The 107,556-nt window shown below is 30.5% G+C and overlaps 10 protein-coding genes and 1 pseudogene across 13 annotated transcripts; 5 read left to right on the top strand and 6 right to left on the bottom strand.

The window, feature by feature from the left end:
* Positions 1 to 4,229: 4,229 nt before the first annotated feature.
* On the bottom strand, positions 4,230 to 7,797 carry LOC113872504 (VAN3-binding protein-like). 3 transcript variants are annotated; one of them, XM_027510104.1, is made up of 7 exons: positions 7,394 to 7,797; positions 6,983 to 7,108; positions 6,041 to 6,467; positions 5,695 to 5,922; positions 5,444 to 5,493; positions 5,150 to 5,207; positions 4,230 to 4,977 (listed from the first exon to the last, which is right to left on the bottom strand). In XM_027510104.1, exons 1-7 carry the CDS (start codon positions 7,703 to 7,705, stop codon positions 4,763 to 4,765), a joined length of 1,416 nt encoding a protein of 471 aa, XP_027365905.1. In that variant the 5' UTR covers positions 7,706 to 7,797; the 3' UTR covers positions 4,230 to 4,762. The 3 variants fall into 3 exon arrangements, 2 of the variants coding, with proteins under 2 accessions (XP_027365905.1, XP_027365906.1); XM_027510105.1 differs by having other exon boundaries at positions 4,246 to 4,977; positions 6,983 to 7,105; positions 7,394 to 7,771; XR_003505879.1 differs by having other exon boundaries at positions 4,918 to 4,977; positions 5,150 to 5,221; positions 7,394 to 7,771.
* A 14,077-nt stretch (positions 7,798 to 21,874) lies between these two features.
* LOC113873423 lies at positions 21,875 to 24,952 on the bottom strand. The gene is made up of 6 exons (XM_027511529.1): positions 24,497 to 24,952; positions 24,094 to 24,249; positions 23,041 to 23,121; positions 22,826 to 22,951; positions 22,608 to 22,688; positions 21,875 to 22,185 (listed from the first exon to the last, which is right to left on the bottom strand). Exons 1-6 carry the CDS (start codon positions 24,585 to 24,587, stop codon positions 22,109 to 22,111), a joined length of 612 nt encoding a protein of 203 aa, XP_027367330.1. The 5' UTR covers positions 24,588 to 24,952; the 3' UTR covers positions 21,875 to 22,108.
* Positions 24,953 to 26,792: 1,840 nt separating this feature from the next.
* On the bottom strand, positions 26,793 to 28,214 carry LOC113873090 (E3 ubiquitin-protein ligase RNF38-like). The gene is made up of 2 exons (XM_027511064.1): positions 27,911 to 28,214; positions 26,793 to 27,349 (listed from the first exon to the last, which is right to left on the bottom strand). Exons 1-2 carry the CDS (start codon positions 28,123 to 28,125, stop codon positions 27,064 to 27,066), a joined length of 501 nt encoding a protein of 166 aa, XP_027366865.1. The 5' UTR covers positions 28,126 to 28,214; the 3' UTR covers positions 26,793 to 27,063.
* A 9,052-nt stretch (positions 28,215 to 37,266) lies between these two features.
* LOC113873674 lies at positions 37,267 to 39,306 on the top strand. The gene is made up of 4 exons (XM_027511917.1): positions 37,267 to 37,725; positions 37,804 to 38,034; positions 38,476 to 39,165; positions 39,286 to 39,306. The coding sequence occupies exons 1-4, from the start codon at positions 37,267 to 37,269 to the stop codon at positions 39,304 to 39,306; spliced, it is 1,401 nt and encodes a 466-aa protein (XP_027367718.1).
* A 6,615-nt stretch (positions 39,307 to 45,921) lies between these two features.
* Positions 45,922 to 47,347, top strand: LOC113873675 (leucine-rich repeat extensin-like protein 6). The gene has a single exon (XM_027511918.1). The coding sequence runs from the start codon at positions 45,934 to 45,936 to the stop codon at positions 47,173 to 47,175; it is 1,242 nt and encodes a 413-aa protein (XP_027367719.1). The 5' UTR covers positions 45,922 to 45,933; the 3' UTR covers positions 47,176 to 47,347.
* Positions 47,348 to 51,782: 4,435 nt separating this feature from the next.
* LOC113873676 (40S ribosomal protein S3a-like) lies at positions 51,783 to 53,529 on the top strand. 2 transcript variants are annotated; one of them, XM_027511919.1, is made up of 6 exons: positions 51,783 to 52,022; positions 52,108 to 52,213; positions 52,373 to 52,510; positions 52,602 to 52,787; positions 52,947 to 53,147; positions 53,264 to 53,529. In XM_027511919.1, the coding sequence occupies exons 1-6, from the start codon at positions 51,964 to 51,966 to the stop codon at positions 53,357 to 53,359; spliced, it is 786 nt and encodes a 261-aa protein (XP_027367720.1). In that variant the 5' UTR covers positions 51,783 to 51,963; the 3' UTR covers positions 53,360 to 53,529. The 2 variants fall into 2 exon arrangements, with proteins under 2 accessions (XP_027367720.1, XP_027367721.1); XM_027511920.1 differs by having other exon boundaries at positions 51,794 to 52,022; positions 52,373 to 52,456; positions 53,264 to 53,526.
* Positions 52,607 to 56,135, bottom strand: LOC113873677 (uncharacterized N-acetyltransferase p20-like). Its single transcript, XM_027511921.1, has one exon. The coding sequence runs from the start codon at positions 54,812 to 54,814 to the stop codon at positions 54,215 to 54,217; it is 600 nt and encodes a 199-aa protein (XP_027367722.1). The 5' UTR covers positions 54,815 to 56,135; the 3' UTR covers positions 52,607 to 54,214.
* Positions 55,803 to 62,951, bottom strand: LOC113873673 (protein NETWORKED 1A-like). The gene is made up of 5 exons (XM_027511916.1): positions 62,677 to 62,951; positions 62,078 to 62,157; positions 61,698 to 61,946; positions 57,301 to 61,475; positions 55,803 to 57,193 (listed from the first exon to the last, which is right to left on the bottom strand). The coding sequence occupies exons 3-5, from the start codon at positions 61,798 to 61,800 to the stop codon at positions 56,021 to 56,023; spliced, it is 5,451 nt and encodes a 1,816-aa protein (XP_027367717.1). The 5' UTR covers positions 61,801 to 61,946; positions 62,078 to 62,157; positions 62,677 to 62,951; the 3' UTR covers positions 55,803 to 56,020.
* Positions 62,952 to 69,751: 6,800 nt separating this feature from the next.
* On the bottom strand, positions 69,752 to 73,441 carry LOC113871832 (protein tesmin/TSO1-like CXC 2). The gene is made up of 9 exons (XM_027508929.1): positions 73,391 to 73,441; positions 72,848 to 73,008; positions 71,858 to 72,730; positions 71,686 to 71,760; positions 70,766 to 70,946; positions 70,590 to 70,685; positions 70,447 to 70,510; positions 70,140 to 70,287; positions 69,752 to 70,055 (listed from the first exon to the last, which is right to left on the bottom strand). The coding sequence occupies exons 1-9, from the start codon at positions 73,439 to 73,441 to the stop codon at positions 69,752 to 69,754; spliced, it is 1,953 nt and encodes a 650-aa protein (XP_027364730.1).
* A 6,825-nt stretch (positions 73,442 to 80,266) lies between these two features.
* Positions 80,267 to 82,785, top strand: LOC113871834 (annotated as a pseudogene).
* A 10,617-nt stretch (positions 82,786 to 93,402) lies between these two features.
* LOC113872926 (homocysteine S-methyltransferase 3-like) lies at positions 93,403 to 97,181 on the top strand. Its single transcript, XM_027510816.1, has 7 exons — positions 93,403 to 93,579; positions 94,747 to 94,803; positions 94,944 to 95,170; positions 95,519 to 95,648; positions 95,822 to 96,025; positions 96,459 to 96,530; positions 96,916 to 97,181. Exons 1-7 carry the CDS (start codon positions 93,403 to 93,405, stop codon positions 97,066 to 97,068), a joined length of 1,020 nt encoding a protein of 339 aa, XP_027366617.1. The 3' UTR covers positions 97,069 to 97,181.
* Positions 97,182 to 107,556: the final 10,375 nt, after the last annotated feature.

Here is a 107,556-nt window from a genome sequence, read left to right on the forward strand (position 1 = left end):
TATATTTTTTCTCAGTTCAGACTTCTTTTATAGGTCATATTTATTTTATTTTATAATACTATATTTTCAAAAAAATTTCTATGCAAAATAAAAAGGTTGAGAAATTTAATATAAATATTTACGTTACTCAAATAAAAGAATGCATATTTAAATATATAAAAATCTATCTAATTAAATTTATTTTATAAGATTAACATAAAAATATATTTATCAATAAAGTAAACCATAAAAATAATTTTTTTTCATATTTTTAATAGAAAAATTTATTTACTATTTTATATCGTTTAACTAGACTAATACAATTTAATTATTATATAGTTGATATGCGATTAATTTTTTTAAAAAAATTATTTCTATATGAAACATACAAAATGTTTAGAAATTTAGTGATTAAAATTATGTGATATTATATTGACTTGGGTTAAATAAAATTTTTTATTTCAGTTCTTGCTTTTATATAGGTAATAACAAATGGAAAATGTACGTGAAATAACTCCTTCAAAGGAATCTGAAAGTAGCTCTTCTCCAATTATTTTCATTACTCCCACACAACCTGAAAATGTTCCTAAAAGTACACTTAATGATTCTGGACCGAGTGACAGTTCTGATATTAGAGATCAATCTCAATCCCAGTCTGATACACTTCCTATTTCGGTGGATGGAGATGATTGTGATGCAACTCATGATGAAAAAAAAGGTGGATGGAGATGATAGATGTCGATTGTATGGAATCACTTTAAGAAAAAAATTATTAATGGGGAAGAAAAAGCTATATGCAATTATTGTAACAAGCAACTGACAGGTAGAAGATCAGATGGAACAAATCATTTGCATAAACACTTTCAAACTTGTAAGAGGAGGTCATATAAGGATATAAGACAATCAATCTTATTGAGAGAACAAAAGAAAGTAGACGGATCATCCACTTATTTGAGTAATTATCACTTTGATCCAGAACAATCTAGAAGAGATCTTGCTTTTATGATAATAATTCATGAGTATCCGCTTTCTATAGTAGACCATTTGGGGTTTAGAGCATATTCTGAAGGCCTCCAACCTTTATTCAAGGTTCCTAGTCGGAACACAATAAAAGGTGACATTATCAAAATATATCTGAATGAAAAGTTGAAGACTATGGGACTCTTAGAGAAGATTGGAAGTAAAATTGCTTTAACAACAGACATGTGGACAACTAGCAATCAAAAGAAAGGGTTTATGGCTATCATAGCTCATTACATTACTGATGATTGGGATATGCAAAGTCGCATATTGAGGTATAATTTTTGTGATCATTATATGATATATTCATTTAGTAATTATTTGCATTATTTCAATTTTTTATATATGTATATAATTTATTTTTACATTAATAGGTTTGTATATGTGGAATGTCCACATACAGCAGAAGCTCTGTCTAAAGTATTAGTTGAATGCATGCTAGATTGGAATATTGATAGAAAGTTATCTACCATCACTTTGGATAATTGTAGTACAAATGATTCTCTTGTTGGTTTGTTACTAAACAAACTTGATTGTTCTTCTCTTATGCTTGATGGTCAATTGTTTCATATGAGGTGTTGTGCACATATTCTCAATTTAATTGCTCAAAATGGTTTAAATATTCTTGGAGATGGTATAGATAAGGTTAGAAGTAGTGTTGCTTTTTGGACAGCTACACCTAAAAGAGAACAAACCTTTAAGGAAGTAGCACGTCAAATCAAAGTTTCCATTACAAGGAAACTTCTACTTGATTGTAAAACAAGATGGAATTCTACTTATCACATGCTTGTTGTTGCATTGGCTTATAAAGATGTTTCTATTTGTTTGAAAACAAGAGAGCATATGTATACATGTATCCCTACAACAAATGACTGGGAAATTGCTAAAGAAATTTGTAGTAGGTTGGAAGTCTTTAATCGTGTAACTGAGATGTTTTCTGGGACACAATATCCTACAACAAATATTTTCTTCCCATTGGTTTGTGAAATAAAGTTATCTTTGCAATAATGGCAAATTTGTTCAATTGAGGCTATTAGAAATATGGCTACAAAAATGGTAACCAAATTTGAGAAATATTGGTCTGTTATACATGAAATCATGGGAATTGCCATTTTTTTGGATCCAAGATATAAATTAAAGTTGTTAGAGTACTTCTTTCCCAAGCTCTATGGAAGTTCATCTTCTTTTCAAATTAACAATGTGAAAAAATTATGCTACTTGTTGTTTGAAGATTATTAAGCTAAAGCCATGGGAATAGTAGAAAGTTCAACTGAAAAGTCTAATGAGACGGAAATGAATTTGGATATACTTAATGTTAACAATTTTTTAAGTGATTATGATTCATTTGTTAAAGATACAAATGATATGCAATCAAAGTCTGAGTTGGATATCTACTTGGAAGAGAAGATATTGCCTAGAAGTGCTAGTTTTGATATCCTTGGGTGGTGGAAATCAAATGGGATCAAATATCCAATATTGCAAAAAATTGCCAAGGATATTTTGGCCATCCCAATTTCAACCGTTGCTTCAGAGTCTGCTTTTAGCACATGAGGTAGATTGTTGAGTCCTCATCGTTCTCGACTCCATGAAGATACTTTAGAAGCACTCATGTGCGCACAAAGTTGGCTGAAACATGAAAATGAAGGTATTGAATACTCTATTAATATATTTATTTAATTAAATATTTTTGTTAATTTTAATTTGATAGCTTAATTATTGATTTTCTTATTATGTACTTGTATGTTTTAGTTTCTATTGGTATTACTGGACCAAAGCAATATGTAAACTTGAAAGATAAACATTTACAGTCATTTGGAGAGTCTGATTCTGATGAAGAGGTAAAATAGCCTAACTATACTATTTTGACTTTATAATAAATAATTAACTAATGCTATTTTTTTAGGTCTTGCAGAGTGACAATACAGGAATATAAAAGTTTAGGAGTTGGTTGTTTTACAAGATCTTGAAGATTATGTGTGTAATTTTGTTTGATTTTTAAGTACTTTAGTTTAGAAAATTGATGTCTTAAGATACACTTAACACTTATGATCTTTGAATATTTATTTTGTATTTATACTTAAACTTTGTTCGATAAAATTATATAAGCATATTTTTTTTATAACTGCTTTTTTTTCTTAGACATGCGCGGGTAATAGGGGCGGGTATGGGTATGCGGGTACCCAGAGGGTACGGATACGAGGACTAAAAGTACTACCCATGCGGGTATGGGGCTGATTACGGGTATTTTTTTAAAATGCGGGTATGGGGATGGGTACTATAGTACCCTACCTATTGCCATCCCTACATCGGACGAAAAATGTGAACAATACATTTCTCACACAATTTTTTAAAACATTTTTTTTATTTGTGAGATTTTATTTTAAATTATAAAATCTTACTCTTTAATTTGATCAGTTTCATTTGTGAATTTAAAGGTGAAGTGGGTGGGTTTGTGCAGTTCATGAAGGGTTAACATGGTAATTTCTAACATCAATCAAAACTTAAAATACAATATTACATGATTATTAAGTTTTTTTTTTTAAATTTTTCAATTAAAATTGAAAATCTACCTATGATGCTAAATTTAAGATTTTGTCATTCCCTCACAGACTTGAGGGAAGAAAATGTTAAAGGTGGTCATTGCTGATAGCAAAGAATGAGATTGCTATGGTTTTGATTAATTAAAATTTCTTTCTTTAACCTCTCCGAGAACATATGTTTACGTTCTTTTTTACTATGGTTTAGATTATATAGTCAAAATTTTCTTCTCTCTCCTTTATTTTAAAGTTAAAACGTTTTTTCCTTTAATTAGTTGATATTTTGCAAACAATTTTTCAAGTGCTGGTGTTAAAATATCACGTTAAACATCCACATATTTCCAACCGAATCAAGTAGAATCAATATCAACAACTCTCCCTCTTAAATTGTAAGATGGCTACATTCCACAAAACTCCAAAGTACGTCTGAAATAAAAGAGTCCTCTGCACTTAATGTACATGCCTGTAGCATTCTTTTCCAACACACCATTATAACGTTACCCTAGCCCTCTCGTCAATTTATTTTTCAATGTTAAAAATTATAATCATTATTCGAAAATGTCTCATTTTTCAACGGCATCATACAAACTCCATATGTGCGATGCAAAATACACAAAATTTAGGTCCAAGACAATGATGACTCTTGTATTTGTGAAAGAATATGGTTGAGAAAAGATTCGGGAGACCCAATTCGGGAGCTTAAGCCCATATTTTTTTGTTGTAATAATCACAGAACATCAAGACTTTTGACTACCTTTTTTATATAGTCCAAACCCAAATGTACAAAACTAATCACAGATAGACCAAGGGTATGTTGACAAAAAAAGAGATCAAGGGTATGTTTTGTCTTCAAACATACATTCCCTCCAATATGATTCTTTTCCTTCTCTTTTTGACTACTACTCCCGCTAGTCCAAGATACTCATTTTCTTTCCAGAACAGTGAAAGAACAATAGGACTATTGGTTCACATTGGGTTCACTTTGTTTCAAATGCTTCGCTTTCCCATTCAAAAAATACATCTAAATCCCCATATACATGTGTTCCCCAAGATTAAAGTGACCCCATTAGGCACTACTTTGCCTTTAGTTTAACCTTTTTACAATGATGAAAACCCCACCCTCCCACCATGTACAAAACATCTATTATAATGCCTAATAGCACCGTTGATCCTATATTTTTCCCCCATTGCCAAAATTTCTTCACCCTCACAAAAAAACAGAAAGCTCATACTCTGTTTTTGTTGTTCTTTTCTACAGCAATGGAGAGCAGCCTTGAAACACCCTGAGTCCACACATCGTATTCCCTCTCATTTTTACACTCAAATTCTACTACACCACGCATCACCGTTTTCAACCCAAAGTAGCGGCGATTCTCACCACCTTCCAGCAAGTGGCGGCCAGGCCAGGCAGGCATATCCTTTACCACTTCAATCACCACATCTGAAAATTTTAAAAGAAAGGGATATAAAATCAAAGAATAAAGAATAACCCTTTTGATCTTTTACAACTTTAGTAGCCATGACTTTCACAAATCCCCAAATGGAACGAGACCCACCTCCAAATCTGTTGTCAAATAATTAGTTAGAGCAAGACAAAAGTAATGAAAACTCACTCTTTTTCTTTTTCGTGATGGTCCCAGCAACGTGCCTGCTCTTCATTTTCAGTATAACCTTCACAAAAAGAACTTCCAAAGAGTTAAAGGTTGAGGCTTTCTAAAGAACAAAAGAAACCCCATCCCCTTCACTTCATCATACTAAAGGCCCCCCCGTCGTAACTTTTTCACAACCATGTTTACACTCATCATTAACGCTAGTTGTAATCGATGCTCAAATAATTAATTACGTGATTAGTAATCCTTAGAAACAAAAGTACCATATTCTGGAATACAAGAAAAATTAAAACTCACCTGATTCATCCTGTTTATATACACACATACAATTTTCCAATGAAGATCACCTGCACACAAAATTCTCACATCAAATCAAACAACTTTCCAAGGACCAACCCATACACCTAAATATTACAAGCCAAGCCAAATAAAACAAAAAGAAATTCTGTTTCTCCAACACAAAGATAAATCAACACCAAACTGTGTACGCATATTTTGAGAGAACATTCAGAAAAACAAACATCTTAAATTTCAGCAATATAATTTACCTTTTCGTGTGCGCTTAAGGAGTTCACAACCTCTGGCTAATAATTCCCTACTGCAAATGCCCAAGAAATTATCTTCTTGGGCAAGCTCACCGCTGAAGCTACTGTTAGAATTTCCGTTACTGCCATTAGCACCACCGGCAACCAAATTTTTCTCCACGGGAATCACTGCAGCAATATTCCACACTTCCTTCAAGGCCCTCGCTTTCAATGTGGCAGCCCCACGCAAAGCTGAAATTCAATTTCACATCCCAAGCACCAAGAAATAACCGTGAAAAACCACTCAATTTCAGACAAGAATTTTCCTTCAATTTCAATTCACAAAACATGATCACACATTCCCACGTACCAGTTGCAGCTGCAGCGGTTAAAGTCATGATATCACCAGGAGATCTCACATTCACGGCGGAGCTAACCACCGAGGCAAGGTGCTCACGCTCTGCCCCAAGAGCCTCCGCTGCCTCAACGCACTGAGCCGCAACCAACGTTGCCGCCGATGCCACTGCCATGTCAGTCTTCGCCATCTGCTCGTCCTTTCCGGCCCCTGACGAGGCTGCCGTAGCGGCAGCAATTGCTGCCACGGCAGCAGCAACACCGGCAACCGACACAGCAGCATGAAGCTGAGCATTGTGGGCCCTTGTCTCTTCTTTCTTCTTCTCTTTCCTGTCCTTAAGCCACCTCCCCACCGTCTTTCCGCCGCCAGGTACGGCGGCTGGAGCGGCAGCCGCCCTGAAATGAGAATTGAAGGAGGCGGCGGTGTGGTTGGAACGGGAATACTGCAGAGAGGATTGCGTAGAAGCCATTGGATTAAGGCGGAAGAGAAGATGCAAAAGACATTCTTAATTAATGTTTCAAAACTGGTTTGTTGCGCGTACCACCTATTTCTGATTTGTACCAAATTTTTAATTTTGCAATTTTATGTTACCTTAGCAGTATCAAATGCTGTAACTAACTATCTGTACAACTAAAACATTAGTGACATTGACAACGGGGAGGATAAACCCACCAGCGAACATAGGTGCATTAATGCGTAATGCAGCAGTGGTAAACGGGTCGAAGTTTGACGGTGTGGCATGCCAAATTAGGTGCTATACAAAGTGAGCGTTCTAACCAATTTGACAGGGGTGGGGGTACCAAAAAACCCTAAATATAGAGGATCATTATTATTAACCTAAGTTTAGAGACTTAAATTCACACGCTTTCCGTTAAATTATAAAACTATTTTAAATATGATAAAATAAAGAGACGATGTTGCGTTGGTTACAGAGAAAGGTGAAAGACATGGTTGTACCTTGATATCGTCAATTTCAGAGGGAGAAACAGGGGGACTATCGGTTAAGGAGCCACAACTCTGAGTTCCATTAAGAGGGCCACTGCTATGTGAGAGTCTCCCTGAGGTCCGTGGAGATACCTCCTGCTGAGTATTACAACCAAAATAAATCCTTCAGTGTTGTCGTTTCATGCCAAGAAAACCAAAACAGAGTAGTGGTAGTAAGTGGTGACTAGTAAGTGAATAATATACAGAACAAAGTAAAGGAGAATGAAGAAGAAGACAAAGGTAGCTAAAAACCAAATCAAGTTGCGTGACTGCCAAAAACAACGCGCAGTTCATTTTTTCAGGTGTTCCCTTTTTGCAGAAACTGGGATTCAACACTGACACGTTAAACAACACATTAATACTCTGCTCCCAACCACTACTTACGGATTGTGACATGATTCGTTCCATGACCATCTGAGAGGTCTCCGAGGAAGCAAACGAAAAGGGGTTCCCGGAGACGGCGGCGGAACCGGCTTCCTCGCCTTCGCCAGCGACGTCCTCCGGTATGGCAACGGCGCCGCCATTCGAGAGTGTTGTCTTTGATAGCGCCGGAGACAGAGCCTTGGAGACTTCGAGGGCGGAGACGCTCCAGGAACGGGAGAGGAACTCCATGGGTTCGCGCGGAGTCTCCGGTGGACGGAACATGCCGGCGTGAAGTGGGTCGGGTCGCCACGGTTCAGTTTGGAATTTGTCCATTCGTGTTTTAATTTACGAGCCGAGAAATAAAGAGAGAAAGTGAAAGAGTATGGAGGAGTAGAGAGAGAGAGAGGCCGAGACAGAATTGAAGTGCGGTGAGAGTGTGGGAAGCGATGTTTATAAAGAGAGAGGAAAAGAAGAGAGACAAAGCAGCGATCGTATTTTGTGTCAGTCTCGAGTCGTAATAAAAAGGTCAAGTTTTGCATCAAAAGAGAAACCAACAAAATGAATTATACCAGAAACAGAATAAGGATGCGGATTACATTACATTATTTAATTAATGACAATCCAGTTAAATAGATTTTTGTCTAATACCCATTTTACGTTCATTTAATCTTAAACACGGTATAATATATTATGTTTCTCTTTAATGCTCATATATTATTAGAGTTGTAAGCTTTGTTTCTCCATTAGGAGTAAGCCTTTTTATCTCCTATTTTGGATACTTTATGACTCACTTGGAACATTAATATAAATTATCTCCTTCATTCTATTATATTTGTGTTTGAGATTGTAACAGAAAATAAAAATATATTTTAGCTTCAATTTAACTTATTAACAATTTTTATGGCTTTTTCATTTTTTATATTAAATTAATTTCTTTATGAACCGTCAAAAAATGAAATTGAAAGTTCTATTTAATCATTTATTACACAGTATTATAAAATGACAATCAAAATGAAACAAAAAATAACCGCTAAAATGTTTAAAAAAATGAAGGGAGTAAAATAGTTTCACTTGTGAAAATCTTATTGGTTAACTGCATGTTTTTTACAATTTAAAATTATTTATTGTTCTAAAAGTATTAATTGAATGTGCAAGGTGTGTTTTGGATGTCAATTAATTTAAAATGTACCATGTTTGCATTTTCCTTGAAAAGTTTTAAAATACGATTTGTTTACAAGTTTGTTTTGAAAGTTTATGTGCATAAATTGACACACACTGTAGTTTAAGTAAACTTAAAAATACTCATATTGTGCACCTTATTAGACGAAACTCGAGTAAAAAGAAAAATAAAAGTTGAATTTGAAGAATTTCACCCACTAGAGTGTGGCTTTTCACGGTAAAAGGCAGAATTTTCATTTAAAAAAATTGCGATCCTTTTTTTACATGAAGAATAAAAAAGGAGCGTTGAGAGTGCTCAACGTATGTAGTTCTTCTGGAAATTGCATGGCAGAAAAAGAATGAAGATGGAGGAGGGAGAAAGAGGAGTGATGACAGATACGTACGTAACGTGTGTTCATGGAATAAATGGTACGGCAGTTTTGAATTGAATTTGGCAGAGAGGCTACACTGAATAAAGCTCCACTCACACTCACACTAACACTTGTTCCACTCCTTCTCTTTCTTCTTCCATTCTCAAGAAAAAATTGGAAACCCGTCTATTTACGTTTTATAAGCGTATTTCAAAACTTTTTAAAATATTCCATGCGAGGAATGTTACTAATATTCTTTTAACACGCTTTCAAAAAATAGGACAATACAGATAATATGTTTAAAAAATATTTAAAGAGTGTATTATTCACATGTCTTTATTCTTTATATGTTAGTTGAGTTTGATAACATTAAAATATGCGTGATTTGATTAATTTTGTTATTTTTCGAAATAACATAGAAACAAAACTTTAAATTTAGTTTTAATCGAACATGCACACTAATACTTGGATTCATTTCCATCGATGATAATGTGTGACGTTATCTTCAATTAAATATTTTAATTATATTTTGATCATATGATTTATTGAACATAAATAGGTTAAGAGATGGAATCAAAGGCAGAAACCAACGACTTTAATATATTCCGATATTATTTTCGTTTTCCATCTCAAGATGATGTGGTGTGTTACTTAATTCTTCTTGGAAGCGGGAATTTATGTAATTAATGTTATTACTTTGAATAAACAATGTTATATATATTTGTGTTTTAGTTTGTGGTCTTAGTATCTCCTAAATATTTTGTATGACTTGTATCCAATAAGTTGCATGTATTTACGTGACTATTAAAATATTTAGATAAAAAATAGACAGATTTGTTTAGCAAAGGTGATTAAAATTTCAATCGACCCAACTAGATTCAAAATAAATAAATGGTTTAATCTTTTTAATGTGTCATCTTTTATTTATCATGAAAATTAGTTTTTTATTAGTATGTTATCAAAAAGGCTTGATTAGAATAATATCAATACATCTCACTGATGAAGAGATATTCTGTGGTTGTGGTTGTAATAATAAACTGTTGATTTGTTTAAAGTCTTCGTTTGCATCTACTAATCTAATATGCATGGACAATGACACTTTTCTGTAAGCACGAGACTACGTTGGGTTCTAGCTATTGTGAACTAAATCAGATTATGACAAAACCAAACCGAAAATATTAATATTGATGAACAATAATTACAAGGAATTGTTATTATCAAGATTGCTGGAAAGAATGGTATGTGACTATTTGATATTCATTTCAGCAAGCTACTTGGGGTTGAGCTCATACGCGGGAGATGGCTACAAGTCATACACCCCGTAGACAGCGCATCTTGGTAGATTCATAAGATTCTTCTTATTGCTGCTATTCATTCTTTTCAACTTTATGCTGTAATTATTATTATTATTATTATTCTCGGGATGTACTATATGATTCCACCCACTGAAAAAAGTGAGTGTGTGTGTGTGTAAGAAAAAATGTTAAACTAATAAAAGTATTTTTTACCTTCAAAATGATTTTTTGTTATGCGTAGAAAGATGAGATACAAAATCTGCCATCCCGTGGTTACTAGGAACATAATCACAAACAAACAAGTAGAAATTAATAATTCGAATTTAATGTTTTTTTATAGGTTTATAAAAATTATTAGGGATACATATTCGAAATAATCTGAGATAAATAATGATGATACTTGGACCCAACGCAGAGCCGAAACGAGGCGAGTGATGAGTGATCTGTATCCATCTGGAGAATTAAATGAAATGGGCCCTAACGTTTTGGAGGAAACCTTCGAAAGAGATTAAAGCAATGAATCAAATTTGAAGATCAATGATTGGGAGTCACGCTTCTACTATTCCACACACATTGCCAACTTAACTTGAGGATTTGTTTTGCCATAAAAAATATATTTTGCGATAAAATTTGAACATATGATATAAAGCGGTTATGATTCTATGCAAGTTTGTTTTTTTATGATATTTTTTTTAATGAACATAGGATAATGTTTTTTAATTAAAACTCACAGAACGATCTCCCTTATTATGTTAAAAAACAAGATGGGATCTGTGTGTGCCTATATATAAACACTCTATTATGTATAAACACTCACATAGGATATTATGTGCTTCATAACTGTTTTTATTTTCTATACAAAGTCTTGACTAAGGGGTAACCAGATTTCAATTTTTGTGTTTGACTATTTAGTTTTTGTATTTGTTTTGTCGTGTTCTCTGTAATAAACAAATTTTAAAAAATATTGTCAATTGAATCCTAAATAAAAGAACCGTTGAGGGAAGATAAACTGTAACATGAAAAATAGACATGTTATTGGTGATTAAAATTTGGTACTTACAGATTTATTAATAGTCGGTATTTACCTTTTCGCTTTGTATAAAACCTGTGAAGATGGTTTGGTTTAAATATCTTTTAATAATCTTTTTTTAAACGTACATATTTTCCAATTATTTTAAATAATAATAAATTAAGAACAAGCCTGCTTGTCAGATAGAGGCTGAAAAACCACAATCATACTAGTTGTTTAATAAAATTCCATTATTAAGATAGGTCCTAGAAGAAGTCCTAGAGTTTCACAACATTAGAGAAAAAAAAAGTTGAGATGACAAGAGTGCCAAGTAGGCGAGTACATTGAGAAAATCAAATAAACCTACTTTGTTTTTTACTGTAAGAAGAGGGGGAAATTTTCACACTCTGCTAGTTGTAAGGACACGCGGCACCAAAAACTATCCTGGTTGAGAGCATTACAATTAACATATCCGCTAAATTTATAGGTAAATTGTATGTGTTGGCTTTTCCATTTCCTACATTTTTTAATTTTCATTCTGAATTTAACATGACCGTTTGTATTATAAAAAGGGTTAAAAAATATACACGCGTAAAAAAATGGAACTACCAAGTTATTAAACACAATAATATATATCATTCATAGCTTCGCACTAATGTATTTTAAATAGAAAATCTCTTGTATTGTCAACTTTTTCAACAACGTCTTAATTCCAAAATTATATATATCACGCACCTATCTTCACAACTACCTATATATGCACAAATTTCGTCTTATAATATATCTAGTTTGCTATATACTCACTATGAAACTTAAGGTTATTTAGTTTGCCTATTTGCACATGGCTACCGGGAACATAATGGCCAGATCGCCCATTTGCACATGCTGCTATGCTGCATAGAGCCAACATGCATGCATGGCTGCAAGGCCATTAGGACGATGACCTTTGAACCACTTCCCTCTCTCTTTCTCACGAAATTCGTCTTTTTTTCCCCTAAGAAACAAACATTTATTTACTTAGCGTTAACTAATGCATATATGAGAAAACATTATACGTATAAAATATCACTGTGTATAAAAAATATACAAAAAAAAAAGTACAACAATGATGACATATGCAACATAATTAACCGCTTATCTAATAATTTATTCATATTATATAAAATAAACACAACATGACTTAACATATAAAAATAAAAAAAATTAATCAGTTATGTTAATTTGAATTTGTAGGATTGAATTTATTTATTTAAAAGTAAATTTGTTGAAAAATATATGATTTATTACATTATTTTCGAATACGTGTATGGTGGAAAGGTTAAAAATTGGAATATGTGGTGGTTGCGAAAAACGGAAAAAAGGATGAAGAGGTATTTGGCGTAGTCACCGACAGTGAGTTGGGTAGCGGCAGCACAGGCGTGGAGTACCTACACTCTGACATGCCCGAATGGTAATTAATGTACTTCAACCATCAGTTATTGCACACGTACACCAATCCCATTCTTTCCCTTCTTTCTTTCTTTCTTTTTATTTTTCGCTCCACCGCTGCTCCCTTGTACATTAATTGAATTAGTGATGTTGTAAATAATCTTTAAATAGCAATTTTACATTTTGTAAATATTTCGTATTACTGTTAAGATACACCGAAGTTCATAGTCATCCTCGGGAGCATTCATCAAAGTGCACCACCCATCAAAGTTCATAGTGGTTTGTGTTTTTTTTTCCTTGAATTTATTTTAAAGTAAGATAGCTTACTTGAAAATAAGAAAAGTCATTGAAAAAAATTATAAAACCACTTACATTCATCCCAACAAAAATTTCAGATGAAGTAGTTCTTGTTATCTAAAAATATTAGTTATTATTATTAATTTTAGGATGCTCTTGATATACACCAAAATAATAAATAAATAAAATAAAAATTTTCACCTAATTATACTCTTAGTTCTTAATCCACTCTCTCTGACGAGTAATTTTTTAATTTTCAATAAATTTATATTTAAATTTAGTTCCTGAATTTTTTTTATTATTATAAACAACCCATTCAAATTTTTAATCACTACAATTTAATCCTTTTTGCAGAGATCAGTACCTTGTAAATAATAATAAATATATTTTGATAAAAAATTACTTTTATATGTTTAAAATTAACTTATATACTATTGTGTTACTAAAATCGATCGTTAAGAAGGTAACGGTGCAGAGTGTGTTTTTAATCGTTTACGGATTGTAACAAAAATGGGTGAACAGTACAATGACGGAACCACGAGTTTGTGAAAAGCGGGCATGGAAGAGAATTGCAACGGCAGCAGTTGGCGGAGGCAGGGTGGTCAGTGAATCAGGTTTTGTTGCTCTTCTCAGAGGCAGACAATTACAACAGTATCACTGCACCTACCCCATATCAAATCTTCAGTATTTGTTTTCTACCAGTGACTCCTTTTTCATCTTATTTTAACATAATATAAATTAAATCACTAATACATTTCACTGTTAATTTTTTAAAAGTTACTAGCGTATTTTACAATATTTTTGTTTATAATTTTACAACGTTATCCGTGTATATTTCATATATATAATTCTTATCTTTAAACTAATTGATTTAGTATTTTATTAATATATTTATAAAGAAAAGAATCAGAAAGACGGGTTATAGTTTTACGAGGTTATTAATTTTCATAAAACAATATGAGTCATTAAAAAAATTATTTTACCAATCCACTAAATTAATAAAAAATCACACCTAAAAAAATTCAAATTTATATGAATAAAAAGTATATTTTATTTCCGAGTCTCATTAAATTCAATTACGGTAAATAATTAGAGTGAAAGTTTTATTTTTTTTTATATTAATACTACTCGATTTAAATAAGATTATTTTTAATAAATGATTTATATTACATGGATATTTGTAATGTATTTAAAATATCAAAATAATATTATTTATATCAACAAAAATACATATTTGAATTTTTAAATTTAAAATTCTCCTTATTTATTTATTTAATGCAATTATTCAATAAAAATTTACAGATATTAAGTTGTTTTTTATGTTTATTAAATATTGAATTCAAATAATTAATAAAAAACAACAAATTACTTACTCATATAAATTATAGGTAAATTGTTTTAATTTAAGAATTCAATATAAAAATACAAAATATATGTATCGTAGAAAAAATACGTGACTATATAAAAATGCACGTTAAAATGATATTTGTTTTAGTCATAAAGACTCGTAATTTTTATAAAGCTAATTTTAACACTCTGCATTATTCGTATAAATTATTATAATGTTTTTTTATTAAATTACTATACCATGACTCTTTTTTATGTATTATCAAGTCAAGTAAAATAGCTTGTTATATTTTTAAATTAACTTTAAATACGAAAGTTAATAAAATTTTATTAAAAGAGAACGATGACGATAAGTTTATTGATTAGTAACTAAGAAATACGGTTAATTAATCAGAGCTCTGTATTTATTTATTTATGTTGTTCAGTGACTAATTTAAACACTGGCAGTAGGAGTGTCTGTGTCTTGTCTGAAGGTGTCCTTTGGAATTTTTATTTGATTCAGAGTCACGTGATTAGCTCTATGTAGTGGTTCTGAATATTGAGCGTGGTGGCGTGCCTGCCTACGTCATCATCTTCCTCTAAAAGCTTTCAGCGCTGCAGTTACCTTTTTTTCTTTCTCCCCTCTTCGTTTCTTTCAGTGATGCTAAAATTATAATTTATTTAAAAATTTATAACTTATTTTTCGTTAACAAGTTAAAAAATCTGTTTGTTAAATAAATTAAATAAACTTTACATTTTTTTTATAAATTTTAAAAAAGTTTATGAAAATGATTTCAACTAACATTGAAAATATGTTAAGTTAAAAGTTTGTTTAAAATAATTAACATACAATTTATTAAAAAACATAACTTTTATAATATTTTTATATAGTTTATTAAAATATATTCTTTTTAATTTATTTAATCAAAATTTATAATATAAATTATTAGTTTAAAAATATTAAATAAAAATTTAACTAAATTATGTATTCAAACACGCTCTAATCTAAGATTGCACACTTTCTCAAGCTGTTCACGCGAGGGATATTATGATCCCTTTATAACTCCGACATCTTTGGTATTTAAGTAGGTCATTAGTTTATTAAAAGTCAGTTATTAATTTTTTATTCATTCTTTAAATAAATTATATTTATAAAATATTTTATCATTCAGTATATTTTTATTATGACTAATATTAATGTTTTAAATAATACTGCTTATTTTGGCATAATTGCAAAGAGACATGTCATTTATATTTGAGATATATTTTTAAAATATAGATATATAAATTCTATATAATTTCATATGCAGCCTTAAATTTTAATAATTTGAATGACGGATGTATATATATTTAAAATTATTGTTAAAAGTTAAATGTGAAAATGAAACAAAAGGCAAGGAATGTTCCTATAATCGAGTATGTGGGGTTGTATACAGCTAGTATGAATGGTTAAATAACTGGAGAATGTCTGTAGTTCGTCTCTTTTAATCAATGCCAACATTTTCGGGACTTACACGGTTACACCGCATGCATAAAAACAACATCTGCTAGCTTTAATTTATCCACATTTTCATGGTTATTGGTTTAATATCCGTAAGATCAGACATTCCTTTTATCTCTAATTTTATGCAACCATGTACATTCTGGAGATTTTTTTGTTTGGTTACATATAATTCACCTTGTATGATGCTGATTCCCGTGAAAATTTGAAGGAATCAATGCAGAAGCTATCAAAAATTACCTCATATTGAGTTTATTTATGAAAAAAAAATCATATATATTGTATTAAAATTATAAAAATAAAATAAATATTTTTAATAAAATATTATTATAATTAGTTATTTAAGTTAACTTTTTTTCTAAAAAAATATAATCATAAAGAAAATTTGGAAAATTGTCTAAAACGAAAATGCCTTTACTATCTTTTGTTATCTTTCACATTTGTGTTAGCTCACTGAAAATAATGATTTTAAAGTATTTTATTTTTATATGATATTCTCAGTCATTAGGTAAAAATATTGTTTTTATACTTTTTTAGAATAATAAAAAACACGTTTTATTTAATATTTTTTAAGATAATATATAAAAAAGATATAATAACTTTCTCATGACAATTCTAGTCATATAGTTGCAGAGACAAAGAATATCAAGCATTTATGCATTGTATGTGTTATTGGTACGCGTCATAATATGTAGTTGCACTGGGTTATGAAATTTTGTGGCTGAAAGAGTGGTAGACCATAATGTTAGGCCTCAAGAAATGAAGAGGACTCGTAGGAGGTTGAGCATTAGTTTCTATAGATGTTATACCAAAATTGCCCAGAATGTTTTGAAAGGAATTTGGTAATAAAATGCTTACGGATTCATAAAGTGAAGTGGTAAAAGATCGCAAGTTGTATTTTTTTTCTCCCCTGTTTTTTATGTTTTAAATTTTAACTCATTCATTTTCCTTTTGTACAGCTTTGTTTTATTTTCCATTCGATATAGATTGACTGGGATGTTAAAATCAAATTTAATGCACTGTTTTAGAGTGCAATAAAATGATTCGCCAAAAGACTGTTCTCTTGAAAGTACATCATCTTGCTGAAAGATATGTTGTGAATTTGACAGATTGAGATATTTTCGGTTCACGTTCATTGTTATCCTTTATCGAAACTATTGCAGTAGTCATCACAGCACGAATAAGAATTCCACGCACCAAATGTGAAAAGAGACGGGCAACAACTGAATATAAATTCATGTAACCCAAATGCTATTAATGCCAATGGACCCAAAAAGTTTCTTTCTTCTTTCTGTTTTGTGTATCTTACGGTACCAATTATTGATGAATAAGCAGATATTATAGGCAGGACATTGGTAATTAATGATTAGAGTTTTGTTCCGCTTAGCCTCCACCCAGGAATTCTGTTTGCATACACTGACACACAAAAGTACAGGATTTGAGTCCCTTTGAACATGAACACAAAAGTACCATGATTGAGGGCAGAGCTGGAATAGGAATACAGGCCATCCACAGGAATTTGCACCAAAATGGAGTGCCCTTAAATGTTTACATTATCGACACCCACCTCCTACGCTCAGAGACACACAACAATCACCGAGTCAGAGGAGCTACATGTCTATTTAATTTACTGAATAAAAATTAATTATTGTATTATTAAATAAAAATACATATTTTAAAAAATATAACTAAAATTATTTTTAACACATACTTTAATTATATTTAACGCTGTAATGTTCGGTTTATCAAACCGACCGTTAATTCGTTAAATGGTGAGTGAATAGGTTGGTTCCATGAGCAATGGTTTATTTTGGTATTAAAAAAAAAAAGAAACATATAATAATGACAATCACACTACTGGTTCTTCCTAGTTCCCAATTCTAAAATTCTGGGTTCAAGCCCTATAGTGACCTTTGTCTATACGCATTGTTCATAAGTCAAAACCCTATCAGATATCCCTGATTAAAAATCTCCTTGATCACACACACAGTTAAGCTTTTACATCGAACTTGTACGAGGCCCTTATCTTTTTTTTTTCCCTATGGAAATAAGTTGTTCTTGGTGGGTCAGTGGTGCAATTAATTTACATCCTGCAATCGTGCGAAAGATGGTGGAGCGAAGGGACATAATGAGATGGGACAGAACTGCATCAACTGAGCAAGAATTTAGTAGAGGATTGATGATAGCCACCACATAATTATTATCAGCGAAAAAGAAGATCAACAATGGAATACTACGTGTCTGTTTATATTACAATAAAATCGATTTGGTTAGAAGTAAGTGTTTTTTTTTTTGTTCTATTTAATATACTCCATTTTTTTTTCAAAAATAAAATGATAATCGATAATTACTGTATTCAAAATCGATTTTGACTAACTGAATGCCAATTCAAACGGGTCATAACTTTACTCCTTTGGACACTTTCACGAATTTAACAATTAATCACAATGTGTGATTAATGCACTTGGGTTAATTTGTACATAGGTTGGAAAATGCTTTATCCATAAATTCCAAAAACAAGACTAGTGCCTTAAACCAAGTTCCGAATTGATCCTTTTCTATGTTGCTCCCAATACAATTTACGCCATTTTATTTTGGGTACTCATAAATTTACAATATGATTACCACTTGTACTTCTGTAAATAGTACAATAGAGGAAAATGTTTCAAAATAATGCTATCCATATTCAAATTTCCTTTTGAGCTTACCCCGTTTTTTATGGGTTAAAACTACAGTTTAGATCATGCACTTCTTTTTGCATGCTTTAGAGAGTTTGAGATTAAAAAGGCACGATGAGATGGAACAGAACTGCATAGATAAGCAAAAACAGGGAACGTAGGATTGGGAGGGGGTAAGAATAGTAGCGTAATGTTATAGGAGACTTATTTCGTGGAAGACAGGTAGGCCTGTTGTTAAAGGTGGTGAAACAACAACACCAGAGGTTCGCATTTTTGTTCTTGTTTCAAACAAGATTTCAGTGCAATGTTTGATTAAGACCACTAACACCACCAATGTGTACACACAGAGGGGGACTTCATTTAGCTTGAAGATGACACATCAATCACAAAGTTTTTGACCCTAAAGTGCTCTTCTATTCGTTTCCAAAATCTGCATCAAACCTGATCCAACTTTCGCATAAACTGTTATACAATGTGGCTGCAAATTTATTTATTAACAAAAAAGGAGTAAAGGGGGGAGAAAAGGCATAAAATTAAAGGGGTTAAGGGAACGACATAAAACTTTCTATCTTAATTCTAGATGTGTTAATATAAATTCAGAACCACTCTAGTATTTATTTTGAGAAAATGTTTCATGCATGTCACTTTTTAAGAGATTAGATTGAATAAAAAAATATTTATAAAAAAAAAGAAAGTTTTTAAAGGAGTAAAATTTTATTGTTACTAACCCTGCTAAAATATTTATCTACTGTAATTGTTTAATTTATCATCAGTATAATCCGTTTTAAAAGTTTATTATTTTATTATAGATGTGAAAATGTATTTCAATGAATCATTCATGTCTCTCCCAAATTAATGTGGGATATATTGGTGATAGTTGACAGAGAGTTGATGACACCCTTACACCCACGGGTGCAATCGATAGCTAACGAAAGATTCGATATAAGCAATACAAAAGTTAAGTCTTGATGTGAAGTGAGATATAATTATTGCGGTACATGCTAGGCTAACCTAGGATTAGTCTTTAATCAAATTATATAAAGGATTTTACTATTTCATCTCTTTAATGTAGTGGGCCTATGCCCTATCACCATTTGTATATATTTTCTTTCGGCTTTCTAAACAAAGAAGGCACTATCTTATTGCCAGTTTTGGATATCCTATCATACCTCAAAATAGAAAACTTTGGAAGGAAACGACGACACAAGCGTCAAAACAGAATAAAAAATAAATTATATTAAAATTAACCTTACTCAGTTTAAAATTAAACGAATAGTTGTTTTTGTTATTAAGATAAAACTTGATACTAACAAAGAAAATTGCAAAGTAAAATAGCACAGTCTCGACCATTCATATTTTATCACCTATCTAATATTTTATAAAAATATATACATATCATATTTTGAGTAATTGAGACTACGTTGAAACGGAACAATGCAATAAATTTTCCTTATCAAAGATGAAGAGAAGGCCAACAATAATGAAAGCAGGAAAACGGAGATGGTATAGCAATATAGTAAAGGTTGAGGCGAAGAAGAGAGCACAGTGTAATCTGCACCACAAGTTATGTTTTGGAATATTATAAAAAAACACAATAAAGGGTCTAATTGATGTTGCTTTTTGGCTACAATAATAATTTTAGGACGTATTTGCCGCCGAGCGAGGAAGCGCCGTACATTGGGTAGTGGCGGTGGAGGGTGTTGGATTTTATTATTTTAAATTTTTTATTTATGAGACGGGACAGAGACAGAGGTGGCGCTGTTGTTTTAGCTTTTGTAGCTTCTACCTTCTGTGGTGTCTGGTGATGGGATTGAAGTTTTTCTCTCAGAAACTTCTCTTCCAGATTCGTGATGGATTGATTGGGGGCTGAGTGATTGAAATCAATGTGTTGGGAAAATGACTGTAACACAATTTTCACACTCGAATGTCTTCTTCACCAATGGATTTGACCGCATCAACGTCTGTTCCAGACAAGGTTCGATAGCCCTTTGTAACATAATAATTCTACAACATTATTTTTTGTAAAATTTATAACCTTGATAGGTTTTTTTATTAAATTTTATAATGAAATTTATAACATAAATCTTAATATAATAAAAATTTATCACATAAATACTTAATTAAATTATTCAGACAAACATATCATAATCATTATATTTTCAGTTCAAAGTGAAAAAGATCTAATTAAAATAATTAGATTGATTCTGCATATAACAACATAAAACGTGATTAAATAGTATTTTGGGAACGTATTTATCCTAAAAAAAGTAGAAGAAAAGACTGAAAGAGAGATGAAAAAGTGAAGGGAAGAGGAGGAGACTATTAGAATTGAAGGGGCGGGAGATGGGAGATGGGACAGGGACAGGCAAGAGGTGTTTTGAGGTGAGGATTCTGTGATCTGAATTTGAAGATCACATCGTAAATGATAATCGAGATACAGGACACCAAACTCCATTAATCTCTCTAATAATTCCAAGGAACCAGCCTGCCATCACCTATTCCAAGTTTAATTCTGGATGGGACACTTTTTGTATTTTACTTCTTCCAATCAACCCTTTCTTCTACTCTATGGCCCAAGGTTCTACTATGGGCCCTGTCTTTGTAGCTGTAGCCCGTAGGGGTGGGTGAGTGGTTCACATCTTCAATCTTATTCTTTCGTTACTATGATAGATGGGCCCTTAAAATTTCAAAACTCACAACCTAGCCCATCTAGTTATATAAAAATGTAATTTACCCATCAATCAAGTCTTGTTGCATGTCCAAGTTCAACTCTCAATCCGATCATTTTAAAAGCTTTAAAAACTGACTTCCATGGAACATTCGTTAAATGTAATGTGTCTTTCTATGTGCATTTACAGTAATTAAATTTAAGTTTCTCATCATACATAATCCTGATTCAATTTGAGGTTATCAAACTCACTGATGGCTCTTATGCTTGATACACTTAAAACTTGAGAAACCATGAATTTATATAATGTTGAAAAATTAGAAAGGATCATGTTCCAAGTTTTGCTTTAAGTAATTGGGGTCATGTGACATATACTAAACAGTTCTACAGTAAGCACTCAGGTAGCCCTGTCTACGTTATTGACCAAATGTTTTGCTGGGGCATCTGCCTAACTTTTCCTGCACTGCTGCTTTGTTTCTTTTGGTTCTCCATATGCATCTAGAGGGAAAACCGGTTTTTGTTGGACCAATTTCTTCAATGCCTATTGGATTTATACTTGGAAGAATCATTCTGTACTTTTAATGAAAAAAAATACATGTTCAAATAAAAATGTACGACTGAAGTTAATTTTAACACACCGGCAATTATGTTCAACGAATAAAATTAATTTCATCAAATCAATTATGAAGCAAAAGTCCCAATTTTCCCACCTTGGAGCCATTTACACAACAGTAAACAAGTGTATTCAAAGAGCAGTACTAGATCAGATACCAAGACAAAGTATAGTTTATTTTGGCTATGATCATAGACAGAAACAAGACTACAGAGGTATGTTTTCTTTTATATTTTGTACAAAGATAATGAAATACTAAGACAAATACACGAGAGTTGCAGGTGTCAAAACTCGTAATCTCATTTCTTTGCAATATAATGGTGCTTAATTGTAACGATATTGAACTCTCTGCTGCCCTATATTACTAAGAACATCCAGTTTTCACGAATTTCCTACTGCAACGGTATATTGGCTATGAATATAATCAGCACGAGCAGCCAAGGAGAGCTTCCTCTTAAAATCAAGCTATCTGAGAATCCAAAATGAAAAAATAAAAATTATAGCCCGTCATAAAACGCATAGAAAATGTACAGTAAGCAGCTTAACATAGTGCTTTATGATCAGAGATAACTTAGAAATAAACAGTTTTAAGACAAATGAGCCAGTTGTTTCTATATAATTGGACCATATTTCTGTCTAAAGAGTCACAAACAAGACTTTGATTTCCAACATTCAAATACTGGTGCACTTATTCTTTCAATCATTGTTTAGTTTCTCTTGAGATTAGAGAAACATTTAGAAAGAAAAATATAAGAGCAAGGTACGAATGAAGGCCAACTTATACAACTTCCATTGTTTTTATCACTACACAACTTAAAAAGGGATGAGAAAAAATAGCAAAACCCAAATACAAACCTAATCATACAGTTATGACTTTACACTCATCCTTACCATTTTCATTCATTGTTGGTGAAGCGGTGGATGAGTTTGTCATTGATATTCCAAGGTTAGAGCAACCCAAACCAAGAGCACCTTGAAGACATTTAAAATCTCAAGTTATTTTGCATTAATTGGGACACAAGGAGAACATAGTAAACAAAAACAATAATAAAATATATGACTCCCCTAAACAAAGTGATTTTACAACTACTGAGGTTTTATCTTCTTACATTCTCTGAAGCAAGGTAAGGAAGTGGCATTGAGAAGATTGAAATAGCCAGCATCACACTTGCAACTATAAGAGAATAAGGATGTCTTGTTGCATGAGCCACCTCCACAATCAATCCAGTGGCAAGCTGCATGAACATAGGATAAAAACGGGATGACAAATCAGGATAAAGAAGAACTGAAATATGAGCTGCCAATAGTTATATATTTCAATTACCATCAAAGATTGACTCATTGGCTTTTCTTTCCTTTTGTTGAACAGGAGCAGGGGCCTGGGAGCAGGAGTAGTTCAGAGTACCTACGAATGGGATTATGAAAATCTTTCAGCATCTGTTAAAATGAAAAATATTTTTAATAGTCATCAAGAAAACTCAAGAACTGTTCTAAACAATCACAATACAAATGTTAATCTGGGAGGAAGTTTTTTTAACTAATTTGACAAAGTTGCAATATCCACACCATGCTTTCTGTACACATTTGTAAGTTCTAATTGACACTTGCGACGGTTAAGAGATTACACTTCAGCGCAAAATGCTACAAACTACAAGCATCAGTTGCAGGTTTGTTGAGTAATTTGTAAGATCACAAACTTGAAATCATTACTTCAATTTCTTAGTGTCTGTTTAATTGGTGTGCGGCTATTCTGCATTTTGACTTAATTTTGCCAGTTGATTCCCTCTTAATGCAAATTAATACAATCACCTAATAATAGTAATACTCCAACTTTATAATGGAACCACGCTGTCAGCAACTTCAGATTTGTTATCTTTAAAGTTAAGCAATACAGGATTGTTAGTTCATATCATACCATGACTTAGTTCTTTGCTTCAATACTACTTTAACATCTTAGGAACAAACATTGACAGGATTCATGAACGTGAAGAAAATCTCTACGCTTTAAGCAAGAAATGGATTATCGTTTGTAAAGTTTCCCCCAAGTTATCTTGCTATCTTCTTTTGTTGCAAGTCAATTGCTTCAAAACTTGAGTTATTTAGACACTTTCACACAGTAACATAGTAAATTATTTCACCAAATACCATAGACTTTTTCAACCACGTGCAGCCAAAAATAGCCACCAAAAACAAAACGTATTCCATAACAATATATGCTTCCTAACATTGCATTTCATGTTGTGTTAGTAATAGTATACTACTGAAAGCAAGCATCCTATAAAAAATGCAGTGGTAAGATTAAATAAAGCAGAGAACAATCCATAACAAAGTAATAGCGAATAACACAACTTCTATTTGGACGAGAGAGAGTTCTTACAATTGGGAACTATGCAAGGAAGAAAGTTGAAGCCAGGATCATGAGCAGAAAGAGCTTGCTTCCAACCTGGATCGCAATCGCATTCAAATAAGAGAGTTCTATTCTTAGAAGGCTTGCAAGTTCCCTTTCCACATTCCACTTCTTTACAGACATCCTCTGAACTCAACTCACATTGTAAACAGCACAGGAAGTCAAAAGCAAATTGAGAAATCCAAAACAACAAATAATAATAATAATAAAGGAACTTGGGAAGACCCATAAGAAGAAAAGTCAAGAAACATCAAACCATAAATAAAAAGCGACAAATATAGTATCCCGATAAAGAAATCCAACCCAATAAAAGCATAGCAGATAACAAACGATGATAAAAGGAAGCTAAAAGAGAAGGGTCACAATCACAAACCATATAATGGAGAGAGCAGAGGAGATAGGAAATCACTTCTAGCTGTAAGAGTTTGGAGAAGCAGAAATGCAATGACACTTGCGAAGGCCATCTAACTCTAACGGGGTGTGTGTTTGTGAGAGAGAGAGGGTCACAATGACACGGATAAAAATGGATTCTAACTTAAAAAGGATAATCTAGGAAGGAGATCGTGGCTATCTAACATTTGGGCACATGAATCTAATACACAGTTTTGAAACAGGAAACTATTTGAACATAGGAACTTGTGCTAAAGTCAATGGTCTTTGAGGCCATTTTCTCCACTAAATTCTTCTAATTTAATGTTTTGATGCTACCAATTATGCTATTCCACGCAGTGACATGGCCAATTTGATTGACGAAGATGTTACGTATCATGTTTCCGGTTCAGCCTAGAATGAACAATAAACGTTGATTGCGGTCCAATCTAAGAACAGAAGTACGTCCCCCCAACAATAGTGCTTTACTGCTTTTAATTTGGTCTAATATATCTCTGATTTGAATTGGATTTTTTATACGTGTTGCAGTCATATTCTTTTTTATAATTATCAGATTCGTAAAATAATTTCACGATGATTAAAAATAAAAGTTTTACTATTCCGTAGGTTCCTTTACTTTTTATAAAGTTGAAAATGATTTTTTATACTTTAAGAGTTTGTAATTAAGTTCTTGAATTTTCAATTTATTTTTGGCTAAATCTTTGATTATGTTTTTGTTAAGATTTCATAGCGGAATAAATTTAGTTAAAAATATAATAAAAATAATGTAAAAATAGGTATTTAATTATAAAATATATAAACTTAATTTTAACCTTTAAAAGAGTTAAAAAAATTTATGAAATAATTTGTTCCAATAGAAATAACGTCATAAATTATTTCTTGAATAATTGAATTTACATTTATTTAAATACTACTAATTATAATTTTTATATTAAATTTATATTCACAACTTTTTTAACACATTCTTAATTACAGTCTGAATCAAGTCATGTTATTAAACGTAGAATCGAAGTCCTAGAAATAAAATTGACGAGGGCTGTACTTTGTTGTGATGTCGTGTTGGTGCCTACCACATGGAAGCCCTTTGTCCTTTGCTCATGAAGTGGCCGCACTCCAACACGCAAATATTTTCTCGCCTATTTGTTTCCTTTCTCATTCACTAATTAATTTTCTTCTGAATAATAAATAAATACAAATTTTCAAATTCTTGATCGTTTTAAAGATTGGTTCCTAGTGGAAGAACTAACGTCTAATTACACACCCCCCGAAATGTCTTAACAAGACATTTACAAAAATCATAATGATTTAAGTGTATTTCGATTATAATTTTATTCAAATTATGATTTGAGACTTACACTTATGTTGAGAAATATAATTTAATCTTCAATTTGTCAACCATATTATTTGTTAAAAAAAAAAGTAATTTATATTCTCGGATCCAAACCAAGGTTCAAAATACAAAATCATGACCGTGACACTTAAAAGTTTATGTTTTGTTAACTTTAGTAGTAAGATAAATAATTAATAATACTAATTTTTAATTAAAAATAGAAATATTTATTATACTTTTACAACTTTATTACAACAAACGTGTTTCATAAAAATTTTATACTTACAAATGTTTATACTCAACCTTAAAACCCTAAAAATTTTATCAGTATTTATTATTTGTCTTAATCACTTTTAATACTATAAAAGCTTTTCAATGTTAGTACCTTTGATCTTAAATACAAAATCATTCTAGTTACTTCACAAAAATTTAAACTAGTTAACTTCATTAATAATTCAATTTTTTTTATATAAATCTATCCTTAAAATTATTGAGATCCACAATAACCTCTCTTTATACTTAATTAATTACTTTGTCTTATATTTCTATACATATAAAAAAAATTAATGCAAGCAATAATTTGCAAGAGTCCTATAAAAAAGGATCACAACAGATTCTATAAAAAAAATCTGTTATTTAAGACTTGAGGTAGTAATATTTTAATTTATTATTTTTCCATTTTTTACTTTTGACACGTGTCTTGAGAATACATGCAATAAATTTCACAGTTTTACTATTAATAGTATTGAAATTATCATATTGGTCTAAAATTAAGTACAGGGTTAATTTAATTTATATTTTTTAAAAACGGTTTCTTTGATATCAGATTTCTCAGAGACTTTTTTTAGTAAAAAATGTGTAATTTTTTAAAAATATACATGCAAGTAATAATAACGCATGGAAAAACAAATTCAACAGACGAAACCATATATTCATATCCTACTCTTGTACAAGTGAAATTAATTAAATAAAATAAAGGGAAAAGAGGTTTTCCATTACTTGTGAAGAGAAACTAGCTAAATGTGATAATCTTATGAAGCCTCAAGAAACGTGCTCAAATGAAAGATTGCAATGCATTGCTTTCACATTTCTCAGCTCCCTTCAACAAGACAGCATTATGATTACAATATGTTACAAATGCGCAAAACATAAAGTAAAATGAAAATTTTGAGACCCCATTTGCAAACAGCCAAAAGCATGGAACGGGTATATTATATATATCATGAAGGCTCAACTGGGGTTCGACAATAAGGACAATGGGGATGTGTTGCAAGCCAGGGAAGAAGACATGCTGAATGGTATTTATGAGAGCAAGAAAGGTTCATAACTTGCTGCTGTTGCTGGCAATCTTCTAGGCAAACAGCACACACTTTTCTCTCTTTCTTAAACTTGTTTGGACGCAATAACCATGAACTTTCTAATAACTTCCTACCCAATCCTACATCCTTCTGCCGCTGCTTGTTGCTTTGGCTTTCTTTTCCTTCTTTTTTTGATTTCTCACTTGACCTGTATTACATACAAAATCATATTTATTAATTTACAATGAATTAGAAACTAAATTTGATAAGAATAATTTTTTTTTTGTTGTAAAATTGCATTTGGGCAATATTATGGTTAAAATGCCCATAGCTAAATAGCAATATCGTATCTATAGACCAAAAGTGAGTTATCATTATATTTAGCCACCTTAGATGCCAACCAGTAGATTAGAGTTTCCAATCTAACAAATAAAAGTCATGTGAATCTCAGAATCAACATACCCTTCATTTAGAGAGGGGAAAAAAATCCTCAATTTGGCATCACAAGGAACTCGTGCGAAATGAAACCAAGTCTTAAACAAATGCATAAACTCCAGCTAGGCAACAAAATTATTCACACTTGATCCTTAAAAAAAGGACACATGCGTTTTCAAATTTTCATGGCTGGACATGATTAATTTACCCATTCTCTACTTCGGGACTTCTTTATTCTTGAATGAATGAATCTTCATCATCAATTTAATTGAAGGGATTGATGTATATATATGTATATATGCATAAGTGGGGAAATATGTATAGTATAATATACCTGGAAGAGGAAAAGAAGTGTCCAAGCTTCTTCTGCAAACGTTGCCTGGCCTTGAGGGCAGTATCATCTAAGACACTAATTGAAAGCCATGGTGGCTCCAATGATGATTCGTCCCTCGGGTGGGAGTGACGGTAGGTGGCATGGTGTTCATATCTATGGGGTTGCTCTGTTCTCTTCCTTGGAAGCAACCCAACACCAGGTAACCTACCAGCCATAAAGTCTTAACCTGCTTATTCTTATCTGAATTTAAGGGTGAGATTTTGCAACCCAAATAATGGATCCAAAGTTTGGATGGTTACTTGGGTGAGTAGGAATGTTAGTGTTACCTCTTGGTAAATATCAAAAGTTGGAGGGCCCAATTCTGATGAGTGTAGCGGTTGCTAATGATTTGAATTGTATGTATGTATAATTATATCGCCCTTTGGTGAGGATGGCATGGCACTGTGATGTTGCAATTTGGCAAATACTCTGTCAGGGAATTTTACTGCTTCGATGTGTCGCTTGCATTCCATTGGAAGCACCATTTTTAGTGTCCATTAATCAAACACGTGGCTCTTCAAAATCGTCACCTTAAATGGACACACAATTGTTGTCTCTCTAATTCAGATAAATTCATAAAAGAAGTATTTTTCTTATTTGTTAGGGTAGGCTTGCCACTGTTCTGAATCAAAATTCAAGTTTCAAAACAGAGGATAAAAAGTAAACACGTGTTTTTTTTTTTCTAAAACAATTATTATCTTCCCTTGAATGTAGTTTTGCTTGAATATTTATAGAAAAATGTGACTGTTTTTTTAACATGTTTTCTTCTTACATAAAACTGAACGACGGGACTGCAAATGTAAAAACAATTATTTGTTTGTCCAGCTGAATAAGTAAAAATATAAAATACTTGGAGATGGAGAAAATTTGCACTCGAAACTTAGACATGGTGTGCATTTTTTTTTCAAAATCATCGAGGGCTTTGATTAATATTTAAATATAACATGTGAATATTAATATTGAAAAAGTGTTTTTGAAAATATTTTCACAGAGTAGCATTTAGCAATTAAATTCATTTTATATCGAGTAAAATTTGTTGAGATTAAATACTTTTTAAATTAAAAAATAATAATTTAAAATGTTTTTTATATTTTTAATTTTTAAGAATATATTTATTTTAGTTAATAAAATAAAAAATTTATTGTTAATAATTATAATGATTACTTTTTCTAATTTATAAATTTTAAGAAATTTTAAAATAGTCATATAATATATTTTTAACAATTCTTTAGAAATTTATTTTGATTTAATTAGGTCCATTGTACAAATTTTTTTTAAGTATTTATAACATAGATAAGGTATGCTTTGAAGCACAAAATCATCATGAGAATGAGAAATTTAGATAATGAAATGCAAAATATAAAACTTGTATATTCACTAAGCTCGGTCAACACGTGCAATTGTGACACAAAAAAGGAACCAAAACTACAAGACACAATAATGCGAGCTTCTCGAAATGGTAAAAAACGTAAACAAAATGAAATTAACACTAACAGGTAATTGACAAGACTGAAAGAGGAAAAATTATTGTATAAATTCAATTAGTGTACCTAAGTCAAAAATTTATTAATCAATACCTAATTATTATAATGATGCTGATTAAAAGATATTGTAAGGATACTGTTACCTAATTTCTTTTGACAAGAAGATTGGCAACTTTGTGAACCACTGCCTTAATACGGGTTCACACGGAATAAATGAAAACACTGCCTTAACACGTTGAGAGCCTCTGCCCCTGAATTTTGGGGTCCGTTTTTAATCTTTCTAACCTACTCAAGTTCCTATTAACGCGGAAAATTGTGGACTTATATTAATATTAATATTTTGTTCGAAATATAACTTTTAAATTTCATTTTACTGTTTCTGTTATGGAAGTTATATAGAGAATTTTCTTGAAAAAGGTATATGAATTTTAAAAAAAAACTAAAATCGTGAAGTTTTGTCATCTATGCGTTAAAAAATTTAAAATTTTGAATAGTTATGCATCAAATAAAATGTCTGCTCCAAAAATTTATAACAAAATAGGACAGAAGGCCCATTCTGGTATTTTCATTTAAGCCCATTTTTGGAGACCCAGTTTTAATCCTTTGATTTCTTGAGGAAAAACAAAAAGGTGTAAAATCCTTATCAATATTTCTGAAAGAAGAAAAACTTCCAATCGTGAGAATCCTAATTGTTGCTTTGTGTATGGTTTTGGGCCTGGGTTTCTTGGGGCCTTGATGCCTTCTCTCCGTTTTTCTGTTGAAAAAAAAATTAATGTTGTTGAAGCAACATGGTGTTGACAAAAAGTAAAAATAAAATATACTATGGTTTCCTCTCCATTAAGGATGACAATTGGACTTATATTTAGTGAGTAATTGCAAAATATATCAACAGTGAAAAGAAAAATTACTCGCGCTAAATGAGTTCCAAATCATGCAATTTGGTTCGTAAAATACTATAGGAATGCATGCGGGTATGAATATTTTTATTACCCATTAAAATAAAAATAATATCATATTTATATCTCCATAACTATTTATTCTTATTTAAGAATTTATAGGTGATTGATATTTGCCAACCTCTTTGAAAGTGGAGAAATAGCATGAAATGTTTGTTGATTGAACTCTTTTATGGAGTTGTCTTTACCATAAATTTCATGGCAATGACATAGCAACTTACATGCACATATTGGCCACCATGGTAACCCTGCTGCTGCTATTTGAGGATGACTGAACTGTTAGATTGCGACAAGCATTGAGGTATGAAGATAATGAAAGCCATGGAGTTCTATTTCACTAAGTCATCAATGTTGGAACACTCTGATCTTAGATACAAATAAGTGTGTTTAATTTTTCATTGAAATATAACCATAATGTACTTTTTGAAAGCAAAGTAGCTTTATTTTTGTTTATTTTGGTGAATTTGGAGGAAAAGAATTAAGATTTAAAGTAGAAAAAGTCATTTTTTCTTAAAAAAGGTGAAAGGAAAGAATTTGTACACGTGAAGCCTGTACAGAATTAATCCCCCCAAAACAGGAGAAATTTGAGAGGAAAGTTATTTTTTTGTTTTATTCATTTATTTATTTTTAAATAACTATAATATATATATATATATATATATATATATATATATATATATATATATATTGAAGCAATCTGTGATAGGAATTTTATAACAATAGAGGTAGCAATCTTTATTTCACCTCTTCTATAAATATATTCTTAATGTTAGAGTTTATACAATTGCTATTCTGTGAAAGGAAAATATTCGATAGGAATGTTTACATATGGTAAGATATAGGAATTAAAAAATGATAAATATGATAAAAAAAAATAAAGATAAAAAAAATTATATAAGTATTAATATTGTTTAAGTATTTATATATTAAAGGTTTTATGAAAAAGTGATTTTACGGGTAAATATAATTACTAGCAGAAGCACCAGTGTTTTTATTTGGTTTAATTGATGCCAATAGTCAGGAAAAGATAAGATATATAGTCGCACAGATAAAGTTAACTTAACTAGTTAGTTATTGATTTTTGAACGACTCTGCGGATAATTTTTGTTGTCTTTTTTTTCATATATATATATATATATATATATATATATATATATATATATACAAAATAACGATACGGAGTATTACATATAATATTCATTTTCACTTGTTCAAATTATAACACTATTTATAGCTTTTGTTAATTCGAACTTTTGTTCTTGCTTTGAATCAGTTTGCTTATTATGCTTTCACCCTCTCGTGGGGACAGTGTCCTATATTAGCTAATAAAGCAATCTTGACTTCTGATCATATGGAACTGCATCATAGTATATTACAACACATGTACCACAAAATTCAAATGAACAGGAAGAAGGGTAAGTGCCCAGATGAAGGATCAAAACCTTCGACAATATTATCACATCCAAGTTTTGAAGACTTGCTTGCTTCAGTGCCAAGTGAATTATCAAAAGCACATATAATGATATAAATGTTTGGATTGCATGTAGCAGGCCCCAGATTGACTCTAAAATCTATATGATCCTCTTAACACCAAAATATTTCATTCTTACTTCATATGCAGGCACAAACATGTTCACAGGTTTTGAATATCACTCGTATCTTGGTATGAGAATGTATCATAAGCATTGCTTAAGATAGAACTCCATTTAATGAGGTGAGAGCTAAGGTGTGCCATGCCTGCTCCAAATTGAAAAATATGGACTCACAAGTGGAGTGAATCCACCATAATCTTATGAGCATCCACAACAAAAAAAGGAATTCAAAATATCGACATCTCACCGTTCTGAATGAGAAAAAAAAATTGTATTATACTTGAACAAGTTATTAGCTCCTAAAAATATCACAATTTTTTGTTTTAATTCCTATAAAAATTTTATTCAATTTTAGTTTATAACAAAAAGTATATAATTTTAAGCTTTATTTGAAAGTTTGAAGGGAGAAGAAAGGGAAGGATTTGAATGGAGAAGAAGAGGAAGGGAAAGAAAAGAAAGTTAAACTTCTGATTTATTTGAATATTTAATATTGAGAAAGAGAGTAATAGAGAGTTTAATTATATAAATAATTAAAAATTAATATTTTTAATTTTTTAAAAAAAATTATCACTTTAAAAACTAACAATTTAAAAAAAAGTTAAAAAAAATATATTTATAAAATAATATAAAAGAGTGGAAGAGAGAAAACTTCCAAAATAAGAGAACTCAAAAAATAAGTTTTTGAAAGATTTAAAAAAAATCCTAAAACTTTTCCTTTTTAATTAAGCAACTCCCAAACAAAATTAATTTTCTTCTAATCTTTTCTCTTCTCTCTCCTCCTAAACCTAACTCTCAAACATAATCTTAATTAGACTTTTCTTTTCCATTTGAAGACATTCCATTTAACATAGCTCAAGTAGAATGCAACACACTCTTTTAAATGCGCGCATCGAGGCCATTTTTTATCATGAGATTTATATGTTTTACGAGTAAAGTCATCAAATGATGAGTTCATTGAATATTATTTGTTCACCTTTTCTACACTATTTGAATAAAAATTGAGGATTTTCACCAAGCTTGAACAATCAAGGCTAAAAGAGCACAATTTCAGTGTGAATTACACCTTTTGGAGAACCTAAATGCCACTTGCTTAAAATTTTCACATATCCATGTTAGACATTAAATCATTTCCATAAAACGGACATGTCCAACACGTTCTTTACATTTGAATTGTTTGGTTCCGCATCATCGATTCATCATAATTTGTGGGAGAATCAAACGCAAATGGACAAGAAGTTCATAACAAAGGTACTTGGAGCCTACCTTGCTTGGAAGATTGTGCATGAATTTGGAATCATTCAATTTGCCACCCCTTTGCTAAACATATCCTCACTTATCTTCTCACATAAATGATTTTGAGACTTCTTTTTGCATGTGATTACCATTTCTTACTTACACCTTTTTTTCAGTTGCTACCATTATTTGCCATCAGCAGTCCAAGTAACTTTGGTTTTAGGCTCATATTATATAACTAGGCAGCTAGGTCTAAGGTCTAGTTCACATGGCTGCTATATATATATATATATATATATATATATATATATATATATATATATATATGTATGTATGTATATATATTCCTCACATGACTAAATTTTCTACGTAATAGACAGGAACATTTATCTATTACTATGACCTAACATGAAACGATACTCCTTTCATGTTGATAAATGTTACTTCATTGAATTTGAAATGATCGAGGCATGGTCCCTTCCTTCCTTGATTCAGTTTTGTCGATGAATCTTTAATTACCCTTGACAAGTATGTTACGATAAGATTTTACGTAGACTTGATTGCAATTTTTTATACAATTGTTGTTGTTGCATGTGAAAAAGAAAAATGTGACTAAAATCTTTAATATCTTCACACTTCGAAAACAAAATCACTTGAACCCAAACTATTAGTCAAATATTACATTAATTGAATTTGAGATTGTCCAATATATTCCTTTGTGCAAAATCATATAAAACTTTCAATCAATCATTTATTGAGACCGATCATGAAGCGTGCTTTTTATTTGATCAATTTATATCGAATTTCAGATTAATTTTTGCATGACATTGGAGATTTTAAATGAATACCAATTCCCCCACTTTATTTTAAACAAAATGAAGTTCTCATGCTAAATTTACACATACACACACACAAGGTTAAATTGACAACATAATTGACTGAAACATTAATCTTCTATATTGATACGGCCTAAGAAAATGACAACGATACTCGTTCATGTTTGTACGTAAATGTTACCATCGCCGAATATGAAGCCGTGGAACATGGCCTTCATCTCTTAATCCAATTTTGCCGAAGTATGTCACGACAGTGGTTTACATAGATTTCTCATTTTCATAATCTAGATCGATGTTGTGCGTGCAAAAAGGTATAATGTGACTGAAATCTTCGATTTCTTCACATTGGGAAAATGCAATCTCTATCCAAACTATTTCTTAATTTCTCAGTAAGAACTAAAATCACATATTTTTGTATTTTTTTAAGAACTAAAATTAAATAAATTTTTTTATAAAATTTAAAACAAATTATAATATTTTGCTTAGAGCCAAGAGTCACAATCATGGTTTCTTTGGGGATACTTCAATTTTTATCCAAGACTTCGTCACATGGTCAATTTATGTAACAGTTCTAAACTACGAACTAGTTTGTTTTTCTTCTTTTCTTTATATCTTCCCCTTCCTTGAAAAAAGCATTTTATCAATGAAGCACATTGCTTGGTAGTTTCTCGTAGGGAGAGCATAACAAGTGAAGCATGTGCTGACAGTAGTACGAAGGCCACAAATATAAGAAAAAGGTTAAAAGGAATCAAAGGACCTTTCTCCAATTAAACATCTTTCACATGCTTTGATATAATCCTTTGAAACCCATGTGAACAGCACTAGAACCATTAAGAGATTCTCTTCAATGCTTAAAATCTTGTATTATTGTACTCTAAACCGTGTACAAAACTAGCCCCTAATATGTGTTTTCTTCCATTTTGTTTGGAATAAAGTATTTCGTGATGAATAAAAGAATGTCTTTGAAGGGATGTGGAATGTGTTCCACATGTTGAGCAATCAAGGGAGAAGATAACTCAAAACTCAAAACTATGGACTCTCATACAGGCGCCACTTAGAGAGGATCTTCTCAATAGAGATCAGATTAATGAAATTCCGGAGATTGATGTTCTAAACAAGTCTTTACAATTTACATGTTTCATGTCAACTTCGGAAAGTTATGCATGTCTTACTCTTTATCAGATAATATAATTAAGAACTTTCCAAGAAAATGCATCATTTATATCTTATGATCAAGTTCCTCACTTTATGGTTGTGGGTTGGATTCGTTGAATCATTATTGATTAATGTTCTAACCATAAGAGGACAACCTTCATGAAAAACTTATCAAATATCAAATTATTGTGTTTTGTTTTTGTCTCCTCCGTCTTCTAATAAATTATTAATATGATATTCGATTAAATTGAAGACCCTAGGACCACATTTGCATTACTGGCGTTGTTTCAGTTAGAACCATTCGAAAATTACAAATACTCATGTACAGAATAAGCTATATCTATCAGAAAAGGATTTGGATAGGAAATTCACTGTTCTGAATTCATCTATATCTTTCAATTGTTTTTATATAATTACCTGGCTTATCCATTCTCCTTCACAACTTACAAGAATTAAGGGTAGATAAAGCCATAGGCGAATGATTTTGGTGACAAAATCAAGTAAAACGATAATTAAGAAATCAAATAGAGAATTAGAGAAAGAAATTAGGCAAATCCCAAGGAGGTGTGTTTCCCCGAACAGAACAACGAGTCAAATGGGGAGCATATAAACATGCCACGTGATTGCCAACTAGTTGTTTGTTTACGAAAAGATATCCTTGAAAACAATACAAATCACCACTCTATCTTGATGGGTAAGATGGGGTCCAGCCCTATTAATTGGATATTCATGTACATGTACGTATAAGCAACAAGAACTGGTTTAACTGACTTGGTCCCGTTTCCTAATTTACCTTTAGTTGGAATACATTATACATAAATGCATGCAACGTATTCAGCGTTGATTATAACTTTATTCATTTATTTACTGCACACACGTCATTACCCAAGTAACAATAATGATTCGGATAATGCTTCCCCTTTCGTTGTAAAATAGGTCTTGGATTTTTCACTTTTTACCATCAATTTCTAAATCTGACAAATCCACTCGTCACAAGCTGTTAAGTGTATATTTCGTCACTCAACAAAGTTTTTATACATGGATCAAGCACTTTATTATTTCTACATTTAGCCACCATTCAAGCCAACCCCATTCAGCTACTCAATAACTTTGGTGTCGGTGGCTGTACCATTTGAGTACTCGCGTAGTCTAAAATTGTAACATAGTTTGATTGAACTGTTTAAAATCTTTTGCAGTGCTTGTGGATATTTGGAAGGCAATACAATCAGTACAAGTTCATTTCACAGTCAACCCAATGTAGCTTTTCGTCATAGGAAACATAAAAGTTAGATTACTTCTCACAAGGTCTTGGTATCAGGACAAAACACCAGTAATGTGTATAAAAAAGTTAACAAAAACAAGCACTAGAATATTTAATCGCAAGTCTTAACTCTTACCAACATCTACACGGATAGGGTGGGCACGTGCGGTACTCAATCACTTATTAGTGGATCCCTCAAGGTCTTGTAATTTTCTTTTCATGACCCTTGCAATGGACCCTCAAGTGAACACCTCTCCCACACAAATATGAGTATTTTACACGGATGTTGCATGTTCTTGATCTATTTTCACATGGTTTCTGATCCATCCCATCCCATATAACTGACAACGGAAATCACCAAAACACCCTTGACAGCCACTGAAGAGGAATGCTTTATCTATAGGGACAACATGGGCACTGAAAATTCTTTTCACTTTAGACTTCAGAGGACAAGGAATCTTAATCTATAACAGTACGTAGTGCTCTAGAGTGCGGCAAGTGGCTTATACGGGGTTGCTTTTTTCTTTTTTACACAAACAACCAGGCCTTGCCTAATTATATGCACAGATCCAAACAAATTCTCAAAATGGTGGTTAGTATTTAGTACATAAAAGATGGATGAGACAGTGAGTTTAGGCTGTCAAATAGAGTTATTTATTTTTATTAAGGGGGCCATAGTATTGAAAGCAACTTATCATATAGAGACATGAAGAGATCTACAAACCATTTTGGTTACTTTCTTCTTCAGAGTTGTTGCTACTTGCTAGCATCCATATTAGGTTACTAAGTGTTTGACAGAGATGGGGAAGACAGGAAAATGGCTTAGAAGCTTCTTGACAGGTAAGAAAGACAAGGAAAAGGAGAAGGAAAAATCGGCAACTAACTTGAGTTCTTCAAATGGAACAGAAAATCCAACCACTCCAATTTCCACAACCCCAAAGGAGAAAAAGAGGTGGAGTTTTAGAAGATCATCAGCCTCAGCCACACCACCAACAACTTCCAAGGAATTGAACTTTGCAGAATCAAATGTTACGGCTTCTTCACAACAGATAGTGCAAACTGCCACTGATATTGAGAATGAGCAAAGGAAGCATGAAATGGCTGTGGCTGCTGCCACAGCAGCAGCAGCTGATGCTGCAGTGGCAGCTGCACAGGCTGCAGCTGTTGTAATTCGCTTAACTTCTGCTTCCAATGAAACATCTAAGAGTATCGAAGAGGTTGCTGCCATTAAAATTCAATCTGTCTTTCGGTCTCACTTGGTATGTCGATGTCATTTTTAAGGAAGGAATTTATTTGAGTATGTGAATGTGTGATATATGTCATTGTTTCTATTATAGGCAAGAAAAGCATTGTGTGCTCTTAGAGGATTAGTGAAGTTGCAGGCACTAGTAAGGGGTCATTTGGTGAGAAAACAGGCCAAGGCAACTCTGAGATGCATGCAGGCTTTGGTGACAGCACAAGCCAGAGCTCGTGCTCAGAGGATTCGAGAGTCAGAAGGAAAGCCTCATCAAAAACATTCAACGCAGAGAAATGCTACAGAAGATTACATGTTCAGGCATTTATATAATGTCAGTTCCGTAACTAGTCCCAATTATCTTTTGATAGTAATATGATGGTACAAATTTTCTGCATTGATGTGATATACTATACATTATGCTGATGATGGGGAATTATCTGAGGAATGAAATACTTTTTTTCATTTGCAGTATCTTTTCTGCATGGTACAAAAATTTTGTAGCGAAGGAAAGTAATAGATTTAATTCTGAATTGTATGTTAAAGAACTCTCTATATTAGGACTCACTGACAAAAAAAAAAAAAAAACTCGGCACTATTCAATTCAGGCCAAGAAAATTGCTTCTTTTGTGTGAATTTCTAACAAATGCCAAAGAAAAATAAGGTCAACTTGAATTCGTTTAGCCAGTCCAAATGACAAAAAATTGAGAAATGAACTTAAGGAAATTGACTTCATGTAGTGTCATTGATATGACATATGGGTTTGTGCTTCTAGGAAATGGACAGAGGCTTGGAAGACAACGTCAAGATTGTTGAGATGGATGTTTGTTTATCAAAATGGAACTCAAGAAGCAGAAGCAGCAGTGTACATCATCATGGACATCACGAACAATTTGACCATAGATTTTCAACACATTATTCAACAAATGGTTCATACTCAAAGGAAGAAAACTACAAGGTATCGCCAGCTCCATCAGCTTTGACAGAGCTGAGTCCAAGAGCCTGCAGTGGCCATTTTGAGGACTGCTTCAGCACAGCACAAAGCAGCCCCCAGTACTACTCAGCTGTGTCAAGAGCAGATGATTCAAAACATCCTTTTGCATTCCCTGGGCCAGCTTATGCAGAATCCATGTCCTATGACTACCCTTTGTTCCCAAATTACATGGCTAACACTGAATCTTCAAGGGCTAAAGTCAGATCACACAGTGCACCAAAACAAAGACCAGCAGATTCATTTGAAAGACAACCAAGCCGGCGAAGAGTGTCAGTGGAAGGAAGAAATGTGCCAAGGCCAATGAGGATGCAGAGGTCATCTTCACATGTGGGTGCCACTGCCCATAACTACCAATACCCTTGGTCTATCAAGCTTGACAGATCCACTGTTTCACTCAAAGACAGCGAGTGTGGCTCTACAAGCACAGTGCTCACAAACACTAACTACTGCAGATCTCTCGTTGCATATGATGTGAGTAGAGATAAACAAGTACAATAATTAAAATAAACCATGTTTAAAAATATATATGTAAGTCACTTGTAACATTATTGGATTTGACAATGTTTGGTCATTTGCTTCCTTTGACTGCAGCCACGTGGAGATAGGTATTGACTACTAAGAGTGCACCTTGTGCTACACCCAATAGTGGCCACTTCAAAGGAACACCAAAATCTAGTGCTGAGGGACGAGGGTTTCAGGTTGCTGAGTTTTTTTCTTCTCCTTTGAGATTTCAAAACAAAATAATAACTGTGCTTTTACAATATAGAGTTGTTACAAGGGATTTATTGAGTCCAATTATTGTAGAGTTTCTTCTTCTATTCAATATTCATTGTCTGCCATGTTTGTGATTACTTTGTGATAAAACATTGTAACAGTTTATGGTCTGTATAAAATTTACCAAGTGAGATATCTCCTAACAAGACTGCCTTCCGGTTTTTCTTTTATTTGATTCCCCCTTTTTTTTACATTTTCTTTTGTGCAGAAAATAGAGTAGAGACCGAAGGAATGATTTTGTACTCGTTCATGAAAGAGTTTATTTATATACAGCCACAGAGGTAAAATAGCATGTCAGCAGATACTCTAGAATTTGGAATACAAGTGAGGGAATATAATTCAAACCAGAAAACTCTGCCATCGAAAGTTGGTCCTAAGGATTGAATTTGTATTTAGTAAAGATGTAGGTTCAAATCCCAGTGTTGATGTAAAGACTTTACTGATAGGCTCTGTAAGTACTCTTTGAGTCTTCACAGATACTCTGCCCCTCTTGAGCTCTTAAGACTCAACTTACTTAAACTTTAAGAAAAAAAGAAACCCAGAAACTTTAAATAAAAGAAAGGCAAGATTTTTAGATTTCCTAATTTAATCTAGGACCTTTGTCTGAACCAAGCGCAAGTGCTGTCTGGCTAAAACCAAAAACCAACAAATTGAACTTCTATTATCTAGATTGCTGTTGACATTTGTCAGATATGTTAGGTTTGAATTATGGAAGACTTGCATGGTCTACACACAGAAAATAAGCACATATTTTGATAATAAAGTCATCAAGACATCAAATGAAAACAGAAAGCAGAGTCACATGTCATAGTTAACAGTCACAATAAAAAATGTACTAATGCTTGACTCACGTTATTGTTGAGCCCGTCACGGTAACGCTAGCATTGACGATCCATCAATTTTGACGCATCATTAATTTTCTTCTCGCTTTTTTTTTTAATCATTGCACATACCAAGAACACCCTTAATACCGAACTCGCGAACGAGAGTGCGAATTATTCTTGAGCTCTTCAATTTAGAGACACCCCCCCGTTAAGTAACTATAAAGACAACGCATGTAATTATGTTAAATATCCATTCACAATTTTAACCCATAATTATATTATTATTCATAAGAAAAATTATATAATTTTAATGGTTATGATCCTATGCAGTGAAAATGTCACCGCTGAGATCTTCTCCATCACGGCTTTGTGGCATCAATAAATTCACGAGAATTTGGCAGCCTCGAGTAATAGTGTTTTCTTCCTCTTCTTCTTTATTGGGTAAAATAAATGTCATAGTGCGTATTTCTGTGGTCATTAATGATACTCGTGATAATAATTCTTGAAGGCCATTGAATTCTTACACATTGATCTTTAAAACACCCAGATGGTTTATGTATCGATTTCGAGCTTGATTTACCACTTCTCAGCCGTTAATTGCATTGACAGTTGATGTAAGTAGTACCAACATGCTTGATGAAGTCATTAAAATTGCTGATTAAGAGTCTTAAACCATTGGTCAACAATGGATTTATCTTACATTAGTATAGGTAGTGGCAACAAGCAGCTTCAAGCTGCTCATTTGCATAACCAATTAATGACCTCATAGTATAATGAAGTGCATTAGATATTAATTAGACGTGATATATACATCATAAGTTGATGGAATAAAGATACGAGGTGTACACATTTTTGTCTACACATTAGACAGGTTAGACAATCTAATCAAAATTTAAATTATGAGACAAGTGGGGTAACAGGTGTCAAAAGACTCAAAAGTCAAAACCCCCATTGCTCAACCGATGCAATTTCCCGGAATCTGTGAGATGTTTTACAGAAGTTGATAACATTTAGCCACGTTTAACACAACTGGTAACTCATCTTACTTCGGTTAAGTCTTCGTTACAGCAAAATATGCACACTTGCTAGTATAATATTAGTTGCAACTGGACATTCTCCAGATTTAGATTCGAGAGGTTTTTATAAAAATATAGAAAATTTTGTATGAATTATCAAATGGCCATATGGGCCATGTGAAAAGGATTATAAATCGTCGATTAGTTAAAATTTACACTCACATTGCATGAACTACAGCTCAATACAATTTTTTAAGGTTTTAAAAATCTGGTAGCTGGTAGCATGAAATGCATGATTTAAACATTAGTAAATGTTATGTTTCTTGCTGATCTGAACTGCTCTTATGTTTGCAATTTATTCATAGTCAGCTCAAAATATTTGGATGACAATTCCAGTGTATAACAAAAATGCGAATTGAAAAATTCTTATCCTATCTACCAACTAATAACTTGTTAAAATTAAGTCAAAAGAAAAGACTAACAACTTGTAAAATCAAAACCTTTCCATCCTACTTTATTCACTTCCTATCTTAATTTCATTTTTCTTATTAATTTTTCCGCCTACTCGGACGACGACAACCTTATGTTCACCGAACTTCGTAACTTTCGTAAGTGGGTAATGTTTTTTAAACATTTAGAAAAGACATCTTTAAGTTTTTTTGTTTTTCTTTTTTTGTATTTTTGGGACGAATGCATACAACAGATAAAAAAATCACTAAATTTTTTTTGTGAGTCAATTTTTAGTGTTTAATATAATAAAACTCTTTAAAATTATGATCTTATTTTAACTTTGATTTTAAAAATGAATTTAAATATTAAAAAATAATTTTATTATACTAAATTATGAAAGTAAAGTAAAATAAATAAATTATTTTTTAATTTTTTTTGTTATTATTAGTTATTTAAATTTCGTCTTAATGATATAGGTGACGTCGTCTAGTTTGTGTTTTACTTAGTCTAAGTCGTTTGGTTATGATACATTGACTTCAATGAAGGGACATTCTAGAAAACCAACATCACTGTACGCCAGGTTTTTTATTATTTCCCTTGTAATCTCCTCTTTGTTTGTGCAAAACTATATAAATGCTTTATATATTACCCAGATATCTACCTTTCTCTAAACAATAACATCGTTACGCTTTATACATTGGTCTCTTCTGTCTTCATGCATAGAAAACAACGATAAATATATTTTAAAATTTTTTTTATTTTAGTTTTTTTTAAAAAATATTGTTTTGATATTAAAAATTATATGTTCTATTCCTTGATAAGAAGGAAGATCATTTCTATATTTTCCCAAGTTAATTGCTTATTTGCCTTTTTTTTACATCTATGATAGGTTACGCGGGATAAAATTTGTTGGGCATCTATTACTACATCATCAACTGTTTAATAGTTAACGATAAGAACAAAAAAGAAGTTTTTAAAAAATAGATAATTACGATAATTAAAACAGAACTTGTTATATTACATGAACTAATATTTTTTAAGAAAATATTATTTAAGATGAAGGATGGCAATTCGACATCATATATGTCTTAAGCGCTGCAATCTTCATATAGTACATGTACAAATTTGACTGTATTATATAATTGGCTCATTAGTGTTTATCTTTTTTCTTCTATCCCTTTTATTCTTAATAAAATAAAACGATTAGAAGTGATATCTTCCTTGACTATCTTGTGGATTTTGACTTTGATCGGCTCTCTATCCTTTATGATAAGTTTTATATTACAAGTGGGGGATAAAATTAAGCAGGTTTCATATCACAAGAAAATGATTTCCTTGTAGGATTTTTTTTTTATTCTTAAATTTGAAGCATACTTGAATAGACCGTGTAGCTAAACTTTTCCTGATCTTGAATCTTATTACCTACTCCACCGTCGTAAGTCTAACTCATTATGAAGACTTTGCTTCATTAATTTCACTGTGATTATGAAAGAAACTGAGTTATATAAAATTTTTGTTAACGGCACCTCTATGCCACTAGAATTACATTAAGTGACACATTGAATATAACATGGCAACAAATGTAGCAAGTGCTACTCTAATTTGCTAGAAGAAGAAATGAAAAGACTGAAAGATGCTTTCAATAACAGGGACGTATGGAATTGAAGAATGTTAATTGGACTTCATAACGATCTAAATTGTTGCCTTTCAACTTCATGTAGTTTGCTTTCGGACACAGCATAAACATTTGTTGACTTTTGGTTCATATTGTGTCGAACACTGTATCACGAGGATTCTGTGAGATTTCATTGCTCGTAGAAAGTCCATTTATTTATAACAGGAATATGATTTGTTGGTTTTGTTAAACGTGTCCTTGTTAACCCGGACTCCAATTTGGAATCAAAAATCAATTTTTTACCCTTTTAATGATTTACACTTCAGTTAATTAACATTGCAAGAAATTGATTATATTGTAATATATATATATATATATATATATATATATATATAAGAAGGAAGTTTCTATTTCCATTCTTCAAATTGCAAAATTAAAGCTCAATTTTGAGTTTGATTTTGATTACTATTTTATCTGCTTTTTTTGTATTTTTAAAATTTTTAATTATAATTTGTATTATTCAAGTATCATACATATAAATATTAATATAATATTACATTACAATTTATGAAAGAAAGAAGATAGTCTTTTAAACATTTGTGTTTATTTTTATATTATAAAGTTAATTTTATAAACATTTTTAAAATAAATATTAAATAATTTATAAATATAATTCTAATGTGTTATTAAAACAATTTTTTTACACTATGAAACAAATAATATAATAAATATGATTTAAAAAATATTGTTTTAAAAATCAATCATTTACAAATATAATAATCTAAAATTTTAATTAAACTTATAATTTATTATTTAAATATATAATTTTTAAATTAATTAACAATATGATTATATTTCTGTAATAATTTTTAATAAAAATTATTATAATAAAATTAAATTAATAAATATGCGCATAGCGCGAGAATTAAATTAAGTTTGACTTAATGAGGGCATTTTTCTTAATTATTTAGAAATGGCATTGTAGAGGCAATTAATAATCCCTCACCGAATGTGAAATTATGGCCATTTGCTAGGTCAATCCAATGCAACGGAGAATATACATGAAAGTCAATTCGCTAACAGTGGTTTTATACTCAAAAAGAATAAATTAACTTATAAATTTGCTTATAAACATAAGCAAAATACGGTAAAAACCGTGTTTTTGGTGAGATCAGCCACCAATTGCAACAAACATCAGCATTGATATCGTTTAAAATGCATGCCAGTTCATTGCCAATTTGCATGTTCTACTAAAACTATGTGTAAACAGAATAAGAAAAAGAGCAATTTGTTTCAATTCTTTATAGCATCTACAATTATACAGTGGCGTTTTTTTTTTTCATATTGGCGTGTAGGATCCACCGTTCAATAAATTTAGAAGACAGAAAAAGAAAAAAAAAACAGTAACATTTTATTTTTAAAAAGAAAAACAAATATACTCTAAATAACGGTAGAGAATAGTCAGTGATTTACTCAATCTTAACCTCCAAAAATTATAATTACAAAATCTTAAATGCAAAAAATGGATCTAACATTTTTATTTTTCTTTCCCAGCTAAATGTATTTTTGAAATAGAATGAATTTACAATTTATTAATCTCTTTATTATTTTGTATATTTTTCAAATGATTTTTTTGCTTTATTTCATCATAAAAATATAAATAATGATATGATTAATTTATTTTCTTTTCTCATTTGATTTCATCCCATGTATATATTATTAGATATTCAAACTTAACTTAAAGGAGTCCTTAGATGTTTCTTTAATAAGAGAATATGTTTAAAATAGTTAATGATTTTTTTTGTCAAATACCAACAAACAGTTGGTTTAGGTGTATATATTTTGTTCTTATTAAATAAGATTTTAGGTTCCAAGTTTGAATATGAAAACAATTTTACAAAAAAAAAAAGGTTAACTTTATTATACTGTGTATATACTTAAATAAAATTGTTTAAATAAAAGATACATATGTAATATAGATAAAAAAAATTACAATGATCTATTTTCGTAAAATTTTTCTTGAATTAAAAATAAGAATTAATATAACAAATTCTAAAAAGTTGTATAAAAATCACCGTAAAAAGAAAGATCCACGGGAACTCTAAAACCATTCGTGTAGCTTAAATTAAAATTTAAGACCTTTTAAATGACGAATAATCCAGTAAAGGCCATTTGAATCTAATTTATGTATAATTTGAGTGAGTTGAATATATAGAAGATTAGAAGCATTGGTAAACAAACTTTAAATATATAAAATAGAAAAAAGGACGGAGCAAAAATCAAATAGGGGAGGGGGCCGGAAATAAAAAAATTTATAAGAAGCAAATATGTCTATGTCAAAGTCACATTCGTCACTATCCTAATTTATCAAAAGCTGTTTAGATGTAACGTTGTAGTCCATTTATATGTCTAATTAGCCAAAAGAATTACCCATTATTTATAAGAGTAATGTCAATTTGCATCTCACCAAACTTTCGAAATTTCCCCAACACCTTCATATATATAAATCTAAGTTCCCATGTAAACAACCAACCAAAATAGACCAAAATAATCATCATTAATGGCCTCTAATTCCCCCAAAAGAGAGGGCCCTTATCTCATTACACTATTCCGAGTCTCCCTCTTTGTCATTCTTATCTCCATCATCAACCCCTCACACCAATCTGAACACCCTTCCCCTCTGCCCCCACTAAACCCAAGGCTCTCCAAAGCCTACACAGCTCTCCAAGCATGGAAACACACATTCACTTCTGACCCCAAAAACCTCACCTCCAACTGGTGTGGCCCTAATGTTTGCAACTACACTGGCGTCTATTGTGCACCAGCCCCAGATGATCCTTACATCTACACAGTTGCTGGAATAGACCTAAACCATGCAAACATAGCTGGTTCATTACCGGAAGAACTTGGCCTCTTAACCGACCTTGCCCTTTTCCACATAAACTCCAACCGTTTTTGTGGTTACCTTCCCAATAGCTTTGACCAACTTCACCTTCTCTATGAGCTAGACATAAGCAACAACAAATTCTCAGGACCATTCCCTGAAGTTGTTCTTTGCCTCCCTTCACTAAAATTCTTGGATATCAGATTCAACAAGTTCGAAGGCAATGTTCCCTCGAGCCTCTTTGACCTTAAGCTCGACGCCCTTTTCATCAACAACAACAACTTTCAATTCTCTATACCTGAAAACTTCGGGAACAGTACTGTTTCTGTGGTTGTGTTTGCAAACAATGATCTAAAGGGTTGTCTTCCATCGAGTTTAGCCAAAATGAAGAATACCCTTAACGAGATAATCATCACGAATAGTGGATTAAAGGGTTGTTTGCCACCAGAGATAGGGTCTTTGGACAAACTGACAGTGTTTGATGTGAGCTTCAATGAGTTGGTTGGAGAGTTGCCTGAGTCCATGGGAGGAATGAAAAGTTTGGAGCAGCTAAATGTGGCGCATAACATGTTGTCTGGCACGGTTCCTGAGAGTATATGTATGTTGCCAAGGTTGGAGAATTTCACGTACTCGTATAACTACTTCTGTAGTGAATCACAAGTGTGTCTCAAGTTGAAAGATAAAGATGATACCAAGAATTGTATTCCTTATAGGCCTTTGCAAAGGTCACCTCAGGATTGTGCTGCTTTTTATGCACATCCTGTTGATTGTAATGCCTTTGGTTGTTCCTTTAGAACTGCACCGCCGCCTCCACCTCCGCCTCCTCCTCCACCACCACCACCTCCGCCTCCTCCTCCTCCACCACCACCTCCACCGCCACCACCTCCTCCACCGGCGGCTTACTACCACTATCCCTGAAGGCATGGCAGAAATAAGAGTTTGTAATATTTTAATTTAATTTTCTGAATTTGTCTTCTTTTTTTTTTTTTTTTGGAGATATGATTATACCAGCTGAGTGAACATACTTAGAGTTAGTTTTCTTTGGTGGTCATAACTTTACCTTGTAAAGATTAAACCGGGTGGAAATTTGCTATTTCCACCGTTCAATTCATTGTTGGAGGCTTGTTTTGAGAATATTTGGGTTATTATATATATATATATATATATATATATATATATATATATATATTATAAGTAATTATAAATAAAAAGCTTTTCTTTAAAAAGAAAACACTTGTTATATTAAAAGTAGAAAAAACATACTAAAAAATTGAAACAAACATTTTATTTGTAGTTTTTTTAAAAACAATCTTATGGATTAATAAATGATAATCTATTATTATAAAGTGAAGAAAGTAGAACTATATAGTTGGTTTCCATGTTTGTTCGTCGCCGTAATAATAAATATCAATTGGGCAATGGAAAAATGGAGAAAACGATGGAGAATGGAATATTCGTGATTGTCCAAGCCATCGTTTTAGATGTTCAAAATTAATATTTTTGCTATTCAAACAAATTCGTCACTTGCCTGGTCAATGACAACCATGTATATGAATGTCGGATGGGAAGTCCTTATCATTCAGTATTAGTTAATTGTCACATTTTTTTATGTATATATATTTAAGTGTACTAATTCTAATATGCCATAATTTAAATTGAATACGTGAAATATGTCTATAACCCAACACTTAAATATTTCTAAGGCTGTTTTCCTAAGAAATGTACAATAAGTCACTTTCTTCCTGTGTATTTCCCAGGAATATGATATTCTTGGTATATTTATTATAATCTTTTTACACTTATCCTGATCCCTTTAAATTTTGAGTAATTATTATTTTTCCAGAGTTATCAATAAAGACAACAAATACAAAAGTAAGTTGTTGTCTATAATTAATTAAAAGTGTCACGATAAAATTTGATTGAGAATATTAATTCTTTCAGTACATCTTTTACTAGCAAACATAAAATTGTAAAAGATAATTTTTATGAATATAATTTTTGTATGATAAAAAATTATTAATAAAAATTTTGAAAGTCAATACTAACAGATAATATAATGTACTAACATTTGTAAATTAATGCTAATGCTCACACTAACAGAATTATTTGATTGTTTAATATATATACTATTATTAGTACAAAACTCAAAATATAGTAATAATTTATTTTATGATAAAAATTATATTAATTAATAATGACTAATCCAATATTATACTATTAAAAAACAATATTTTTAACATTTTTAAAATATTTTTGACATTTACACATAAATGATTGTATGTCACGTGGCTGGAGGTTTTGCTGGTAAAATTTTTGTTATTTTCTTTTCATATAATATTTTAATGTGGTTTTTTTTTTGTTATTCACAAATAATTTTAAAAGTTTGAAATAGTGTTAGTAGTTTCAATCATTTATTCGCACACTTATCATAAAATTTAACTTGTTGAAAAAATATAATTAAAATCAAACTCAACGTTATTAATGGTTAAATTCTTTGGAACAAATTTAAGGCGATTTTCACTATTATTGATGACTAGCATCAGATTAAATAGAATCTTCTTCCTTTCCAGCAGCTTAAGCTTAATATTATTAGTGTTATCTCTTCAAATTTTAGCACTGCTAGTTGTGGTGGCCTTATCTATAATGACAAAAAATAACTTGTGACTAGATTTTACTCTAGTTTGAAAGCATATTCTCCGTTGAAGCAAAATTGTGGGATATGTTTCTGAGTCTCTAACTTGTTATTTAAAATAATATCTCTACCATTTAGATTGAAGGTGATTTCAAACAAGCGATATCTCTTGTTTTTATCGTTCAAAATTATTTTCATCCTCTATATCATTTGATTCATAGCATTAAGCATCTACTTAAGAAGATTAAATTTATTAGATTCACCCATGCATATAGAGAGGCCAGTTTTTGTGCTGATAGACTAGCCAAATTAAGTCTTGAATTGTGTATCCCTTTCTCTTATTTTGATATAGCTCATTTGTATCTCTGCCTTATTTGAATTTGGACTATATAGGTTTGTTCACTTCTAGAGTGATGTCTTATCTTTAACCCTTCATTTATTCTCATGCATTTATCATCTCACAAATTTTGCTAGTGTTTTAACATACCAATAATAATTATAGATTATAAGTAAAACTATATATTAATGGAAAAAAAATACAAGTAAATACATATATTGATTTAATTTTTTATTTGTGTGATTTTATTCTTAAATGATGTTTAAAAGAAAAATGATTAACATCAAAGAGTGAATCAAATCAAATAATATAAAATTTTGCTCCTAACATATTGTTCTTAAAATTTTTATTTATTTGTTTAAGAATATATAAATATAATTTTATAATTAATATTTGAATTTAAAGAATATTTTTACTTTAGTGTAAATTATTAATTTTAAATTTTTTTCAAATAATAATAAAATATAGAGAGAGAGAAAAAAAAAGAAGAAAAGAGAAGAAAGAAAGAAATAAATAATATCAAATGAGAAAATTATTTTTAAAGTAAAAATAGAAAAAGTGAATTAAAAACATTAATTTTTTCATAAATATTTAAAATATAAAAATTATACATTTAAAAATCTATATTTTTTAAATGACTAGATCTTCATTTTGGTCTTTGAGATATTTGGAGTCTGGCATTTTAGTTTCTAAGAAATTAAAAATGACACGTTAATTTTTAACTTATATCTTCGTCATTCATTTTAATTCATAAATGCAGACTTCGTTAACAAATAGTAATAGAAAGTTGATATGTCACATCAAGTACTATGTCAGAAGTCTAGTTAGATGAAATAACGTCGTTTTGAGGGATTCTGAAAGTAAATTGACAAAATACTTATAATTGAATTTAGGTTCATTTTTGGTAACGATGAAATTAGGGTTTTTTTTTACCTAATTTAGGGATTTGCTATTCTGATTGTTCAATTTTGTTAGCAAACTCTCTTTCAACACTAGGTTTCTTCGATTTGTAATAAAGCTTTGTTCTTATGTGAAAAAAATGTAACTTTCTTGTTTTTTCCCTCTCGATAATAAGATTTATTTGAAATTTGTAATAAAGGAAACTTAGATAAAAATGCTGAAATTTGTAACTTAGACGGGGAAAAACTTCTTTTGGCTTCTACAACAAGTGACTAGTAGGCCTATGATATTCGCTTTTTAGCATTTTTACCAACCATGATTATAGCAAATGCAAATGGGTATAGGCTTGACAAACAAAGCATTATGTCAAAAGATGTGAACATTTTCTCACCTTTTGGCCTTCTTTACATTCTGGCCCCACTCCTAACTTTCTCTAATCTTGACTTTAGACCATTTCCCTACACTAAAATAGGTATTTTTTGAAAGTTATTTGTAATATCTCTTGATGGTCAAGGCTGGCTAGTTAGATTGGTATAACTTCTATAAGATCAAGCCTAGAACTAGCTAATATTTAATCTTTTAAACTTTTTGCCGATTTATAACGTTGCATTTCATACATATAACCTTTTTCCTTGAGCTTGTTTTTTCATTTCATAAAAATTTCTTAATTTATTTCATCTCCTAAATTTTGAAGCTTTTCAAATTGGACTCTTTATCCTTTTTCATCTTATATGCTTCTTTGGAGGGATGTGTTTCTCTTTTGAAGCTAAATTTGATTGTACAAATTAAACTGGAGTTGATTTAGTCAAATCAAATTTTTTACATACTAAATGCTTTTTGTTCGGGAGTTGCTGTTCTTAGTAGCCACGTTTAAAATTACAATTCTACCCAACGCTTTCAATATGTAAGTATTAGAAGGTATTTTTTTTAATTTTATTCTCAATTATTATTATTATTACTATTTTTATATTATTAGATAATAAAATTATTATTTTATTTTAAAATATATAAATATTTTTTAATTTTTAAAATATTAGATAAATTACTACCACATGTATAAAATACATGTATAATATTTTCTCTAAACCCTAAACTATTATAAATGATAAGTTTATTTGAACGAGAGCATCCATAATATTTTATACGAGATATACTTTGTAGCTTATAAAATATTTTCGTCTATCGTGTAAAATTAGAGTTAGATAAAAAATTAATTTTATGTTTAATTTATAACTAATGTTAAACTGATTTTAAAAATCTAAATTTATGTTAAATTAGTTTTTTGATTAGTTATATTTATGTAACTGATTTAGTATTCTAAATCTATTTTCTAAAACTAAATTTTTTATTTATTTATCTAAATCTACATGTACAATGGTATTATTTATATTTTTATTTATTGCTTCACAAAATTTTATTTTCACTATATTTTATGACTAATATTTTTTATTAACCTTAATTTTTATAATTAAATCTTTACAGTTTAAGTGGGGGGGTAAAGCCACTTAACAAAACTCAAAATGTAAAAATTGAAATAAAGATTTGTTTACCTTTATAACTGGATATGATTTCTCCCCGTATATAACCTAATTTTTAAAATTTTGAAATAGAAACCATCGCGAAGGCTACTAATCTTAAAAAGCCCAATTCGAAAGTGGAGCCCATGTAATGTTGGTTTCAGAAAAACCCTAGAACGTTGTTGCGCGGCAACCGAACAGAGTTGAAGATAAGAATAGAGAGAGGCATATAGGAGGTTAGGGTTTTGGAATTTCAGTTGCTATTGCTGCTGTAGTCTTTGCCGTCACCCTCAACTGGTGTTATCTGCAAGCAGTGAGCAATGGCCGTTGGTAAGAACAAGCGCATCTCCAAAGGCAAGAAGGGTGGCAAGAAGAAAGCGTCAGTGTTCCCCGATTTTTATCAACTTTTTTTTATGTTTTTGTATTCTTAATATTGAGATTCAATTTTGTGTATGAATGTCCAGAGCTGATCCCTTTGCGAAGAAGGATTGGTATGACATAAAGGCTCCTTCAGTATTCCAGGTCAAAAATGTTGGCAAGACCCTCGTCACTCGTACTCAGGGTACTAAGGTATTGTTTTCTCTCCCTTTTTTCCTTTTCAATATTCAACTGTGTACTTGGAATTTCCATTTGAATGAAAATGTGTTTGCTTTATATTGTGGGTCACTTGTATGTCCCTTAAAAATGTGAAATTTGTGTTAAATGGACTGTACTTGTTTTGAATAACAGATTGCTTCGGAAGGACTCAAACATCGAGTGTTTGAGATTTCCTTGGCTGATCTTCAAGGGGACGAGGAACATGCATTCAGGAAGGTTAGGTTGAGGGCGGAAGATGTTCAGGGAAAAAATGTTCTCACAAATTTCTGGGTATGATAGGTGTCTGAAGCTTCTTTGGATTGTAATGTTGCCCTGTATTATTATTCGTACCAATTTGATTTTGTTTTCTTTTAATTTCCAGGGAATGGATTTCACAACTGACAAGCTGAGGTCATTGGTGAGAAAATGGCAAACTCTAATTGAAGCTCATGTGGATGTGAAGACAACCGATAATTACACATTGAGGTTGTTCTGCATTGGATTTACCAAGAGAAGATCTAACCAAGTGAAGCGAACCTGTTATGCTCAATCTAGCCAGATTAGACAGGTACATACACTAATTTTTCCTAGATGCATGTGCCGTTTGCTATCATTCTCTGTATAAAGTGCTGGTAAATAACAAGAAAATAGTGGGTTTGAATTAAGGAGTATGCCATGTTCTATAATATTGCATATTAGTAAATAATATTATGTCTTTCCCTTTCAGATTCGTAGGAAGATGCGGGAGATTATGACCAACCAGGCAACTTCCTGTGATTTAAAGGAGTTGGTCCGCAAGTTCATTCCTGAGATTATTGGAAAAGAGATCGAGAAGGCAACATCAAGTATTTACCCTCTTCAGAATGTGTTTGTTCGGAAAGTCAAGATCCTTAAAGCTCCAAAGTTTGATCTTGGGAAACTGATGGAGGTAACTTTTTAAATGCTGTTTTAGCTTGAAAATGCCAAAAGCTGCTTTCATATGCATGTGTTTATAACTTGGTCGGTGCATTGGTTTAATTCCTTTGCTGTATGATCCTCTTGTAGGTTCATGGGGATTACGCAGAAGATGTTGGTACGAAGGTAGACAGACCTGTTGATGAAACAATGGCAGAGGGAACCACTGAAATTGTTGGAGCTTGATTTAGTGATAATGTAATTTAGTTTGTGATAGGTTTCCTGCTTACTTATGTTATTACTGAAAATTAAATTTAAGTACTATGTTTCTGTGTAGCCCAGTGAATCAGTTTTGTTGTGACAATCAGTACACATTTTTTGGCTCGCAATATATATATATCGATTTTTTTCAGAACTATCAGGTTTGCATGCTTATTACGATATTTACGTGTTTTTTGTAATGTATTTCCTGCCACAATGCCGACATGTTAGTTGTTTCGTGCATTTCAAGTTCCTATTCTAGGAGTTTAGTGTGTATAGTAGACCCAAAATTCAAGTTTTCTTGTGAATTGCTTGTAACGTTATGGTTTCATGATTTAGCGAGTAATTTTGATATTTTAGCATTATACTTCAAAATTTAAGAAGACATTCAAATAATTTAAGGATGTTATCGTTTTTTTCTTGTTGGGCTTATAGGTCTTACATGTTAACTATACGCTTTAACATAGATTAAATTTATTGAATTTATGCAATGAGTGGGGTTTACACGAATTCTGGAGTCCTTATAAATTTTAAATCATATTCATAATAGTGATGGTGATGAACGATTCATTTATCGTGTTTAGTCGAAAATTGCATGAGTTTTATTCTGAAAGATGAAAATTTGATTTTGATTTATTGTTTGTGTGATAATATTTCTTTGATTAAACATTTGGTATCATCGTTACAAAATACGATTTGTCGTAAGTCAGCTACAAGATTGTAGGCGAAGCGTGCAAACTAACATTGATGTTGGGACGGTTGTAGCTTCAATTCAAACATACAATCTTACACATTCCAAATGACACATCACTACAATTGCCATGGTTCAAAATAAACAAATCAAAATTGAGCACCATTTGAAAGAAAACTGAACATGACCATATCTCTACTTTTTCCTTTAACAAACACATATTTCCGGAGAATTCCCTCTCTTTGAAAACCAGCCTTCTCCAGCACCCTCTGAGAACCCACGTTTTCCACATCAACTAGAGCTTCAAGCCTCTCCAAGTGTGGGAAATAGCTAAATGCGGCTTTAACCACTTGTTTCACAACCTGTGTGGCAATCCCTTTACCCCAGTATCTGGAGCCTAAAGCATAGCCAAGTTCAGCGGATTTGTCCCTGCATCTACGCTGTCCCGAACTTGACAACAAATCAATACACCCAATTGCACGATTATGAAGGCAAATTGCTCTAAACCATAGGGATTTGCTGGCTATGTTTTGGATGAAGTTAATTCCATCCTCTTTGCTAGTGTGAGGTTCCCAAGTGCAATACTTGGCCACTTTATCATCAGTGGACCACAACATGACATCATCAAGATCAGAAAGATCTATGGGTCGAAGAGATATTTGGTTCAAATCAACATCCTCTTCTGGGGCATTTGTTGTGGAACAAATAGCATCTCCCTCCATCATGGGTACTGCTTGGTTTGGCTGCATCCAAGGCTTGATTATGTGACCAACTAGGTAGACCTTGTTGCTAGGGAAGCAGCCCTACTTATTATGTGCTGAAGAAACCACTATATGAAGGATTTGCGTGGAGACCAAGAAAACTATGTACTAGGTTATTTTAAGTTGCTAGCCGGCATGGTTGACTATGAATAAGTTGCTAGCCGGCATGGTTGACTATGAATAGACAGGTTTTCTAATTTGATTGCATGAAGAATTATTAATTTTGAAAGCACTAAAAACTGACAAATCTTTAAATCATGTGGGTCAATTTTTATTAGTATTCACAAGTTTAGGTGTAAGTTTTTATTTATTTGAGTTTTAGGAAATAATTGCATTTAAAGAGCTGTCTTAAAAAAAAGTCAATTATAAGTTATTTTTAAAAATTTAATCTGAATATTCTTATTTCAACGTTGAGAAATAATAATAATAATAATAATAATAATACAATCTTGTTAATTTTTAACTTAGTGATTAAATTTTATATATAAAAATAGTAATTTTTTATTAAAAAATATTTATAACTTTAAACATATGAAAGCATAATCAATATTTAAAAAACTTACTATGTTCAATTAACAATAGATCAAAACTGAAAACACAAACGAGAAATAGGTGGAGCCCCGTCAAAATTTGTAGAACGATGCTTATTAATTATATACTTTATATCTTTCTCTCAACATGCTTTAGTATGAGATTATTCTTAATAATGATTCTTGGAATATATTTCCTCCAGTGAATGGAAAGAGCACAACACGCGATTTTACAAATATGGTTTGCTTCGAAATAATTGAGCCAATGAAACAAAGTTCATGCAACACAGCTCTTCGAAATATTTCCAATTTTTAAACACGTGCCTCCATTTGCAAACATTGGAGCGATATGATAGAATCGGTATGAGTCCTAATTGATAATGCCCCATCTTATTTTTTTTTGTGAACGAAGTTCATGATAGAGTATTTGCTCCATGCTTTCATAGCTTAAACAGCGTCAAACATGACATCGCAACTTCTTAGCTAAAATGTCGTATTAAGCACAAGTCTTTTTGCAAGCTAAAACATAGACATCTGAAATAAGTTACTATGATCAGATAAGGCCTAAGCCTAACAGCATTTTTTGCAGCTAAAATTAAAAATTGATATGCTAGATTAGACACATCCCAAGTACTTACAACAAAATGACTCTAGATTTTCTCACTTAATCCTCATTAGTTGAAGGCCTTGAGCATCCACAAAAACCTGTTTTGTTGCGCCTTTTGCTACTTTTCTTCCCACCATGAATGAAGTCCCTCAGCAAGATCACTGTTTTTCCAGAGAATCTGTTCTTCCCTTTGCTCTTCTTTTCATCAGCCATTTTCAGCAAAACATATTGGATGTTCTGCACCTCAAACTGCAATCGTCCTATCTGTTCAGAACCTTTCCGTGCCTGCTCTGTCACTCTTTTTCTCAGGGCGTGTCGATTCTTTTCCAACTCAACTGAAGTCTCCCTGTTCAAAGACGGGGCACTCTCTTCCAGATCTTTTGTCAGTTGATCATTAGTATCTACTAATTTCACAACAGCTCCCTCAACTTCTTCTATTTGTCTTTTAACTGTTTCATATTCATCAGTGTCATCTCCCTTCTTGCTTCTCTTCTTTGTCTCCATTTTCATTTTCAAATCATGCACGGTTGTTTTAAGAATGGTTAATTTCTGAGAATCTGAAGCAAGCCTCTCCAATATCTTTCTCCTCTTGCCATCTTGAGTTCTTTCTTTTATGCTTCTTGACAACTGAAGCCTGTCAACACCCAATTCCTTTTCTACATTCAATTCTGAAGAGGTATTTTGGAATTTACCCGAGTTATCTGACTGATGGGATGCCATAACATCGTCAGTTGGAACAGAACTTTGTTTCATTGCCTCACTGACCATTGAACTATCACAGCAGTCCTGCTCAGCAGTTTCCCATAATTCAAGCATCTGATCATCAGTCCCGCTATTCTCTCTCCTGCTACTCTTAGAGGCTGGATTGTCTGAGATGTGATCAAGTGGAATATCTTTCATCAATGACCCATTTTCAAATTTTGTTCTCCAAGAGTTGAGATCACCTGTGCTCTCATCCTTGATTACATTCTGTACTTTTCTTTTGTCATTCTCTATATATGGGGAAACTTCCACATTATGCACCTTTGCCAGACCTCTTGGATTAGCTTTAGTGATTAGATTTTCTTCCTTGACAAGCCTCTCAATTTCTTCCACCATTGACTTTTCAACTGCTCTAATCCTTGCCTTCATGCTTAGCAAATCGGAAACCCCATCTGGTATTAAAATACCTTTATTTTCAGTTAAACTTTGATAGCTATTTTCTTGGAGACCAGTTTCAAGCACTTCATCCTGGACAAACATTCAGGATAAAAATGGATAAGTAGAATTACGTCAACAGCAAATGAGAAAAAATAACAGAAAACAGTACAGGGTGATAAATCAAAATAGAACACTACCTTTTGCTCTTGATTGCATACAACAGACATTGTATTTGTTCGACGAAGGACAGTGTGCTCTAAAGAAGTAAAATCCTCTTTCAAAGAACTGATGACTGGAGTATATGCAGATAACTGCCCCTTCAGTCCTCCAACTTCACTTTCCAGTAAGCTGACTCTCTGTGTCATCTGCTTAATCTCCAAGCTTTTTGCAGAACTTTCACCTTCAAGTTTCATGCAAACTCCAGTAAGTTCATTAACCTTTTTTTCCAACAATGCTTCACTAATGGATGAAATCTGAAGATCAAAATAGAACGTAGCAGCCTCAGCCTCCCAAAGTTGAAATTCATTTGTTTTATCCAGCAGCTCTGAGCTCAATGTTTTTTCTCTATCCTTCTGTTGTTCAACTTCCTGACGTAATGATCTCATCTCAGACAGTAAACTTCTATTTGCTTCATTAAGGATTTCAATTTCTTTTTTGTGATTCAGGCAACCTTCTGATAGTTCAAGAATTTGCTTCTCAAGATTTTCGTTGACCAGTCTTGATTGTTGCTGTTCCATCTTCAATTTCTCAATATTTCTGCAAAACTCTGCATTCAACATTTCTGCAGCCTTTAGCCTTTCCTCCATTTCTAACAGTTCTGCTTTCTTCTTCACAAGAAGATGCTCTGAATTTTCAATTTGATAACTTAAATGGTCATTTACATTTTTGGCTTCCTGCAGATCATTGTCCATAGTCTTAACTGACTCCTTCAGAGAAACATTCTCGGCTTCTTTCAACTCAAACTTCTTCCTTAACAGACCAAGCTCCTGTTTGAGGTCACTGTTTGTGCAGTGAAGATTGCTGAGATGTTCAGCAAGTGCTTTTTGTTCCAAGACCTTTTCAGTTAAAAAGCTTTCATAAACCAAGCTAAGGTTTTTTAGAGTCAGTGCCTCATGCAGAATTAAACCATTCTCTTGTTCAGCAGCAATCTTTGCATCTTTGAGGTCCAAAACACTCTCAAGTAGTGAGTTTTTCTCCTCAACTAGCTTACAATTTTCTTCCTGAAACACTAGACTAGTTCTTTGCAAATCTACCAACTCCTCATGAAGAGCTTCCAATTTGGACTGTAATGCATTCTCCTTTTCTTCTCCCTTGGTCACTTCAGATCTCAGTTGCCTGTTAATCTCCAGAAGTTCAAGCTTAACCTTCTGCAGCATTGCATGCTCCTCTCTTGTGATTTGAAACTCTTGCTCTAGGATCCTTGTCTTTGACTCCAGTTCTTCTCCCTCAGATTCTTGTTGCAAAAGTATAGTTAGTAGGACAGAATTCTCCACAAGTAGCTGCTGCTTCTCTTCTTGGGTTTTCACAAGAGAACCTTTCAGTCCCTCAATATTATTCAAAATATGCAATATAGGCATTTCCTCTTGCTTGATCCCTTTCTCATGCCCTCCATTTGGATCAACCTGAAGAGCCCCAAACACTTGAAGAATCCCCATTTTATACTTTCTAATTTCATCTAAAAGGAACTCTAGCTCCATCTGTTGCATAAGGTTTTCACTCTCCAACTCAGAGATAACTTTATCAGAAAATTTTGATGCCTCAATATGTTTTTGACATTCAATTAATAAACCCATGTTCTTCTGCTCCAAGTCTTCAATACATTTTTGCAAAATAAACATCTCAACTTGAGCATTTACAGCCTTATCAAGTTCTTCTTCAAATTCAATTTTCCCCAATCGTCGTTCTTCCTGTAGCCGAAAAATAAGATTCTCCAAATTTGTCATTCGGGCTTCACTTGAATGTTTATGATTAGTATGCTTTTCTTTTTGTGCCAAAAGCAAACCACGAAGTTCTTCTACTTGAATGACTCTGCTTTCTTCGTCTCTCTCCATATCAGAATATTTTTCTTCTAATTTTGTAAACCTTTTTTCCAGGTTACCTAGTTTTGCTTCAACACTCTCCAATTGAGCTACCAGGATGCTTCTTTCATTCAGAAGATTGTGCTTCTCATTATTTAGCAAATTGCAAAATTCTTCCAAGCTACTTGATTTAGCCCGTAAACCTTCAAGATCGATTTTTGAATCAGAAAGGGATTTCTCCAGCAAGGTATTCTTTTCCAATAGTTTCTGCATACTTTCAGTGATAATTTGTAACTGTAAAAGCAAAGCTGATTTTTCAGCAACAAGAATGGATTTTTCTTCCTGCAAGACACGGCAGGACTCTTGAAATTTCTTCACTGTATCCCTTAATCCATCCAGCTCATCATTCAAACTTGACAGGGAAGATTTCATAAAGGCATTTTCACTCAATAGCTTATCCATATCTCTAGATTTTTCAAGGAGAGCTTCTTTTTCATCTTTCTCCATTTTGCACACCTCTTTTAGGATTGACTTCTCCTTCTGTAAATCCTTCACAGATGCTGCAAAAGATTTAGGATTCAAACCTACAGAGCCTAGTTCTTCCAGTATGGCCTGATATCTATTATTCAAATCCTGGATTTCATCCTTTATTTGACATGATTCTTGTTGGAGGAAATTACTTTCATCAACTTTAACAGCAAACTCCCATTCAAGTTTCTCTTTGATCTCCTTCAACTTGGAGATTTCCATTTGCTGATTTTTTAATGACCAAGTGGAAGAGAAGTTAAGTTCATGCAAAGTCCTGTTTTCTTCCACAATCTGTTGCATTTCTTCCTTAAAACCATGTTTGGAAAGCTCTAAATCCTCCAACAGCTGAAGGCCGTGTTTAAGCTCCAAAGCAAGAGATCTTTGCTCCTCTTGCGATTGAGAGTACGACTTCTGCAGAGTATGGAGAGTAGATTCAATTTGAAGAAAACGAGAATGTTCCTCATGCATCAGTGTCTGCAATCTCTCTAACTCAGTATGCTTCTCTAGAAGCTTTTGATCTTTCATAGAAATCTTCTGCAATAGATCATCAGCCTCTAGCTGAAGAGATCGATTTGATTTCTCCAATATATCACAATGTTTTTCAGCAATCTTCAGTTTTTCAGCACCAATCTCAATTTCTCTATTCAACCGTTCAGACATTTCTTGGGCTTGCAAAATTTCACTCTCCAATGTAGATATTTTCTGCAAGCACAGCTTGTACTGGACAGCTACAGCTTCTTTCTCTTCACTCAGTTCAGCAAGATTTTTCCTTAGTGATTTAACTTCCAGCTCTGATTTTTCAATTTGCTCATTTAGCATCCTGGAATTCTCCTCAGCAAGGGTAATCTTGGCCTCCAGAACAGAGATTTTTTCAAGACATTGTTTATATTGAAGAAGACCAGCATCCTTCTCAGCCTCTAACGTAGCAAGTTCTTGCTTAAGATTTTTAGCTTCAGTTTCAGCTTTAGAAGCCCTCTCATCATTTCCCTTTGCATCCAGCTGGGCCAGAGATATCATACCCTCCAAGCTAGTTATCCTTTTCAGACATAGGTTGTACTGAACCAAACCAGCATCCTTCTCAGATTTAAGCTCTGCTAGGGCTTCCTTCAATATTTTGATTTCAATTTCAGCTTTGCTTGCTCGTTCATCAAGGCCTCCAGCATCTTTTTGTGCTTTATTAAGCTCTTTTTCCATTTCAGACAACTTCTCCAAACTCTTCTGATACTGAAGATAGATAGAATCCTTGTCAGACTGTATATCTGCCAGAGCTTTCCTTAAGGTTTGAACTTCACTTTCTTCTCTCCCTGCATGCTCAGACTCAGAAAGGTTCTGGGACTTCACATTCTGTTTTTCAGCTGATAACTGAGAGAACCCAAAAATCTCATTCAGCTGCTTTAGTCCCTTTTGGCTTAGACTGTTGTCAGATCCTTCTAAACTCCCTCCATTCCTTTTTAAATTATTTTGGATTGAAGAAAACCCAAATGCATCTTTCTGTAGGTCAACTGACTCCAGCAATGCACGGATTGGATGTGGCATTTCTGGGGTGTGTGGTTCAGCTTCACGGCCTGAAGAACTGCTTGGTGAATCATCACTCAGCAAGTAATGTTCTTGGTTGGGAAATGCTTCTGCCATGGTTTTATGGGCCTGGCGTAGCTCCACCGTTGCATGATCATATCTCTCAGCTAATGCACGATATGCTCGGTAGAACTCCTCAACTAACTTCATGAGTTCTGGTCGTTTCTTATAGTACATCTCTGCCCTCCTTGCAAATGAGTCTGCATCCTCTTCAATAAGCTTGATCATTGCTTTTACCTTGGCATCCATGTCTGTATAAAATAGAAACACTTAATAATGTCACTTAAAGGTTACTGGGCCATGGATTTTTATGAATTTTGTTACTGTAAATGAATGTATTTTGATGACCAAGGCTTAAGAAAATGAGCCACAAGTTAGTGAGCACAACAAAATGAAATGTATGCACCAAGCAATTTATCCAGATTCATCTAGCACAACAGTAGACATTGAAGATGTAGAGGAAAAAGACCAACCTGTAAGATTTTCCTGAAGCCATTTTGAATTTTTTGGGCTAATGTGACTGTCCCACCACCAAGAATATAAGCGCCTGGACTCAGAGTGTAACAAGGTCGCCATAACTCCAGCAAAGAACAATAGCAAAGCTGGATTTGATTTGGCCAAAGCCTGATATTGGATCCAGGCCAGACTATCAGCCTATAAATTTCCACCACCAATGTTGGTTTAATTTGAGACTCTTTAGTCTGTTTCTCCTCCTTTTTTACCTGACATCAAATAAATGCGTATAATGTAATTTAATTAATAAGAATAACTCAGATTCATGAAGTCAAACTTTACTCTTGTGGCTTAAATCTGTATGAAAGTTGACACTCTTTCAACATGGATGTTGTGTTACCTGCTCAATTGGGTACAACTCAAGTATCTTATTGCATATGGAACTTATTCCAGAAGCTCCACAATTCAAAATCAGGACAACTGTCAAAAAACAAATAAAAAAATAAATAAAAACCAGAATGAAATATACACCCCCCCCACCCAAAAAAAAGAAAAAAAAAGTGAACGGTAAAATCATATTGTAGAACTGGATTCCCAAAATCCAAGAACATATATTAAACAACTATCTCATTCTTCTACTTTTTTATTTTTTGGATAGAAATAGCAAAAACCAAGAGATCCTGAAGAAATCACACGCACCAAATGACCAAAAACTACCAAGTTAATCAGCAGAAGAAATCTCTGCCACTAGCATTTGTAGAACCATGCAAATTGGAAAATGGTCATTGATCAAATTTGTATAGAACATGATGGAACTAAAGAGAAGAGAGAGAAGTGTGTGTGTGTGTGTGTGACAAAAGGCTACAGGCACGGAAAAAGCAAGACATAGTGACATCAAAAGGAAGAAAAGGCATGGCTCGTGAGTCATGTCATGAGAAAAACACTGGATATGCTCAGCAAAAATGGAAACTTCAATTAGCTACGAGATCAAGAACTTACAAAGTGAACCAAACACTGATCAGCTCCGCCACGTCTACCAACCAGTCAAATGAGACACCAAATCATCGAACTGAGCAAATGGGCATGAAGAAACCAGCAAAAAGATCCAAACTTTATTCTATTTTGCATCAGCCACACCCCCAAAAACAATGAATCCGGCAAAGGGTACCTCATATGCAGCAGAGATAATGATAACAGAACACCTTACCCCATTTTCTCTCTCTACCTGTAAGGCTCAAAGTCACAGTTTTCTCTCTCTAGGAGATGGGTCCTTGGCATTATATTCTGGGCATGCTATGCTGGTTCTGACACTCAGTGACTCGTTAACTGTAAAAAGGACAAGCTTTTCAGAGCGTGGGGGGAAAAAAGAGAGGTTACTAGTTTTGTGCTTTTGATAATTTCTCTTGTTTTGAGAAGATTATTAGTACGTTTTAGACTTAGAATTGTTGAAATAATAAGTGCATATGCCATCCAAACTCAATGCACTCAACCCCAGTGATGATGGGATTATGCATTAAAATACTATTATTATGTCTCAGTTAATTAGATTATTTACGGATCGAAAACGTATTCTTCAGGTTTTTCGCTGTCTTTCATCGTTATTGTCAATATTTAAGTTTACTAATTAGGTACGCAAAATGACTAATATACCCTTTGGTTTTTTCCTTACCCGTGTTTCTCGCTTCTTTTCTTGCTGTGAATTCCCCTCCCTCGATTGTTGTAAATATTTTATTATATGATTCATTTTATATGTTTTGCATTATTAAGAGCAGTGATCGATTTTCTTCTTTTTTATTTTTTTCGTAAAATAAAATCTTCCTGAGCTTTTAACCAATTTTACACTGAGTTTTCGATCGCTTATTTTTTTAGTACAATTGTTCTAAAACCTTGAATTAAATATAATCTCTCGAATTTTTCAAGATTTATCTTACAGTTAAATTTAAATTTATTTATTTTTTTCAGCTAGAAAACACTTTTTCTCAGTCAATGACGTTCCTTTGAAGATGACAAAAGGATTAAAAACGCTGGAATAACAGTTATATTAATCATCAATGACAGCGTTTAAAAAGTAAAGCAAATATTAATTTTATAAGATTATAATCTGATTACTGATATATGCGTATTTAATTTGATTAATGATATTATTAAAGTCTCCCCCCTCCCCCAGCTGTGTTGGACTAGGATTCGTGGCCATCTTTTTCCTCTCGCATAAACTTTCTACAAAACCGACAATATGGGAAGCTACTGTGAGAAAAATAAAGAGCATATCACATCAAATATCAAATTTGTAATTTAATTAAAAAGGTATCTTTATATATCTATTCCTTTTCATCATGCACATATTATGTCACATTCAGAGAGAAAATGATTGAGTTAATACGAAGAGTAGTATAATATTAAACATTCAATTTCAAAGTTTAGGAGATATGCGGAGACTTGTTTTCAAAACTTAGACAGTATTAAACATAACACAAATCTAATATTTGTCTTCAAGTATACATTATACACAATATTCTGGACACAGTTTAGATAAATTTTTAATAATTACTTATAAGAAAATAAAATGAACAAATTAAATTTGTTTAAGTTAAAAAATATTATATAACAGTCTGTTAAATATATTCCTTTAGCACAACTTTCATGATTAGTTAGTTTTTTAAATATAAAGATAATTTTTTTAAAAAGTAAATTCAAAAGATAAATATTTTGACTTTTTAAAATAATCAATCACACAAATATGTCAAAGAATATATTTAAAATAATATATACTGCTAGTATTCTTCAAAATTAAAATAGATTTATGATTCTCACTTTTTTTAAAAGTCTTCTCAATTATTTTTTTTAAAGAATTTTAAGTACATAACTTGATTTATTTTTTAGATAAGATTAATGACAAAAATCAAGTACAGTATCATCCATAATGTTGGTGTTGTTCTCTAATTAGAGTTAAAATTATACTAATCTAACTTTATTATACAGTTTTTTTAGATAAAAATAATTCATGTTGTTTTTATTGTTTATTATGTGATAAAATATATTTCTGATTGTGTATCATTCATGGTGGGATCCTTCCCCATATTAGTAATATTGAACTTGATGACGCAAGATGATAGAAAAGGTGTTTGGTTAGAAAGAGGTGTCTTAAAGAATATAGTTTTGGTGGTGGGTCACTTTGAGGGGAGATGCCCAACCTTGCCCTCAAAATGCAATTGAGATTTAGCACAAGTTAAGATCATTATTACAATTAGAAAACTACATTTTACCCCATACTAAACAAAAATAAATAAAACATTGGTTAAATCAGGATGATTTTTCTTTAAGAGTTTCTAGTAAATTTCTGTCGTTTAAAAATTAAATAAGGACAGATATTGAGTGTCTTTGATGTCATAAGCTTGTAGTTTACTATTCCTAATTACTAATAAAATTTTTTAAAGAACACAATAATTTTATTCTATAAAATAAGCCAATTTTTGAGAATTTACAATTTATAAATTTAACTGAAAACTTATACTTGTATTGTTACTGAATTGAATTAGAGTTATTTAACATGACTATTGTATAATTAGTTAAAATATGTTAACTGACTGAAAAATATATAATAATTAATATAATATTAGAAATCAATTTTATTTATTTTATTCTCAGTTATTTTAATTAATTAACTAATTAATCAACATCAACAAATCATTTAGATGATAAAAATTTAAAAAAATTCTCATTTGTTTTTGAAGTAAAAATAAGAATGATAAATAATTACTAGTAGATAAGTTTTAAAAATAAGAAGTTACTTTAAGTAATTTTTTATAAGCTGTAAATTTTTTTATTTATCAAACAACTGTGTTAATTAATTTAATGATAAAGTCAATAAACTACAAACTTGCATTATTAAACACACTCAAAACAAAGTAAATTTGTAACTTTTACAAAACTACTTAAAATAATTTTTAATTTTGAAAAATTATTTATTAATAAATTAATTTTTTTATCTTTAAAGTTTAATATTTTCCACTTAATTAATAATTATGTATCATTTTTAAACATTTAACCCATTTTAACTGTATTTATCAAATAATTTTAATTCAATCGTCTTATTTTGTAATTATAAGGTATAAAATTAACTACGTTAGTGTATATTGTAATCAAATTAATTTCAATTGTGATAAAAAAAAATGAAATTTATTACAGTCAAAACTAAGTTATAAAAGAAAGGCGTAAATCATAACTTTTCATATGTCAATACTTTTCCTCCTTTCCTTACTTTTACTATCTGTTTGGCCAGTAAACAAGAAATGCTGTTCAGGTTTTCACTTAATTTGTTATTTATTTATTTATTTACAATTATTTTTAATGATAAAATTATAATTTATAAATATAACTATATATATTTTGTACTTTTAAACTTTTTGTTAGAGTTTTTTTAGTATCTCTTCGTATTGTTTATTCTGTTTTTATAGATGAATATGATAAATTATAGAAAATAGGAGAAAGTTAATTGTGAGTGAAGAAAAATAAACTCAATCATCTAATTTTACGATTACGATATTATATATCTTCTTACTTTCATTATAAACATTTGAAGCAAACAATTTTTTAAGAAAACACATTGATAGAAAGGTTATGTAATATTATAATTTTGAATAATCATTTCAAATTTTGTTCTATCAATATTAAACATAATATAATATTTAAAACTTATCACTAAAATAATATTTTATCAATTAATCTTTATTATTGTTTAATATTTTATCCATTTTATAGATATATAAAAAATAGGGAGGAAAAGAGCAGTCAAAGATTGGGCTTTGGCATGTGATGTTCTGCTAACGGTTCCCCATTTGTCGTCTACAACGGCGTTAATGCAACGTTGAGCACATGCACATATGATATAAGCGGGCCTTCAATTGGCGTTTTTATTCCAACCAAGCATCAGTGAGGGACCCACCTTTTGTGCCACTCAAGTAGGTATTGTTATAAATCACTTTTTAGATTTTTGGGTGAGTAACAAATTATGTGAAATACGCTTCACAAGTACTTGAGATTTATTAAAAAATGAGTAAAATCATTAAAGAGTGAAATTTGTATTATGCTATAAATTTAAAGAATAAGAATAAATATATTTAAAGGAGTGTAATAATAATAAACTTTTATTTAAAAATAAAAAAATTATCAAACATATAAATTAACTGATAAAAAATTACTTTAGCTAAATATATTATTTTAAGTGTAAATTTTGTTAATAGAATAGAAATAGTTAAACTTCAAAATGATAAAAAAATAGACAATATTTGTGATTTAAATAAAAAATATTAAATAAATGAATGTTATGTGTTAATTTGTTAAATTATTTTGTTTTTAACTCTAAAATAAGTTTTTTTTAAAATTTTCACATAAACATTCAAATAAAAAACTAGTCAATTTTTTCAATTGAAATATTCTAAAGTAAAATTTTATTTAAAATGTTAACGATTTCATGACTTTTTATATTATTTCATACTCTCAATTTAATACGCACTTACCCCTTATTTTAAGGACTCTCTTTCGACTCATTTTCCTTCCAAAACATGGACAAACAGTTTACATTACTTTCATTCATTCAAGTATTCAAAAATCTTCCCAAATTATAACTCTTTTTGATTGTCTATACCCAACTATGGGCTTCGCAGAAAGTTCATATCTAAGACAAAATTTATCCCAGCACTGTAACTTCCCTTCTTTCTTTCTTTTGATGTACTTGCAAACAAACCAACCATTCTTTTAAGATAGCACTTGCTGCTGAGGTTGTATATCACCGACCCACATGATGTGATCTTCCTCCACCTCTCTCTAACATTATTGGTTTGTGAAAAAAGGTGAATGAGACGTATATAAATTCGTCCACACACACATAATATAATGTATGTTGACGTTGATTCTCTAGAGGAAAAATTCATATATCTACCTCTCTTAATTCACACTTGCTGTACCAGCTACAGCTAGCACAACCCCCCACCAACCATATATATATTGTCTTTGAAACCCAGAAAGGCCTTATGGAAAAGTCACGCAATAATGGTCCCATTCCAAGCTATTTCATAAAAGATGGCGAATCATATTGTTTTTTCGTTTCTTACTAGCTGTGCAAGATGTGGCACCCCATCCCTCCCTCAAAGATTCTGAAAAGTTTGCCATAAACTGAAAAATCTAATTCGTCAATTCAGCATGGTATCGTGCTAAAAGTTCAAGGAAAGGGAAAAGATTTGAGGGGGATGTTGGGAGGAATGATGCTAACATATTGGGTCATGCATTATAAAATGCATGGCATATACAGTAAAGGGACTCAAGATTTCCATCTCTTTTCATCACGACCTCAAGTGTTAATAATTTACTATTTTCTGTTTTCTATTGGTGATACAGATCATTGGCTGTAGCTTGAAATTTTTATTTTATTTTATTGCTATTTTAGAGATTTAGATTTAGGGAAAATTGAGTTGAAATCTTATTCAATTTAGCCGTAATGGCTTTGACGTTTATAGTAATGAAAAAAATATATTAATCAAGGTATAGAAATGTATATTATTGAAAGTTTTAACTTTGAAAATGATTAAAATTTTTTGAATTAAAGTGATGTTATTAAATATATATTTATAAATATCTTATTATATTTAATGTTGATTGAAAAATAGTTATTTACAAAGGAAAAATGTTAATTTGATTCAAGACAAATACTTATAAAACCTGTCACAAAACGAGAGAAAAACATGTCTGTTTGCGGGAAAAAAAAAGTTGGTATAAAATTAATCAATAGTATGTAAAAAAATAAATTAAAAAAAGGTACCTTTTTAACTGTTATATTATTTAATTTATTTAGTTAAAATTTGGTGTCAATAGATTTTATTCCATATATATATATATATATATATATATTTATATAAAGTATTTGTGTGATTACTAAAATATAAAATAAAGAAATATTTATTTTGTGAAGTAGTTTCAAATTTTCAAAAGTATACGAAGAACTAACGTTATGTAATGACATGTTTGAATAAATAATTTAATGAAATGTTTATTTAATAGTTTTTATTGGATGAGAAATTATTTGAGCGTGAAGTTTGTTGATATAAATTAAAAAATAATTTTGATATATATAAAAACTTGTTAAAATAAATTAAAAATTATAGCTAGTTTGATAAACTCAAATAAATTCCTAAACACCTAAACACCCACATTCAAACTTTAAAAAAAAGAAAAAAAATACCGTAAGTTAAGTATGATTAATGTAACCAGTATTTCAAAAAATACTTGTTAAAAATATTAATATATTTTTATCATAATTTTTATGAATTTTATTAAATGTAATACTTAAAGTTGAATTTAAACATTTAAAAGTAGTTGATCAGAGAGGCAATTAAAAGTGATTTGCAGTTACTCAAAAGAATTCTTAGGTAATAATCAAGCGATTAAATTCAAAAAATACTTTGATTGACTTTATTTTTGAGAATTTTGATCTATCGTGAATATTTCAGATTAAATGATGCAAACTTGTCACTTTCACTTCGTTTTTTTTATGCCATCTTTCACAAATTTTGAAAACTAAACTAATTATTTTACTTACCATAAGAGTAAGTATTACCACTTACCAATAAGAATTATTCAATTCAACACCACCACCCACATTTACTTCATAGAACAAATAAATCTGCAATAAAAAAGAAAACTCCACTATGACTAACCAAGGTAATTAATCTTAAGTGATTTCTCTAAGTAATAAAAAATCAAAATTTATGCAAATTAAGAAAAGTTATATATTATTATGAAAGTAAAACAAAGTTCAACCTTATACAGTCCCAACTAAGCCCATAACTAGCTATTATTGCAACAAACTAAAAACTTGTTTAAAAGGAAAGAGAGACGGTGAAAGCTAAATGCTTGTTTGTTTTTATTTTTGAAAATATTTTTTCTTTTTTTAAAAAATCATTTAACATAAATTTTATTTTTATTTTCTTCTTAAGAACTGATTTTTAAAATATAATTTTAAAAATTAAAAAATAAATGAGAAACAAACAAGTACTTGTTAACTATCAAAAATATCTTCATTCTAACGGGGAGGGGCAAGAAAAGAAAATGGAGGGCCGCTTGGAAATGTCAACTTCCTCCCACAGCTGCAAGTAGGAGATGATTCAAAGTCACCATTTTGAGAGGAGATCCTCTTGGCATTTGAAGAAGAAATTTTGATGCAAGTGAGAGCAGACTCATCCTCTGGATCAGTTTGACTAGAATTTTCAAACTTAGGTTGAGACTGTGGAACATCTGATATCCCAAGCATTTGGCTGCCAACAAATCCTGAAGCTGTCATGGTAGCAACAGATCTTGGTTGCATACCCTCTGATGGAAAGGGAGGTCTGTCACATAAAAATGAACCACCATCAATAAGGGACATAAATTTTATCATCTCAGCTGACAAATATGCAGCATATATATCAAACCTGGAAAGCCCTGACGGTGTTGTAGTAAAAACACTATCTGGATGGTCATCAATATTCCTAATTCCAGTTTTCTGTGAAGCTTTTTTCACTAAACCCTTTTCACATGCTTCTGTTTCTTCATCAGGCTCAGCTTTTCCAGGAGAAGAAACTGAACATGAAAAAGAAATTGTCGTAAAAAGTATTACCTCTAACAGCAAACAATTTTCAGAAGAGAAATATAGAGAGATCAGGAATTTAAAGAGCAAAGTTGATGGTTTTGATTGGCCATGACCAAACCCAATCAATGCAACATAAAAGAGAGACTTACCTCTTCTACCATATAAGTTCTTGCACCCTTCACATCTACACTTTGAGGAGCAACCAACATTTCCCTTCGAAAGAAAACAACCACTTTTGTAATTCAAGTTAAAACTGACAATTGAGGCATACAAGATATGACAGCGGAGAAACCTGAAAACATTCACAATATTTCTGTTGGCATCTTGATTTCTTGCAATTACATCCTTTTTTGTGTCGTGCTGAAACTGTAGTTTTGTGAGGGTCACCCTAGAAGAAAAAAAATAATTTAGAATAAAATGTGGTTTAAATTTGAACGTGAAAAATTAGATTAAGTTTTATGTTCTGACCCCGATTTCAGGTACCGAGTCTGAATTTCTTGAAATTTTAGGAGAAAATGCAGGTGCGTCTCGAGACTTAATCTGCTCGCGAGTTTGAGCAACAATATCAGCGTTAATAGGCTTGTTAATGCAGTCTTTACATGAACAAGATTCTGTGCAGAAGACACCATGAGAAAAGCACGCACAGTAACTGGAAAAAAAAAACTAAAAGTTAAAAAAGAAGAGACTAATTTGAAAGATATTGAAGCCCGATTTCTACACAAGCTTTCATGCCACAAAAATTTGTGAGAACATATTGACGCACAAAGCTAAAAGAAATTGGAAAGATTCATGTATCCCATAAGCAAGACCAACAAAACAAAGGTAGCTTGACCAATTTACTTGGTGCAAATAATTTGAAAATTTAGAGAATACAAAACCTGGCTGCAATAGTATTCAAAGTTTTTTTAGTGGAGGGGACTAGTTGAAGGATAGTTGCCAAATAACATTATATGAGAATATCCTGAGATCAAACTTGATTTAAAATTTAAACCTATCACATTGGAGTTCGCAAAGGAAAATCATACTAGTACCAGCATAAACAGAAGGTTACAGCAAAACTATCCTTCCATGATGAACATTTTTTAAAAGTACATTTTCCATTCAAAAGAAGATATTTCTAAATCATATTGACTAAGATGTCATCTGTAATTATTTTCTCTCCTTTCACAAAACCAGATCAAACAAATTGTTCTTTGAAATTGTTTTGCCAAGCAAATCTTTTCTTAATTTTTAAAAACTATTCACTAAAATTGTTTTACAAAACAGATTTTTAATAAAAAAAACGAAAAACTAAAACCCAATCAAACAAGCCCTATATAAATGATGGTCATCACAACATGGGATAGAATGCCAACTCAGAAAATGAGAGAGAATTTCTTTAAACTTACAGCTTCAAACACTTCGATTTCTTGCAAGAACACCCCTTGCAAGACTTCATTTCCCCAGCTGGTTCCAACTTGCGCCTGCATTCAGCTTTGGTATCAGGACAATGAAGGAAGGAAAAGCTAAAATATATTGGGATGAAGATTATCAGGCAGAATGGATAACAACTGTACTCACCTTTTCTTTTTTTGGTTATTCTGCTGGAAATCTTCATCAGCCATGTGAACTACTGATGGGATAAAATCTTCAGCAGGCTGAATGACATTCTTTGATGACTCCAAATCTCTTTCCACTGAAGCAGGTACCGTTGATAGTTTCTGTTCTTGGCTTGCAGAGAGCAGCAAAACGAATTGGCTTGCACATGTGAATTGGTTTTCACCCGTTTTCTCACTTGAATTGCTAGTCATCAAAGCATCATTGGCAAGATTGTCCTGTTCCTGAGATGTATCTGAGGCTGCTATTGATTTAGAAGAACAGCCTTCAGTTTCATGTTCTGAACCAGAAGCAATTGGATTAATAATGTGCTTTCCATGACCACGATTGGTGGAAGGTTTTTGTAACAAATTCGTTATATTGCTAAAATGTATCGAAGAACCAAACATTAACAGATTAGAGGTTCCAGTCACAAAACTTTCGCAATCACAATCTGGGCCTTTCTTTTTTGCCTCACTGTGGCATATGCTTGGAATATGGATTTCCTCCTTAACCGAATCTTTTTCAGAGCCTTCTGAAACATAAGCAAAATCTGGTGCTGGCTTGCGAGGTAATTCCAACACAGAGTTAGCCTCATCACTACAAAGTAGAGGATCATACCCAGTGGTCCCAGAATTATATTTTAAGGCTTGTGGAAGCTTGAGTAAGAATTCTGGGTTTCCATTAGATGGCTCAATTAAGCCATCTCCAACGGAAATCTGTTGATCAGTATTTTCCTGCATCTCAACTGTGTCATAACATGCATGAGTTGAAACTGCAACAACCTCATCACGTAAAGAGATAATATTTACATCTTCAGACGAAACATTAAGTGTGGATGTGTCCAAAAGGTCATGCCTACAAAAATTGATAGTTATAAAAAACATGCCACTAAAACATCTATAATTTTATATAGACAAATATCACCCACAATCATCAAGAATACTAAACAGGAAAAGAAGGTTTTACGGTTACCTCCTAAGGAATCCGGATTCCGTGGGACAGTTGGCATGGGGTGAGGTGAAAACCGGTGGAGGGGACGGAAAGCTGAGTGAGTTGAATGGCTGAGTAAAATAAACAGACTTAATGGGCTTTACAGGAGATAGAGTATTCATATAGTTAAATACTGGAGAATCCTGCATGTCACCAAGAATACAAAATATGATCAAAATGGGTGAAGTAAAACAAAATTTTATGCATACACGTCATGAAAGTTCATTTAATTTTCCATCAAGCTAAAAAAAAAAAAACGCAATTCAGAAAATGATATACAAAATAATTGGTTAACAAACCTGATGACACAAGGTATCAGAAAATTCCGAATTTGATTGCAAGTATATAAAATTTTTGACGGAAACAAGGTATGAAAAAAAACATCAATTGTGACCAGAAAAAGTAAAAGAACGGGTTCTTCCATCACTTGAACTTGACTTTAAAAAAGAAAAAGAACAGTGATGATAGCACATGCAAAGAAAGATAGAAAAGAAGTAAGGAGTGAAACAGAGAAAGAAGGAAAACCTCAGGTTGGGAAGTATCAGCATTGATCTTGTTCCTTTCTGGCGTTTCCATTTGCGGAGAGCGAGAGAGAAATCGTCAACTATACCTCGATCTCTCTATGAAAATAAGGAGTTTTGTGTTTTGTGTTTCTGCAGGGCCTTTTTATTCAGTGTGTGCAGAGGCGGGAGAAGCTGATTTCTGTTTATCCGCACCCCTACTTTTTTGTAGTTTGCTAATTCTATTTTCTTGATAATTAATATTATCAAAGCTCCGAGATAAAGCGTATCTCGTCGTTTTATTTTATCTAAGCTTATCTCGTCGTTTTATTTTATCTAAGTTAATCAATTTTGGGTAACAAGCTTACCACAAAAGATTAAAATATTTTTTAATTTAATTTAAAATATTTCAACAGTTATTTTTGAATTTTCGATTCGTTTATCTATAGTTGTTTTGAAATAAAATTATTTTTCCTACATAAATTATTGCTCATAAGTTATATTTATTTGATTAAAACTATTTAAAAAATTAATTTATTTTCAGCCTTTTCTAGAAATTATTTTGAATATATTTTAAAAGATAATATTTAACTACTTCATTTGCGAAAAATCAATTGCTCGTGTCTATGTTCATTTATTATTATTAATATTGTTATGTAAGTTTAAAAGTAAAATTATGAAAAATAATTAAATATGCAAATTTATAAATATACAGTTGTATAAGAGTAACGAGTTAATTTTATATATAGAAATATACATATCACACAGACAAATTAAGTTTAGATTGGATCAAATTGTTTTCTTAAAGTGGATTAATAAAGCGAAGCATTCCCCTTCCAAACTCTTAAATGTTTTGTTCGATCATCGTAAATATTAATCAAGACCATAAAACGTACATATAGTACAACTGTACACTCGGCTATGCCTGGTTTATTAAATAATAAATATATGGTGAATCTTACATATAACTTAAACGCTGCCATAGTTAAAGTTTACATTGGAAGTTAATTATTTTCTAAAAAAAATTCATTTTTTATGTTTCTCGCTAAACACTGATTAACGAGGGGGAATTACTCGTTATAGATTGATATATGTTGAGTACGAAGAAGAAATGATAAAGTTTCAAGGTTAGCAATGCATGGATGATTTGTTTATTGATAATAAGGCTTAAGAACTCTTTTCTAAAGATGTCTGTTTTGAAACGTGCTAGAAATAGCTGAATAGATGCACGTGGCTTTTCCTTCTCAAACAAAGGTCTTTAGGTATGTTTGATTAGTATTTTCAAAACAGAAAACTACCCTTTGTTTTTAAAATTCTGTTATGAGATCATGCCATTCGATGCTCCTGAAAACTAACAAGTGGCCAAAAGGAAAAGCCAGTTTAACATAGGAAATGTCGGAACTAAAACGTAACAGTTCTCTGTGGAAGGTGGCATTTGTGAACCCATGTGTTATTCGAGTTCTTCCCTTTTCTTCGTGCCACATTGCTAATTAATGAACTTTCCAAGATACTCTGTCTCCTTCTGTATTCAATTTTCTAATTCCTTAAGGTACCAATGGATTAGAGAAGCATCTTTCTCATCTGCTTAGAGTTAATGTATGTTCGAACTTGGACAAATTGAATTACAAAAGTTGCCACTTTAATTACTAGGAAAATCCAACATTTTTACAATCACATCAGCAATATAATGTTTTTTCTACATATAATCATCTTTTAAAATCATATTATTACATTAAATATATTTCAAAAAAATAACATTATGTATTGGTATTGTATAGTTAATATATTTATAATTTAACGAAGCTCGTTACATATGATTTTTGTACCTGTTAATTTTTATTTATTGTGTCTAACATAAATTTTACTCAACAATGAATAGTATAGACAAAGGAGTGTGAGAGTGTATGTCATTGATATTTTTCATTGAGAGGTTTTTGCTTTAACGCGCGACTCTAACTATATATATATATATATATATATATATATATATATATATATATATATATAAATTAAAATGTGTTAACAAGAAAAATTATTTTTACATTGACATTCGGTCAAGATCTCTTGTATCAATAAAAATAATTAATTTTATGACAATTAATTTAAAAAATATATATATCTTATATTTTAATTGGTTGAAGATGTAAAAAGAAATATATTGATAATATATTAAATTTGAATATTTAATTTATTGTTTTTTTAAGACAATAGAAAAATATTATTAAAATAAAAATATATTATTCTGTAATTTATTTTTATATAAATTTTATTAACTTTAAAAATACTTATGTAACACATAGATATCTTTCCATTTAAAGATATTCAAGCGTTGACACATAATATTTTAAAATATTATAATAATTAATTTTTAAATGTTTTTTGGTAAGAAATTACATATGAATTTAAAAATATTTACTGAATATGATTCACTTTCATGAATCTAATTAATAAACATTTTGAAAATGTACCGCGAAATCTTTATTGTTTTTAACTATATTAATGTTCTGTATTTATGTTATAAGCATTTGTAATTTTTTAATTTTCAATGTGTCATTGGATACGAAAATATTTTAATATTTCATTGTTGTACATTTATTTAATTGATCAGTGATTGGTACATTATTTTTTCCCAATTGAATTAAGTCAATCAAACAAATTATACTGATTAATAATTAACACTTTAAATTTTTAGCTTATAAAATTATGCATTAAGTTATATGAGCGAACATTTTTCATCAATTATAAAAGAAATAAAATATTTTTATTGAACATATAATTTTGTTCATTTATTATTTTTAATATTTTAAGAAAACTATCTATAAAAATATAAAAATAAATATATAATTAGTTTTAGTTTTAATTGAATAACGTCTAAATATTTAATTTTATTATGGTGTTTAACAACGGAATGTATCCAGTGCCAATATGTTTACGTATATGTATATAAGAATAATAAATATTTACCGAACAATTGTATATGACAGTCAACATTAAATGTTAATTAAAACTACATAATCATTTTAAAATGTAACATAATTTTTATATTTTAATTATAATCATTTAAGATAAAATTTAATGGTTTAATTTTCCTTTCACATTCTCACGGTAAAAAGAATTTATTTATATTTATTTTGTTCCGTAAAATGTGCTACATAGTATGTATATATATTTTAAGAAAATTTGGTGAATAAGATTATTTTTATTGAAGTTAATTAATAAAAGGTTTGAATGAACCATTATATTATTATTATTAAATTACAAAATTATGTTTTTCATTTTAATTTTAGTTTAATTATACTTTAATGTATGTATAATTTTAGTCATCTTAATTTTAAGTATTTATATTTAATTTTTAAATATTTAAAATAAATAATTTACTTCAAAATTAATATTTTTATTATATTTTATATATTTTATTTTTATTGAAATGTTTTGCTCAAATTAGCATGCTGGTTAAAAATCTGTCATTTAAAACAATTATTTTCCTTTATAAAAAAGGCAAACGATAGCACTAGATTGTTTTCCTTCCTGGTAAAGATTATTTTGTTAGGCGTTGAGTTTTGTGCATTTATAATCTCATGTCTCTTTCATCGCCTTTTCTTCTTTCTATTTTTAACTAAACACACTGTATTTTTCTAAACTTTAATTTTTATCATTACAAGTTTTAAAAAAATATTCATCAGATGTATAATAATAATAATTAGAAAATCTTTCATGCACTGAGCTTGTATTATTAAATAAAAATATATATGATCATTTTTCAATTTAATAAATTTTATATTGATAATAAACATTTTATTATATAAAATATATCAAATTAAAAGCATAAGTTTTTAAAGTTAAAAATTAAATTATAGAGATTGAAGATTTAAATTTAAATTAAATAAAAAAAACTTAAATGCTAAATGCAACATAAGTCACATGAATGAAAAAAATAACTTCCAAAAAAATTATTTAATAATAATCACATTATTTGTTACTATTACTATGATTATTAAATTTAGAAGAAAATTATAGTTTTACCAAATATATAATAGTAAAATCCAGTATTTTTAAAAATAAAGAATAAGAATTTTTTTGTTATTTATTATAAATATCTTATTTTATTAAATAAAAAATTTAAAAGATAAAACTTGTAAAATTGAGAAAAATAAAATAAATATTTATAAATCTCATGTGACTTGAAGAAAACAATTCTTAAATATCTCTCCGTCATAAATGTATATTCAGATTTACCACATATTCAGTGCATATTTTGTTTTTACTGTTTTTCTGTGAGAAGAAAATATATAGATGAATAATAAATTCATATCTTAACAAGAAAATAAAAACGAAATTTATGAAACAAAAACAGTTGATTAGGAAACTAGGATATAGGAACCATGGCAAGAAAGGATATGCATTAAAAATCATTCTCGACCAATATTTAAAGAGATTACACACCGCTTCTCATTTTTAATTTCATTTTGTGATACTGATGGTCGCTTCTTCTTCTTCTTCAACAGTCGAAGCTTTGATTCATAGCAACACTACAAGGTATCTTCTCTTCTACACTCATTCTGCTCTTGTGGCTGTTACTGGCTCCCATGCCATGAGCTTTTACTGGTTCTTTTTTGGGTTTTTGTCGTGATTTGAACGTTTTAATTTGCTTCCTTTTTTTTTATTTGTCGCCATTAAATTTTGATTTTTTTTATTTTGTGTTGTAGATCTTGGTCATTTCCCCTTCTTCTTTATTCAATTATATATTTTTTCGTTGATCTTATAAATTTTAATATATTATTCATGAGTACTGATTTTTTTAATAAGAATGGTTTAAGAATAGAAAAAAAAAAGTTTAAGACATTTTCTTAGAAGGAAATGTTTTTAGAGTTTAGTTATAATTTTTATTATTCTAAGTAGTTATTTGTGTAGATTAAGAATTTATTTTAAATTTTAAATTAAATAAAATTTTGAGTTTTATATATCGACCTCATTATATAAGCCGAGTATTGATTTTTAATAGAGAGTGTTTTAAATGATTTATCAAACAAAGTGCTTTTAAGGATTAAATTTAATTTTCATTACTTTAAGTTTTTTAATATTATCTAATTTTTAATTTAATATTTAACTACAATTTTAGTTTTTTATTATTTTTAAAAATTTTAAAATTTACCTTTTTATTTAATTTTATGAAAGTATAATGTTTATTATTTAATAATTTATTCTCATAAATTGTATATAAAAATTAATATGTAAATTTATATTAAGTGAAATTATTTTTAATGAATTATTATTATTATTATTATTATTATTATTACTATTATTATTATTATTATTATTATTATTATTATTATTTATATTAGTATTATTATCATTTTATCATTAAGAGATTTCTTCTATATTTAACTTTATTTTTTATTCAATTTTGTTTTGAATTTTGAATTTTTATTTTTAAAACTCTTATTTTTTTTAACTTAGTTATGTTTTAATGCAGTAAAATGTTAATTATTATAATAAAATCATTTATTCTTTTAAAATTTTTTAATTTTAAAAAGGCATATCATATTTGTGTAATGTACAAATATTTCTAATTAGTTAGAATAAGCAAAACTACAAAAAAATTAGATTAAAATAACGCAAATATGATATGAAAAATATAAAGTGAAAAAGTAAAGATCTATTGAACTTTAATTTAAAATTAGATACATTTTAAAATGTTTAAATTTACATTTAATTAAGATTAATTATATTTGAAAATACTTGAATTCAACTTAAGGGTGGATAAATCTTCATTTTCTTATTTTACATATCATTTTACTTCAAAAGAGTTAAATTTCTATAATTCTATTAAACAATGTGTGAAATTAAAATTTAGAATTAAATAAAAATTTAAGTATTCTTTGAGTTTAACGAATTTTATATCTCCTAATGAGTAAAATTTTGAAAGCATCTACTCTCTAGTAGTTATATTTCCTAATGAGTAATTTCTTCTTTATTTTAATTTAAAAAATTTAAATTAAGAAAAACCTAACTATTCCATCTCCTATTCCTAAAAGGTTCTGTACAAAAAATAATAATTTTAAATCTGACAATTTTCTCTGCTCAAGAATGAGATATTATTCCTTTATTATTAGCGTTTGGTCAAAAAAACAGATGAAAAAAAATAGTTTTATATATTTGTTGTATTTAAATTAATGAAGAGAGGGTTAGAGTCTATATTCATGTAATTTATACATATAATTTTGTGTTTTGTTTAATATTTTTAAAAGAGGAGGATAGGGAGTTGGAAAATTTCCTTACTCAATTTTAATTTCTTCTAAAATTGAAAAGATTCGAAGAAGAGAGAGTTTTTAAAATTAATTAAATAAAATTATAAAATTTCCTTAATTAAAAACTTTATTCGATTGTTTTAAGTGTATAAAAGTAAATTTGTTTTATTTTCTTCCTATTATGAACCGAAAAGGTGTTGTTTTTATCCATGAAAATTCCTTCCATCTTCTCTCTTCTTTTAAATCAAATAATACATTAAAGAATTTATTTTTTAATCAAGTAGACAAAATTATTTTAATAAATTTATCTTACCATTCTAAATATATATATATATATATATAATTATTTTATTTATTTGTCTTTTTCCTCTTTGTGAACTACATAAATTATTTTTTTCCCCTCAATTAAATTTTTTTGGTTTTTTTTAAATCAATTAATTACATTGACTGATGCATAATAAAGAATTAAATTGTCAAAGTCTGAAGAGAAACTCTTAATATAGAGGGAATAAAATGATTTATGATTGTATTTTTATAACTAATTAGATGAAATATTAGTTGAAAAATTAGTATTTTTTTTATTTAATATTATTATTGCCCCAATTGCCCAAATTGGTTTTGGAATTTGAGGTTGTCAAATTTGGGTGTTGGCGATGCATTCAGAAGAAGGGGATACTACCAAACAAAAGATGGGATTGGAAGCTGGAGCTGTGAATTTAAAGAAGATGATGAGTAGTGAAAACTTCAGCAGTAAGAACATAATTTTTAGAGCCGATAAAATTGATTTAAAGAGATTAGATGTCGAGCTAGAAAAGCACTTGAGCAGGGTTTTTGCCAGAACCTTTGAGGCTAGAAGGCCTAAAGAAGCATGGGAGATTGATTTGGCCAAATTAGAAATACAATATGTGGTAGCTAATGGGGCCTATGGTACTGTATTCAAGGGCACTTATGACAACCAAGATGTTGCAGGTATTTGCACTTTATCTATTCTTATACTGGTTGATTACCTTTGTTGTTGAAAAAACATAATAAAGAGAAATTAAAATTTATTATTCAATGACTTTAGATGCTAAGATGTTTTGTATATTCTCTCAAGCTGTGTTTTTTAGGAAACAATTTTTTCAATAACTATCTTGGGTTAATTAGAAATTGTTGGGATGGCCGCGTTGACTAGAATTGAAAATGATAAAGGACATATAAGAATGGTAAATATTTATTAGTAGAAGCCTTTTAGATGGTGTCTACAAACAAAACTACGAGGACTTAAACGTAAAGTGGAAAATATCGTACTAGTATTGATAATATCCAGGTAAGTACGTGAACCTAGCAGAAAGTATAGGAAGCAGCAGTAAGAGCAAGAGCAGTCCGCAAGGCAGCTGGTTGAAGCGGGATAATACTTTGGATGAATGTTGAATGAGAAAGGAACTGCTGGGGGATGAATAGACCATTACTTTGTCGTCCACGTGGACGTAGATGCAAGGGAGTGCCTCAAATGTTGTTCCCACGTAGACCACACATATAGTCATGATCTTGAATAATATTTTATGTTTGAAGAAATTCTCACTGTTTTGTCACGTTGAATTTTCTAGTAAAAGTATTGGACTGGGGTGAAGATGGTGTTGCCACTGCTAATGAAATTGCTGCTTTACGAGCATTATTTCGACAGGAGGTTACTGTATGGAACAAACTTGATCATCCAAATATCACAAAAGTACTAACTTATAATCTTCACACATTTTAATCTCTTGTTTCTAAATTCATGAGTAGTACTTGATACTTGACAAAGTTTGCATGCTTAGGTTTGTGCTACTTTCCTTTTCATAAAAGAAATTATAATGAATAGTTTTGCAATTGTTCTTGTCTTTCATCCAACAGTTTATTGGAGCTTCAATGGGCACTTCAAATCTTAAGGTTCCCTTAACAACATGTGGTCGACATTCTCTTCCTTCCAAGGTGTGTAGTGTTATTGCTGAGTTTCTTCCTGGTGGGACATTGAGACAATACTTATTTAAAAATAAGAGCAACAAACTTACTTATAAGGTTGTGATTCAGCTAGCTTTGGACCTCTCTAGAGGGTGGGTTCTATTGTATTTACTTTTACAATTGTTGATATCAATACTTTTTTTATATTTTAACTGAAACAATATTATTTTTTTTCATTGCAGTCTTAGCTATCTACATTCAAAGAATATAGTTCATCGCGATGTGAAAACCGATAATATGCTATTAGATGCTAATCAAAATCTTAAAATAGCTGATTTTGGAGTTGCTCGTGTTGAAGCTCTAAATCCAAGTGAAATGACTGGTGAAACTGGAACCTATGGATATATGGCACCAGAGGTAGCAATATTGCTTTGAAATTTGATTTGAATATTATAATGTCGAAGTGTTTTTTTTTTTTTTAATGACTTCAAATACATTATTACTCGTGAGTGTGAGATAGGAAATCCTATTTATATAATTTGCTATAATCTTACTCTTATAACATGTGTAGGTTCTAGGCGCCAAACCTTACGACAGAAATGTGATGTCTATAGCTTTGGCATTTGCTTATGGGAAATTTATACTTGTAATAGGCCTTATTCAACTCTGACTTCTGCTGCTCATATGTCTTGCTCAGTTAACAAGGTCAGTTCATAAGGATTTTTAACTCTCATTTCTACATTTTCAAGAACATTGAAAAAATGGGTTAGATTGTGGGTTAGGCCCAGCCATTATTTAATTAAGAATCATGTTGGGAGTCTATTTATAGATTGGCATGGAATTTGTGATTTTGTTTTTCTTAATATTTTTGTATTTACTGATATGTCAAAGCATCTTAGTAGCAAGTATTATAAGACTGCTCACGCTCAAAATCAGTTTTGAATATTTTGTTTTCTTCAATGACATTTAATTTTTTTATAAATTTTTTATTCTGTTTATATGCATCATTCTACATAGCATATTTTTCTAACTTAATTGGTTGCATTTACGACCAAAGATTCCTAGATGTTGTCCAAGTGCCTTAGCAAATATCATGCGAAAATGTTGGAATGCAAAACCAGAAAAGCGTCCAGAAATGCATGAGGTGGTGAAAATGTTGGAAGCAATTGATATAACCAAAGGAGGTGGAATGATACCCCAAAATCAGACTCCACTTTGTTTTTGCTTCACACGTTCTCGTGGTCCCTAACTCTTCATAATCAAAATTTTCATGTGTATGTATAAATCAACATAAGGAGCTCACAGCCAGTGCAAATCAGCAAATCTAGAGAGATAAGCTAATTAATTACTGCTTAACTTTTTTTTCCTCATCAATAAAGAAGATGATGGTGAAAAGAAATTTGTTTTTTCTTTTTCAATTTTTAGCTGAAACATGAGGATCATTTCTTCTTACATATTATATTTAGTACTGAAAGCTTGCTTCAGTTAGTGCACCAAACAAAGTGTGCAATGTATTTTGAATATTATTATTTATCCAATAATTTATTTTAATAGTTTTTTTACAATATATGTTTTTTTTTTCTCTACTTTTATCTTTGTTTTAAATATTAAAAATAGCTAGCACTACTCATATTTTGGTGAAATAGACATTGAGTTCACAGGTTAGTACGCGAACTTTTGAGCTTGGTTCAAGATCTACTCATGTTTTAGCCTAAACATAAGGTTCATATTAGCGAAAATACAACAATACACTAACATGAAGCCTTTCTCTTCTGAGCTTAGCCCATTTAACTCAATTTATCGGATCTACTTACATTCACTCCACTTTGTTGAAAAAAAAATCCACTTTAAGTAGGGCACATATATTTTTTATAGATTTAGGCCCGTATTTTTTGGCCAACAGATATAGGCCCGTAAAATTACAAGTTTTGCGGGCTAATCCTCATACTACGACCCATACACTCATCTATACGTGAAAGGTCATAAAGGCCCCAATTCTTCATCTAGATTAGGTACATCATTTGAGGCCCACTAAAGCACCTTAACCTGCAAGTGTAATAATGCTTTTACATGCGTAGAGGTGTCAAATAAGCCAGTTTTAATTAATTTAGCCTTAATCCATACGAGTCAGGGCTAAAAGATTTATTGGGTCAAAAAGCCCACAATATAAAATAGTCTATAAAATTTAAAAGTCCATGAAATTAAGTGAGCTAGGGCTAATTCATGAGCTAATTAATTTTAAAAAATTATTACTTATAAAATTTCTTAATATATTATTTCATAATTTTATTTAAATATTAATCATAAAATTTATCATGTTTTAATCTTTTAATACTATTATATTTTATTTATTTATTTTTATAAAATTATCTTAAAAACATCACATATTAAATAAATATTTTTAAAATCACAATAGAGATACAAAATTAATCAAAAAAAAATATTAGTTAAATTTATTAATTTATTTTTTATTAAATTATTAAAATGTTTGAAATAATTTATTTAAATAAAATTTAATGTATTAAAAAATATAAATATAATATTGTCAGCTTGAAAATTATAGATATGTAATACTTAATATTACCAAATTTATGAATGTAAAAAAGTAATTTATGACTTAAGAAAAATTAATGAATATTTAAAATTTTTAAATTTGGCTTATTTTAATTAAATATAATTTATTTTTAAAGTAAAATAATTTGATTAAATAGAATTAATAAAAAATATTTTTAAAATTAAATAAAATAGTTTAATAAAAATAATAAACAAATACATGTGTCTTTTATTAAAAAATATTTATTAAGTATTCTATAAAAATATGTTTATTTATTTATTTTTATAAAATTATTTTAAGAATATCACATGTTCAATAAATATTTTTAAAGTCACAATAGAAACACAAAAATGACAATAAAAAAATAGCAGTAGCTAAAATTATTAAGTCATGTATTATGAAAATGCTTAAAATGATTTATTTAAATAAAATTTAATGTGTTAAAAAAATAAATAGAATATTCTTATCATAAAAATTATAGATAAATGATACTTAATATTGCAATATTCATTAATGCAGAAAAGTAACCTATAAACTTAACAAAAATTAATAAATATTTATAATTTTAAATTTTGCTTAATCTTAAATTGATAGACTTTTTTATTTTTAAAATATATAATTTTTTAAAATATATTTTTTATATTTAAAATATATTTTTATTAATTTTAAATAGAATATTAATAAAAATAATAAATAACACATATGTTTTTTTATTTAAAAAAATAGTAAATATTTATTAATTATTTTAAAAAAGTGTGGGTTAACTCTTCTTTAACTCTAATCCTAACTTATATTTTGTTTATATATTAGAGCTTAGAGCTATAGTAAACTCATAATTTATGAGGATAAAAAAATTAGAACTATATTATGAATTGTTTGAGGAAACTTATAAACTTAAGACCAAATTGACATCTTTATATATGCCAGAGGCTTGTTGTCATATGAAGTTATTTGAGATTAACCAAATAATACATAATTTTGTATTTTTATTTTGCTAATAAACAGGGTTTTAAAAACTCCAAAAAAATAAAGGACACTAACCAAACAACCTAGGCCACAATAAGTCAAGAGAATCCAATCTTAACAAGGGTTCTAAGGAAGAGGGTGCCTTATCAAAATAAATATCCAAACCAACACCTAATTTTGCCCTAATTTTGCTAAACAGTCAGCACATTGGTTAGCTTCTCTTGATATGTGAGAAAATCTAATAAATTTGATCCTCCTAAGAAGCATCCTAATTCCATTAATAACAGAAAATAAAGGATGCAAACAGCTCTAAAAATTAACAATTAAAGAAATCGCTTCCTTGCTATCACACTCAATCCAGATAATCTGAATATTCTTGGAAATGACAAGATGCAGACCCCAAAAAATACCCTACAATTCAACAGCAAGGGAGGAGCAAGAGGGTAGTTTTCTGAAGAAACCACCCAAGAAGGATCCTCTATGATCACGGATGAGACCCCCACAACTAGCTTGACCTAGATTCTGCATAGCAGATCCATCAGAGTTGAGCTTAAAATGTTGGTGAAGGGGAGGCTGCCACCTAACAAGGCTATGCGGTTCCACAAGGCAAGCACCCAGATTTCGGTTGTTCCTGGCAGAGAAATGGAAAAATTCAAAATCAGACATGATTTTATGCAGCAAAGCATCAATATTCAAGGCCAAATTATTGAAAATAAAATTATTTCTATTCTTCCAAATGTTCCAAGTGATAACCCCAAACAGTTTTTGCCAATAAGAACATAAAAAAGGGTTATGTTTAGACAAATTAAGAGACAACCAACTAGATAACCCAAGACTATAAAATAAAACCCTTTTATCAGTAGGAATAAAATGGTCCCAAATCTGAACAGCGCTCCAATAGTCCCTAAGAACATGGATCACATTTTCTGAAGCCTCATTGCACCTGGTACACAGAGAGGAGTTAGTCATTTTGTGATTACATCTTTCAGCATTGGTTAAGAGCCTACCATGAGCCACTTTCCAAAGGAAAACATTAATCTTAGGGGGACCCTCCCATGCCCAAACAAGATTAAAGATACAATTATCATTATGAAGAATTTGATCACCAACAGAAATAGGATTAAAGGCAAACTTTATTAAAAAAATGCCATTACTAGTCATTTTCTAAAAAAAAAATAGTCCTAAGTACTAGTTATTAAAGGAGGAGTAATTTGGGCTATTAATTCACAAACTGAAACTAGAAGAACCTGACCCAATCTATTCCAGTCCCATCTACCCTGAGATACATAATGAGTCACACAATCCTCTAATTCATCCCTATGGATGAGGTGAGTGGTAAAGCGAGACAGATTCTGATGATTAGACAGCCAATTATCTTTTCAAAATCTAACTAACATTCCATTTCCTAAAGTCCAACCCAACCGAGAACAAAAAGATTTCCAGACAAAAACTAAACTCTTCCAAAGGGAAGAAGATTGTTTATTATTCTTAAAAACAGGCATTTTACCCAAAGAAAATTTGTATTTGTAACAAATAACTTGGAACCATAAATCCTTAGGAGAATTAATAAGTCTCCAACAAAGTTTCATAATGAAGTCTTGGTTCACAAAATAGATATTTCTAAATCCAAGCACACCCTCTCCCTTAGGTCTGCAAATTTTATCCTAACTAATTAAGTGACATTTTCTACCACCCAAAGATCCGCAAATGAACTTTTTACAAATAATGTCAATTTCTTTATAAATAGATTTTGGAATCAAAATAGTTTATATAAAATAATTAGGAATACTCATAATATAAGATTAAGCAAGAGTAATTCGGCCTGCCATAGAAAAAGAATTCATTTTTCAAATAGAGAGTTTCTATTAATTTTATCAATCAAAAAAGCAAAGTCTTGCCTAGAAGGACTACTATGACTAATAAGAATTCCAAGATATTTACCAAAATGGACAGAGTTCCTAAAACCTAACTTATTACTAAGATCCTGAGCCAGAAAAGAACCACAATTTTTAGAGAAATAAACAGAGGACTTATCTTTGTTAATAGACAATCCTAAGGCATTGCAAAAATTATTCAAAACAGCAGTAATGGTTTTAGCATTAAAATTACCAGCTTTAGCAACCAAAATAATATCATCAGCAAAAAAAAAGGTGAGAAATTTTAGGACCCATGTTGTTGAACAAAAAAGGAACCCAGGAACCATCACTAACTTTATAATTAATTAAGTGAGCCAATCTTTCAATGCACATAACAAAAAGATAAAGGGATATAGAATCCCCTTGTCTAATACCTCTACTTGGTTTAAAAACATCAGTTCTATTACTATTCCAATTAATAGACATTAAGGAAGTTGAGATACATTGTTTGATAATATTAGCAAATTTTGAACTAAACCCAACAGCCTAGATGGTATCATTTATAAAACTCCACCTAAGTTTATCATAAGCTTTTTCTAAATTAATTTTAATAATCATGAACCTATTTTGATTTTTTTAATACATTAAAAAGAATGCACAAGTTCTTGCAAAATGATAGAGTTATCAATGCCTTGTCTGCCAGGGATGAAGCTAGTTTGATTAGCAGAGATGATATAGGGCAGAGCTCCCCTTATTCTGTTAGCTAGCAACTTAGTTATAATTTTATAACTAACATTACAAAGAGAAATAGGCCTAAAATGTTTAATATGTTCAGGATTATCAATCTTAGGAATAAGGGTAATAACAGTGTCATTAACAGCAAAAATATTATTAGGGTTATCAAAAATATCGGAAACAAACTTAAAAATAAAAGGGCCTAAAAGATCCCATTGATTCTTAAAAAATAAAGCATGGAGGCCATCAGGTCCAGGGGATTTTAGATCCCCTATGCTGAAAAGAGCTGCTTTAATTTCTGCTAAAGAGATATTATAATTGATGATAAAGGTATCAGACTCCCTGAGGGAAGGAAACTTAGAAACAGTGCTGAAGGGGACACTGTCAAGGCAGGGATCAGAGTAAATCTGCTTAAAGTAGCTCACAGTAAGACTTTGGAGTTTTCGAGGATCAAATTCCATAATATTATTATCATCTTTAAGTGTAAGAATTTGATTTTGTTATCTACGAATCATAATAGCATTAAGAAAAAACTTATTATTTCTGTCACCTAACTTTAGCCAATTGGATTTATAGTGATGAAGCCAAAACATTTCCTCATGATCCAAAGTTTGCCGGTATTCTAACCAAAGGGACTGCATGAGCTTGGAAAGATAGGGGTTATCTTGATAAGCTAATTTACAATGAATACCTCTAATCCTATTTAATAGTCTTCTCTTCCTATTAAAAATATTTCCAAAAATAATAACATTCCAATTAGAAATACTGTTAGTGAAATTATTCACATTTTCAATCCAAGACCTGGATTCCAACCAAGAATTTTTAACTTGAACATTGAAGTCCTCATGCGAAACCAAGGAGTCAAAAATTTAAAGGGTTTAGATTAGGACACACTATTATGCCTACTTTTAATTCTCAACCATAAAGCCACATGATCAGACTTAAGAATATGGAGGTGAATGAGAGAGCTATTTTGAAATAAAGCCCTCCAAGCATCATTAGCCACAACTCTATCAATTCGTTCCTTAATATTACCCCTTTGTCAGGTAAAGGGATTACCCTTAAACCCCAAATCCTAGAGACCACATTTATTAAGACAATAAGCAAAATTATTCATCAAATTTAAATTAACAGGTCTACCTCCAACTTTCTCTGTCTCAAAGAGAATAGAATTAAAATCCCCAGCAATGCACCAGGGATAATGAGTCCTAGAACTAAAATCAACAAGGTGTTCCCAGCATTCAGACCTAAGCCCTTCTTGAGGGCTAATATATACAGCAGATAGAATCCAACAATTCTGCCTATTACTGATTTTAAGATGGATAAAAAAAATTATTCTTTTCCAACACATCAACCTTCATTTTTCTAGTGTTCCAACAACACCATATTCCTCCAAAGAAACCTATAGCATCCACCTTACTAATACTATCTAGATTAAATTTATTAATAACCATATCAGTTTTAGCAGCAGAAATTCTAGGTTCAAATAAAGCTAAAAAATCTAAGTTGTGAATCTTAATAAGGTCATTAATAAGTCGGGAGAAAGTCTTACCCCCCTCGCTCCTCTACAATTCCAAAAAAGATAATTCATAAAAAAATAGAGAAAATTAATCAGTAGCATCTCTAAGATGCTGAGGCCTTAGCTCATCTCTGATTAGCTCATTATTAATAATAGAGGAATCAATATCCATTGAAGGAGCATGAACTGAAGAACTGTCAGGGAGTTTAGGTGCAAAGTTAGCCAAACCTTCTTCCACCCTTCCAAGATTCATAGCTAACAAATCTTGAATAGATCCATCCCTAGCTTTATGAGCAAGCTCTTGTTCTAGCCTTTTCATTAATATAAAAACTTCCTTTTCTTCTTGATTAGACTTTCCCAAAGCTTGTATACTAAGAGAGGAAGAATTATCATTATTAAGGGAGATGTTGTCCCTTTTCTCAATGATGCTTATTTCTGGCTTATGTCTAACCTTAGCCTTTAAGGGTTTTTCAGGATGGAAATTAGAATTATCTTCATACAGGGTTTTCTTAGAGGGCTGAGGACCAGCTGAGTCAATTTGACTCAAATCAATAGGAGATGGTTTCTTAGAAAGACTAGCAAAATTTAGAAATTGGGAAAAATTTTCCTGATCATGCTCAGGAGGAGAGATATCTAAAATATTAAATCTGGATCTTAGAGGGCAGCCTTTCCGTTTCGAAATTTGATTGGGATTTCCCATGACTCTAGATTGTTCCTAACAAGTTTTTTAACAAGCATCCATGGACCATACTTTCCCTGTTCATTGGATAGATTGCCTTCAGCAGACTCTTGGGACCTTTCTACAGGAGATGATTCTTGTAAAATTGATTCACTACTTTGTTCTACTAAGGGAGATATCTATAGGTATAGGGTCAGATGTATAACATTCATTTTTAGGACTAAGATGTTCAGGGCAGGATTCCTGTCTGTGCCCATATCTCCCGCAATTAAAACAAATGAGGTGAAGACCCTTGTATTCAATTCTAAATTACTGCCCTAAAACTTTGAAGGAAGGGATTAGCTTCTTTCTTAAGTCAAGCTAAATACATATCCTAGCAAATCTTCCCCTAGAAACTAGAGAAGTATGGGAATTAACTTTTAGCATTGTACCTAAGCAGGATCCTACTTGCCATAGAAACTTGTCATTATAGAGTTCTAAGGGAAGGTCAGGTATTCTAATCCAAGCAGCAATTTTCTTAAGATTATGATCCTTAGGTCTAAATAGCGATCTCCATCGCTGAACTAACAGATAGTGATCAAGGATTAACCACCGCCCCTCAAAAAGAGCATGTTTATAGTCTTCCATATTATTAAATTTTACCATAAAAAATCGTTATTTAGGTCTAAGATTTTTAGAGGACCATTTTTACCCCAAATGTTTCCCAGCTTTTGATTAAGAAAATTAAAGCTCACAGTTTTACCCAATAGCTTAACAATAAAGGTTGAGGACCAAGGGGAGCACCACATTTCGTAATCTTCTAGAGCAATATTTAACTCTGGGCATAAAGAATGGTTATCATCCTTAACAGATTCATTATCATTAGATTCAACATGCATATTTAAATCTTCTAAGACTGACTTAACAATTTCATCATCACGAAATACCAGATCAAAATCTTTTTGCCCTAAGACTGGATCTTTATAAGACATCAGAGGAGGAGAATCAAGTTTAGGTAACACCTGGGGGGAGAAGTTGACACTAGGACCTTCCTCTTGCATATGAGCTTGGCCAACATCTTTCATGAGCGATAGGAGAACTTCAGAGGAAGGATCAGTAGAAACTTTCATCTTTTTCGTATTTCGTCGCAACAGGTCTTGCTCTTTAGAAGAGCATTTTTCTATTGTAGCATGGTCCATTAATAGATTTCCAGGGAAGATCAAAGTATTAGGAAGAGAAACTCCTTGACGGAGTCACTAGAAAGCCGCCAGAAGCGTGGAGGCACAAGGAGGAAGCTCAGAGAGGACTAAGAGTAAAGGAAACCCTAGCAGAGCTCCTTAGATCTAAAGTGGCGCCTCACCCAAGAAAAAGTCTTGGAAACCCTAGCGGAGCAAAAAAGTCATATTTCTATTTCTATAAATAACACATAATTTAAATGTTATTGTTTAGATTAGTTTTATAAAAAAAATAAAGAAATCAAATCAGTTCACTTTAGGAGACATTTTTAAAAATTATAGAAAGAGTTTAGAGTTTTCACAAGTTTTTAAAATAAAATAAAATCCCATAAAAAATTATTAAATAAATGTTATTTAATTAAGTTGCGTTATAAACTCATCCTTAATCAATAATTATGAGGGAGAAAATAAATGTTAAATTTTATTCCTTTTTAAGATACAGTGGTCCCAACACTTGGGTAGATAAAAATACACGTCATTCTCCATATGCCTGTGTCATTCTTTAGCTTTAGCTTAATGGAAAGGAACAGATTGATCTGGACTGTTTTAGTGGAGAGGTTCAATAATCACTTCACTGGAGAAATTTTTCCAAAAGCAACCAATGTGTGCTTACCTGCAATCTTCGTTTTTCTTTTGGAATATATCCCAATTACACAGTACCCTCAAACCACAGATTAATTTCACCAATTTTTTAATATTTGAATTTAAGCATTTTCAATTAATATTTTTAATAAATATTAATTATATTAAAAAGATAAAATATCATAAATACTCTTATCATTAGGTTTTTTTTTTTTCATAATATATACTAATTTTTCGGATTATTAAATTAGACTTAAACATTAATGTTACTTTTTTTGAAAAAAATTAAGTCGGAAATTTGTACCGGTTATTGGAAAAGTGGTAATTATTTGGATGAAGTGAACCTAGTGGCCAGGTGGGTATACACTAGTGAAGTGAGATAACATCACTAACAAGGCTTTGGAAATTGGTGATGAAGCTGACTAATGCTAACGTTTAGACATCTTTCAATTTCATCTTTGGACGTTCCTACACGGCACAGAATAAGACCTGGGATTTGTTTAATAAATTTTTGTTGTAATTTTAAATAAATCTTAGTTAATAATAAAGAATATATTATAAAAAATATGTTCACTAGTTTTTAAGAGTTTAATGCCAGCCCCATAGATTTGCGTCTTTGCTTATCCTTAAGTAGCTCATACGAAACCAATCTACACCCTACGTCTATTACAACAAAACCCATACACTGAAGTTTGCACCCATTTTCCGGTTAATAAAATTTCCATCCTTTAATTTACGTTAGTTAAATAGTTGTTAGTTGGCGTTGTTTATATCAATCTTACCATTTGGCTCTCCTTAGTCCTTAAAATAAGGATACCCTAATTAAAATGATGCTTTATGTTGGAAAGGGACTTTCGAGGTATATTTAATACGAAGGTATATAAAAGAACCATCTGGAGTTGGCACCTAGCTAGCACAAAGAATATGTTCGATTTCCCTAAGATAAGTACTCTTTTTTTGTGGTGGGACCGATCCTAGAGATAACCAAATGGGCATTATTTGCAGACAAAAATAGCATAGCTCACTCATATGGGATGTGGCCATCTATTATACCTCACTCTACATCACAAACATGACCAAACAAATGTCTCATTATAGTTTTCAAGTGCGTATTTGGCTTACATTATATAGTGCTTCACCAACGTTCAAAAATTGATGTGTTGTTCTCTTTTTTTCCTGTGGATTGCATCCCAACGTATTCTTTAAGTCATTTGAACCTAAACAAATAACAAACGATAATTTGCTTCCATTATTTTCCATAATAGACACTGCCAACAAAAGAAATAATATACCAGAACGATAACATTTGCTATATAATATTAGCCGACAAGATATCAAAATCATATGCATTGAGAAACTTAAGTCTCGAACGCTCTTTAGGCATAACAGGGAAACATATTTTTAAACTTTTGTGATAATTCATAAAAATAATGCTTGTAATAAATATATAAAAAAGAATATATCTATTGACGGTTTTATATAAAAATTTTATTTTCAACTAAGCATCATTTTCTTCGTCACTAATCAAATTAATAATTTTAAAAAATGAGAGTGACAAACAAACACATTAAGTTAAAAGAAAAGTACATTAAAGTGTGTTGTGTAAGTGTGCGTACTGTACCTTTGTTAGGGTCATAGTAGTAATTTCATAAATACTCTTCCTCTGTAATCGCGAAATAGAATCCATGCTATATAAGTTGGCAACTTCACCATCATCCAACTAAAACCTGAAAACTCTCTTTTATTGTTCAAATTCAAAATATGGGGTTAGAAGGGAAGGAAACGTCGTCGTTTATGAAGGATTTTGTTGACAAGTGCGGTGGCTACGCCGTCATTGACGGTGGTTTTGCGACTGAACTTGAGCGCCATGGGGCAGACCTCAACGACCCCCTTTGGAGTGCCAAGTGCCTTATTAGCTCTCCACATCTAGTTCGAAGGGTACCTCATTTTTTACTCTTTCTTTCTTTTCCTTTTTCTCCGTTTCGTTTTAATGCAAATTCATGAATATACAAAATATTAACTCTGAACATAATTTCTCCAATTATATATATTTTTTATTTTTAAGATATTTTTAAATACTTACTTTCAAGCTTTTTGAGAGTAAGATTTTCCTATATTTAAAAGCAAATACAAAGTAAAACTCTCAACATAAATTCTTTGTGCCTATTAATTAATTAATAGCTTATCATAGCTAATAGCAATTTAATTTGATTCAACGGTGGTCGGAGATTCTATTCAACAACTTTTTAAAAAAAAAAAATAATATCCGTTTGATGTTTTGGGTTTGATTGGTTATGCATTTCTAGATTAGCTTTGATAAACAGGAAATAAAATTATGCGACGGGAAAGGATAAAAAAAGTCTAAATAGCATACGTGGCAAGTTCTGTTGTCCACGCGTTAGTACGCCATGGATTCTAGTGTTACGTGTGAGGCATTCATGGCGGGCATATATATATATATATTGAATTTTTTTATATAAAAAATTAAGATAAATAAAATATTTATATTAATTGAATAATTTAAAACTAGAAAATATTAATATGGAGTAAAGTAATAAGTTTATTAAATAATTATTAAAAGTTATTTAGATTTATTAGTTTGTGTAATTTTTTAGTCGATAAAATAGGAATACAGATAGTAATAATTTTAAAAGTAGCATTCTTATGGTTGATATTTAGTTTAAAATTAACTGAACAATTTATGTTTATATATTTCACTCTAAGTATCGTGTTTATATATAATTGTTGATATAAATTACTTTAATAAAAGGAAATGATGAAACAACCCGAAACTGGTTTGTTGTATATAATATTTAAGTAATTTGTTTGCTTTGTTCTTGATAAGAACTAGACTTTCTTGTAATAGGAGAAACGTTACTTTAATTGGGAGAACCTTATCTTGTAGATCAAGTTGACATGTTTGGATATATATGATCAATCATACAGCTTTTGATTACAAAACCTATGACGTGCACTCATATACAAAGAAAGAAGAAAAGAGTGAGAAAAAGAAATTTAATAGAGCCATTACAAAGTATTTATGTACTTTATGAACAAGTCACAACTGTTCATTTCATTTAATTGAATTTGCTGAACGTGTAACAGGTTCACCTAGATTACCTTGATGCAGGAGCAAACATAATAATAACAGCATCTTATCAGGTAATTATCATTTGAACTGTTTTCACCCCACAAATCCACAACCTTAATCATGTGGATAAGTTGTAGCAACCTATCATTTAACATAATTATTATTAATATTTTTGTTATAAATTTTGACTCTTTCTGGAGTTGGGATGCAGGCCACTATTCAGGGCTTTGAGGCCAAAGGGATCGCTAGAGAAGAAGGTGAAATTTTGCTTAGAAAAAGTGTGGAGATTGCACGTGAGGCTCGAGAAATTTATTATGATAGGTGTACCAAAGATTTTTCTGACTTTATGCGGGATGAAAGATATAGAAGACGTCCCATTTTAATTGCAGCTTCTGTGGGAAGTTATGGAGCATATTTGGCAGATGGTTCTGAATATATGTGAGTGAATATGACCAATTATATTAAAATAGTCAACAAAGTTGGGATTTTCATTGGTTTCAATTAATACTCGCTGTTTTGCACCATAATCTTTTACCAACTACTGAATTGCAAACATACTTTACTACTTGTAGTGTTATATATGAATTTAAGATGAGAATTATAATGTGATGCAAGTTTTAGAGATGTTATTACCAGTATTGGAACCTCTTAACAATATGCTTTGTTGCTGGAAAGATGGATCCAAATGTTATAGAATAAGCCTCAGGGCATGGATGCTTTGCATTTATTTGAAGTTCTTTGTCTTCTGAATTTGAGTCTATATTAACTGATTGTCTCTCTTCACAGAGGGGACTATGGTGATGCAGTTACTGTCCAGACACTGAAAGATTTTCACAGGGAAAGGATAAAGATTCTTGTTGATGTGGGTGCGGACTTAATTGCCTTTGAAACAATTCCAAATAAGCTGGAGGCAAAGGTACTAACTATTGATTCATGTTGCTTTTTATGTTGGTGCATCTGTTGGATTCTGTAATATCCTGAGTGCATAATGCTGTATGAATTATCATTTGCTAACACCACAGGAAGTTGGAACCTGGTTTCCCCTTGATTTTGAGCAATGTTATTAATTTCTGTTGCAATTTAATGTAGGCTTATGCTGAACTTCTTGCGGAAGAAGGCATAGAAACTCCTGCATGGTTTTCTTTTACTTGTAAGGATGAAACCAAAGTGGTTAGTGGTGATTCTATCTTTGAGTGTGCTTCAATAGCTGATTCATGCAGACAAGTCGTTGCAGTTGGAGTCAACTGTACTGCTCCTAGATTTATTCACGGATTAATTTCATCCATTACAAAGGTGTGACTTTTGTATAATACCCTGTGCTCGTCTCTACTAAAATGTTCTAATTTTCTAAATTTATTTTGAATAACTTAAGACAAATAACTGGTGGCCATGTAAATGGTTTTGGTATCATGGTTCCTAGATTCCTAATTTCATATATCGCTATTACACTATCAATTAGCTTAGTCTTCAATATAAACAGGGAGAATGTTAACGATAACGAGTGTTCTTATGATACTAGTTACAGAAACAAAACTAAAAAGTATTTAATGAAATGAAAACATTTGGTTTTTCAAGTAATTGGAACTATTATACATGTTGTATTGATTGTATTTTTAACTAGTGTCAGGACCTTGTAAAATATTGTCAAACGAGGATGCTAATAACAATCTTTCTGTATTTTGTCCAATAGCAGCACACAATTTGACACTCTCTTTTTAAATTGCAGGCAACAAGTAAACCAGTACTAGTATATCCCAACAGTGGGGAGACTTATATTGCTGAGAGCAACCAATGGGTGGTGAGTTCCTGCTTCTCTCTTTACATGGCTCCAGCTTGTTTATGTTCAAGTTCAACCAACTGCAATCTAGTTGTGATTATAATATATGATACCTCTTCAACAATTTAAATATAGCTGAACCTCAGATTGTATGTTCCACTTCCCATGCCATGACTTATAATGGACAGTCTATAATTCGTAAAGAATTTTTCAAAATATAATCTGAGTGCAGTTACTGAAAACAAATTAACATGCATACATTCTTTTAACACTTGCCTCCTTAGTAATGTGGCAGAAGTCTCTTTTGTGAAATCACAACATGCTATGTACTAGCACAATTCAGACATGTATGAATCCATATATTTAAGATATAAAATCAGATTGATAATCTGAAATTATCCTGCAGAAATCAAGTGGGATAGCAGAGAATGATTTTGTCCCCTACATAGGCAACTGGCATGATGCTGGGGCTTCCCTCTTTGGAGGCTGCTGTAGGACTACTCCCAATACTATCAGAGGCATAGCGGAGGCAATATGCGGAAAACTTCAAGACAAATAAATGAATATAACTGTTGAACTATCTGTAATGGAAGAAATGACAGTAACCTGGAGGAAGTGGCTAGTTTTCTTCAGTCATGCATCCACTTTCTTATATGGCTGGCATGCACTTACTTTTGCACAAGGATATAACAGAGAATTTTAAAAAAAATATATTAAAATATAATAGTTAAAAAAGTAAGTATCATGAAGGTCAAAATCGATAAGTAGGTTTGATACGCGAGGATACGAATGCAAGTGTGTCGCACGTGTAACATGCATATGTCATGATCGGTGCAACTAGTAATAATGGGTATGCTTTTGATTTTCAATGAATATTCACGGGGACCGGTTAGAAAAAGCTCATGATGTTCTAAAATCGGTTGAGTGATAGGAGTTCTACAAAATGATTGAGCATCAAAACTAATAAAAAACTAGGAATTACAAGTTAAGATGGCATCCCTTTCATTTATGTCTCCCTTTTCAACTTCAGTTGGTAACACGTTTTAATGTGAAGCATATGATTGAGATTAATTTAAGTATATGTATACATCAATTACGTTTTAGTGTAAAATCATCTTGAATAAGTCCTCTATAATCCTGAGAAATTTTGACTGAATTCTGTCAGTTTGTCTTTTTTCTGGCTATATAATAAAATGGTTTGTATAGTTTGGTAACAAAAGATTGTGAATGGTGCAAAGGAAAGTGTAATTTGTTATTGATAAAACCTCCCTGAACAAGGTATGCCAAGGGAAGTTTCTAAAATAAAAGAAAAGTTTGGAACATTTATAAAGCGAAGAATTAAAGTGAATAACATATAATTTCAAGATTGAAGATTAATCTTGGTTTTCAGTTTGAAATCCCCCATCATGATTTAGGCAACCATGGATCTTCGGAGAGTGCTTTCACTCCAATGGGCTACACTATGCCCATGATGATTTTATCCAGGCTCAACGTCAATGCGTGTTGAACTGAAAGGCCTGAACAAAACTTAACAGTATTCGATTTTGGCAATGAGGGCCCAACTTTTCTTTTTTATTTTTAGAACATTCTCTTGTTCAATATGTAAAAGATTCAGACAAATAATTATAAAAAAAATCACATTTTTGTGTATACTGTTTTCAAAACTTATTTTCATACTTGTGTATACAAATTTATGAATACAAGAAAACAAATTAAGCGGGAGGGGGGAATACTAACATATAAGCCATATTTTACGGCAACATAATTTAATGTTAATTTAATTAACTATGTAATTAGATGTAACTTTAGTACTAATCCATTACAAAAACTAAAATTAATAAAAAATTTAAATTTTTTATTACAAAAATATTTCTTGTGTTTTACTTATTAATACCGTAATTCGGCACATATTAAATATGTGTTTTGAAAAAAATAAAAGATCTCAAGTGGCATAAACTAAAAAAAAAACAGGAGAAATGTGAACCAAAACAAAACTGAAAATCTTATATAATTGTTTGTGTAAAAAATTACTTTTTAGAACAAGACAAAATTCATTTATAACTTGTACACTTAAAAGAAATAAGTTTTAATCGAAATACTTTTGATATACACAAACTAAAAAAATGAGCCGATCATGTCATTTGGTGGTAAACTAAAAATAAATAATTTTTTTATAAGTTAAAAAAAATTACAATTTTCAAATTTTAAAAAAGTTAAATTAATAAAATAAAATAAAACATGAATTAATTTTAATTTATAAGATGAGTTTGATTTATTTTACTACTTAATTTTTAACTCATACAAGTACTTATTGAAATGTTTATCCAAAATAAATATTACAATAAACTTTTCATTATCAGTTATACATTTTAAACTAGTTAAAAAAAAATTAAGGACCCATAACATTATATATAATAAAATATTGGTACTAATACTAGCTTAAATATATTTCTAATTCACATATATCTATGAAAAATAGTATTTAGTTCCTAATATTTTAAAAGAATAAAAATTAGTCTTTATTATTGATTTATTAATTTGTGAAAATTACTTTAGAAAGACTATTGGTTGACTTTTTAACATGTTAGAAATTAAATAATAATGTTTTTAAATAAATGTTTAAAAATAACATAATTTATAAGAACTAGCAACTTATTGAAGCCTAACAATATTTAGATTAAATCGATTGCATGTGGAGACAACGGACTTCTTTTTTTTATGTTTTTTTAATTAAAAATGTTTTATTAAAAGGAAAAGTTGTATGATAATAAGATATTTTAAAATTAAACAAAATAATTAAAATATTTTCCCGTAAATTAAAAGAAAGAATTTAATTTAAAAATAAAAAAGTGAACTGGTTTGAAAATGACGTAAATGCAATGTATATTTTATGACAGAACTAGACGAAGATGAATGATAGGTGGAAAGTTGATGGAAGACATGATCTTGGAACAGTCAGATACCCCATAATTTGATGAGGCAATATGAATGGGTGGAAGGGGAAATGCATCACAGCCACAAATGTCATGAAAATGCATAACTTGTTTTCCTATATTGTAGTCTCTACTCACTACTCCTAATATCATTTTACTATACATCTTTTCATATTCCCAAATCACATTCATTTCTATTTTCCCTCTCCATTCCAAATCCCATTGATGTTCAGAAAAATACTGCTACAATTTTATCATCCACAAAACTACCTATTTTTATTTCGATTTCCCTTTTTCGTATTACAAAAATTACTTTTTTTAGTTAAGTTCAATTAGCCATTTTTACAGTTAATTATAATAGATTGTTGTTTAATAAAAATATATATGTATTTTTAACATAATTATATCGTATTATTTAATAATATAAAAATTTTAAAGAAAAAATATGTTACTTGTTTAATGAGTGAATTCATACTTGAGAAAAAGAAGCAATAACAAGGACGTGGGATCAGCCAAAGTTAATTGAGGTCCAACAATATACTGTAGTTAACTAAACCGGCACAGTTAGCCACGTGGCCACTCATAGTCTTCCATATAAATAGATGAATTTGATAACTTTTATTTAAATTATAATAGATGCATAAAAAAATAATATTTTATTAAAAATTATTAAAATCAGTTAATTTGTTATTTTTTAATAAAATATTATTCATTTTATAAATATATACACTTGCATCTAAATACTATAAAGTTCGGGATTCGCTCCTTAAAAAACTATCTATTTAATAAAAATAATAATTCAATGTAATTTATTAACTAACTTTTTGCAAATAAATGAATTACTTGAATTTGTGTAAGAATAAAAATAAATAGTAGATAAATAAATTGATTTGTCATATATTTGACACCTAACAATTAAACATACCGTGCTAAATTTTAGTATAATTTTGTTTTGCTTGTTGATGATTTATCTTGTTTAGCGTGAGAGTTTTCAACTTTTTTCTTTTTATGGTTTTTTTAACCTATATTAAAGGGAATGTAACAAAAAGTTAATAAATATTAAATTTCTAATAAAACTATAATATTTAATACATTAAATTATATTAAAAATATATTTTTTAAATTAAAACTTATTATATAATTTTTTATATTTTTTAATGTATGTCCTCGCATGATAAAAATTAATAAATAATGATTTTTATTTAACATTATCAATATATTACATCTTTCTAATTTTTTTTTATATATCACTGGATTCACGTTAAAAAGAATTATTATTTACTCTTTTACACAAATTTAAAAAATGTCATTTTTCTTAAAAAAAAACTGTGTTAAACTTGAACCCACTCAATTTAAGGAGAGTAGCAATAAAAGAACTCAATTTGAACACATGACAACTTTCATAGCCACGTAGAAGGTGTAACTGATCAATTTAGCATGTCCCAACAAAAATATGCACCACTTATCAAATAAACACTAGCAAAAGCATGGTTGTACATCAATATATACTACCAACTTTAAGTACAATTTTCATTAACTCATTAAATACTCTTTGAAAATGTTTTCCCTATTGTTTTTGACATCTTTTATGCCCTTAGGTGCATTCTATCATCTCCCCTCTTTGCACTAGACCATTGTAACCTATGAGCATTTTCTCAAAATTGTGATCCTTTCACAAGATTAAAGATTGATCTTATTGGAAAAGGGGGTTCCTTCTTATTATTAGTTCTTTCTTTTTATCCTTAAGATTATGAATTTCTTGCTCTATCCTTAAAGATTGGTCTTGATTATCATGGAATTCTATTTTATATATCCCTTATAATTCAGTCCATAGCTAAAATTACAATAAATCGATAATACGTTTTGACCTATATCGTTCCAATTTTAATATAGTTTTGTGTTTTTTTATTTAATTATGTTTATCTCATTATGCCTATTGTTAAAAGGATTAATTGCCTTTTATCTAGTTGATTGTTTAACTAGGGACTGTATTGCACTTATTTAATTAATAGATTATATAAAAAATATTAATACTGCATTTCGTTTGATATTAATATTAGCACAATGAGTGATTAGTAATTGACAAGTAATACATGTTATATAAAATTTAGATAATAAATTAGAATTGTACAAGTAAAACCAAATGCTTACAGTTGAATTCTTACTCCAATATCTTTTGAAATTGCATTTGGTCTTTTAGTTGTTTCCTTTATATTCTTGACATCTTTCGCATCCTTTTTCAGTTGCCTAATTTGTAGCTAAAAATTTAGAATATTTGTCAACAATTTCTTGAAATTCTTTGTACTTGTTAATGAATGCATTTGACCAACAAAAAATTATCAATAAATATAAAAAATTTACCTAAGTTTAAAGAACCGGCTCATCATCAAGTCCAACTAAATGAACAAAGAAATGAAGCGGAAAATTTCGTATATGCTGTAGTTAGTGAGGGAACAAGAAACTTAAAAACAACATAAAATTGTGAAGCAACGTCGTTAAATAGTTTTGCAGAGTGACTTGTAAACACTGTTAGAATGGAAATGCCGCTGAATAACATTAATAATGAAAGGGACTAAAATCTACACCACTTGGTCTGACCATGTTTTTTAAATTATGACAACTTCTTTATGTTGTATATTTGTTTCATAAAATTCCATATCTTCATCATACAAGTAATAAATACTTCTGAGATTATATAAAATAATATAAAATGCCAATTTTATTTCTTAAAATCAAGTTTAAACAACTAATAATAATAATAATAATAATTTATTAAAAATATTTATTATATTTTTATATGTCCAATATAATAAACATATTTTTTTAATAAAAATTTAGTATTTTTATATTTTTAAACTTACATGTTAAAGTTAATAAATTTGTAAATTTAAAATCATGGTAGAATGTGGGAATAATACTCTCACTATATATGTATATATATATATATTATTTTGATTCATTGATCAGTATTTTAAAAACACTTGTTAAAATTTTCTTTAATTAAATTGGGCATTTTTGCAGCAAGATGTTGATGAATTTAGTTTGATTTTATTTTATTTACTTGCCCTAAAAATCTGGGGAAAAAAACACTGAAAAGATTAAAAAACGGATAAGAGGTAGATTGTTCCTTTAACCTTGGAAGAAAAACAAGAATTTGTCAAATGTGTTTATGACAGAGAGGGTCTACATCAGAGACATACTCATACTCATATTGTACAGTTTGCTTGTGTATGAATTCCTCTTTAATACCAAAGATAGTGATGGATGAGGAAAGCTTTGTCCCATTTTGAAAACTGAAGTGCCCCAAAACCAAAACCCATTCCATGAAACAGATTAAAACGTGAGGCTAGAAAAGAAGAAAAAGGAGACACAAAACAATGGGGTCTCTCTCAAAGCAGAAAAAGCAAGAAAGAATCAAATTAGAAGGCGTAGGAAAAAAAAAATGAAAGAAAAATGCAATGCTTATCTCTTTGACTGCCTCGTAAAACATAATTTTGCCCAAGATTTTACAAGGTGGGTGGTTTGGGAAACAAAAAGCAAAAGCAAGAAGCAGATCTTCTTGGAGTTCTTTTTTGTTTTTTTGACCTTTTGGATGCGATTTTTTTTTATATATAAAGTTTAAAAATTATATATATCAAAATATGTTATTTTTGAAAAAATTATAAAAACATAAAATTTAAAAATAGTTAATAACAATTTTTAGTGTAAGTACTATTAAACAACAAAATGTTATAGAATTTTTGAAAATGTCAATGGAATTTTTTTAAAAATATTAAAAAATTGAAAGAATTCAAAACTTATCATGATAATTTTTAAAAAAGTAATTTTTTTTTAAAAATACTAACAAATATCACTGATAATTTTTGCTGGTAATTTTAAATTTTTTTTAAAACACTATATTTTAGTAAATTTATTATTTTATTTCAGTTTTAAAAAAATATTTGGATGCCCGCATATCAATTAATTATGTGAAATATATTTTGTTGTAAAATTTGTGTGTGTGTATACATATATTATTTGTGTACCTGAGACTGAAAAAGTGGCATTCAATTTTGACCCTCTATTTGTAGGGTACGTTCTTTGGTCGCACTTCTTTTTCATGTAACTGCAGGTTTGTTTTATGACAGATAACTTCTAAACTTTTATATCAAAACAGTATTTTGTCCTCTTCAATTAATTATTCAATAATATATATATAATTATTTATTAATATTCAAATTTCTTCAATCAAAATTTGTAAATCACTAATAAAATAATATTTCATGACTTAAATAATTTAAATTTTTTCAAATTAAAAATTCCTTTTTCTATGTTAATTCATTATTTTTATTGTCTGTAAACCATTCTTTCATTAAATTTTTTTTAATGAAATCTAATTTATATTTTAATCTTTTATTTATTCTTATAAAACCAATATAATATACAACATATAGTTTTGCCGATACATTTGACAACCATCCTGTGAATTACTTTTGTTGGAGGCATTAACACCGTTTAACACAAAAATTTGACATCCTCACAATTTAGGTAGCAATAAACATATAACACTTTTTTTTTTTTTTATAGTTTTGTATTTTTTTAAAATTATAATCAAAATTAATATTTTTAAACAAAAAACTTACTCTTATAGAAGTAACTATTTTAACTATCAATGTTTTAATTCTATTAATATACACTTAAATTAATTTTAAATATGTAGAAGTGATAATTATTTTATTAAAAAGCATTTGTTATATTTTAATATAATAAAAACTTTTTAATAGAACTCATCAATATCTTTAGATATTTGAAAATGTTCTTCAGACATAACCAAACGTAGGGCTGCTAAAATCAATTTTTCATTTAAGCAACTCTCAGGTATGTGCACTAGAACAGTATCTTGACGCGAAAATTTATTTACCCAATTACGCCATGCCTTCTATAAGCAATCATCGCTTGTTTAGGGTTTAAGGTAAGAAAGTGAGGAAAATTGCACAAATTTTTTAATACCGGTAAAAGAAAATACAAATAAAATATAATCAAACAAAAAACTATTCATTCCCTTTCTTATATTTTATTCTTTTAGTTTTTTAATTTTATTTCATATGTTTTGTTGTTTTAACTTTTTAAAATTAATTAATGACATCATATTTTACTTATCACAATGTTATTTCATTTATTAATTTTATTATTGTAGGTAATTATTGGGATGTTAGAGAAAAATAAATGAAATGATTAAAGATATATATGAAAGTATTTAAGTCAAAAAATTATAACAATATACTAAATAATTAATACTTTCTTAAAGTGTATGTAGAAACTTAAACAATAAAACAGGTGAAATGGAGGAAGTATAAAATAAGTTGTGAAGCTTATTAATGAGTTATTTAGAGTTGTAGCATACTTCAACAAGAGGATATACTTTAAGCAATTTTTGTAGGTTACACAAATTTTTTACAAAAAGTTGATATCAATAAATTGTTTATCACGCTATTAATTAATATAAGAACAATTATAAAGGGAACGGCCATTTAAAATAAGTATTACTTGACTTACTTGGTTTTTTTTTTTAATAGCTATCTTTTTTCAAATTGATTGATGAGACAGTGACGTTCATTTAGAACACTGTTTGAGATTTTTTTTTCTGTTTAATAAACTTTGTTAGTTTTAAACGTTATGATTAATGAATTACGTGTTATATTTATAATTTACACGTGTGTGCCTATCATATATAGGAATCTTACCTATTGTGATCACATTTAATACAATATATGGACTTTGTGTTTGGCCGTTATGAATAGTACCTACCTGAGAGTACAACGAATTGAATGCGTATGGTCCCAAGCTCAACCATTCAATGTTCCCCAATTGTTTGATTACGTTGATTTGTGGCCAATAATTTTTCCAAGCACGAAAATTATCAAACGCCTTCGTTATCAAGGTGCCTAATGAGTGCCAAATTCAAACTTGCATTTACAAGAAAGTGCTGGAAATGCAAGAATCCATGTGTGTGTTCAATATTTACGTGAAAATAGTGCACGGATTCGTAATCTTCATCATTTCTTTGATGAATACACTGGAACGGTGTTCCCCTTCATCCCACTTCATGACAGTACGTATTGATTTGCTTTCTGAGTAGAAAAAATTTGTATCAGTTTCTTTAATTTCAAGGTGTGTTTAATACTCTTTTGCCTTTTTCTTTCTTCATGTCACGGTCATTTTCCACACGAACCTATTGCCTCACAGCCATCACCTTGCTATAATAGTTTTGTACTCTCTTATAGAATATTCTTGTAAATCTCTCCATTCTTTTATTATTATGACGTTCTAAAAAATTGTTGTACTGAGTTTTAAACTTAAAAGTTTTTTTATTTAAAACATTTTACAGAATTCCAATTGGCCTCTACTTATATTCTTACCCACTACTGGAATATTTATTTTCTTTATTTAAATCAACTGTTAAAACGAAATTTATGATAGAACAATTAATGAGCTAATCATATTGCAGAACCAAAGAAAGTGTAAAACAAATCAAGAAGGAATTCAACCAACCCTAAGAAATAAAGATTAAAGTTTTTACCTAAGTTGATGTGAAACCATTCTATAAATTGGACCAGTTTTATATTTTCAGAACATTAAGATAGGTTTAAGATGTTTTCATATTTGTTTCATGGTTTTAAAGAGTTTTCTCATTAAAAAAGTTTTTTTTTCAGCCATATCTTCTTACGATTATTTCCATCAAATCATCTCCAGAGAAAAGTGGGTAGATTTCATTATCATGATTCATGGGAACGATTCATGTCTTACAAAATAAATAATAAATAGTGAAAAAAAAGAAAAAAATATTTTTCAATGCTGTTTTTGTCTTGCAACTAAATATTCTTGAAAATAATTTTTTTTTATGTCATAAAGGAACATCAAACGCACCATGGATTTTCAGAAATATTATTCTAAATAATATCATTTCAAAAAATCCTATTGACATCGTAAAAGTTAAAATAAACACTCACACGACCATTTACTCATAAATTATTTTTTATTTGTTAAAAGCGGATCAAAATAATTAATTAAAGAAAAATTTTCTTAACTTTTTCCCTTTTATCCCTTTTTTTTTTCTGAAGAGCGACACATCTAATAAAATGCTCATCCAAATATCCCTTTTCATCATATTCTCGTTGAATCCAAAAACGTTGGTTCCGCTTAGATACCATTGATGTTGCATCTTCTAGGTTGTCATACTCCAAGATAGAAGAAAAATAGGTGAAGTCGTGAAGAGTCCGCACATTCTCAATTTCGGGACCACTTCTTTTGCCCTTTAAATATGCAATTACTATATATGGCCCAATTCTCTTTCATTTTTGCAACAATTCTTCCCTTTACCAGTTTATTTGGATTATTCAATGGCCCCCCTTTTCTTCCTTGTTGTCTCACAATCATTCCCAATGACCCACATTCAACGATGCATAGGCATAACCATGTTCCACAATTCCTACATAAAGCAAAAGCAGAGCCATCACGTATATTATTTTGTGAAAGTAAATAGTAGAATTATATATGTTAACCAGATTTTTTTTATCTGTATTCTGTTATTTATTTTTCAGATTTATATGACATGACGTTGATGATTTTCTGTAGAAGTTTATTAAAAAACTAAATAAATCAGGATATTGTTAATACTGTTCCACTTATTTTGTAGAATGAATATGTTGGGAGTTTGAACTTTATATTTATCAAAACATACTTAAAGATGTACGTTAATAATATGTAACTTCTGATGAAAACAAATTGGAGTTCATTAACACTCATGATTTCTGATATATTCTCACCAACTTTTTAGAATGAGTTTGATTGGTAACAAACAAGTTAAAATTTTTAGTTAAAAAAAATGAAAATGTATTAGTAAGTCCCAAAATATAGTACTTTTTGGTAATTTTTCCATTTTAATAAAATAAGATTATGCTTTTCTGATTAGATAACCTTGATTTGATCACCATGGAAGTCTACTCATTACTAATGTCTTTGAGAAGTTAACAGGGCAAAAAGAGTTCCATATGGCCTTCCTCCAGTTGCATTAATTCTCCTGCCTGCTTCGACCATATAGCTTTTATGCATCTTTCGCATTCTGTATAATTGCT

This window comes from Abrus precatorius, unplaced genomic scaffold, assembly GCF_003935025.1.
Source record: "Abrus precatorius isolate BTA unplaced genomic scaffold, Abrus_2018 Scaffold7, whole genome shotgun sequence".
NCBI lineage: Eukaryota > Viridiplantae > Streptophyta > Magnoliopsida > Fabales > Fabaceae > Abrus > Abrus precatorius.

What these genes read in the sequence shown, in the direction of transcription:
- LOC113873674 (XM_027511917.1), top strand. Translation starts at nt 37,267, where the DNA reads ATGGGGAAGACAGGAAAATGGCTTAGAAGCTTCTTGACAGGTAAGAAA. An exon ending in CTGTCTTTCGGTCTCACTTG is followed by an intron (nt 37,726 to 37,803) that starts GTATGTCGATGT and finishes TTTCTATTATAG; the next exon opens with GCAAGAAAAGCATTGTGTGC. An exon ending in GATCTCTCGTTGCATATGAT is followed by an intron (nt 39,166 to 39,285) that starts GTGAGTAGAGAT and finishes CTTTGACTGCAG; the next exon opens with CCACGTGGAGATAGGTATTG.
- LOC113871832 (XM_027508929.1), bottom strand. Translation starts at nt 73,441, where the DNA reads ATGGAAACGCCAGAAAGGAACAAGATCAATGCTGATACTTCCCAACCT. An exon ending in CTGATACTTCCCAACCTGAG is followed by an intron (nt 73,009 to 73,390) that starts GTTTTCCTTCTT and finishes GGTGACATGCAG; the next exon opens with GATTCTCCAGTATTTAACTA. An exon ending in ACACCGTCAGGGCTTTCCAG is followed by an intron (nt 70,056 to 70,139) that starts GTTTGATATATA and finishes TTTATGTGACAG; the next exon opens with ACCTCCCTTTCCATCAGAGG.
- LOC113873673 (XM_027511916.1), bottom strand. Translation starts at nt 61,800, where the DNA reads ATGGCGACCTTGTTACACTCTGAGTCCAGGCGCTTATATTCTTGGTGG. An exon ending in GCTTCAGGAAAATCTTACAG is followed by an intron (nt 61,476 to 61,697) that starts GTTGGTCTTTTT and finishes TATTTTATACAG; the next exon opens with ACATGGATGCCAAGGTAAAA. An exon ending in TATGCAATCAAGAGCAAAAG is followed by an intron (nt 57,194 to 57,300) that starts GTAGTGTTCTAT and finishes ATGTTTGTCCAG; the next exon opens with GATGAAGTGCTTGAAACTGG.
- LOC113873677 (XM_027511921.1), bottom strand. Translation starts at nt 54,814, where the DNA reads ATGCAGCCAAACCAAGCAGTACCCATGATGGAGGGAGATGCTATTTGT.
- LOC113872926 (XM_027510816.1), top strand. Translation starts at nt 93,403, where the DNA reads ATGGGGTTAGAAGGGAAGGAAACGTCGTCGTTTATGAAGGATTTTGTT. An exon ending in CAAATAAGCTGGAGGCAAAG is followed by an intron (nt 95,649 to 95,821) that starts GTACTAACTATT and finishes AATTTAATGTAG; the next exon opens with GCTTATGCTGAACTTCTTGC. An exon ending in TAATTTCATCCATTACAAAG is followed by an intron (nt 96,026 to 96,458) that starts GTGTGACTTTTG and finishes TTTAAATTGCAG; the next exon opens with GCAACAAGTAAACCAGTACT.
- LOC113873676 (XM_027511919.1), top strand. Translation starts at nt 51,964, where the DNA reads ATGGCCGTTGGTAAGAACAAGCGCATCTCCAAAGGCAAGAAGGGTGGC. An exon ending in ATGTTCTCACAAATTTCTGG is followed by an intron (nt 52,511 to 52,601) that starts GTATGATAGGTG and finishes TTTAATTTCCAG; the next exon opens with GGAATGGATTTCACAACTGA. An exon ending in AATCTAGCCAGATTAGACAG is followed by an intron (nt 52,788 to 52,946) that starts GTACATACACTA and finishes TTTCCCTTTCAG; the next exon opens with ATTCGTAGGAAGATGCGGGA.
- LOC113873423 (XM_027511529.1), bottom strand. Translation starts at nt 24,587, where the DNA reads ATGGCCTTCGCAAGTGTCATTGCATTTCTGCTTCTCCAAACTCTTACA. An exon ending in CAATGAGTCAATCTTTGATG is followed by an intron (nt 22,952 to 23,040) that starts GTAATTGAAATA and finishes ATGTTCATGCAG; the next exon opens with CTTGCCACTGGATTGATTGT. An exon ending in CTTACCTTGCTTCAGAGAAT is followed by an intron (nt 22,689 to 22,825) that starts GTAAGAAGATAA and finishes AATGTCTTCAAG; the next exon opens with GTGCTCTTGGTTTGGGTTGC.
- LOC113873090 (XM_027511064.1), bottom strand. Translation starts at nt 28,125, where the DNA reads ATGGCTGGTAGGTTACCTGGTGTTGGGTTGCTTCCAAGGAAGAGAACA. An exon ending in CACTTCTTTTCCTCTTCCAG is followed by an intron (nt 27,350 to 27,910) that starts GTATATTATACT and finishes TATGTAATACAG; the next exon opens with GTCAAGTGAGAAATCAAAAA.
- LOC113872504 (XM_027510104.1), bottom strand. Translation starts at nt 7,705, where the DNA reads ATGGACAAATTCCAAACTGAACCGTGGCGACCCGACCCACTTCACGCC. An exon ending in CCTTAAGCGCACACGAAAAG is followed by an intron (nt 5,494 to 5,694) that starts GTAAATTATATT and finishes TTTTGTGTGCAG; the next exon opens with GTGATCTTCATTGGAAAATT. An exon ending in CATCACGAAAAAGAAAAAGA is followed by an intron (nt 4,978 to 5,149) that starts GTGAGTTTTCAT and finishes TAAAATTTTCAG; the next exon opens with ATGTGGTGATTGAAGTGGTA.
- LOC113873675 (XM_027511918.1), top strand. Translation starts at nt 45,934, where the DNA reads ATGGCCTCTAATTCCCCCAAAAGAGAGGGCCCTTATCTCATTACACTA.